Below are 141165 nucleotides of genomic sequence, written 5' to 3'. Positions count from 1 at the left end.
GCCCGGCACACCCCTGTCCATGGCTTGACCCCAGGCCTGTGTCTCTCGTTCCTCCCACGAGGTCCATCCACTGACTCACATTGTGTGATGTCGAGGAAGTGGGCCTGGACCCTGGTGTGTCACTGGGAAGCGTGCGGAGTCGGGGAGCAGAAGGCCCACCTGGCAGGACACTGACTCCGACGGGCCCCAGGGCTGTGATCCAGAGAAGGTGCAGGACGAGGTGTCCTGGAGGGTGCTGGTGCTGAGGGCCAGGGCCTGGGGTAAGCTGCTTAACCCCTTCATGCCTCACTTTCCTCACAACAAGGGCTGGCCATGTGTGAGCCCTGGTACATGCCAGATACAGTTCCGGGCACTTCACGGCCTCTGCTCCTTTCCCCTGGAAGGGCCTTATAGAGGCAGAGACAGCATTACCCTGATTTAGTTGATTAGGGAGCCGGGCCACGGTTCATCCCAGGTCCCCAGGGAGCCAGTGGCAGACATGGGACTTGAGTGGTGACATCCGGCTGCACTGCCTCCCAGAACAGCAGTGGCGACTCCACTGCATCCCTGCAAAGACTCGAGGAGATTAAAGGGTGCAGAAGGCCTGGAATTATGGCTTAAAAGGTCAAGTTCTGGATAAAACTCAAGTACAGCTACCGTGGGAAGGATAAAGGATGGGAGGAGGCATCACCAGATACGGTGAATCTGGTAATGGATGGAAATGAATTGAGAACTAGCACACCACCATTTTGCAATGCCCAGCAGGTGAATGGATCATGGCAGCCCTGTTGGTTTCTGTGACCAAGTACCACAGATGGGGCAACTCAGAACCACAGAAAGGTATTCTTTCGAAGTCCTGGAGGCCAGAAGTCAAATCCAGGTGTTGGCAGGGCTGGCTCCTTCCAGAGGCTCTAAGGGAGAATCTGTCTCCCAGCCTCCAGTGTCATCAGTCACCCATCCTTGGCATTCCTGGGCTCAGGAAGGCACCACCCTGACCTCCGCCTTGACCTCCGCCCTGACCTCCGCCTTCACGTGGCATTCTCCCTGTGAGTGCATTGCTGCATCTTCCATGTGTCCAAATTTGCCTCTCTTATAAGGACACCAGCGACTGGCTTAGGGCCCAGACTAAGCAAGTATGATCTCATCTTGATTGTATCTGCAAAGACCTGATTTCCAAACAAGAGCCTGTTCAGAGGTACCAGGGGTTTGGACTTGACATCTCTTTTTAGGGGACACAGTTACACCCACTACAGCTGCTACCATCAAAAAAGAGTGAAACCAGACATTATTACCTGCCTCCTGATGACAGAAACCAGCACCATCTGCAATCTTGTCAAAAGGACCAAAGTGAGGCAGGAGAATAGGGTCTAGAGGCAGGGAACCTAAGGCTGATTTGCACTGACTTTCTAGAACTAAATCAAAAGGAAAACCCCAACTTTCCACACCCAAGTAACAAGAGAACAAAAGCTCCTCCCTTTGCCACCACCCCCTTTTCTGCATCACAGACGAGAAATGGAAAGTAGCTCTGATTGGTCCCCTCCTGCAACCAATCAGACTGGTCATGGGTCTAGTCTTCATTTGCATATGGGTATAACTTTGTAACTTCACTTCAGCCTCTGATTGGTCCCCTCCCACAACCAACCAGGTGTTTGCATAAGGTGTAACTTGTAACTTCAGTTCAGCCTCTAGTTGGTCGCCTTGTGCAACCAATCAGACTGGTTGCAGGTCACTACTTCATTTACACAGAGTGTAAACCAGGTAACCAACGGGAAACCCCTCAAGGCTATTTAAACCTCAGAAAATTCTGTAACCAGCACTCTTGAGTGGCTTCCTGGAAGCTGCTCCCACTCTGTGAAGTGCACTTTCATTTTAGTAAATCTGTGTTTTCATTGCTTCATTCTTTCATTGCTTTGTTTGTGCATTTTGTCTAATCCTTTACTCAAAATGCCAACAACCTGGACGACTCGTAGTCAATACCCTCTACTGGTAATGAAAGCAGAGTCTGACGCAGCCTCCAGTTCCAGCTGCCACTTGCCAGGAAAGTGCGGAGGACAGAGGAACATGGTAGCACCTCGCAGAGGCCTCAGCAAAGCCTCAAGGATGGCATCTCTACAGCCAGATGTGGGGCTCATCATCAGATAAAGCTTGAGGAAAAGAAGGCATGGGCAGGAAATCAAATTCCCTTTCTTGATGTGGGTGGTGGTTTCAGGGATGTCTGCCTTATCATAACCCATTAAGCCAAATATTTGTTAGTGTAGTTTTCTGTGTGTGTGTTTTACTTACAATGAAAAGATTTCAAAAGTTAACTAGGGAACTGGTTTTCTCAAGGAGGGAAAAGGGAAGACAAATAATAAAAACATTTAAAAATTTTTTTAAGCTAACTATTGTAATTATTATTCAAAATTATCATCGTCTCCTCCATCATCCTTCTATCCTTTCACAAATATTTTCAAAGAGCTCCAAGTGCCCAGCACTGTGCTGTATGCCAAGAATTCAATGATGAAAAAAACAGGTGCCCTCATGAAACTTACCAGCTGGCGCAGGTGGGCGGTGAGCAGGGAACAATCTGTCCACACGAGAACCACACAAGTGACCACATTACTCCAGCGCAAGCAGCACAAGGGTGAAAAGGGGACCCTGAGTCTGGATATTGAACCAGAAGAGTCTCCATTTCCACTGATGACAGAATGGCCCTTGCATCTGTCTGAAGGATGGAGCTAAACACTAGGAAGAATTAAAAGTAGTAACGGTGCCGCCAGCCAGCCTCTGCTGATCCACAGTTGTGGTGCAGGCCCTCTACTAAGGGCCTGAGATGGATATCTCATTTAATTCTCATAACAATCCCAGTTCCACACAAGAAAAAAAAAAAAAAAAAAAAAAAAAAAAAAAAAACAGCAAGACCTGCATTTTAATGACTTTTGACAACTGTATACACCCATGTAATCACCACCCAAAAGAAGAGGTAGAGCTGGATTTTTTCAGCCCTAGAAAGGTTTCTGAGTCCCCATTCCAGTCCATCACCTCCCTGTCAGAGGCCAGGGCTTGAGACATGATTGAGAAATGATTGAGGCAGCTTTAAGAGGCCTTTCTGTCATAATCTGGCTGTACCTTTTGCTAAAGCAGGGGCCGGGGCTGGGCACAGTGGCTCATGCCTGTAATCCCAGCATTTTGGGAGGCTGAGGCGGGTGATCACTTGAGCCCAGGAGTTCGAGACCAGCCTGGGCAACATGATGAAACCCCATCTCTACAAAAAATACAAAAATTAGCCATGTGTGGTGGTGGCATGCACCTGTATCTCCAGCTACGTAGGGGCTGAGGGGCAGGGATCATTTGATTCCAGGACATCGAGGCTGCAGTGAGATATTATTGTGCCACTGCACTCTAGCCAGGGTGACAGAGTGAGAAGAAGGGAGGGAGAGGGAGAGAAAAAGAGAGGGAGGGAGGAAGGAGGGAGGGGAAGGAGGGAAGGAGGGAAGAAGGAAGGAAGGAAGGAAGGAAGGAAAAAGAGGGGAAGGCGGAGGGAGGGAGGGGGGAAGACAAAGAAAAGAAGGAAGGAAGGAAGGGAGGGATGGAGGGAGGGAGGGAGAGGGAAAGAAAAAGAGAGGGAGGGTGGGAGGAGGGAGAGAAGGAAGGGAGGGAGGGAGGAGGGAGGGAAGGAGGAAGGAAGGAAGGAAGGAAGGAAGGAAGGAAGGAAGGAGAGAAAAAGAGGGGAAGGGGAGGGAGGGAGGGAAAGACAAAGAAAAGAAGGAAGGAAGGAAGGGAGGAAGGAAAAAGAGGGGAAGGCGGAGGGAGGGAGGGGGGAAGACAAAGAAAAGGGAAAGACAAAGAAAAGAAGGGAGGAAGGGAGGGAGGGATGGAGGGAGGGAGGGAGAAAAGAAGGAAGGAAGGGAAGGAAGGAAGGAAGGAAGGGAGAGAAGGAGGGAGGGAGGGAGGGCGAGTGAGCTGGTTGCTATTTCCAATGCCCTTGGAACTTCAGTGCCCATTGTCAGCCTGAAACCTGCAGAACAGAGCAGGGGAAAGTGCCAGCCAGTGAATACCTGGGGACGGTGGCATGGGTGGCCGTGACATCTAGATATGCAGAGTGCACCCAGCCCCGTGGCATTCATAGAGTGAGGGGCCCAGAGACCAAGACAGCCCAGGGCTGCAGGGGGAGGATACCTAGAGCAAGTCCTGGAAACGGAGCTGGCCCTGCATGGTTAAAGCGCCTCAGGGACTGCACAACTGGGCATTTTTATCACTCCATGGAACTGGGGGCAGCCCCTTGTCGTGCATGGGAGGTGGCTTGTGTTGGGTCTTTCCCCATAGGCCTCCTGATCTCTGGGATGTGAGTAGCCACTGTTGCCGATGCTCACTTGCCCTAGGCTCCCTGATGTCCCAGACACCTTGCCAACCTGGGCCTTCATCACCAGGCAAAGTGGCCAGAGAGAGAATGTGGATGTCTCAGGAGACGGCCTGTGTGCCCACTCATGAAGGATCGTTTCCTGGAGCAGGGCACAGCATCCCCTTCCACTGCTACTGTCCTTGAGAAAGGGAGGGGTCCAGATGCAGATGACTTTCAGCCCCTATCTGGAAAAGGGAAAAGACTGTCCCTGCAACAGCAGCTGGCACTGTGGGCTGGGGTGAAATGGCAGCATTTGCTGGCCTCCCCTGGTGGCCTTCCTGGCACACAAAGGTTTCCTCCGAACCAAGCAGGGGACCCACGTGAGCAGCAAAGCCACAAATAGCACTGGGGAGGGTGAGCCCTTTGTAGCTGGTGAATTGCCAATAGAGGTCCAGAGGTGGGAAGGAGGCAACCGGGGTGTCCTGCTGGGAGAATGAGATGCCCTCAGGCACCCTGTCCTCCAGTGCTGCTCAGAGCAGCCCTCTGCCTGGCAAGTCCGGGAGTGGTGATCCTGGAAATAAATCCCCTACTACGCTACTAACCCGGGAGGGCTCTTGGTCTTCTCTGTCTGGTCACAACCTGCCATCACTCCAGCATTCAGGGCCATTTGCAGCCAGTGTTTTGCATGAGAATTTGACCTGGAATTAGCTCAAGAGTTTTCTGGAAACTCTGCTGCGTGAACACAGCGAAGTGCCTCTGCAGGTTGTTTTTCGTCCCCCATGAGCGGAAACACATGAGCTTATTCCAAAAATAAGGAGGTTACATGCTGACTCCCCACCCCCAGGCAAAGACTTCTACGTAATCCAGGTGTTTTCTGTGGCTCCCTTGCAAGGCAGCTCTTCACAAAGAAAGCCTGCCTCAGAGATCTGCCCCAGCCTGGCATTGTGGGGCATGAGGCTCTATCGTATTTGCAAAGCGGCCCTGTATTAGTCCATTTTCACGCTGCTGATAAAGACATACCTGAAACTGGGCAATTTACTAAAGAAAGAGATTTAACGGACTTACAGTTCCACGTGGCTGGGGAGGCCTCACAATCATGGTGGAGGAGCAAGTCACATCTTACACGGATGGTGGCAGGCAAAAAGAGAGTTTATGTGGGGAAACTCCCCTTATAAAACCATCAGATCTCGTGAGACTTACTCACTAGCATGAGAACAGCATGGGAAAGACCTGCCCCCATGATTCAACCACCTCCCACCAAGTCCCTCCCACAACACGTGGGAATTCAAAGTGAGATTTAGATGGGGACACGGCCAAACCATATCAGGTCCCATTTGGAATGCCAGTGTCCCCATTCACCTTTGCACCCTCCAACTTGGCCTGGCTAGCTCCAAAGAGTGGATGACCATAAGCCAGAAGAAAGGATGGAAAGGAGAATTCAACCTGTTGAGCCCCTTCTATGAGTATATGCCCGTCCTGGTGCCACACATGACACATGCCTTGTCACAGAAGGAGGCACGGTAGGCTTCGATGTCTGGTCACCCAGCACATACCTTCCCTACCCTGGGGACCACCCATGCCCCTCTGGCAGAGGGATAACCTCAGGATGGAGCCAATTCCACCCAGCTCCAGTGCAGGCCTGACCCATCAGCTCCGGCAGTCCCCTGGCACCAATGGCAGGGCAAGGGACCTTGTCAGAAAGCAGGGACCACAGACACACTCCCAGGTGGCTGGAATCTGGGAGGATGCAGGCCCTGGGCTTCGGCTGTGGCTTGCCCCGATCTGGAACTCGAGACTGAAGCCCACAAGGAGGTGACAAGAACCAGAGAGGGAGGCTAGACCCCAGGATTTGCAGTTATGAGGCTAGACCCCGGGATTTGCAGTTACCAGATCTGAAGTTCTTTGGCTTCAGCCGATTAAGGTTGCTTCTCCTCATCACCTGCAACCCAGAGAGCTAGAATAGATACAGCCCTGCTGTCAGATAAGGGAACCAAGGCTCAGAGGGACCAGGCAATGCAATCAGGTTTGTGCCGCTGTTTACCTGCAGAGCTGAGCTTAAAACTGGAACTCAGATCTGACTGCATCTGCCTAGAATAAAACATTCAGTTCATCAAATCAAAGGCAGAGACCATTATCTAATGGACCAGTAAGAAAGAATTTAAAATGCTGCCAATTAAACTTTAACACAATGTTTTCTTATTATCTATAATTTTATTTTAAAATTTGTTATGCTTTGGGAGGCCAATGTGGGAGGATCATTTGAGCCCAGGAGTTCAAGGCTGCAGTGACCTGGATTGCACCGCTGCACCCCAGCCTGGGCTACAGAGCAAGACTCTGTCTCTTAAAAAAAATTACTTAAAAAATTCTTATAGACTTAGAAGGGCTTGGTTTTTCTTTTTATTTTTTTTTTTGGCATCCTAATTTCTCTCATTATACACACAGAAAAGAGGAAAACATAAGTAAAATCAGTCTCTGTTATTTCTTTTTTTTTTCTTTTTTGAGACAGTCTCGCTCTGTTGCCCAGGCTGTAGTGCAGTGGCGCACTCTCAGCTCACTGCAACCTCCGCCTCCCGTTTTCAAGCAATTCTCCTGCCTCAGCCTCCCAAGTAACTGGGATTACAGACACGTGCCACCACGCCCAGCTAATTTTTGTATTTTTAGTAGAGATGGGGTTTCACCGTGTTGGCCAGGCTGGTCTCCAGTGATCCACCTGCCTCGGCTTCCCTCCCAAAGTGCTGGGATTACAGGTGTGAGCCACCACACCTGGCCAATCTCTGTTATTTCTGAATGTCCTCACCATCAGAGCCCCCTTCACCTGAGAACCCCCTGACTCACAGTGCCGATGTCCGTGAGCCCCCACGCAGCGTCACCCTCTAGGTCGTCGTCGGGAGCCATGAGACGGGGCAATCCTGCTAAGAGGGGCCCACTGCTGTGTCTTCCAAGCTGCTGATGCCCACTCCAAGTGTGAATGCTGGTATCTTCTAGAACAAGTTGATGGAGGGTTTTCTGCAACAACAAGAACCCCTACTCCTTCCTCAGTTGGTCCCTACATGGTTTGTGGACTGGGATGTTGAGGCTGCAGTTGTCCACATGGCACCAGGAATAACCACCACGTTCACGTGCAATTAGAGATTTCATATGCTGAGACGGCTTTTTAATTCACATGTGAGCAGACAACGGCAACCGCAGCCCGGATGCCACACTTGCTGTCAGATGCATCCCAATTCAGAGACGCTGGGGTGGGAAAGGGTGCGTGTCAGATTCTATGAAACAGATCAGAACGCGCACCCCGCTCTGGAGTTTGCAGAGCACTTACTCATTCATTAACTATCTCATTCGATTTCAAACACATCAGTGAAAAGTATTTTTATCTGTGTTTTACTGTAGGGATGGGAGATCGGGAAGCTATGCATTCCCTGGCCACACAGCTACTGCGTGGCAGGGCCCAGATCCAAGCCCAAGCTTTCTGCCTCCAGAGCCGACATTCTGCTTAAAAATCAGGGAAATACCAAGGTGGGGGAGAGGAAGCTGGCGGCTTTAAAACGCTATTTTAACAACTATCTGTTGCCAAGGTCCTGAGGGGACCCAAATAACATCACCCTTCTTCCCACCCAAGTTCTGTACCGAATAAGAAACAAGACAAACGCGTCTGCAGATGGAGAACCAAAGTCTCTGTTGTCACAGGTGAGCAAAGGCAGGCCATGCAGCTCTGCAGGAGAGCCAGGTGGGCTCCTGCCCCGGAGCAGACCAACTGGAGGCTGAGCTGGCGGGACAGACACACTCACCACCCCCTGCCCCACCCCGATCCAGCCGAAAGGGGACGAGGAAGAGATGGGATGCCTTCAGCACACAGCCTGGCATATTTTGCCTAAAATATGCCACCTGGCAAGGGTGGACCATGGGCTGTCACCCACCAGGAAGTTCCCTCTGCCACCGAGGGGAGGAGGGAGGGCCAGGGGCCACAATGTCCCACGTGGGTGTCCTTCACTGGGAGGGAACATCAGGAGTGCACAGTAAACACCCCACCCAACCCCACACGGCTCCTCTTGGTTCTAGGGCTATCAGAAGGCTTCACCTTGGGAGAGCTGCTCTCCTGTTTGGTGGAAACCCCGCCCAGGGCCTTAGGATGACACGGAGATGATGCCCAGAGCCTGCTGTGAAGTCAGGGAGGCTGAGACAGAGGAGCTGAGCTGCTCTGTGCAGCGATCGTCACATGGCCCAGTCCAGATTCACTCAAGAAAGCAGTCAGTCACTGCGGATTTCAGGAAAGACGGTTCCATATGAGAATGAGGGTTTTTACAACTGTGGGGGTGGCTGGGGGAGGGAGGTCTGGAGTGGGGGTGGTCACTAACTCGTCCACCTGAAGCCTGGGAGCAGAAGGGAAACCAGAGCTTTGGGGGAGTCCCAGGAACTGAGGCCACCTACATCCAGCCTCCCACACTTCACTGGGCACTGATGCTAGGGAGGCTCGGCAGAGCCACTGGGCCTGCTGCAGCCACAACATCAACAAAGCTATGGGGTGTGACCGTCCTCACGGTGGCCACCAGGACCTCCCACACATCCCAGCTCTGCTTGTCCTCCCCCAAATCTCACATGCATTCAGCATCTGCCACCCCAACCCCCATCCCAGCAAGGTAGGTTCTGGGACACGAAACCTCCAGCCGTGGCAGGGATGGCGAGTTGACCGAAGACGCTCCAGCCCTCCAGCTGCGGTGAGAGACGCAGGTGCCTGAATGTTCAGGAGAGAGGGGCACTCCAGCTGCAGGAACTGGGAGGGGTCACTGGCTGGGGGTGTGGACAGAAATCCCGTTGAGGGCCCCGGGTGGAGGAGGGACCCACGACTGCGCAGAATGGCAGGAGTCAAGGTTCCTCTTAAATCTCTTCCCTTTCTGGGGTGTTTAGGAGTCAAGGGTGGCCATCACAGAGCCAGGTAGGGTGTTGGGAGCGCCGAGGGAGGACACTGACATGGCCGCCTGGAGCAGGGCTGAGGGCCACAGCCGGGGCTGCCCTGGGGAACCGGTAAGCCTCTCGGGGGTCAGACAAGGAGGACGGGAGTCCCAGAGGAAAGGCGCGGGGTGCACGTTAGGTTTTCCTGGGGACGGCGAGGCCATGGTGACACAGCCGTCACTGATGTGGTCCAAGAACCCAAACATTCCAGCAAACAGCGAGGTCAACACCCGCACTCAGCCGCATTCCTGGATGTCACCACGAAGGGCCCAGCCAAGTCCACGGGGGCACTCTCGAGCCCTCGGTGGCTGCAGGGGCCATAGGTCTTGGCTGGTTCTCGTGTCCTGTGGCATCCCCGCACGGACCCCTGGCTTTCCTGCCGGGGATAGTTTTACATCAGGATGCTGAGAGCCGCAGCCCTGCCCCAGCACTGCCAGCTCCTCCTTCAACCTCAGTGTAGTCTCAGGTGCTGGGACCAACCTCGCTGTGCGTTTGCTGTTCATTTCCATCTCCCCAGTGAGACCCCAGCCTTCACGAGGCATTCGGGCAGCCGCATTCACTGCTATGACTCCCAGAGTCTACCTCAATATCAGCACATAGTAGACATTCAATAAAAACTTGATGAACAAGCTGGGAGCGGCAGCTCACGCCTGTAATCCCAGCACTTTGGGAGGCCGAGGCAGGTGGATCACTTGAGGTCAGGAGTTTGAGACCAGCCTGGCCACATGGTGAAACCCCATCTCAACCAAAAACATGAAAAATTAGCCAGGCATGGTGGCACGCACTTATAATCCCAGCTACTTGGGCTGAGGCAGGAGAACCCGGGAGGTGGAGGCTGCAGGGAGCTGAGATCGTGCCACTGCACTCCAGCATGAGAAACAGAGTGAGACTCCATCTCAAAAAAAAAAAAAAAAAAACTTGATGATCAGATGGATGATCAATACTTCAAGTGGTTTCTAGCCCAAACCTGTCCAGTCAAGGCCCAAAACGAGAACCTCCTGGCTTCATTAACATTAGGTTTGCCTAGCAAACCTGATGTTGATACCATTTTACTTTCAGGCCTTTCTCTAAACGAAAAAAAAAAAGGATTATCATTTGTCAGTGTCTTTCAAATGCTTGGAAGAGAGAGGGCGACCTGTGGACCTGGGCTTGGCCTGGCGTTCCCACCAGGTCTCCAGGAAGGGGAGGGGATTATAGCACCCCCTGTGTCCAGAGGACCCCCAGAAAGCACATCCAGCCGCCCTCCATCCACACGGACCCAGTGGCCTCACCCAGACACCAAGAGGCTGTGTCCTTTCAAGGTACCAGTTCGACTGGGCCTGGGGGCTTGAAGGTCAGAGGTCAGGGGTCAGTACAGTTGAGGCCAGATGGGAGATTGTGTCAAACTCCAGAGAGATGGGGTGACCCTCTCATTGCCTCCTGTAGCCCCCAGGCTGCTTCCCACAGAGCAGGGTCCACCTGCGGTCACCGAGCCCCCAGTGCGGTACAATTGCAGAGGCTTAAGCAGAAGGCCACCAGGGTCTGGTCGCCAGACAAACCCACTCCTGGTGAGGTCAGAGGCAGGTTCAAGGAGGAGGCCTGAGGCAGGAACACAAATGTCGACCAGGGTGTTGGGGCGGGGGTGGGGGGGCACCAAAACCCACGTCTTGCTCCAAGAGCAAGAGGCTCAGCCTCTCTCCGCCCGGGCCTCTCCTTCAGCCTCATGCAGCTCCAGCCTACAGAGCTGTGGATAGTTGCGGCAGAAACACAACAGACGCAGCCAGCTGGCATGTGCCCCGCACATCTCGGGGGCTCAGTGGGTGGCATGGCTATGATTGTGAGGTAGCCTTGGTGTGGCCACGTGTGAGGATGACCTGCACCTAGGCTGGCTGAGGCTCTGCTCTCAGATGAGGCTGCAGACAGGCGGTCTGCTTGAGGGGAGCCCAAATGCCAGCCCAGGGTGATAGGCCCCTCAGCCAGCCCAGGTCAGGCCAGGGTTGCACGCCCCTGGAAGCCACGGCTCCATTCCCGTGGGCTTGTCTGTACCCACTCAATGCCAGGCCCCAGCAGCACAAGGTAGCAGCTCCCTGGACACAGGACGACCACACCTGGATCTGTGTTTGCGCTGGCTGTGGGGGCCCAGAGACCCGTCTGACTCCATGGCCAGCAGCTGGCCCTGGGGAGAGCAGGGCCTTCATGACAGCGCTCCCAGGCCTCACTTTGTTTAGGATCCGCTCGCCGCCAGACCTTCAGGGTGCAGTCTCTCCTCACAGGTCCTGTGGCGTCGCAGCCGCCGAAAACCGTAGCCCCGTCAGGCTCAGGAGGGGCAGGAGGAGCTGGCACCCACGCAGGGTTCACTCTGCTCCTGGTGACAGGCACTGGCGCTCTCCAGACCACGGTGCTGTGCTTGCCGGGTAGATCTGCTGGGTGGACCTGCCAGCTGGCACCGGTTTAATTCCCACTCCCCTTCCTTGCCCCGAGGACTTGGGATGAAGGCCCAAAGTTCATGCCCAGAGGGCAGCTGGAAACCCCCCAGCCCCAGTGTTTGTTGGGACTGCCCATGTTAAATGAAGAGTGGCTTCTTGGGAGAGCTCCAAGGCACACATCCTCAGAAACCCTGGGGACCCATCAGTCCCTCCCCAGGTCCCCCAAACACGCTGCCACAGCAAGATGAACCCGGCCAGTGGCGCCCACTCTTCCCACTGGCTGGAGGCGGTGGGTTCACGTCCAGATGCCAAGGCCCAGAAGCAAAGTGACAGACAAGGCTGGAGACAAAGGAAGAGAAAGGAGATGCTGGGGGAAGGGGGAAGGAATAAGAAGTACTTGGAATGGCAAACGGGAGGGAACTGAGGCCAAGAGAAGAACCCAGCCCTCCCCTCAAGGGAGACAGATGGGCGAGGCCAGGACCCAGCCCTGGGGGCAGGTTCCAGGCTCAGTGCAGGGCCTGAACTGTTGTGGGCCTCAGTTTCCCCATCTGCGAATGAGGGATTCGGACCCGTACATCCCAGAGCTTCCTCCAACACGATTAACTGGTGACCCGTAAGAGATGAGGTGATTTCTAGACAACGTGCCTGGGAGGAGGAAGGAGGGGGCCAGATGAACCTTGGCCTGAACCCCAAGTCCTGCTGGGCCTCCTGGGTCTCAGTGGGTGGAGGCCACCACGGACTTGGAGATCTGAAGCTAGGCCCACCTGCTAGGAAGGTCCCTCTGAGTAGGAGCAGCCTAAAGAACTCTGCAGAGGGGCTGGGCTCCTGAGAACGGCTGGGGGCGGGTCCCCCTGGGCAGCAAAGGCTGCGTGAAGGAAAAGACTAGCAAAGCGGGGGGGTGCAGGGGGCAGCCGCGGACACTCAACCCAGTGGGGAGCAAAGCCTCAGCACAGCACCCACCACCCTGAAATCCCCTCACCAGCTCAGAACCTGCTGAGAGAGCCTGGGAGGGAGCGGCGGTCACCGGGATTCACGCTGTTTCCAGACCAGACAGCAGCGGACACGGAGCTCAGCAGCCCTGGCCCAGCCCACAACTCCCTCCCTGAGCCCCCGCAGGAAGCAGCTGCCACTTCTCACAAACACATTCTTAATTCAGTGATTTCACTCCCTGGTGCTTGCCAAGGTGTTGGATACCTGAGAAGCCAAAGATTCACATTCTCTACAGAGGCAGCTGCTGCCCCCACCCTGGACTGCTCAGAAGACTCTGAAGGCCGTTAGTGAGCAACGGAGCCGCATTCTGAGCCCTGCCTGCCACCCAGGCACCCTACGAGAGCCATCCTGAGAGCGTCCCAGGAAAAGACCGGCGAGGCCACCATGCCTGCGGCACCGACTTCGTTCCCCTGTCTCATCCTGCCCCCTGGCGTCGGGACTGCAGACACCTGAGCTGGCACCTAACTAAGGCGGCCAAGGGTGGCTCTCCAGGCGGCAGTCCCCTACTCAACAGGGGTCTGCACCGGTCCTCCTCCAGGAAGGGTGCCCTGCAGAGACCCACATGGCCATGAAGGCGGGGAGTCCAAGTCCAACTGGACCTCGGCACCTCCTTGCTGTGTGATCCTGAGCAAGGTGTGTCCCCTCTGTGCGCCTCCATCTCCCCAGGTGTCAACAGTGGGCAATGAAAGAACCCGTCTGTTTCACAGGGTTGCCGGGAGAATCACGAGATCTGCACAAGAGGGTCCGTGCCAGACCCAAGCCAGGGTCCTCTCAAAACATGCAGCCCTCAGAGAGGCTCGGCCACCAGCAGGTCCACGGCACCACCCACGGTGTAGCCACGCAGCCAGGGGCTCCTCCTCTCCCAGAACGCCCGCCTCCCCCGGCGCCAGCCACCGTTGCAGGTGAACAGCCTATTCTCTGCACAGGTGGGAGCCTGCAGCTGCCTAGAAGTTGGGGTGGCTGGGCATGCAGGGCTGGGGCGCCACATTGCTTCTGAGCCCGCGCATCCTGCTTCTCCATCGTCCTTGGGAGACTCTTGGGGACCCAGTGCCCAGCTTGAGAGAGAACTGGAAACTCCAGGCCTGGACCACAGGAGCTCAGTGGCAGCCCTGCCATTTCAGGGAGTCAGATGTCCCTGATGCTGGGCATCCTCGCAGCAGAGTTTAAAAAGCCATTGCTAGGAAAAGCCCCACTGGGAACATCAGGCCGAAAATCCCTGTTTGGATGCAGCGCTCTGCCCCGAGGGTGCTGATCACCACAGACGCAGGTGCTACGTGCACCAAACCATCAACACTCCACTGGCCTTAAAATGCACTGACTTCTTTAAAACCCCAGGAAGAAATTAATAACAACATCTAGGGGAAGGATAACGAATTTTTCACTAAGCGGGAAGGCTGGCCTCTGGTTTGGAGAAGAGTCCGGGTCAAACTGTGTCCAGCCAAGTGAGGAACCTCAGTCTGGTTCCCATGGCCTTGGGGAGGGACAAGGCCTTCACAGCGTGGGGACCCATTTTCCTCACCCTAGTGACAGGGTGGAAGTCACTTTACAAACCACCACAGTACACACCCCCCGGGCTGCAGCAGCCCATGATCTGCAGAAATGCAAATATTAATACAACATTATCTGCACGCCTCTCTGCAGGAAGGTTGCATCCCCTTAGCAGTAGGATCAAAAATTTTTTAGTAAATTAAAAAATTATTCAAAAGAACATTTCTGTCTCACTGAGAAAAAAGCAGGGTGCCTCCTTTTTCCTGAGAGGAAAAATGCTCTGTAAAATCTCACTCTTTGTAATCAGGTTCATACAATAGGCATTAGTTCCAGGGAATTTCAACAGAAATCAGAAATAAAAGGAGATAAGAAAGTTCCAACCAGCCTCTGAAAAGGGGCATTCCAGACCCATCAGAGAGATATTCTATTTCCTTTTCTCCTTCGTTCACTTGTGTGTGGGGGGAGGAAGGTCTGCGGTAAGAATTTAATCCTGCCCCAAAGAGGCCTGACCTTTGTCCTCAGCCACTGGGAGGTGACCTTCACGATGTCCTGCCTGATAGGAGTCATTGTTCGCCCAGGGCCTTGGGTCACACGGGAGAGTCCAGTGATATGACTTAGAGTGGAGGACAGCCACCATGATGGTCTCAGGGTGGGGATGGCTATGCCAGAAAGGCCAACGGTGTCATGGAGGGTGGGAGATAGGGGCCATGTGGTGTCAATCGGCCCAAGGACTGGGACTGACCACTTGAGTGGTCACTCAATCAGCCATGCCCATGTAATGGAGCCCCAGTGAGAACCTGGACACTGTGGCTTGAGGCTGGCCCTCGCTCGTGCTACCACATTGACGCAGGAGAGTCACAAGTCCCAGTCCCGCAGGAAAGGGATAGCAAGAGCTCCGCTTGGGGCACTTTTCCTGGACTCTGCCCCCTGCCTCCCGTCCTTTGGCCAATCTTAATCTGTATCCTTTCCTGGTAAGGAACTGATATATGTAGATGTTGTTCCCACCCAGACAGGCTGGCTCGCCCTCTGGCTTCTGCCACGACTGGAGGCTTCCTGAGGCCTCCCCAGCAGCCGAGCAAGTGCCACCATGCTCCCTATACAGCCTGTGGACCTGGGAGCCAATTACGCCTCTTTTCTTCATAAATTACCCAGTCTCAGGTATTTCTTCATAGCAATTTGAGAATGGACTAATACAGAAACCACAACTGTGAGTGTAACAGCTTTCAGGGAGCTCTGGGAGTCCTTCCAGAATCATCAAACTGAGGGTGGCCTTGGGCGCCTGACCTTGTGACTGGTACCAGGGTGAGGCCTTGTATGGACTGTGTCCTTGACCTTTGTAACTGGCCTGAACTCTTACTGAGTGTGTGAGTGTGTGTGTGTGTGTGTGTGAGAGAGAGAGAGAGAAAGAGAGAGAGGAGAGAGAGAGAGAGGAAAGAGAGAGAGAGAAATAGAGCAATTCCCGATCTGGTATAAATCTATTTTCTGGAATACTAAAGTTATACGTCTTGTAACTGACAAATCCAAGGGAAAAATTATCCCCACCCTTTGGCCTCTAAATTCATGCAACTGAGTTAGCTTGAGAACGTCCAAGAATTCCAGACAGTTCAGTCCAAAATTCGAGACAAGGCACAGACCTTGTTAGCTGCTCCTGGTCCGCAAGCCAACACCCCCACAAACCCAGAGACACATGTGGAGACCAGATAACCACGTGGGCTGACCTCCATTCTGTGCCCAGACTTTGAAAAGAAGGATGGAGCCAGGCAGGGGGCGAACCTGCGCTAGAATAAGATGAGGTGAAACCACTGTACGTGGTGGCCTGGAGGGAGCCTGGAGCAAGCCAGCCCTGCAAAGCCCCACCTGAGAAGCCAGTCCACCCCATCAGTTCACACACCAGTCAGCTGCTGTGAGCGGGCGGCGGTGACCCTGGCTCCACACTCAAGTTTAAGGACGGACGCTGCCGTTCATGCAGCACTTAGCTGCCTCGAAACGCACTGACCTGAATCTGTTCTGGATTCTTAGGAAGCAGCATGACAGGGAAGTCACAGCCGCAGGGACCTCAGTAGGCAAGTGCCCTTCGAGGAAACTGGGGAATCCTCTGTGCAGCGAAGCAAGCCTGTGTGAGCAGAGACCGGCCGTCGGCCATTCTGCTCCCAGGGCCCACGAGCAGGGCAGACCCCTCCCGACCGACATGGAGAAGTCTCGTTTCTGAAACATGTCACCGACACACAGTCTCTACTGTCCTGCATCCCTAAAAGCAGATCCCTCAGCTCTCCTTCAAGTGGCTGAGACACTAGGCGAGAGGGCCTGCAAGCCCCACCCCGCCCTCCGGCCGCACCCCTGCCTTCCCACCGCACCCCTGCCTTCCCACTCACTCTTTCCTGCATCTTCCCACGGCCTTTGCTGCCCTTAGGGGGCCCTCATGGCCTTTACTGACAGCCCATGATGTCTCAGTAGCTCAGATGAAACCTGTTTGATTTGAAAGCTGATGATACTAGCTCCCGAAGGCCACATACGGGAACCGACCTGGACTTGAGGGCCATCGTTCCCAGTCCTGCCTGGGTCCATGTCCTGCCAAAATGCGATACCCATGAGAACTGGGCAGGGCCCCACAGTGTCTCCTCCTGGGTGGTCTTGACCTGTGTTGGTGGCAGCCGAGGACAGATGCTTGGGTTTCAATGAAGGCAACTGAACACGCACAGCCGCCAGGAGAGGCCGTGGGGCGGGGGAACCTCGGAACCCCATTGTCTCTGCCCTGGGTGCAGTTCTTCCGGAATTCCTCATCCTGCACATGGCCTGAGCATGGCTACACAGCCACAGAAGGAAAAACAGCTGCCTATCAATGACTAGTAGGTTTGCGGGAAAACCCATTTATCTGTTGGCTGTCCCTGCCATGCCCCTGATGTTTGGCCAAGTGAGCCTACGGGGTGCTGGGCACAGCAGCATCTGCGAGTGGGAGGCAAGAAGGGACCTGTCCACACACCCGCTCTCAGCCTGAACCTCACTCTGCCATCAGCACGATCCCCGGCAGGTTTCCACTGTCAGCAGTCCCTGCTTGAAGGCAAGGGAGCTCTCAAAATAGGGCTTTTCATCTTGGTATTTTTCTTCCTGACTGCCCAAAGATTCTCATAAAATGGCAATTTTTCATCTAGCTGGAAATTCAGCCTTTTCCAGGCTCTGCAAATCCCAGGCCTTTTCTTCAAAAGACACTGCAGCGTGATCCCAGCAGAGGACTGGCAGCGAGATGCAAAGTGGCCCATCGCTCAGAGCTTTTATGCTAGATGATGTTGGAGTTCACGATTTGAATGTTCCCCCCTGGTGTGCGGTTTCACTGACACCCAAATGGAGTGTGTTCTTCATATACTCAGGGCAAGTGGAGACTATGGGGTTCCCGAGGTTCTCCTGCCCTGCAGCCTCTCTCTGCAGCTATACACGTGCACCGTGACTCCCCATGGAGGGTGCAGCTCCACCCTGGCGGGAGCCGCGCCCACAGCTCCCACGGCCCTGCCTGTGCGCTGCCTGCAGTGCTCTTTACAACGTGTGTGCAGAGAGCCCAACAAACTTTTGATAAATGAAACCAGTGGACTCCACCAGGAGACAAGTCCTGGCTTCCGCTGGAGCATCTCCAAGGGGCCTGCGTCGGTGAAAAGCGGAGGCAAGCGAGTTCTCCTAGGTAGGCCTCCACATCCTGCCTACTTACACAGTGATTGTGAGCTGCCATCAATAAGAACAGAAGCACAATTCAATTTTTAGAACACACACAATTAGGTGCCCATAAAAAACAGAAGCCAAAAATTAAAAGACAAGTGAATGAGAAAGAACAAAACAAAACCACAATATTGAGAAACTTTAAGGAAGGCTCAAATTTCCTGGCAAGGGGGCAGAGAGGGGCCAGGGCTGGGCGTGAGCCTGGGAAGAGACGGCCAGGCCGGGCTGATCGAGCCGGGTCAGGCCATGGGTCATGACCTCCTGGAGACCAGAAGGGCGTCGGGCTGGGGCAGGTGCCATGGACCCACCGCTGCCTCCTGATCCCAGCACGTTGTAGGATATATGAAGCAGAAAATGGTCTGGTCTACTCAAACGCGTCATGTCACCGACTACTGATCAGTCTACAAAGCGGGCTACAAGAGTCCAGTGGATGTTCAGCCTCCAGTGAGGGCCCCAGGGGCACAGGCATCGGGCCCCTCTACCCGCACCTCCTTCCCCATCTCTGCACCGCGCCAACAGTTCCTATGTACTTTACACCTGATTCTGATGCCACCAACTCCAGAAGAGAACCTCTGCCCCATGCTGGTGGCTCCCTGAAGTTTCTGGGCATCTTCCAACTGCCCCAGGGGGAGCCCTGTGAGTCTCTCAGGCACCCTAGCAGGCTCAGAGCCTACATCCTTCTCCGCTGTGTCCTTCATTCAAGGCAGGACCTTGGCACATGTGCACGGGGCAGACATGGGAGGAGCTGCGATACTTTCCGACAGCAGACGGCTGTCCTACCGCAGGGTTATTTTTGCCCAGCTAAGTCGGGTGGACCGAGAGGATAGGCTATTAAGAAAACATTAGTTTAGGTCAATTCAAAGAGAACTTTTTTTTTTTTTTTTTTTTTTTTTTTTTTGACGAAGTCTCACTCTGTCGCCCAGGCTGGAGTGCAGTGGCGCGATGACATTTTAAAAGCATGCTGCAAGCTTTTTTTCCCCTGCCTTCTCCCTCCCTCTCTTTTCTTCTACCTATTACGTCTTTCTTTTAATTATAAAAGGCCAGTATGCAAGAGAGGACTCGTCATCATACAGGCCACCATCTGTTGTCAGGAATGCGATGTGTTCTGGCCGGGGTGGCCTCAGTTAATGAGTCTACCGACTGCTAGTCAGTTGAAAGATCTCTTCAGCTTTCTCACTGGCCCTACAGTGTTTGTCAAAGGCAAATACTGAGCTGGGGCACAGCAGTGTTTTAAGTCGGAAATTTGTGGTATGGGCAAGAATGCAAAGTTTCCTCCAATCCACAATCCTCAAGTTCTCTGTGTGTGTCTCGCCCCCAGCCAGCCAATGTCCCCTGGGTATCACCAGCCTCCGTGAACAAAACACGGACCCTGCCTTCCGGGGGCTTACAGTTCAGGTGGGGGGCCAGCCACGTACAAGCCTGCACAGACTTCACACGCCTGCCACCATGAGGAGTCTCACTGTGCCCTGACCTGGCCAGGAGGGGGCACAGCTAATCAGGAATAAGAACGGAAGCGGACACGGGGAACCCAGGAAGCCGTGGCGCGGAGGTGGCTTTGGCCGAGCCTGGTTTTGGGGAACCCGGGAAGCCGTAGCGCGGAGGTGGCTTCGGCCGAGCCTGGTTTTCTGCTCCCTCCAGGGTCTCCTGCAATTCCACATGGCAGCTTGAGGTGGAGCAGGGGAGAGAATTCAAGATTGGCTCCTCTGCCCACGCCAACACCTCCCACCTCGTCAGGAGGGGTAGCCTGTCCAGACAGGGCTCCACTGCACATCCAGCCCTGACTAGGAGGCTCTGTTTCTCCCGGGTGGGCCTGAAAGGGGCCTGCATCCTACAGGATGAGGGAGGTAGAGGGGGCCCCAGCCACTTCCTCCCAGGATCCTCGCCCTACACTCCCAGCTCTGTGCTGTTGCCCATGTGGCCTCTCCCCTGTGGTTCCCATCACACTGCAAATGTACAATTCTCTGTGATGATTCCACACCTGGGCTTGCGCCTGGCCCAGTCCCCAGAACATAGTGGAGCTTGATACGTTGAGTGAATTAGTGGATGCGCCATGCTCTGGGATAGCGCAGGAGAAACGGTCCCGGCCTGCCACGGGGTCCTGGTAGAAGAGTGCAGAACGCTACAAAAGCAGTAACCGGCAGATGGAATGTGGGGGGGCGGGGGAGCATCTGGGAAGGGCCCTCTGAGGACAGGAGATTTAAGCCGAGTTGAGGTTTGAGGAATGGATTAGCCAGGCAAAACGTGGGTTGGGGAGCTGGGGAAAGAAGGTTTTCAGGCTCAAGGAAGTAGGAAAGAGGCTTTGCAGTGGTCAGGAGCTCAGGGAGGCACTGTGGACAGCAGAGGGGCAGGGGAACAGGTGCTGGGACCCTGTGCGCTGAAGCAGGGAGCGGCAACGGTGGGCAAGCTCAGAAGCCCTTCCACACATTCATTCGACAAACACTGCTGGGCACCCACAGTGCCAGGCACCGTGCCAGGACTTACAGGCCACTCTAAGACTGTGGCTCTGGATCCCAGAAGCAGGGGATCACCCCAACAGCTGTAGGCTGCCCAGGCCAGAGGAAAAGGAGAGACCAGCCACGAGGCTTCAAAGTCTAGAATTAAGAGCAACTGGCATCTGATAGGATGTGGGCAGAGAGAGAGAGACGTTCACGAATGGCCTGGGTGTCAGGCCTTACAGCTGGGAGGCCGGAAACCATCCTCATTCCAGACCCGGGGAGGGGACAGACCACAGTGGTGAAGGGAAGGAGAGCGCCCTTTGGGATGTTAACGTCCACATGGCTCAGAGCCCAGAGCCCCCATCTGGCGGGCGAGGCCAGGCAGTGAGGCGTTTACATCAACTGGCACCAACCACAAACAAGACAGGCAAACACCAGCCAAGCCCCACTGGATGAGAACTTTGAGCTCCCAAGGACTGGGAAATAAAACCACTGAACCAAGCTTATTATGAAATCAATCTCTGCGAAAATGGGACAGGCTAGGTGTTTAACAAAGTATCGCTCGCTCTCATTTTTTTCTGAACAGCTGGCAGCGATTATATTAAGTTTCCATTTCAAATGGATTTCCTGCCAGTTACACATTTGTCTCCTCCCCTTCTGTACAACATGGGAAATAACACGGGAGAAGCGCAGGGCTAGGAAGAGAGAGAGTACAACAGCCAGGTAGGACATGTGTGAGTGTGCGTACACCAGGGCTGCAAGCATCTTCACTCACTGCCGAAAGCAAAACCCCACGTGCAGTCTAATTTCAGGGCTCCACCTAATTACCAAACGTCACACTTCTAAAGAGAGTGGAGGCTGCACAGAGCTCAAGCTGGCAGGATCCTTAAATACTCTCTCAGGCACTAAAAGGAGGCATCAGCTGCATGTCTGGGCTTTGAGAGAGTCATACCGTAAGTGCAGGCACACTGATGCTTTTGGAAGAGATTATGAATCACACCCTGCCTTGGAACAGTGCACAGAGGGACCCTGAGCAGGCCATGAAGCCACAATGCAATGCAGTTCACTTTTCAACCTTTGTAGTTTAAGTGGAAAACCTAACGCTTCTCACAAAAGTGCCTGATTTAAATGTTCTCACTTGAAAAAAAAATAATGATTTAAAAAGGAAATAAGACTCCCATTTATTTGCAAACCACAGTACGGGCTGCTGGGTGAGCCCTGTGCCCGAGCACCTGGGAGCCAGCTCTGGACTGGGCAGCCACCTGCGGGCGGAGAGGGGAGGCGCCAGGTGTCCTCAGCCTCTGATGTGGTTTCCACCCTGCGCCCTTTTCTGAAGACACACATCCTACAGCCCAGAGAACTCGAGGGCTGGAGGGTTTAAGGCAAGGCTGGATTTCATTTCTATGTTGAAATTCTTAAGAACAGAACAGTGTGCCGGGCGCGGTGGCTCACGCCTGTAATCCCAGCACTTTGGGAGGCCGAGGCAGGCGGATCACGAGGTCAGGAGATCGAGACCATCCTGGCTAACACGGTGAAACCCCGTCTCTACTAAAAATACAAAAAAATTAGCCGGGTATGGCGGCGGGCGCCTGTAGTCCCAACTACTCAGGAGGCTGAGGCAGGAGAATGGCGTGAACCCGGGAGGCGGAGCTTGCAGTGAACCGAGATTGCGTCGCTTCACTCCAGCCTGGGCGACAGAGTGAGACTCCCGTCAAAAAAAAAAAAAAAAAAAAAAAAAAAAAAGAACGGAATAGTGGGCCTGGCGCGGTGGCTCACGCCTGTAATCCCAGCACTTTGGGAGGCCAAGGTGGGCGGATTATTTGAGGTCAGGAGTTCGAGACCAGCCTGACCAACATGGTGAAACCCCATCTCTAGTAAAAATACAAAAATTAGCCAGGTGTGGTGGCGCCTGCCTGTAATCCCAGCTACTCAGGAGGCTGAGGCAGGAGACTCGCTTGAACCCAGGAGGCGGAGGTTGCAGTGAGCTGATATCGCGCCACCGCACTCCAGCCTGGGTGACAGAGCGAGACTCCGTCTCAAATAAAAAAACCACAACATAACAATGGTCCTCAGCTTTACAAACACCTCCCTTAGCTGACAGGAAGGCCAGGATGTCAAGCGGTGGCCAAAGAGAACGCATCACAGCAGCCCAGGCCTGCTAGGGGTGTCTCTGCTGGAGGAGGCGTGGCCACCGTGTGTCCATCCAGACCTGATAGGGCGTGGCCATTGGAAGAGGCGTGGCCGCTGCGAGTCCACTTTGGCCCCGGAGAGTAACGGGACAGCGGAGGGGTCAGTTCCCGCCTTGCACGTAACAGGCGGCGAAAACCGGGCCCCCAGCCCGACGCCGGACCCTTGCCTCCTGGGCCCACCGACGGCCTCCACTAAGGCCCGCTCCCGCCCGCGACGTGGGGGACAGCCGAGGCCACTTCCCGGGCGAGCCACCCCAACCCAAAGCGGCACGTCGCGGGACAGCACAGCCTGCAACAAGCGCGCAAAGCTCCCCAGCGGGGCCGCAGCAAGGGCAGGCCTGGGAGTCCCTCGCGCTGCTCAAGGCCGCTAACCGGCGCTCAGAAACCAGCGCTCTGCGGCACTGGAGAAAGCACTTCCCGCCCTCCTGCAGGCTCTTAGCCAGGGGATGCAAGGGGAGGCGCCCCTCACAGACGCCCCGCCCGCCGCCCTCAAACATGGCGGACACAGGCGCACCAAGGGAAGAGCCCCTCACAAACATGGCCATCCGCCCCTCTCATACATGGCGCCAAAGAGGCTTCAAGGGAAGCACCCCTCACGAACATGGTTGCCTGCCCCTCTCAAACATAGCGGCCACAGGCGCACCAAGAGAAGCGCCCCTTACAAACATGGCCGTCTGCCCCTCTCAAACATGGTGGCCAAAGAGGCTTCAAGGGAAGCGCCCCTCAAGAACATGGTTGCTCGACCCTCAAAAACATAGTTACTCACCCCGCTCAAACATGGCGGCCACAAGTGCACCAAGGGAAGCGCCGTTCACGAACATGGCCGTCCGCCCCTTTCAAATATGGCGAACACAGAAGCTACAAAAAAAGCAACCCCCGCAAACATAACCTCTCAGGCCTGCCACGGGCGTGGGAAACATAGCGGCTACAGGGGTGCCAAGGGACGCGCCCTCCTGAACATGGGCGGCCACAGGCCGACTTCCTGCTCCAGTGTCCCACCACAGGCCCGAGGCCTGTGAGCTTCGCCCGCCGCTTACGTAAGAGCCAACACTGTGGGGGTCACATGACGAGGGCGCTGCACTGTGATTAGCTGCGCTGACGTCGGACGCCGCCGCGGCGCGCTCTGCAGACTCCGGGTCGCCGCTCCGCCGGGACGCGTTGGGCCGGGGCGCGCGGTGCTTGGCTGCGGTGCTGACACTCATGAGGAGCCGGAAGGTGAGGGCTAGGTCCCGGCAGCAGGGTCCACCTGCTGTCTGGAGAGCCGGGGCAGGGTCACGGGGTGCCTGTGGCCTGGGAGCGGCCTCTGCTTGGGCCTCGCCCCCGGGAGGAGTGGGGGGCTCCAGGCCACGCTACCAGGAGAAGGAGGGCTCCCAGGTCACGCCCCTGTGAAAAGGGGGGCTCCGGGCCACGCCCCCGGGAGAAGGGGAGCTCCCAGGCCACGCCCCCAGGAGAAGGGGAGTTCCCAGGCCACGCCCCCGGGAGAATGGGGGCTCCGGAGCACGGCCTCGGGAGAAGTGGAGCTCACAGGTGTTCACGTCTCCGGGAGAAGGGGGCTCCCAGGTTACCCCCCCAGCAGAAGGGGGGCTCTGGGCCACATACCCGGGAGAAGGGGAGCTCCCAGGCCATGCCCCCGGGAGAAGGGGGGCTCCGGTCCACGCCCTCGGGAGAAGTGGAGCTCACAGTTCACGTCCTGGGGAGAAGGGGGCTCCCAGGTCACACTCCCTTGAAGGGAGGTTTCAGGCCACTTTCCTAGGAAGGTGGGGCACCCTCTCCAGAACTGGTTTCAACTCCTGGTAGTGCTGGATGCTGCAGAGCTGAGTTTGTGCCCCTGAACTGCTGCCACTCCAATGGAGGTCACACAGCAAGTGACCTCAGCTTGGCCCAATCTACTTAATGTGCTAAAAGTGGGGTGATGAGGGATCCACCAAGAGGGTGGTGAGGATTGAAGGGGGTGCCAGTGTCTGGCAAGGGGCAAGTGCTCACTGCGTGGGTGTGACAGTTAAGGCGAAGGACCCTTTTCACAGTGGACCTGGCGCGGGTCCAGGTCCACTTGGGAGGCTCTGAGCTGCATGGAGGATCTCCTGGTTTGTTCAGATGGAGTGGTCACTTGTGAATTCCAACTCCTTTTACTATTTTTATCTTTGAACCAAAACGTGTCTCCTGTAGGCGCATATACTTGGATCTTTTTTAAAATCCAGTCTGGTAGTTTCTGCCTTTTGATTGAATTGTTTAGCCTGTGCACATTTAATATTATTGATATACTGTAGTTAGGTTTACATATGCCATTTTCCTTTTTCTTTTCTTTATACAAGTCTGTCTTTTTCTTCCCCTGTTCCTTCAAGTGGATTAAAATGAATATTTCCTAATGTAACATTTTAATTTAATGATTGTTTTTCACGATGTTTTTTGGGTTTTTTCCAGTGCTTGCTCTATGTTTTACCATACACATCTTAATCTTCATAGTCTCCATATACATCTTAAGCTTCAGATTTGTACTAGGTTAATTCCAGGTGATACGGACGTGTTACTCTTATATGGTTATTTTTGTGGTATTTTGTTATATGTATTACATCTGATAATGTTACAAACTCAATAATACAGTGTTATCATTATTACTTTTTGTCTGTGGTCATTTCCTTAGCCAGTAAGGCTTTGCTTTCACCCACTTTCTTTGTTTTGTTATTGGCAAATATAGTACATGTCTGTATATATTATGTACATATTGTATACAATTGCTTTTTAAATTAAGAGAAGGAGGTAGAGGAATAGGCATTTAAACTATCTTTATAAGAACATAATTACCTTTACTGGTGCTGTTTTTGTGTGTGTGTGGTTTTGAATTACTGTCTGGGGTCACTTGCTTTCATCCTGATGAACGTCTTTTAGTATTTCTTGTAAAGTGAGTTTTTTTTCTTGTTTTTTTTTTTTTTTGCTTTGAGACCAGAGTCTCACTCTGTTGCCCAGGCTGGAGTGCAGAGGTGTGATCTCAGCCCACTGAAACCTCTGCCTCCCAGGTTCAAGTGATTCTCACCTCAGCCTCTGGAACGGCTGGGATTACAGGAGCCTGCCACTACGCCCAGCTAATTTTTGTATTTTTACTGGAGTCAGGGTTTCACCATGTTGGCCAGGCTGGTCTAAAACTCCTGACCTCAGATGATCACCACCTCGGCCTCCCGAAGTGGTGGGATTACAGGCATAAGCCACCATGCCCAGCCCATTTTTGAAGTATAGCTTTGCTGGATATAGGATTCTTGGTTGACAGGTTTGTTTGAGCACGTTGAATATGTTTGAATATTCTCCATTGTTTCAGTCAGTTCATTTATTGAGGTTCCCTTCTAAGTGGCTTTCTTCTTGAGGCTTTCAAGATTTTGTTCTCTTTCAAGATTTTGCCTTTGATCTTTGTATATTTTACAGTGATGTGTCTGTGGATCTCTTTGCATGTATCCTATTTGGAGTTCTGTTCATTAAGATTCCTGGATATGGGGCCAGGCGCGGTGGCTCACACCTGTAATCCCAGCACTTTGGGAGGCTGAGCCGGGCGGATCACAAGATCAGGAGGTTGATACCATCCTGGCTAACACGGTGAAACCCCATCTCTACTAAAAATACAAAAAAATTAGCGGGGTATGGTGGCAGGTGACTGTAGTCCCAGCTACTTGGGAGGCTGAGGCAGGAGAATGGCATGAACCCAGGAGGCGGAGCTTGCAGTGAGCCAAGATTGCGCCACTGTACTCCAGCCTGGGCGACAGAGTGAGACTCCGTCTCAAAAAAAAAAAAAAAAAAAAAGATTCCTGGATATGTAGGTTAATGTTTTTCTATAAATTTGAGAAGTTCTCAGCCATTATTTCTTCAAATATTTTTTCTGCTCCTTGCTCTCTGCATTCCTGGTGGTTCTTATTACGTGTATGTTAGTGCACTTAATGATGTCCATCATTTCTCTGTGGCTTGCTTTATTTTTCTTCATTCTTTTTTTCTCTGTGTTCTTCAGCATGCATAATCTATCGATCTGTCTTCAAGTTTGCTTATCCTGCCAGTTCAGTTCTACTATTGAGCCCTTTTAGTGAATTTTGTTATTTCAGGTTTTGTACTTTTCTACTCCAGAATTTCCATTTGGTTTTTAAGTAATTTCTCTTTATTGATAGTCTCTTTGATGCAACGTTATCTTATCTTTTTTCTTTATTCATGATCTTGATATTGTTTATCATGGTTACCTTGGTCCTTTATATGTGTATAAATCCAACATCTGGTCACTCTCACAGACAGCTTCTGTGGCCTGCTTTTATTCCAGTGTATGAGTCTACTTTTCTTTTTCTTTGAGTGCTTCATAATTTTTTGTTGGAATTATGCCTTCATAATTTTTTTTGACATTTTAGATAATACATTTTAGCAATTCTGGGTACTGTCCCCAACCCTGGGGCTTGTCGTTGTTAATATGCTTATTTGTTTAGCAACTGGGTAGATTGTTTTCATAAAGTATATTTCCCCTGCCACAGTGTTCAGCCTCTGATGTTGCTGGTGGGGGGTGGCACCCAGCTTTGGGTGTGCCCACAGCCACTCTGGATGACAGTGGTTTTAGTGAGGTCCTTTTCCTCTTTCCCTGACCACATCCAGCTGTTAAACTTCCCTAATGCCAGGTTATTGTGCTGTTCTCAGCAACAGCCTGGGCATAAGTTGCTCTACAAACTAATCCAATCAAATTGTGGCTTCTTCGAAGGGATACTTTCTAAGGTCAGTGTTTGATTAGTTTGTTCTATGCCCAAGAGGCCTCCTCCCAGCCGTGTTAGTCTCTGGTTCTCTCCTGCTAACTAGTTGGCCTACAATTTGACTTATTGCTTAATTCTCCACTGCCACCACCCCCTTCATCACAGCCTCCACTGTTCTTGAACAGCTCACTTAGGCTTGAACTTCTTCACATTCCGTTGCAGTGAATTTGGTGCCTTTGGGCAGACTTAAGAGCTGTCTGTTTAGTTGCCTGCCTCTCACCCCAGGCAGAGCCTCTGAGCCAGGGGCCTGCAGCTGAGGACAGTAATAGGCTCCTCTCTGAATGGGGGCTGGGGGAACTAGCAGCCTGAGATCCTCCAAATTTGCCTTCCCCAGCCTGGAACCGCCTCATATCTAGGACAGGGTTGATGGGGCCCCAGTCTTCTTGGTTCACTGGGTGGAGCCTCTTGTAGAGGCTCAAACCCTACTTGTAGAATGGAGCCAAGGTGAAGCCTTCATTCTACAAATAGTGTCTGAGCAGAAAGGAGGGCCCCTCTTCTCAATCCTACTCACTCAGGACCTAGTCTCAGCCACAGGTGGGATGAGAGCAGAAAGGGAAGCATTGCTGTCCTGCCTCTCCTGGGAAGAAACCCCGCTGCCTGGGAGCTGGGGAGGTGGCCCTGTGTTCTTGGTTGCAGCAGGACGCAGCTCAAATGCCACAGGCTCTCCATGTCCTTACCAAATGTATGTAGGTGTTCTGGAGCAAGTGTTTCTTCATTTGCTGGGTGCCCATAGGACCATTTCCAAAGACTCTCTAAATGGCTGTTTTGAGACTGCTCATCACTTTCTCTGAGTAGAAGGTCAGTGAAGCTCCTCAAGCCGTCATGTTGAAGTCAGTCTCGGCCAGCCCTTTTGGAGAACCATGTTTGTGCTTCTGACATACCAGTTATTAAACAATCTACTGGAATGAGGAGAATCTCAATGATGAGAAAGTCTTTCCTTTTTTGGACTGTGGGAGCAGTCCAAGCTGCTCAGCTGCAGAGCAGGAATCTGCAAGTGAGAATGTGACCAGTTCTTGACATTTTGGAGTTGACACCTTGGAGGTGGTTAATCCATGATGAAACTGAAGCTAAGCTGCTCTCATATTTTGACTCCTGTCAATCCGGAGTGGACAGCAAATGGCCTGCTCAGGTGTCTGTAACAGCCAGCGCTTGCAGGCCCACCAGATCCTCACGTGTCTGTAACAGCCAATGCTTCCAGGCCCACCAGATCATCTGGCTTTTCTCTGCAGAAGGGGCCGAAAGGTCTACCTGATGAACCTGTTGCACGTGAAAAGTTCAGAACCACTGCTGCCAAGATGCTGACAGAAGCCTTGAGAAGCACCTGCTGCGGGAAAAGACCTGCAGGCATAGAACACAGAGCGGGTGACAGCTTCTTCAGTTCAGTCCCCACCTCAGGCAGCTTTTGGGGGTCATATCTAGGGTGAGCTGTGGTGATGGAACAGAGATTTGGAGGCCAGGCATCACTTGTATAACCTCATAAGCTCCTTACCCAAGTTGTCCTCATCTGAAATGGGTGTGCCACTCCTTTAAAGCTGCTCAGGCACCAAGCCGGGCTCCCCACACAGCATTTTTGCAGAGCAGCAAAGCGCCCAGAGGAGGGCTCACAGCAGGGAGGAGAGGAGGGGCAGTGGCTTTCTAGGACAGAGATGTCTTTTCCCTACGAGGCACATGATGGCGTTTTAGGGAGATGGGCTTGTTTAAGATCCAGTGGGAGGATTTTGATGAAAGATGTTTATGGCAACTCATAGCAAGTTCTGTAACCTCTGTTGCCTCAGTCTCCTTGGTGTAACTGTGACCATGACGTCTGCCAGGGCTCTCAGCAAAGCCCTGCCCTTGTGAGAGGATGGAGGCCCAGCCCCCGGTGTGCCGTGGTAGCAGGCACTTCACCCAGCCTGTGGGCACCTAGTGTGTCCTGTGTACAGCGGGCGGATGTCCTGGCCTCTGGTGGGCTGCTGCCTGCTCTTCTCCCTCCTGTTTCATATGCACACTCTGACCGCCACAGTATCACAGGACCTTGGAGCTGCCACCCCACAGGGCTTCTGGAGCTGTCTTGGGCTACGGTGTGCATGGCAGAGACAGATTTTTTTTTCTTTTTTTTTTTTTTTTTTTTTTGAGATAAGAGTCTTGTTCTGTCGCCCAGGCTGGAGTGCAGTGGCGCAATCGCAGCTCACTGCAAGCTCTGCCTCCTGGGTTCACGCCATTCTCCTGCCTCAGCCTCCCAAGTAGCTGGGACTACAGGCGCCCGCCACCACGCCCAGCTAATTTTTTGTATTTTTAGTAGAGACGAGGTTTCACTGTGTTAGCCAGGATGGTTTCAATCTCCTGACTTCGTGATCCACCCACCTCGGCCTCCCAAAGTGCTGGGATTACAGGCGTGAGCCACCACGCCCAGCCGAGACAGATTATTTCTATGTTTTACTTTTTGTTTTTTTCTTTTTTTATTTCTCTTACCTGCTGTTGGGCAGGGCAGTCTTCTTCCGTCCCCTTCTGGGTTCCAGTTCTAGGGCCTGTTGGCAGCAGCTCTTGAGCCTTTCCTGGCCATGTCAACCTGCATTGCTCCTGTTTGTTGCTTCTGCTCCTCACACTCATTCCTTTCGAGTTTTCTAAGTGCAGTGTGGTATTCTGGACTGGATTCTGGAACAGAAAAACAGTTCATGGAGAAACTGATAAAATACAAATAAAATCTATAGTTTAGTGAAGAGTACCGTAATGTCGCTAATTTCTTAATGTTGACAATGTCCTGTAGTTGTTTAACATTAGTGGAAGCTGAGTGAAGGCTACATGGCAACTCCCTGTACTATTTTATTATTATTATTTTTTCAGAGACACAGTCTCACTCTTATCACCCAGGTGGAGTGCAGTGGTGCAGTCATAGCTCACTGCAGCCTCAAACTCCTGGGATCAAGCGATCCTCTCCCCTCAGCCTCCCACATTGCTGGGACTACAGGTGCACACCATCACACCTGGCTAATTTTTTAAAAATTTTTTTAAAGATGGGATCTCACTGTATTGCCCAGGCTGGTCTTGAACTTCTGGGCTCAAGCGATCCTCCTATCTCAGCTTCTCAAGTAGCTGGGATTACAGGTGTGAGCTATCACACCAGTTTCTTTGTACTATTTTTTGCAACTTTTCTGAATACCGAAAATTATTCCTAGTTATTTTAAATGTTGTGTCTTTAATTAATTTCTTTCTTGTTATTAGAAGAGTTTGCTTTGCATTCAGGATAGAAGACAGGTGGACCAGTTTGTTAATATTAAGATTTGTGAGACAGTTGCTAGCTGCATTCAACTAATAGAATAGGACCCTAATTTGAGGGAGAGAAACTTTGGTTTCCTCATGTTACCTTTTTTTAAGAACTTTGACAACGTATGAAAGTTGGAGATCCTTCTAAGGAAGGGCATGTGCTGCTTATTCTAAACACTTTGAAGTTGACTTAATTTCCACTAATGGACAAACGGTGGCTACTAGAAATATACAAGATAAGGGGGACAGATTGTCCCAAGCCTCCAAGATCGTGGAAGTAGTAGATCCTGTATCCTAAACCCAGGCACAATTTTGTTTGGATTTACACATTCAGGCCACAGCTGTCTCCACAAAGATGATAAAATCCCGGGAGCGGGAGGGGCTGTCTTCGGGTGTTCTTTAGGTGGGAAATTCTCGTCTGCACGTTCATGCTCCCTTCCTGAGAGCGCTCTCTGAGTGGCTCTCGGTCTGTCTAGCTCACAGGTGCAGTGCGGTCTTCGGCGCGCTTAAAAGCACGAAGTTGTTCGGCAGCCAGGTTGGCCTCTGCCCAGGAAGTCGCTGGTTCCACGTCTGCCAAGACAGCATGTCTGGTGAGCCCTGTTACCATGGAGAACGCCAAGATCCTGACTCGGGGGTCCATTTTTATACAAAATCGCCACTCCAAGATGTGTTGCTTTAGAAAAATATCGAATGTTACTTGTCTGCCAGAGGGGGACTATTTCAGATGAAAAGGTGACAGCACTGTAATTGCCTTCAGAGAAAGACACACTCGGCAGGCCGGGGCTGGCTCTCCTAGCACCTGCCCACCCGTGTGTGTGTCTAGACCCGGGCCCTGATCCTAGCACCTGCCCACCCGTGTGTGTGTCTAGAGCAGGCTCTGAGGCCACTTGTGCTCATCACTCTGCTCTTAGTGTGCTATCGAGTCATGTTGGCCCATTGCCGTGCAGCCTCACCGCCAGAGGCTTGAAGAGAAAGGCAGAGTGGGTGGGGAAAGGAATCTCGTGCCATCTGCCGTTCACCCTAGCCCAGCCATCGATTCCAAGGAGTGAGTTCCTGAACTTACCGGTGAAGTAGAGCCGCTTCCTGGAGCCCACAGCTGAGGGGTTGGGACTTGGCCATATGCCAGCATGTAGCACAGAGCTTTGCTCATAAAGAGGTGCTTGGTAAAATTTTGTCGAAGTCAGTTTAACAAATATTTCTTGAGCACCTACTGTGTGCCAGGCACTAATCAGTGAATAAAGCAAAGACCCCTGCCTTCACAGAGCTTATGCCCTAGCAGAAATGAATGAAAGCTGGATTCTTTTACTGTAATTGTATAATATATAAATATATGCTTCAGAATTCACCTCAGGAGCTGTAACACCACTAGGGAAAACTGAAAGTGTAGGAGTGATGTGGGGTGTGTCTAGATTCAGTCTCACTTGTATTTTGTCCCTTGGTGGCAAAACAGTGAAATGGCGATCTGTGAAAGTTGTGGTCACAGCATCTTTATCATTTCAGATGTGAGAAGAAATACTAGCCTGTGGATTGAGGCCTGTTTTATTTGCTAGATGTGTCTGGTTCCCCTTACATTTTTTTTCTTGACAGAGTTCCTCATCCCACAAAGCCACGGACAGGCGAATGTCCAAGAAGTTCAAATGTGACAAAGGACATCTTGTAAAGTCAGAATTACAGAAGCTTGTCCCTAAGAATGACAGTGCTTCTTTGCCAAAAGTGACACCTGAGACCTCTTGTGAAAATGAGTTTACTGAAGGCAGTGCCTTGCTTCCAGGCAGCAAGGCTGGCGTTTCTGTGCAGCAGGGGGCTGCAAGTCTTCCCCTCAGTGGCTGCAGAGTTGTGAGTGACTCTCGCTTAGCAAAGACTAAAGATGGCCTGTCTGTGCCGAAACACAGTGCCGGGTCCGGAGCAGAAGAATCCAACAGCAGCTCTACTGTGCAGAAGCAGAATGAGCCAGGGCTAGAGACAGAGGACGTGCAGAAGCCACCACTTCAGATGGACAACAGCATCTTTCTAGATGACGACAGCAATCAGCCAATGCCCGTGAGCCGGTTCTTTGGAAACGTTGAGCTCATGCAGGTAAGAGCGGCGCCTTCCTCCTCCCGTGGGTACTCAGGCAGCAGCTGCACATTCAGGTCACACACTCACCACTCAGTGCAGGTAAATAATGCCTCGACACAACATTAAACATAAATTAATCATTTTAACCCACGAAGAGAAAATGAAACCGTTGGCTAATTGGGGGCCTTCCCTCCATCTCCCGAGCTGAGAATCACTGCCATCGGGAAAGACAGCGGCGGGAGGGGGTCCCTCCCGCAGCCACAGGTGTGTTTCTGTGAAATCAGGTTTGTGGATTTTTTGAACATCTACCCCACGCTTGCTGTTGCTTTCTTTTGTTTTGAACCCAGCATCCTTCCTTCTCTTTACTCGATTAGCCCAGTAGGGAGGACGCTCTCATCTAGAGGCGAGTGCTGGGACTCAGGCATTTTCACGTGTCTAAAAGGGAAGAGCGCTCTGTGAGCCCCAGAGCTGCTGGATGGGGCGCATTGCAAATGCAGGTGCAGATATGTATTGCTCATGACTGAAGTCATGTTTTCTTCTCCTCTAAGGACCTCCCTCCTGCGTCTTCATGTTGTCCTTCAATGAGCAGACGAGAGTTCAGAAAAATGCATTTCAGAGCCAAAGATGATGATGATGACGATGAAGATGATGATGCAGAAATGTAGAGGCCATACAAAATGATGTCCTTGAGTATTTAGTACCATTAACAATTTGGCAATTTAGCACATTACAAGATTTATATAAAATGTATCTCCAAGAGAATGTCTTAATCAAACTTCAGAACTGACCCATCAAAGTCAATAGTGCAAAGCACCCAGTACCTGTGGAGGATGTACTCATGGGAACTAAAATTCAAACCGTCTTTGAGGTTGCAAAGCTGCTGTACTGTGCCAATGTCCTTTCTTTTTTTTTTTTTTTTTTCCTTGGAGACAGAGTTTCTCTCTTGTCACCCAGGCTGGAGTGCAATGGCGCAATCTCGGCTCACTACAACCTCCACTTCCTGGGTTCAAGTGATTCTCCTGCCTCAGCCTCCTGAGTAGCTGGGATTACAGGCGTGCGCCACCATGCCCAGCTAGTTTTTGTATTATTAGTAGACATGGGGTTTCTCCATGTTGGCCAGGCTGGTCTCAAACTCCTGACCTCTTGATCCGCCCGCCTCAGCCTCCCAAAGTGCTGGGATTACAGGCGTGAGCCACCATGCCTGGCCAGTGTCCTTTCTTATACACGTATATACATGATGATGGCTTGAGTCAGCTGCAGGGCAGTGGGCTTAATGAGAGGGATCTTTGTAAAGACAGCTCTTCACTTCAGCTCAGTAGCTTTGGTCATAGGCAAGTTTGTTTTCCATTATCATAATTTGATCATTCTTGTGATGAATTCAATGCTAGTTCTTAAAGAACTCTTTTATTTCTGTATGCGGAGCTAATGTTTACCTTGGAAATTTTGCAAAATACATGTAAGGAAGAAATAAAATATATTTTGAAAATATTTTGAAAGCAGTCGTATGTTGCTAAAACCAGATTCCTTTCTCAGTGCCTGGGAGCCGAGTGGAGGAAACACATCCTGCCTCAGTCTCTTGCTCCCAAGTGCTCGTGAGGGAGGGTCCATCTTTTTTTTTTCTTTTTTTTTTTTTCTGAGACTGAGTCTTACTCTGTTGCCCAGGCTGGAGTGCAGTGGCACAATCTCGGCTCACTGCAACCTCTGCCTCCCAGGTTCAAGCGATTCTCCAGCCTCAGCCTCCCAAGTAGCTGGGATTACAGGCATGTACCACCATGCATGGCTAATTTTTCATATTTTTAGTAGAGACGGGGTTTCACCATGTTGGCCAGGTTGCTCTCAATCTCATGACCTCAGGTGATCCACCTGCGTCGGCCTCCCACAGTGCCGGGATGACAGGCGTGAGCCACCACACCCGGCACGGGTCCATCTTTTAGACCCGTTAACCACTGAGGCCGGGACAGGGCCTCTTCCCTTCTCTCAAGTGTACTTCCGCTCCCACTTGTCTGCCGCAGAAGTGTCGGGCTTTCCTATCCTGTGTGGTGGAGATGGTCAGCCGTCCAGCAAAGGCCATGCTGTCCTTCAGGCCATAGAGAGGTCCGTGTGCAGCTGCCTGACAAGAACTGCACTCCCCAGCCCCAGCGGCATCAGGGAGCACCTTACCGCGTGTTCTCGCCCAGGGCGGTGAAGACAAGCCATTGGGAGTGCTCTCTCCATGGCCTCTTCCTGCCGCCACCTGCACATAGAAGCCAAGTGGACCAACCAGGAGCAAGCTGGGGTCCCCGGGTGACCAAGGACAAGGAGAAGTTGCCTGCGATGTGGGAAGACTGTGTGGGCCTTTTCATGAGGGAGCAAGTGAGTCTTGCTGGTTTTGAGCTTTTATACGTTTCTGGTTTAATTACAAGAGCAGCTAGAATTAACCCTGTGAAAATGTCCTATGAAGCACAGGAAGGATTTTCCGTAACAGATAAATTGGAAGCAAAATATAGTTGAGGCGCCCTGTAAGAAGTGTTTCCGCTCTTTACTATTCAAACACTGTCCTCCCTGAAGGTGTCATTCTCCACTTCTAATGTGATCCTTTTCTCATGAGCTGTGACTTTCACCTGCTTTGAATAACTTTGTGATTTATTGATCAACAAACTATAATTTGGAAATGTGGCTTATAAAGTCATTTTATGATAGCTAGGGAAAATAATTTACAACTTTTGCTGGGCGCAGTGGCTCACACCTGTAATCTCAATATTTTGGGAGGCTGAGGCAGGCAGATCACTTGAGGTCAGGAGTTCGAGAACAGCCTGGCCAACATGGTGAAACCCCGTCTCTACTAAAAATACAAAAATTAGCCAGGTGTGGTGGTGGGCGCCTATAATCCCAGCTACCTGGGAGGCTAAGGCAGGGGAATCACTTGAACCCAGGAAGCGGAGGTTGCAGTGAGCTGAGATCACGCCATTGCACTCCAGCCTGGGCAACAGAGCGAGACTCTGCCTCTAAATAAATAAAGTACAACTTTAGATTGCTGCATGAATAACTATTAATAACAGCACCTGGCCGGGCACGGTGGCTCACGCCTGTAATCCCAGCACTTTGGGAGGCTGAGGCAGGTGGCGGGTGGATCATGAGGTCAGGAGATCGAGACCATCCTGGTTAACACAGTGAAACCCCATCTCTACTAAAAATACAAAAAAAAAAACTTAGCTGGGCGTGGTGGCAGGCGCCTGTAGTCCCAGTTACTCGGGAGGCTGAGGCAGAAGAATGGCGTGAACCCGGGAGGCAGAGCTTGCAGTGAGCCAAGGTCATGCCACTGCACTCCAGTCTGGGCAACAGAGTGAGACTCTGTCTCAAAAAATTTAAAAAAAAAAATTAAAAAAGAAATAACAGCACCTATCTTGATAAGAATTTTGCCATCCTCTAAGCAGACTTCAGTGAGGTGCACTGTCCCGAATTATGATACACCTGCAGAGGAGACGCAGCATGCAGAGTGGAAAGTGCGTGTGTTCCTGGGGCCACCCCTATTCACTCACAGTTGTTAACCTGCACTAACAAGCACCCTCAGGTAGAAACACTTCCTAGTCTACATGTGGACTGTAGCCTGCACAGACCTAGGGGGACTGAACAAAGGGGGGCGAATGAGGGAATAAAAGATAAGATACAAAACAGTATATTTGTGCTCATGCACAGCCCCTGGCGCAGGCCAACTGTGGCTCTGTCTACAGTGCGCTTCGTCCCGCGCTGCAGGAAGGCCGTGTCTTGTGGTCGTGTTTGCTGCAGCTTTGCCGTCTGGATGGAGCCTCGCACTGAGCTGGTTGAGGCCGTCTGCAGGCCTTTACTGGGCTCTTCCCTTGGAAGCTTCTTAAGGATGCCAGGACCTCACAGGAGGTGACCCTCAGCCCCACAGATCACAGAATTCCACACTCTTAGCTCCTAGAACTTTTCTCCCTCTTGTGTGAGAATGGACAGACCACATGCTCTTTGTTGCAGAGGTTCAGCCACTTTTCCTAACCTGAGACTCTGGGTGACATAACTCCTGATAGGTGATAGCTCTTTGTAACAATCACCAGCACCTTGCCCAGCCAAGGGCCCGAAAGCAAGAAAAAAATGACCAAAACACCATGTCACAGCCAGGAGAGCCTCGCACGCTTCACACACAGCTCAACAAGCCTGGGTTTCCAGTGTCTCACCTCCTGCAGAAATGAAGCCTCAAGTCAGAAAGGGTGAGGAGGGGCACGGACGAGGCCCAACAGCAGCAGGATGGCACAGAAGGCCTGAGGGACACAAAACCTTCTAGGCCTAGTCGTAGGCAGTGGGCAGCACCGTGGAGCCACGTGGTAGAGGGATAGCCTCCCTGTGTGTCCAGGGCAAGGTGGCACAGCATGCCTGGACCGCTGAGAAGGAAGGACTTCCCTCAAGAATGTGTCTTGCGCCAGGTGCAGGGGCTCACGCCTGTAATCCCAGCACTTCAGGAGGCCAGGGTGGGTGGATCGCCTGAGCCCAGGAGTTTGAGACCAACCTGGACAACATAGTGAGACCATCTCTACAAACATAAAAATAAATTAGCTAGGCATGGTGGCACACGCCTGGGGTCTCAGTTATTCCAGAGGCTGAGGCAGGAGAATCACTTAAACCCAGGAGTTCAAGGCTGCAGTGAGCTGAGATCACACCACTGCACTCCAGCCTGGATGACAGAACAAGACCCTGTCTTAAAAAACAAACAGACAACGAAAGAATGTGTCTCTGAAAAAGGCCCACATCTATGGCTGGAAAACAGAGCAGCTCGTCTCCTGAGGCTGGAGCAGTGGAGCTGGAAGGGCCTCACAGCTGTCCAGGCCAGGCTCCTTGCTGCACAGGTGGGATCTGCTGGCTCCAGAGAGTTCTTCAGACCCTGCAAGAGGGATCTGAGAAGAGGAACCAGGCCCCCCGGTTCCCAGGCCCTGACTCTCCCACTGTTTGTCCTTCCCTGATCAGAGCAGATAAACATCACCATACCATAGATGGCGCTTCTAGAAATTCCCCACACAGGACTGGGTAATTCTAAGGTATTGCTTTAGCTCTGTGAAGAAAGTGTAACAACTGAAGTCAACTTGTAAAACATCACAGACTCCTTATTTTTATCCTTATTTTCGGCATCCTCAATGAGTGCAAACTTTTTTGACATGTCTACTTTTGAAAAATCTTTATTGCTTTTCCTGATTGTACAACAAATGTAAAAATTCAATTACAAAATGACTTAATTTAAAAAGTACATTTTAACGTGTTATAAAATAAATGCCCATTTCAAAAAATTCAAGTATCAGAAAATACATAACATAGAAAATGAGCCTTCTGTAATCCAGCCCTGCCCCCGTATGCCCCAGGATTACTGCTGTTCAGATCCACGTGTTTCCTTCCAGACTGTCTCTGTGCACCCACCGCCCACACGGCTGACATGAGCTCCATGTGATCTGAGATGATAGTAACACTGATCATCGAAGCAGGGTTCAGCTGCCGGTGCCCTGAACAGCTTCCAGTTTCTACACAGAAACACTTTCCTCATAAAAGCTTGAAACTGCGACACAGTTTTGCACTATGTAAATGTATCAGGTTGAATCATGAAATAAATGATCGCTGACCATTTTTGGCCTAGAAAACGGCAGTTTCATGTGGTTCAAAGTGATAGCTGTGGCCCTACTCACAGACATTGGGGGGTTTCCTACTTTTTGCCATTATAAACAATTCAGCAGGTCAGGTGCAGTGGCTCATGCCTGTCATCCCAGCACTTTGGGAGGCTCAGGCGGACAGATCACCTGAGGTCAGGAGTTCGAGAACAGCCTGGCCAACATGGTGAAACCCTGTTTCTACTAAACATACAAAAATTAGCTGGCCATGGTGGTAGGTGCCTGTAATCCCAGCTACTTGGGAGGCTGAGGCAGGAGAATCACTTGAACCTGAGAGGCGGAGGTTGCAGTGAGCCAAGATTGCACCACTGCACTCCAGCCTGAGCGACAGAGTGAGACCTTGTCTCAAAAAAAAAAAAAAAAAAAATCAGCAGTGAATGTCCTTGTATGTTCTTTATGGAGTACAAACATCGTACCCCCAAAGCATGACACCTCTTTTGGGCATTTAGAAGAGTCAGGAGGATGGAGCTGCCCATTTGCCATGGAAAGGGAGACCCAGCAGAGAGCTGATGCGTAAACAACTTGTCCCTCAAGCAAGAGTGGCCAACTTCAGCCATGACACCATTTGAGGATGGTGGCCACATTACATGAGCAAACCCAACGCTGGTGAAACCAGAGAACAGAAGAATTCCTCAGCCCAGAGACAATTCTTATCCCTGCTGACCCGTATGACCAGGAACTCACAGACATCCAGCGAGTACCCCAGAGCTGTCCTCTGGAAGTTGGGCTGTCCGAAGGTATAAGAAATGATTCAGGCTGGGCGCAGTGGCTCACACCTGTCATCCCAGCACTTTGGGAGGCTGAGGAGGGCGGATCAACTGAGGTCAGGAGTTCGAGACCAGCCTGACCAACATGGCGAAACCCCGTCTATACTAAAAATACAAACATTAGCCGGGCATGGTTGCACATGCCTGTAATCCCAGCTACTCGGGAGGCTGAGGCAGGAGAATCACTTGAACCCAGAAGGCAGAGGTTGCAGTGAGCCAAGATCGTGCCACTACACTCCAGCCTGGACAACAAAAGTGAAACTCCGTCTACAAAACAAAACAACAATTCAGAAATGTAATGAAATCAGATTTGCAGGAAACATTTTTTAAGGTTTTTTCCAGGAGCTACTGGAGTGACCAAAAAAAAAACAAAAAACAAAAAAACAAAAAAGGCACCTATTAAAATGATGCCCACGTCAGGCCTCAAACAAAGACCAGAACGTGGTGTGTACGTGTCACTGGCGTTTCCGCACAGGCCGCTTCTGCTTCAACCTTGTCTGGGGTTTGTAGATTCTGCTCGGGTCACAGTTGAGCTTGTGGGTGGTTTTCTTATGACAGACAATGTGCACTAGTTTTAGGTTCTCTGAGGTAAAAAGCAGGCCATAAAAATACTCCCAGTCCACCTCTCTTCCGTCTTGTTCCTTAATTGCTTCCACCAGTGTAGGAATGATGGTGCGTTTCTTTTCTATTCTGCAAAGTAAGGTTAGAGACATCATTTTCTGTGGTCACGGTGCCACAGGCAACAGGTCACAGCAGCGCACTGCAGTCACAGCTCTTCACAAATTCCCCTAAGTGCCATCACGGACACGCGGCCGCGCCTACTGGCCACGTTTGTTGAGCAGAGCCTGATGCAAGCAGCTTTGCTCCTCTTACTTTTTAAAACTTGACTTGTGGCCAGGCGCGGTGGCTCATGCCTGTAATCTCAACACTTTGGGAGGCCGAGGTGTGGGCGGATCACTTGAGGTCGGGAGTTCAAGACCAGCTTGGCCAACATAGTGAAACCCCGTTTCTACTAAAAATACAAAAAATTGGCTGGGCTTGGTGGTGGGCACCTGCTATGCCAGCTACTTGGGAGGCTGAGGCAGGAGAATCACTTGAACCCTGGAGGTGGAGGTTGCAGTGAGCCAAGATCACGCCACCGCACTCCAGCCTAGGCAACAAAAGCAAAACACCATCTCAAAAAAAAACAAAAAGACTTGTGTCACTGTTCAGAATACTGAAAAGTACGTGGAAAATAAAGGGGGTCAACCACCTTCCCATCACTTACAGTCACCCACTATCAACAACTGGCTTAACTGCCTCCATGTTTCATCTACGTATAGATTTACCCCAAAAAAATTACATGATAGGACATAAAAGTTTTACAAACAGAGCCTTACAAAGGAAGCTGAAGTCACTTTTGATACCACTTGTAATCTCATGTCCCTCCTTCCCCTCAGAGGTAATCACTATTAAGGGTTTGCTATTGATCTTTCCAATCCTAATCTTATACCGTTATATGCATATATGTGTATCTGTTTAAAAAACAAATGAGGCCAGGCGCAGTGGCTCACACCTGTAATCCCAGCACTTTGGGAGGCTGAGGCGGGCGGATCACCTGAGGTCAGGAGTTCAAGACCAGCCTGGCCAAAATGGCGAAACCTCATCTCTACTAAAAATACAAAAATTAGCTGGGCATGGTGATGCGTGCCTGTAATCCCAGCTGCCCAGGAGGCTGAAGCAGGAGAACTGCTTGAACCCTGGAGGCAGAGGTTGCAGAGAGCAGAGATTGTGCCACCGCACTCCAGCCTGGGCAAGAGAGTGAGATTCTGTCTGAAAAAAAAGAAAACAAAAAATTACATGAGGCCAGGCGCAGTGGCTCACGTCTGTAATTCTAACACTTTGACAGGATGCGGTGGGTGATAACTTGACACCAGGAGTTTGAGACCAGCCTGGCCAACATGGGGAAACCCCATCTCTACAAAAATTACAAAAAAATTAGCCAGGCCTAGTGGCACACGCCTGTAATCCCAGCTACTACTCAGGAGGCTGAGGCACGAAAATCGCTTGAACCCGGGAGGCGGAGGTTGCAGTGAGCCAAGATCGTGCCACTGCATTCTAGCCTGGTTGGAGCGAGACTGTCCCAAACACACACACACATACACACACACACACACAACATGATATTGTTGTTTCACTTATAAACCATTTGGAAGACTGTGCAGTAACAGGTGTAGGAACTTGCAAACTGACGAGGCGGGTTTAGAGACCCCATGGCCAGGAGGGCTTATGGTGGGTGGTGAGCTAAACTGGTGCAGACCCCTCTCCCTACAACCCACAGAAACGCTGAGCAAAAGTCACCTTTTTTTTTTTTTTAAACAGACAGAGTCTTGCTCTGTCACCCAGGCTGGAGTGCAGTGGCACGATCTCGGCTCACTGCAATGTCTGCCTCCTGGGTTCAAGTCATTCTCCTGCCTCAGCCTCCTGAGTAGCTGGGATTACAGGTGTGCGCCACCAGACCCAGCTAATTTTTGTATTTGTATTTTGTATTTTTAGTAGAGACGGGATTTCACCATGTTGGCCAGGCTGGCCTTGAACTCCTGACCTTGGCCTCCCACAGTGCTGAGATGACAGGCGTGAGCCACCACACCCGGCCAAAAGTCACTTTGTTAAAATACTTAGTTGAGATCAAAAGAAAGGGGCTCCCCAGCTGCCAGAAACCAAAGAGAAATTAGTGCACACAGGCAAGCTATGGTCCAGGGGCTCACCAGGATTCCAGTCCCTGATACAGGCCCAGGGGACCCTAGAAAGACAGGGAGGTGAGGCCGAGACCCCTGCCATGGCCATTAAGGGGGATAGAAAAGCTTGAGCGGAGCCCAGGGCTTAGCTAAGAGGAAGGGAAATCCACGGAGCGCGTTATCTAATGCTGCAGAAGCAGCCACCACAAAATGCAGTGGCTTCCGGGGATTGGCCTAGGGGACCTTCTGCTGGTGTTGCCTGGTGCACGCCGGGGCTGTGTCTGATGGAGGGTGGCCGAGGGCTGGGCCCTTGTCCCCTGTCCTCCCCCATCCTGAAGGAGCCAGGACAGGCTCCCTCACATGGCGATGGCAGTGTTCAGGGGGGACAAGTCCCCCACGCAAGCAGGCCTCTGTTAGCTCAGTGTTGCCTTCGCTGGTGTCATGTAGACAAGCCTGAAGTCAGCGTGGGGAGAGAAGGCAGGCAGCACACAGGGTGTGGACACTGGGAGTGCATTCCTGTCCCTACCTTCACAGTCATCTGCAGAACGCAGGGTGTACGGCCCAAAGTACACGACCAACAAGGCAGGGAACCACAAGCAAGAAATGGCAGGAAGTTGCTTCCAAGTCACAAGGAAACCCTGGGCATCTGCAGGAATCAAATCCGAACCCATGAAGAGCCACGCTGAAGGCGCGCTGTGACACACCGGAGCACAGAGGAGGCCTACAGGAAACACTTCCCACTAAAGTGAGCTCCAGGCCAAGTGAGCTCCAGGCCCAAGCGAGCTCCAGGCCCAAACACACAGCAGCAGAAAGCTCCAGCAGAAGGCTCCACCAGAGCCAAGCTGAAGGCACCGTGACACACTGGAGCACAGAGGAGGGCTACAGGAAGCACTTCCCACTAAAGTGAGCTCCAGGCCAAGCGAGCTCCAGGCCCAAACACACAGCAGCAGAAGGCTCCACCAGCAGGAGAGGCCGACCCAGCAGCGGCACAAGGCTGCCCAAGTGACAGGCCCTTCAGGAGCCCAGCACAGTCCACAAGGACCCTCACTCCTGACACCAACTACAGCAGGGAGGGGTTCCTGAGACCACCTCAGACATCATAACTCTCTGAAAGGACTCGCAGATCCCCCAGCGAGCCGTTGGACTCAAGGTTATCATTTCTTATAGCTGCAGATGAAAATCAACCAAGGTTAACAGGCACAGAGGGGTCGGTCCAGGAAGGTTCCAATCCCAGAGCTTCCAGCTGTCCCCTCCCTGTGGGGTCATGGCCAGCCTTACCTTCCCCAAGCACTAACTTCCACAGCCCTCTGTGACGACACTGCCAACCGGGAAGCTCACCAGGCCTGGGCGCCAGGCTTTACTGGGGCTCACACAGACATGGCTGATGGCCCACGGGGCCAACCTCTGCCTCAAACCCTCTAGAGGTCAAGCTGACCCAAAGACCCCCATCCTAAATCACCCCATTAAACTATCCAGTGACCCAAGGCCCCCAGGTGAACAAAGACACTCCTACCAGGCAGGACATTTCAAGGCATTGGAGTTTACCTCCCAGGGCTCAAGAACAAATGCCAGACCTCTCTGTGGGCAAGGTTGAACGCTTTAGCATGTGACCATAAAACAAATATGCTTAAAATGGATGATTAATGATTAAAGTGATTAAAAAGAAATGGAAATAATGAAAACAGACTAGCATAAAAAAGGCTCGTTTTATAAAGAACCCAAAAGCACTTCTTTTGGGCTCTTTAGGAACCCAAAAAAGGAAGCATGTACTCAGTGGACAGAATGTACACATGAACAGCTGAAGAGAGAATTCCTGAACAATACAGGAGTGTCTTAGCATGCTCCAGCTGCCAGAGGAAAATACCACAGACTGAGTATTTACTCTCTCACAGTGCTGGAGGCTGGAAGAACAGGTGCCCGCAGGCCAGGTGCTGGTGAGGGTTCTCCTCCTGGCGGGTAGACGGCCGCCTTCTCGCTGTGTCCTCATGTGGCGGAGACAGAGGGAGACTGAGCTCCCTTCCCATTTTATAAGGGCACCAGTCCTACTGGATTAGGGCCCCACCCTCATGACCTTCATTATCTCCCAAAGACCTTATCGCCTGATGCAGTCACACTGGGGATTAGGGTTGCAACATACGAATTTTGGGGAACGTGATGGAGTCCACAGCAGAAAGTCCCGGTGAGACAGCAGCCCAGACGCAGGCACAGCGTGAGGAGAGCAGAATGAGAAGGTCCAACACACAGCTAACGGGCACGACCGGAAAACTGCACAGGCAGAATCAAAGAGAAGCCACACCTTATCAACGCAGAAGCATTTTCCAAAACCAAAGAAAAGCGTGTCCTCAGCCCAGGGAATACAAGTCCCAGGCAGAATCCAAAAGAAAGAGCTCTACCTAGATACTTATCATTTTCCAAGAGGAGGAGAAAAATCTAAAACTACCATTAAAAAGGCAGAAAATTAGGCTGCCCACAGACTTCTCACAAACAGATTCCAGAAGACAATGGAGTTATTCTTAAAAGTACTGAAGGTAGGTATCTGTCATCCTAGAATTCAGTACTGACTAAGTAATTACTCAAGAGTGGAAGCTGAACGGACCTTTTCAAACGCTGAGTAGAGTTTACCCCTCACAGCCACTCGTGGAGGAAACACTAAGGGCTACACATCAGTAATCAGAAAATGAACCCAGAGGTGAGATGCAAGAAGCACTGGAAAACACAGATGCGGGTGAATCTGTTGATAAATAAATGGAAGTGTTGGCCATAAACCCACACCAGCATTTTGTGCAGGATTAAAATAAGGTGAGACACGAACACTAAAGAATACCGCAGAGGGTCACAACGAGGCCGGCCCGGCAGAGGGTACAGCAGCAGTGCTGTCTTCCAGTATCACTAACATTAGGGACACCATGAATGTCAAACCACGAAAGGGTGGGGTGATGGGCAAGGGAAAGAATGAAACTCAAGTAAGTCAACAGAAGGCACAGAAGAGACCAGAAGAAAGTGAAGATGTGGCATGGTGGATACAAACCCAGAGTAAAGCAGCTAAAATCCAATCTATGTATTCACTCAACAAAACGGTCAACAGAGGTTCACTGAGTGGTGGCTCACACCTGAAACCCCAGCACTTTGGGAGGCCGAGGTGGGCAGATCACTTGAGGTCAGGAGCTCGAGACCAGCCTGGCCAACATAGTGAAACCCTGTCTCTATTAAAAATACAAAAATTAGCCAGGCGTGGTGGCAGGTGCCTGTAATCCCAGCTACTCGGGAGGCTGAGGCACAAGAATCACTTAAACCCGGAGTGATTTAAGGCGGAGGTTGCAGTGAGCGGAGGTCGCGCCACTGGACTCCAGCTCGGGTGACAGAGCGAGACTCCATCTCAAAAAAAAAAAAAAAAAAAAAAGATATTCACTGAGTAGCCATCATGGCCAAACTCTGTCCCACGTCCCACACAATGGGGACACAGCTGAGAGCGAGGGACCCCACAGAGTCACGTTCTAGGAGACAGCAGCTGTCACAACACCTGCAGCAGGAGGTTCAAGCTGCGGCTGGCTGAATGACAGAATCTCAGGTTAGATGAAGACAAAAGGCCGTTACCCTTGGCTAACAAGAGATAAGCCCAAACCTAGTGGCACATAAAGGCCAAAGGAAAGGGGTGGAAACGCCACAGGACTGAGAGAAAGCCGGCACAGAATAGAAACCCAGCACAGAATAGAAATCCGGCACAGTGGAACTGAGGTGCTGAGTGTTATGAACATCTACAAATGCTGACGAGTTACAAGGAAACAGACCACAACAAAAGGCAGGCAGGAACACAAGACACCGTACACAAACACAAAAACATGTTCGGAAACTAAAAAGACTTCTGAGAAATCCATGGGTCAAAAACAAAATCATAACGCAAATCATGCAGTCTCGAAACAACTCCAGCCGGGCATGGTGGCTCACATCTGTGATCCCAGCACTTTGGGAGGCTGAGGCGGGTGGATCACTTGAGGTTAGAAGTTCGAGACCAGCTTGGCCAACATGGTGAAACCCCATCTCTACCAAAAATACAAAAATTAGCCAGGCGGGGTGGTGCGCACCTGTAATCCCAGCTACTTGGGAGGCTGAGGCATGAAAACTGCTTGAACCTGGGAGGCAGAGGTTGCAGTGAGTCGAGATCATGCCACTGCACTCCAGCCTGGGTGACAGAGTGAGACTCTGCCTCAAAAAAAAAAAAAAAAAAAAAACTCCCAAGACACAGCTCATGCAGCCTAGGAGAAACTACCTTAAGCATAGATTAGATACAAAAGAGACACGAACAAATGAATAAGCAAGAAGAAACCCACAAAGGTAGAAGGTAGGAATAAAAAAGAAAAAAAGCAAACATTAATAAAGTGAAGTAAAGGGCCAAAGACGGCCAAAGACAGCCTTGAAGAGACAGAAAGTTCCGTAGCAGCAGGGCCCACAAAGCCCATGAGGACCCCGCTATGGTGCTAAAAGAAACATCCCTAGGGCTCCAGGAAAGGGGAGCTTTCCAGGCCCCACCCACCACAGCCCTCCCACTGCAGTCAGGATTCTTCTGGGCTGAGGAGTCAGGTCCACCCAGAGCCCACATGGACACTCCCCGTGCCACCTTCCGCCCAGGGGCCCCTGAACCACACAGGCTCTGGGCCAGGCCATCCTCCTCGGACAGGCCGAGCCCCAGGGCCCGTGCCCTTCAGCCCAAGAGGGAAGGTGTTCCCAACCTGGACACTCTCTGTGCAGGCCCCTGGTGTGAGGTGGCACTAAGGGTGGGAAGAGCAGGCGCAGGCAGCAGGTGGCAGGCCATGTTTAGGCTCCACTGTCATGCACATCCTGGAACTGGGAGAGGCCTGCAAATTCTTCTCAAACCTTCCCAGCCATGATGCTACATAACTCCAGGTAGGGGGACAGCATGCATTTTATTTCATTGTTCGTTAGCTTTTAATTCTTAAATAGTTACATGTGGCACGTGGTGTCAACCCCCACAAACGTCAGGACGGGCCTGTGGCAAACAGACCACTGTCTCTGCAACTTTCCGAAGACCGGTGCTAAAAACTACATGTTTAATTAAAACTCAACGCACTTATCAGTATGAGTATACATATTTAGGAAGCGTGAGAGAAAATATAACTGCAGCAAACACTTGGTGAAACATTCCTCTGACTCACGCTGTCCCTTCTGCTATTTTCATCTGTACTCTGTTCTAGGATAGCCTATTTCATTCTGTAAATGCTGGTCGTGTCCGCTAGATTAACGTCCCCACCCGCAATGGTCTTGCAGAGGACAAGAGCATTTGGACGGCCAGGAGAAAACATTTTTGGGTACTTGGTGCATGTGGCAAGGGGTCCAGCAAACCCACAGAGAAAAGAGTAGGAGAATCTCTTTCAGATAGACAGGGTAGGGCAGAATTTCTTAACACACGAAGGGAATATCTGAGCACATTAACATTGAAAACTTGTTGTGGGCCAGGCACAGTGGCTCATGCCTATAATCTCAGCACTTTGGAAAGCTGAGGTGGGCAGATCACCTGAGGTCAGAGCTTGATACCAGCCTGGCCAACATGGCAAAACCCCATCTCTACTAAAAATATATAAAAATTAGCCGGGTGTGGTGGTGCACACCTGTAGTCCCAGCTACTCGGGAAGCTGAGGCAGGAGAATCGCTTCAATCTAGGAGTTGAAGGTGGCAGTGAGCCGAGATCACGCCACTGCACTCCAGCCTGGGCAACAGAGTGAGACTCCACCTCAAAAAATAAATAAATAAAACTTGTGATAAAAGATATCATAGGATTAACGTATCCAGAATGTGTAAAGCATGCCCACAAATAAGACCACAGCCCAAGACAGAATGAGCAAAGGAAAGAAACACAGAAGACACAAGCAGCCACAGACATGGAAAGAGAAGCTCAACCTTCCTAGTCATCAGGAAAATGAAAATTAGAGCAAGAGAATCTGTGTCTCACCTATCGGGCTGGGAAAATGCAAAAAAGTACAATGACACCAAGTGTCAGCAAGAACCCGGGAAAGCGTGAACTCACATGGATGGCGAGCGTGTAGGCTGGGACACTCGAGAGCAGCCTGGCCAGGCTCAGAGAGGGAACAGAGGTGTCATTAGGACCCAGCGCACTCCCTAGAGGGACTCAAGCTCAGACACTGGGGGCATCTTGTCCATGCTGGGACGCACTCCCCAGTCCCCAGGCACCTGGGTTATGTCTGGACGGGGCCTGAGAATCTGAATTCCCACCCAGCCCCCAGATGTTGCTAATGCTTGAAAGGAACCACACTTTAAATAGCACGGAACCAGACCATATGGGTTCATTCCATAGAGTGTTCATCCCAGGGATTTTTATAATGATGAGAAATTAGAAATAACCTAAATGCCTACCAGTATGGAAAGATGTTAAAATTAGAGCCTATTCAAAAAGTGAAGTGTTCTGCACCTGCTAAAATGAATATGCCAAATCTAAGCATAGCATGCAATGAAAAGGTACACTGCAGAAGACAGTGTGGGCCACCACATATGTACATGTTAAACTCACACGTGTGTGGTAAAGGTGCAGATACACGGCTCTGCAGACCGCAGCACGGGAGGCCACGTATGTGCATGTTAAACTCACATGCGTGTGGTAAAGGTGCAGGCGTATGTACATGTTAAACTCACACCCATGTGGTAAAGGTGCAGCGAGAGGGCTCTGCAGATGACAGCGTGGGACGCCGCGTATGTACATGTTAAACTCACAAGCGTGTGGTAAAGGTGCAGCGAGAGGGCTCTGAAGGGCACACACACTTTTCACAAGAGTGTTTTCCCTCGGGGCAAGGTGTAGAGGCTGAGTATGGACAGGGTAAAAGCTCAACTATGACTATAGTGTTTTACATACTTTAAAAAAATCTCACTCCAAAAGCAATACAGGTTGAGTGTCCCCATCTGAAATGCTGGGGACCAGAAGTGTTTTGGATTTGAGATTTCTTTAGGATTTTGGAATATTTACATTATACTGACTAGCTGAGCATCCTTAAAAAAATCCCAAATCTGGCCGGTTGCGGTGGCTCACGCCTGTAACCCCAGAACTTTGGGAGACCGAGGCGGGCGGATCACCTGAGGTCGGGAGTTCAAGACCAGCCTGACCAACATGGAGAAATCCCGTCTCTACTAAAAATACAAAATTAGCTGGGCGTGGTACCATGTGCCTGTAATCCCAGCTACTGGGGAAGCTAAGGCAGGAGAATCGCTTGAACCTGGGAGGCGGAGGTTGCGGTGAGCCGAGATCGCGTCATTGCACTCCAGCCTGGGCAACAAGAGCAAAACTCCATCTTGGAAAAAAAAAAAAAAATCCCAAATCCTAAATGCCCGGATGAGCATCTCCTTTGAGCATCACGTTGTACGCAAAAAGTGTTGAATTTTGGAGCACTTCAGATTTCAGATTTTCAAATTAGGGATGCTCATCCTGTATAGCCATTTTAAGGGCATTTGAAGGCTTTTGTCTTCAAAAAGCAAGGGCAAGTCTACAATTATATTCAAGGAATGCATCTCAGTTTAAAAGAATGAAGTTTTCCATCCTGCCCATTTGTTAGAGCCATAGAGCTCGTACGGCTGTGAAACACTCCTGCCAGCTGAGAACTTCTGCTCATGCTGGTTCCACAAAATAAGCCAGCCAGGCATGGTGGCAAGCACCTGTAGTCCCAGCGACTCAGGAGGCTGAGGCAGGAGGATCGCTTGAGGCCAGGAGTTCGGGGCTTCAGTGAGCCACGATCCTGCCACTGCACTTTAGACTGGGCCACAGAGCAAGACTCCATCTCTAAAAGAAAAAGAAAAAGGGAAAAACACCCTTACCTATCGTAACACCAGGAGCTCCTGCTTTCTGAGCTCACCCTGTTTCGAACTCACAGAGGTTCAGAACCTCTGACGGCCAAGGGCTGGGACCTGTGTTCTGGGGAAGGATGCTGCCCACCAGCTCCATCCACAGGGAGGACTGGAGGGGACAGGAGGGATGGCTCCAGGTCAGGCATGTGTACTGACAGTGGAGGGAATGGTGTGTGCCTGTTCAGCAGCCCCCCATGCTGCCATCAGGCACCCCTTCCCTGGGCTGTAACACGGGCACAGCCCTTGAAACCCAAGGAGGCAACACCGTGGCAGGGACAGGGCTGTGGTAGGGACAGGGCCGTGGCTGGGAGGGCCATGACAGGGACAGGGCCACGGTAGGGACAGGGCCCCGCAGGCACTCTTGGGTCTGAACCTCGCTCTGTGAGCTTACATGTGATCCAGGTTCCAGGTGCTGAAGAGGATCCTGCTCTCCCTGTTACTGTAGGGGTTGATGGAGTGTCTTGATAAGCAGCTGTCCATGTCAAAGGGACCCTGGGGGCCAAAAGACAATGAAGGAAGGCCAGAAAGTGAGTCTCTTTTTTTTTTTTTTTTTTTTTTTTTTTGAGACGGCGTCTGGCTCTGTTGCCAGGCTGGAGTGCAGTGGTGCGATCTCAGCTTACTACAACCTCTGCCTCCCATGTTCAAGCGATTCTCCTGCCTCAGCCTCCCCAGTAGCTGGGACTACAGGCACCTGCCATCAGGCCTGGCTAATTTTTGTATTTTTAGTAGACACAGGGTTTCACCTTGTTGGCCAGGATGGGCTCCATCTCTTGACCTCGTGATCCGCCCGCCTTGGCCTCCCAAAGTGCTGGGATTACAGGCATGAGCCACTGCGCCCGGCCAGAAGTGAGTCTCTTATACGGTCTCAGTCACCAAGTGACATGCTTTGGATGTGCAGCCCTGCCCAGAGCTCATGTTGAAATGTCAGCCCCAGTGTGGGAGGTAGGGCCTGGTGGGAGGTGATGGATCCTGGGGGTGGATTTCTCATGAAGGGTTTAGCACCATCCCCTGGGTGCTGCCCACGCCAGAGTGAGTCCTCCTGAGATCTGGCTTAAAAGTAGCACCCACCCCTCACTCTCCCTCTCGCTCCTGCTCCCACCACGTGAGACGTGCCTGCTCCTGCCTCCCCTTCCACCACAAGTGTGAGTTTCCCGAGGCCTCCCCGGCAGCCGAGCAGATGCCAGCACCATGCTTCCTGTACAGCCTGCAGAACCGTAAGCCAACTACACCTCTTTTCTTTATAAATTACCCACTCTCTATTTCTTTACAGCAATGCGAGAATGGCCTAATACACCAAGTCAGGCGATCTTACTGAGAGGCACACCCTGTGGGGGTTGGTCCCTGATCCAGGGTGTGCTGCTTTAGGGAGATTCAGAGTTCTGCCTCGGCCGGGCACGGTGACTCATGCCTGGAATCCCAGCACTTTGGGAGGCCGATGTGGGTGGATCACCTGAGGTCAAGAGTTCGAGACCAGCCTGGCCAACATGGTGAAACCCCATCTCTACTAAAAATACAAAAATTAGCTGGGCATGGTGGCGGGCGCCTGTAATCCCAGCTACTTGGGAGGCTGAGTCAGGAGAATCACTTGAACCTGGGAGGCAGAGGTTGCAGTGAGCCAAGATCGCACCACTGCATTCCAGCCTGGTGACAGAGCAAGACTCGTCTCAAAAAAAAAAAAAAAGAGCTCTGCCTTTGGAATCAGACCCTTCTTTTTCCCTCATTACCCCGAACAATATGTTCTGAGTTCCCAAAGAGGACAAGGTAGTTATGGTCACTGTTACCCCTGTGATCACACACCAGCACCCCCACCTCATGGGAAGTGAGGCCAGAAGGTACTGACTTGCCAGGGCAGGGCCAGTGCGTGAGAAGCAAGGACCCATGCCCCAGAGGCTCCCTTTCCAGCCACTCCCCGCGGCTTCCTGATGTTTCCCTGTGACCCCAACACAGAGGCAGGGCTGCCTCACTGAAGGTGCCGTGGCCACAGCTTCTGTCTTCCCTGTGGTCGGCAGCCCAGCACTCAACACACTCATTCATGAAAAGACATCTGCAGAGCATGTGCCCGGAGCCCCAGTGCCCACCTGCACTCTGTGCCCCCATCACCCCAGGGACTTGCAGCCTCCCCAGCAGAGCCCACTGCTTCCCACTGCCATGCCCAGGGCACCTGGACCCTCCCAGCTCACTCTTGTGCCCCCACCTATCAGTCAACCCGCTCTAAAGCCCCACCCCCTCCCTGGGGCGGCTCCTGACTGGCCCTCGCTCCCAGGACGCTGGCTGCGGCTCCTGCAGCCCCACAGCCTCCTCTGCCTCGCTCGTTTGTGTGTCTTTCACCTTCCACTGTGCAGGACTCACCCTGCCATCAGGGATGAAGGATTTTTCATCTTTGTGTCCCAACCCCTCCCACAGTGCCAGGCACGAAGTAAGTACTCAGTGAGTGGTGAGCGAACGCACTGCAAAGTCTAAATGTTAAGCTAACTTGGAAGAAGTGTTTTTATGGTCAGAGCCCATCACCCCAGAAGGATCTGCCTGGCAGGAGCAGCAAGGAGCCTTGTCCCATGGGAAGAAGCACTGGAGGCCATGCCCACCACCTGGCCTCTGCTGCTGGACCCACTGAGTGGCACTCGGAAGATCACGGGCATCAATGGACCTTACGGGGAATGCAACTGCAGTGTGCAAATGCCAAGAGGCGCCTCAAGTTGCTCCCCACACCATGGGAGGGGGAGGGGTGTGCCCAGCACTCGCCAGAGACACAAATGCATCACCACTAAAGGCCAGACCACGCCTAGCATGGTGCAACAGGGACACCTGGGAAGGCAGCAGGGGACTGCAGGCCTGATCTCAGCTTCCAGCCTCCAGAACTGTGAGCAGTAACTAGCTGCCGTTCCAGCCTCCCCAGCAGGGGTCATCTGTTATGGCAGCCAGGGCTGACTGAGACACCGCCCAGCCCTACCGAGACAAGCCCTGGGACGGGGCCCTGCAGCCCTCTGCAAGCTCCCCAGGGACTCCTGTGTGCACCGCAGCTTGAGAGGCACTGGCTGAGACACTGCCACCCTCCCTGGGAATATGAGGGCTGTATCTCTTCACAAGCCTTTGCCCAGGCAAGGCAAGGCAAAGGCTGAAGGTCCCCACCCGCCTCGCCCCAGGCGGGCTGTGCTCCACAGGCCAGCCAGGTGGCCCCAGGATAAAGGGCACATAGCTCACCTGGCAGGAGAACCAGCCTTCCGGTGTGCAGAGGCGGCCGCCGCCCTTGGCTCCTCTGTCGAAGTAGCTGCCATTGTACTGCACGGACCGGAGCTTCTGGCACATGGAGCCGAGGACCCGCAGGAATTCCTCCTGAGCCTCCGCACCCACCGTGGAGGGGTAGGAGCTTACCTGGAGGAACCAAGGAACGTCGCTGAGCCTGGTGCACAGCGCCCCAAAACCCGCACTGGCTCTCGATCCATCTCACTCCATGGCCCTCTGAGACCCTGCCCAAGCCCAGTCCTGTGGTCAGAGGGTCTGAGTTCACATGGCCTCTCGGCCACTGCTGGGCTGTCCCACCCTGGGAGACTCTGCCCTGTGAAATGGAGGGAACCACACCAGCTCCCAGCTGGGTGAGACTTAGATGAGATAACAGGCTGGGTGTGGTGGCTCACGTGTGTAATCCCAGCACTCTGGGAGGCCGAGGTGGGTGGATCATTTGAGGTCAGGAGTTTGAGACCAGCCTGACCAACATAGTGAAACCCCATTTCTACTAGAAAAATTAGCTGGGTCTGGTGGCACATGCCTGTAATCCCAGCTACTTGGGAGGCTGAGGCAGGAGGATTACTTGAACCTGGAAGGCAGAGGTTGCAGTGAGCTGAGATTGCACCACTGTACTCCAGCCTGAGCAACACAGTGAGACTCCGTCTCAAAAAAGAAGATGAGCTAACAAAATCAGGCAGGCACGGCCATCCCACCCTGGTCAGGCAGGCAGTGGTGCGTGGAAGGGCCTGGTCATTGCACTTGCAGGTAGGAGTATCAGGATCAGTTAGCTCCGCTACAGGGAGCAGGCTGGGAAATGCAAGGGAACATGGCAAGTCACCAGGGCCTCGAGGAGATGCAGAAAAACGGGGTGCAGCACAGCATTAACAATTGTGCCACAGAGAGGAGTGGGCCGAGGGCGTGGGGGCCGACCACGCAGGGCAGCACTGGGACAGGACACCCATTGCAGGGGCCTCCACAGCACCCTCCATGTGCTAATGATACAGTGTGGCATGGTGTGGCATGACGTGGTGTGGCCTGGTGTGGTATGGCATGGTGTGGTGTGGCCTGGTGTGGTGTGGTATGGTGTGGTGTGGCCTGGTGTGATGTGGCCTGGTGTGGTATGGCATGGTGTGGTGTGGTGTGGCGTGGTGTGGTGTGGTGTGGTATGGTGTGGTGTGGCCTGTTGTGATGTGGCCTGGTGTGGTATGGTATGGTGTGGTGTGGCCTGGTGTGGTGTGGTATGGTGTGATGTGGCCTGGTGTGGTATGGTCTGGTGTGGTGTGGCCTGGTGTGGTGTGGTATGGTGTGATGTGGCCTAGTGTGGTATGGTATGGTGTGGTCTGGTGTGGTGTGGCCTGGTGTGGTGTGGTTTGGTGTGGTATGGTGTAGCGTGGCGTGTCATGCTATGTGATGAGGAAATCCACATTCAGATGGGGTGGATGGAAATGAGGGCAGAGCTGACTCCACCTTTGGGAGGGAGGAGGGAGAGATGGAGAGGTTTGCAGACCAAGGATGGGCTCATGAGAAGGGCCTCAGATCCCTGCTACTGCCTGCTGACCTTGGTCACAGTTGGGCAAATGACAACTCAGGCTCTGTGTCTGCCCTGACGCTTGCCACTGCTGCCCAGGAAGAAGCCTCGGGGGGAGAGGAGGGGAGGCAGGCAGGAGCCACCACCGCCCCACTCCCTAACCCCAGTGACCTCAAGTGCAGCTGAAAAGGCCTGATGGGTGCTCACCTCCATGAAGAGGAGAGGCACAGGGTCCATGCGCTAGCTTCCCTCACCAGAGCAGCCCACCAGGTCCACGCAAGCATGGAATGTGGTCCTACCAACTGCCCATCGTGAGGACCACAAGCTTCCAGAACCCACAAAGCCTGGCTTCAAAAACCCTCCCAGCATACCCGGCCTTCACACAGGCTCACCTCTCTCAGGTAACTCCGGATCCGGCTCTCACAGCTGTATCTCAGGTAGCCAGACTTACTCTGAAATCGGGACTCCAAGCCTGCAAGGAAAACGAGAAGACCCCCAAGTCCACAGGGCAGGCCACGGACCTCTGGGTCTGTGTCCCGCCCAGCTCAGGTGCCAAGCAGGGCAGAATATAAGGGTCATACTGCTTCATCTTTTTGACAGGGTCTTGCTCTGTCCTCCAGGCTGGAGTACAGTGGCACGAACACAGCTTACTACAGCCTTGACTTCCTGGGCTCAGGGAATCCTCCTGCCTCAGACTCCCAAGTGGCTAGGACTACAGGTACACACCACCACACCTGGCTAATGTTTTAAATCTTTTTAGAGATGAGGTCTCACTTTGTTACCTAGGCTGATCTTGAACTCCAGGCCTCAAGCTGTCTTCCTGGCTCGGCCTCCCAAAGTGCTAGGATTATAGGTGTGAGCAACCACACCAGGCCAGATTGCATCATCTTGAGAAGTATTCTGATAGTGACACAGACAGCGTCCCTGTTTGGTTTTTGTTTTTAGAAGCATCTCAAATACCACCAAGGAGCTTCTGCCTGGCCCTCAAGCCCTCCTTTCCCAAAAAGGCTACAACCTCTCAGCATCACCTCTGATGGGCTTACAAGGCCAGGCCAAAAGGTGGAAGCAACCCATGTGTCAGTGAATAGACAGTGTGATATGTACATGCAGTGGAGTGAATAGACAGAGTGTGGTATGTACACGCAGTGGAGTGGCAGTGGAGTGAATAGACAGAGCATGGTATGTGGAGTGAATAGGCAGTATGGTATGTACACGCAGTGGAATGAATAGACAGTGTGGTATGTACATGCAGTGGAGTGAATAGACTGAGCATGGTATGTACACACAGTGGAATGAATAGACAGTGTGGTATGTACACGCAGTGGAGTGAATAGACAGAGCGTGGTATGTACACGCAGTGGAGTGAATAGACAGAGCGTGGTATGTACACGCAGTAGAGTGAATAGACAGAGTGTGGTATGTACACACAGTGAAGTGAATAGACAGAGTGTGGTATGTACACGCAGTGGAGTGAATAGACAGAGTGTGGTATGTATACGCAGTGAAGTGAATAGACAGAGTGTGGTAGGTACATGCAGTGGAGTGAATAGACAGAGTGTGGTATATACACGCAGTGGAGTGAGTAGTGTGGTATGTACCCGTGGTTAATAGACAGAGTGTGGTATGTACATGCAGTGGAGTGAATAGGCAGTGTGTGGGGAATGTATGTGCAGTGGAGTGAATAGACAGAGTGTGGTTTGTACACGCAGTGGAGTGAATGGACAGAGTGGGGTATGTACACGCAGTGGAGTGAATAGACAGCGTGGTAAGTACACTCGGTGGACTGTCATTTGGCCTTTAAAAGAAGGAAATTGGCTGGGCGTGGTGGCTCACGCCTGTAATCCCAGCACTTTGGGAGGCTGAGGCGGGCAGATCACGAGGTCAGGAGATTGAGACCATCCTGGCTAACACGGTGAAACCCCGTCTCTACTGAAAATACAAAAAATTAGCCAAGCGTGGTGGCAGGCGCCTGTAGTCCCAGCTACTCGGGAGGCTGAGGCAGGAGAATGGCGTGAACCCAGGAGGCGGAGCTTGCAGTGAGCTGAGATTGAGCCACTGCACTCCAGCCTGGGAGACACAGCGAGACTCCGTCTCAAAAAAAAAAAAAAAAAGAAGGAAATTTTTATATATGCTACGATATGGATGAACCTTGAGGACACTGTGCTGAGTGCAATAAGCCAGTTCTACACAAGGACAAATACTGTGTGACTCCATTCATATGAGGTCCCTAGAGTCATCAAATCAGAGAGACAGAAACCGGAACGGTGGTTGCCGGGGGCTGGGGGAAGGGGAAGGGGGAGTGAATGTAACAGGGACACAAGTTCAGCTTTGCAAGATGGAAGGATTTCTGGAGATGACGGTGGGGATGGCCGCATACAATGTGACTGTACCTAATGCCAATGACCTGTGCACTAAAAAAATGGTTGAGATGGTAAATTTTATGTCATATGTACTTTAGCACAATTTTTTAAATAATTATAATAGGCCAGGCGCGCGCCTGTAATCCTAGCACTTTGGGAGGCTGAGGTCAGAAGTTCGAGAGCAGCCTGGCCAACATGGCAAAACCTCATCTCTACTAAAAATACAAAAATTGGCAGGGTGTGGTTGCACTTGCCTGTAATCCCAGCTACTTGGGAGGCTGAGGCAGGAGAATCGCCTTAACCTGGGAGGCAGAGGGTGCAGGGAGGCAGAGGTTGCAGTGAGCCAAGATCATGCCACTGCACTCCAGCCTGGGGGACAGAGCAAGACTCCATCTCAAAAAATATATATAAAAATAATAAAAAGTCCCATCCGAGGGCTGCCCTGGACTCTGGTCCCACGTGAGTCCTTGCTGGGTGCCTTTCCCACGAGGCTGGGAAATGAGCACATTTTCTTCCAAGTCCCCCACCTCAACCCACGAGGGTACAGGCCAGCCCCTTCATTGGGGGCTTTTTGGAACCCAACTTCTCCTGGCACCTCAGGCTCCGAAGAAGCCTCTCCCCTGCCAGTTGCAGCCCCCATGCACCTTCAAACCACGGCGGGTCCTCAGCCCGGGTCTCGGCCGCGATGTTCTGGCTGACGTTGTGCAGGAGGTCGGCCAGCAGCCTCTGCCTCTGCGGGGCCTGCTCATCACACAGCAGCTGCTGGGCAGCCTGGATGAGCCCCACTTGCGGCTCGTGAAATGCACTGAGGAAGCGCCCGATGTCGCTCACATCTGCCACCAATGGGACAAACAAAAAGGTGCCAGTCCAGCAGAAGACATATCCTGCCCCGGTCACAAGAAGAGCCTCTGACCACATCTTCCCCCATTCCCCAGGGCCTGGCAATCACCAGGACTCAGACTCGAGGTGTCCCGGGTCTTTGTCCTTGCCCTGACACCAACAGCTGGGGACCACGCATCAGGGCAGCATGAGGACAGAGGAGGAAGGGGTGGGGTGTGCTTTAGAAGACAGACGAAAGTGCACCAAGAGACGGCTGCTTTCCCATTTGGCCTCCTCCCCTCCAAACCATGCGCCCCTCCTTTGGCCCTTCCTGGAGACCTTGCTTTCAGATCCTTCCTATCACTTTTCCTACTCTCTCCTGGAGCCTTTTCACAACTTCCTGAAGCAGCGAGCTCTCCGGGCAGGCTCTTAATAGGAAGTTAAAGCAAAGTCTACCCAGGACCTTAACAAAATGTTAGCAAAGAGAACTCAGTAACATGCAAAAAGAAGTATCACCATGGCCAAGTGGGAATGCAAGGCTGGTTCACACCTGAAAATCGATCAGTGCGATCCACCATGAGAAAAGCCTCACAATCACATCAGCGGATCAGAAGACAGGAGGACATTCTGGGGAGTGAGGACTTGGTGGAAGTCCTTAGACCTAACATCAAAAGCACTGCGTAAAAGAGAAAATCAACACACTGAGCTTCCTCAAAACTAAAAACTCTTACTCTGCAAAAAAAATGCTCTTAAGAGAATGAAAAGGCAAGCCACAGGGTAAATATTTGCAAACCACATGTCTGACAAAGAACTCATGTCCAGGTATTTTGGCAGGGTGGGGGTGACTTTCAAAACTCAACAGTAAAAAAAAAAAAAATCCAATTAGAAAATGGACAAGAGACATGAAGAAACACTTCACCAAGGAGAATCTACAGATGGCAAATAAGCACGTAAAAAGATATTTAGGGCTGGGCACAGTAACTCACGCCTGTAATCCCAGCACTTTCAGAGACCGAGGTGGGAGAATCACTTAAGGGCAGGAGTTTGAGACCAACCTGGCAACCAAGACCCCATCTCTAAAAAAAAAAGCAAGACCCCATCTCTAAAAATAATAATAATAATTAGCTGCACGTGGTGGTGCACACCTGTAGTCCCAGTTACTTGGGAGGCTGAGGTAGGAGGATCGCTTGAGCCCAGGAGTTCAGGATTGCAGTGAGCCATAATTGCCACTGCACTCCAACCTGGGCAACAGAGTGAGACCCTGTCTCTATTTTTACAAAAGATACTCAGATAGTCAGCATTGTTAGCCATTAGGGAAATGCATATTAAGGGCACAATGAGACATCACCACACTGCAATCAGAATGGCTAAAATTAAAAATAGCAACAGCGCCAAAAGCTGGCGAGGCTGCACAGAAACTGCACAGTGGAAAGGTAAGATGGCCACTCTAGCATACAACTTGGCAGTTTCTTTTCTTTATTTTAAGTAGCTTTATTGAAATATAATTCACACTCCTTACAATTCACCCATTTAAAGTGTACAATTCAGAGGCTGGGCGCGGTGGCTCACGCTTGTAATCCCAGCACTTTCGGAGGCCAAGGTGGGCAGATCAGAAGGTCAGGAGATCACGGCCATCCTGGCCAACATGGTGAAACCCTGTCTGTACTAAAAATACAAAAATTAGCCGAGCGTGGTGGTGCATGCCTGTAATCCCAGCTACTCAGGAGGCTGAGGCAAGAGAATCGCTTGAACCCAGGAGGTGGAGGTTGCAGTGAGCCGAGATCGTGCCACTGTACTCCAGCCTGGCGAGAGAGCAAGACTCCGTCTCAATAAATAAAATATACAATTCAATGGGTTTTATTATATTTCCAGAGTTGTGCAGCCACATCTACAGTCAATTTCAGAACATTTTCACCACCTCAAAAAGAAACCTCATACTCTTTAGCTACCAACCTCCCTCCCCTCTAAACTACCCCCAACCCTAAACAACCACTAATCTATTTTCCATCTCTCTAACATCCCTGTTTTGGACATTTCCTATGAATGGAACCCTACTGTATGTGCAGACTTCTTGACTTGGCATGGTTTCAAGGCTCAGCCATGCTGTGTTTCATTCCTCTTCACGGTGAGTAATTCCATTGTATGGATGTGCCACACTCTGTTTATCCATGTGTTCATCACTGAAGACTTGAGTGGTTTCCATCTTTTGGCTATTATGAATAAAGCTACTGTAAATGCTCACGGATGAGTTTTGGTGTGGACGTGTTTTCATTTCTCTTGGGTACGTACCTAGGAGTGGAGCTGCTGGGTCACATGGCGATTCTGTGTAATTGTTGATAAACTGCCAGACTATTTTCCACAGGAGCTGCACCATTTTCCCTTCCCACCAATGGGGCCTGAGGGTTCCAGCCGCTCCGCATCCTCGCCCACACTGGTTGGTAGCCTAGGGGGTGTGAAGTAGCATCTCACTGTGGTTTTGATTTGCAGTTCCCTGATGACTGATGATCTCAAGCACCTTTTAATGTGCTTACCGACCACTTGAGTATCTTCCTTGGAGGCATTTCTTTCTTTTCAGAACCTTTGCCCATGTTTAATTGGGTTATCTTTTTACTATTAAGTTATAAGGATTCTTTATATATTCTGATGCAAGTCCTGTATTAGATACATCATTGGCAACTATTTTCTCCTATTCTGTGGGCTGTCTTTTAGCCTCCTTCATGGTGTCCTTTGAAGCAACAAAGTTCTTAATTTTTCTTTTTTTTTTTTTTCTGAGATGGAGTCTCACTCTGTCGCCCAGGCTGGAGTGCAGTGGTGTGATCTTGGTTCACTGCAGCCTCTGCCTCCTGGGTTCAAGCAATTCTCCTGCCTCAGCCTCCTGAGTAGCTGGAATTACAGGTGCCTGCCACCACGCCCGGCTAATTTTTGTATTTTTAGTAGAGACAGGGTTTCACCATGTTGGCCAGGCTGGTCTCAACTCCTGACCTCAAGTGATCTGCCCGTTTCAGCCTCCCAAAGTGCTGGGATTACAGGCATGAGCCACCGTGCCCAGCCTAAAGTTCTTAATGTTGATGAAGCCCAATTTATCTGTTTTTTCTTCTGCTGCTCATGTTTTTGGTGTCAAATCTAAGAATCCTTTGCCAAATCCAAGATGATGAAGACTTATCCCTATGTTTTCTTCTAAGGGCTTTATATTTTTAACTTTTACATTTAGGTCTTTCATTTATCGTACTTTTTGTATAAAGTACCAGCTAAGGGCCTAACTTCATTCTTTTATATGTGAATATGCAGTTGTCCCAGCACCATTTGTTGAAGATACTACTCTTCCCCCTCCATTGAATGGTCCTGGCATCCTGACCACAGATACATAGATTTCTGGGTGCTCTATTCTACTCCATTGATCTATTTATCTGTCCTTGTACCAGTGCCAGTCTTGATTACTGTGGCTTTGTACTAAGTTTTGAAATCAGGATATGTAGGTCCTCCTACTATGTTTTTTTTCACGGTTGTTTTGGCTATTCTGGGTCTCTTGCAATTCCATATGAACTATGGATTAGAATCAGCATGTCAATTTCTACAATGAAACCAGCTGGAATTTTCATAGGGATTGTGCTGAATTTGTAGGTCAATCTGGGGAGTCCCATTGTCTTAACAATGTTAAGTTTTCCAATCCATGAACATGGGATGTTAATCCATTTATTCAAAACCTTAATTTCTTTCAACAACATTTTGCAGTTTTAAGAATATAAGTATTACAATTTTTTGTTACACTTATCCTAAGTATTTTATTCTTTTTGATGCCAATGTAAATGGGATTATTTTCTGCTTCATTTTCAGATTGTTCGTTGTAAGTGTATTCCTATATTTGCATATTGATCTTACATCCTTCAACCTTGCTAAATTTGATGATTAGTTCTAATCATTTTTTAGTGGATTCCTTAGGGTTTTCTACATACAAGTTCATATGATCTGCAAATAGAAATAGCTTCACTTCTTCCTTTCCAATCTGGATGCTTTTTATTTTTCTTGCCTAAATGTCCTGGCTAGACCCTGCAGTACCATGTTAAACAGAAGCAGCGAGAGTGGACATCCTTGTCTTCAGAAACTAAACACACACCACACAATGCAGTACTGTACTCCTGGGCATTCTCCCCAGAGGAATGAAAACCTACATCCTGCAAAAACCTGTCAAGATGGCCAGGTGCGGTGGCTCACGCCTGTAATCCCAACACTTTGGGAGGCCAAGGTGGGTACACCGCTTGAGCCTAGGAGTTCAAGGCCACCCTGGGCAACATGATGAAGCCCTGTTTCTACAGAAAATACAAAAATTAGCCAGGCATGGTGGTGCACCCCTGTAGTCCCAGCTACTCAGGGGCGGAGGTAGGAGGATTGCTTGAGCCCAGGAAGTGAAAGCCACAGTGAGCTATGATTGCACCACTGCACTCCAGCCTGGGTGACAGGGTGAGACCCTGTCTCAAAAGAAAAAAAAAAAAAATCTGTACATAATTGGCCAGAGCAGCTTTATTTTGTAATAGTCAAAAACTGGAAACAAACAAAATATCTTTCCACAGGTGAATGGTTGAACAAACTGTGGTAAAACAAACCATGGAATGCTACTCAGCAATGAAAAGGAACGGACTATGAATACTCACAACTTAGGTGCATCTCAGGAGCCTTATGTGGAGTGAAAAAGGCTCATCTCAAAAGGTCACATACTTTATGATTCCACTTACCTAATATTCTTTTTTTTTTTTGAGATGGAATCTCAGCCTGTCACCCAGGCTGGAGTGCAATGGCACAATCTCAGCTCACTGCAGCCTCCACCTGCTGGGCTCAAGCGATTCTCCTGCCTCAGCCTCCCGAGTAGTGAGATTACAGGCGCCCACCACCACGCCCAACTAATTTTTGTATTTTTAGTAGAGACGGGGTTTCACCATGTTGCCCAGGCTGGTCTTGAACTCCTGATCTCAGGTGATCCACCCACCTCGGCCTCCCAAAGTGCTGGGATTATAGGTGTGAGCCACCGCACCTGGCCCCTAATATTCTTTAAATGACAAAATTATAGACATAGAGAACATATCAGCAGCTGCTACGGGCTAGGGATTGGTGGTGGGCAGGGGTAGCAGGATTATAAAGGGGAGAACCTTGAGTGATGGATGGGAGATGTCTGTACCTTGACCCTGATTCTGGTCACAGGAATCTACATGGGGAGAAATGACAGAACAACACACACATTGCACTAGTGTCAGTGTTCCTGTTTTATATTGTACCACGGTTGTGTCTGATGTTGCCTTTGAGGGTAAGGGTAGAGGTACATGGGACCTTCCTATCTGTGCAACTTCCTGGGAATCTGTCACTATTTCTAAATAAACGGTTTAGGCCAGGCATGGTGGCTCACACCTGTAATCCTAGCACTTTAGGAGGCCAAGGCAGGAGGACAGCTTGAGCCCAGGAGTGTGAGACTATCCTGGGAAACATGGCGAAACCCTATCTCTACAAAAAATACAAAACAATTAGCCAGACGTGGTAGTGCATGCCTGTGGTCCCAGCTAATTGGGAGGCTAAGGCGAGAGGATCGCTTGAAACATGGAGGTCGAGGCTGCAGTGAGCCACGTTTGTGCCACTGCACTCCAGCCTGGGCAACAAAGTCTCAAAATATAAATAAAATAAAAATATTTTGGCCAGGCACAGTGGCTCATGCCTGTAATCCCAGCACTTTGGGAAGCCAAGGTAGGAGGACTTACTGAGCCCAGGAGTTTGAGACTAGCCTGGGCAACAGAGGGAGACCCCATCTCAATGTTTTAATAAAAGAAAAGAAAAAAAATTTTTTTAAGTCTAACAAGGAGGACGACTAGTGGTTTCAGGGAAGAGAGGGGGATAAAGCACCAGAGAAAGGAAGGACAGAGAGGGAGAGAGACAGAGACAGACAGAGAGAGCCAGAGACAGAGACAGACAGAGGAGAGAGACAGAGACTGAGAGATGCAGGGAAAGACAGAGAGAGAGCAATGTGCTCTGCTGTCTTTCAGCTATGCCCTGAAATGGGAAAGAAAGATAACATCCAAAGGTGAGGCATACCCTGAGCACACCCCTGCCCAGCCCCCACCTCCTGCAGGGGCCACCCCAGGGGGCATCACAGTGATACATTTTCCGGCTGCCTCCTCTAAAAGCACAAGGCCCAGTGGAGAAAGGGGGCTTGCAACCTTGGAGCACACACCAGAGGCGTCACCCCTCAATGCTGACAGTGGAGCCCCCAACACTGTAGCCGGGGAGGTGGCCACATGGACGTTACTCTTCGACTTCTCTCTTTCTGCCCCTTAGGCCAAGGAGCCAGAGCTCCATCCCTCAGAGCACCCATGTCCTTCCTGGGCCGCCAGAAGCATCTCCTGGAGCCTAACCCCCTTTGCACAACACTGGCCGACCCTCCCAGGTAAAGGCACATGATGGCATCTCCCGCCCCAGTGGCCAAAAGCTCTCTTTTACGGGAGTCAAGCAAGCGCAGACCTTGGCATTCAGCTGGTTCTGAAAGGCAGGACTTTGTGTCCTGAGGCTTCAATACAGATACCCCTAAAGAACAACCTCTCAAAGCAACTGCCCCCAAACTTGAGCCCTGAGGACAGCATCTCTGCAAACAACAACTGAGAACAATGAGAGAGCATCCCACGAACCACCACCTCATCCTTCCAGAAGGGTGCTCAGCCCAGCAGAACAGAACAGCATCTCCTCCTGGCTCCACCTTCCCCATGAAACTGTGCAGGCCCCAATCCCAAAGCCCTCCCTCTGCTCTTGGGAATTGCTAGGACACCTCAAATGAACGCAAATAAAATTAAGAGATTTTTTGAAGAAAAAGACAACCAACTGAACAGCTGGGTTCATGAACGAGAGGACTGAGGACTCTGCCACCTAAGCGACGCTGACCAGTTCTGCCTCCAGAGGGCTTCCTCCTTGAGACCCCAGAGTTCACAGAAAGCGGGACACTTCCCAACCCTGACGGGCACCCGGAGCTAAGCCCCCAGGACCTCCGAGAGTGCCAGCTTCCCGCCCACCTCCAAGGTCCTTGTCACTCACAGCCCTGCCAGGCCTGGCCCGAGGTGAGCAGCACCAGCTCGGCGTTGTCGGGAACGCTGGGGAAGTAGTCTTCCGTCAGCTCCGTGCCATCCTCGTACAGGCACAGCCGGGAACCGCGCTCAGGGAGCTGCAGGGACGGGAGAAGCAACAGGAGGAGGAAGGGTCTCAAGACGAGGGCTTTGCATCTGCAGGCCTCACAAACGACCAGAATGAGCTGTCTTTAAAGAAGCAGGCTCAGGCTGCCGCCTGTATGCCACAGTCGCGCCAACGCCCAGGCAAGGATGAGGGAGCGGGAGCAAGGGCGCCTGACTGCGGGCCGTTCTAAAATACGAAGAGTCAGGAAAAACATACATCAGGTGGTGACTGCTGGCTCTGCAGGATTCACCCTTTTTAAATGAGCTCCTGAGGGCACTTCAAATAGAGCCTGTCTTTGACAGCGCCACCTCCCTGCTGCCAGGAGCTGAACACCACCATCCCCAGCACACAGCCACCAGAGCAGTGCTGGCACACGAAGGACAACGGTTGACTGCCTCTGTGCACAAGTGTGACCGGCACGTGGCACTGTTAATTTGTTGGAGTCTGGTTCCCTGTTACTCTGCACTGGTCAGTTTTTGGCATTTTATGGCAACTCCCACCCCACCCGCACCGACCCCGGCAATGCACACCTGGTAACCCTAGTACTGGTCTAAAAAACAAAACCAACCTAGAATAAGGTGACAATTGCAACCCCCAGCTGCGAGGGCTGGAAAGGCCTACAGAGCCCACCTAGCCAAGCCTTTCATTTTATGCAGGGGGAAGCTGAGGCCGGACAGGCAGAGCAGCCGTGACCCCGCGTGCCAGTACCTGGCACTCAACCCGGTCTCCTAGCTCTGATGCAGGGCTGTCCTGCCCGAGAGGTGGGAAGAGGAAAGGGGTGATCCAGGTCGCCCCCCAACCCCCCTGCGCTCTGAAGCCACGCTCAGGAACCACAGGCTGCGGGGGCCCGGGGTCCTAGGGGCTAAGGCGAACGAAAACTACCCGCCCCGGGCGCCGCCCGCACCCTCCGTTTTGGAAGAGGAAAGGCGGCACCTCCTATTCTCCCCACACGCCTCCCCGGCGGGCCGTCCCCGCCCAGCCCGGCGGGCACCTGGAAGCGGAGACAGCCCTTGTGCAGCACCTCCTGGCAGCTCCGGCCAGCCACGCCGAACTTCCTCGGGCTGCGCAGGGCCCGCAGCTTCACGCTCTTGGGCTTCTGGAGCATTGCAGATGTCCTCAAGCCCTCTTGGTCCCGCAGGCGGCGGCACCCGCTGCCCGGCTGCTCAGATCCGTCCTCGCCCTGGCCGCAGGGGTCTGCACCTGGTGAGCTCTGCAAGCTGGCATAGGCCGGGCGCCGATCCCGGAAACTACACTACCCAGAAGGCCTGGGAAAAGTGAGGCCCGACGTGGTCTTGTGCGCAGGCGTCGCCCCACGGAAACTACATTACCTTACTCAGAAGGCTCAGGAAAGCAAAGGCGCGACGCCACCTGGTGTGCCCAGGTGCCGTAGCCCCGGAAACTACACGACCCTGAGGGCCAGAGTAGCGGAGCCCTTCCCTTGTGCGCAGGCGCGGCCTGGGGCGGGGCGGGGTCGCGCACGCGCAGAGGCCCCGGCCCAGAGCTGGGCTTGGTTGTCATGAGAGCGGCGGCTGCGGCCGGGGCGATGGGCAGAGGCGGCCGGGTTGGCTTCTTCCCTGTCAGTGCCGCAGCAGCTTGGGGTGCAAGGCGGCCTGGGGCGGCGGAAGGGGCGCCCCCTGAGTTCCGTCTGAGGAAGCGGCGGCTGCCGAGGAAGTCTACGAGAGCCGGATCCCGCCCGCCCCTGGGGTCTGGGTGCTGAGGCGCAGTCTGGCCGCCTCCCCGGGCCGCGGCACCGCTCCGACCCAGCCGCCCTCTCCACCGGGGCCGCGGCAGCGCCAGTCGGAGCCGTTCCCTCTGAGCAGGTACCTTCCGGGCCGCTGCGGCGCCGGGCCAGGGCCGGAGTGGGTAGCCGGGCTCGGGCGCCGCGGGGGCGCGGTCCCCACCTGGGAGCTGGGTACGAAGCCTGGGTGCGCGGTGCAAGCGCGGACGGTGTGGAGTTAGATTCCGGCCTTGCTGTAGCCGAAGAGCCGGCGCGGTCCTGTGGTGCCCGATGCCGGGGAGCTCAGCACGGGTGCTGGGAGCGCCTGCCCAGGCCGGGACTGCCCGTTTAGCGTGGAATATTATTTTCAGATCCGGCTTTTCCTCTTCTGGATGCATAGTACATAGCGGGCCAGTTTCAGATGTGTTCTGCTGAGCAAAAGTTTGAGGAAAGTTGCTGTGTCCCTATAAAGTCTGATGGTTGGTTGTTTTTTGTTTTGGGGTTTGTTTTGTTTTGTTTGCACTTAAGTTCAGATTTCTCTGAAGCCCTTTCAGTCGCTAAGATGACTTGATCAGAAACCCATATGCCTTTGAGACAGTCTCACTCTGTCGCCCAGGCTGGAGTGCAATGGCATGATCTCAGCTCACTGCAGCCTCCGCCTCCCGGATTCAAGCGGTTCTCCTGCCTCAGCCTCCCGAGTAGCCCGACTAATATTTTATTTTTAGTAGAGACGGGGTTTCACCATGTTAGCCAGGTTGGTCTCGAACTCCTGACCTCAAGTAATACGCCCTCCTCAGCCTCCCGAAGTGCTGGAATTACAGGCATGAGCCACCGCGCGCGGTCACACTGAAAAGTTTTCTTAAAAAGAAAATCAGAAACAAGTTTTGTTTCCTAGTCTTGTAACAAAATGGAAGTTGCTACACTGAGTTTCCGTTTAATTTATAGTTAATTGCCTTTTACCATGCCAGCACTAGGAAAGTGTAGTGAGGGATGAGACCGCCATGGGTTCATCGCTGCCTGGGGAGAGATGTACTCTGGCACTTTTCGGGATGCCGATGGCTGTCCCTGGGACAACGGGGATCCCTCATGCCTCTGGTGAGGAAGACCAGCCAATAACTGAACATTCAACAGAGCTTTGCTTCTTCCTAAATTGTTAATGGTGATTTTTATAGGAGCCTAAAAGTGGCATCCTTCAGGGACATTCCAAGTATCTTATGTAACACTTGAAGGTTTACACAGAGGGGACCGTAGGGTACAACTGGAAGGTCTTTGGGAGGGGGTAGGCTAAAAAAGGAATCCTTTTCAAATACCAGACTGAGGTAATAGCATTGCCTCCACAGTGCCTGTGCATTTCTCTTAGCTGGTTCTTAAATGCCAGTACTTTGTTTTAGATTTGTTGGGGTCAATATAGCATACTGGAAACACCCTTCTGTTTGACTGAAAAGGTCCTATGTTTACGTCTTCGAGCCATAACAGAGAGTGTTGGTTAGGATCAGAGACTAGCCAGGCTCGGCGGCTCACGCCTGTAATCCCAACACTTTGGGACACTAAGGTGGGAGGATCACTGAAGGCCAGGAGTTCAAAACCAGCCTAGACAACACAGTGAAACCCCATCCCTACAAAAAAAAAAAAAAAAAAGTAACTGTGCATGGTGGCATGTGCCTGTAGTCCTAGCTGCTCAGGAGGCTGAGACAAGAGGATCATTTGAGCCCAGGAGTTCATGGTTACAGTGAGCTATGATCACGCCACTGCAGCAGTACAGCCTGGGCAACAGAGCGAGAACCTGTATGAAAAAAAAAATCGGGGCCGGGCATAATGGTCACGCCTGTAATCCCAACAGTTTGGGAGGCTGAGGCAGGTGGATCACCTAAGGTCAAGAGTTCGAGACCAGCCTGGCCAACATGGTGAAACCCCATCTCTACTAAAAATACAAAAATTAGCTGGGTGTGGTGGCGCACACCTGTAATACTAGCTACTTGGGAGGCTGAGGCAGGAGAATCACTTGAACCCAGGAGGCAGAGGTTGCAGTGAGCCGAGATCGTGCCACTGGTCTCCAGCCTGGGTGACAGAGTGAGACCCTCTCTCAAAAAAAAAAAAAAAAAAACTGGGGACTGGAACCCAACAGCCTGAGCACAAGAGCTATTTTCAAGGTGGGATAGGGAGTTACAGGCCCTGCCCTTAAAGATGATGAAAGGGGCCTGGGATGGTGGCTCACGCCTGTAATCCCAGCACTTTGGGAGGCCAAGGCGGGCAGATTACTTGAGGCCGGGAGTTCGAGACCAGCCTGGCCAACATGGCAAAACCCCGTCTCTACTAAAATACCAAAAAAAAGAAAATTAGCCAGGCATGGTGGTGCATGCCTGTAATCCCAGCTACTTGAGAGGCTGAACCACAAGAATCACATGAACTGGGGAGACAGAGGTTGCAGTGAGCCAAGATCACACCACTGCACTCCAGCCTGGGTGACAGAGTGAGACTCTTGTCTCAAAAAAGGAAGAAAAAGATGATGAAAGGATTGGAGGGCTTCAGAGCTGAAGGGTATTAACTTTGAGCTTTGATTGTTTGGCCGGACTTCAGAATTCAGGACAAGACGTGAGGGTCAGGGGAGAGTTGGCGCATTGATCCTTAGCTGTGGAGCCCACCGAGAGCTCTGGAGTTAGGACATGGATGGAGATGACTGAAGCTGGGCCTGAGGCACGTTCACGCAACAGGAACTTAGGACTTGTCTGAGGGAGGCGCTTCAGGTGGGGACACCAGGCGGTTGCTGTCTAGAAAAGACAGTGGGATCAGAAGGAAGGGTAGGCCTGATAAGACCTGGCACACCGCTGGGTGGGGAGTGGGTGAAGAGAGATGCTGTGGCCAAGGGAAAAGTACCTCTGGGCTGAGAGCCCACACGACCCAGAAGTGCCAGGTCAGGAAGGAGTAGGAGCCATGGGCTGTGCGTTTCTGGCATAGGGTGCCCAGAGTGCAGGTGGGGCTGTGCAGCTAACAGTGGGTTAAACCACACTCATCCTTTCAAAATTCTTTTTTTGTTTGCTTTTTTAGAAACGAGGTCTCACTATCTTACCCAGGCTGGTCTCGAACTCCTGGGCTCAAGTGATCCTTCCACCTCGGTCTCCCAAAGTGCTGGGATCATAGGCGTGAGCCACCACACCCAGCCTCATCCTGTTTTGGGGGGCTTTTTAAAAATTATTTTCTGGGTTGGTTTAGTTTTGTTTTCGTTTAATATACAGTAACATCTTGCAGTGAACTTTGTGCAAAAAATAACTAGAATCTCAATGATGGTTTATCATTCTATCTTAGTGCTTTTGTTTATACATTCCAAGAAACATTAGCAATAATGCCAGCCAATAATTAACATATTGAAGTGGTCCTCTTCAAATTCTCAATGAAAGTAAAAGAAAGATCTAGATCATGCATCAAGCATGTCAAAATACGTACAGTTTTGTGTGGGGGTATGTTTATATGTTACCTCCTATTGGGAATTTCAATTAATAGTTTATCTTATCCCAGAGAACTTTCTGATGGAGTCTTCTTTATCCTGGTTTAGTGAGGAGCCTTTTTTTTTCCCCCAATGATTTAGACCTAACCCAAATTGGCTTACTTAGGAGGAATCTGACTGGCTTAGTAACTTGAAAATAACCCAGAATCCCTGAGCAAATTGGGCTCAATGTCCTGTGAGTCAGTCCCTCAACCTGACTCTGCGTGAACGTTTTTGTACTTAATATGCCTGCGTGTCATTCCTGTTCTTCCTTCTGGTCGTGCACATTCATTTAGCAGTTGTTATGCTAGCGCTTACGTTGCCTTTTTCCCCTTGGTATTGTATAACTAATTAACGTACTGGTTGTATTAGTTTCCTAACTAATAGAAAGAAGTTTGTGTTTATATTCTAGACATAGCAAAATATCATAAACTAGATGGCTTAAAACACCAGAAATTCATTCTGGAGGCAGAAGTCAGATGGCTGTATGGGCAGGGCTGCACTCTCGCTCTGGAGGCTGTAGGGAGGATTCCTCCTGGCCTCTTCCTAGCCTTGGGTGCCTGCTGGCCATTCTCGGCCGTCCTTGGCTGGCCCACTTAGAGATGCGTCGCTCCGGTCTCTGCCTCTGTCACCACATGGCACTCTCCCTTTGTGTGGCTGCGTCTCTTCCCTTCTTCTTAAAAGTCACATTGGATTGGGCCCACCCCGAGGACCTCGTTTTAACTAGATCACACCTACAAAGACCCTATTTTCAAATAAGGTCACATTCACAGGTACCACAGGTGGAACTTTAACATATCTTTTTGGGGAGCACAATCCACAGCACTCATCGAACTTTTTGGACACACATTTGGGAAAAGTCAAGATAACTTAAATGATACCTTAAACAGAATCAGAAGCATCTATAAAAAGTGTTTAACAAGAAAAAAAAATAGACTCTTTCAAAGAGATGGGAAAATTCTGAATACTTAGTGCATTATTGTGTGTGTTAGCAAGGCATGAACTAACCCTTTAAATGTCCATGTGTTAGTGAATTCCTTTGTTTTAAAGAAATCTTTCCTGCTCTTATAAACAGCCCAAACGTGCAGAATGCCCCACAAGATTGGATTTGTAGTTGTCAGCTCATCTGGACACGAAGACGGCTTCAGTGCCCGGGAGCTCATGATCCACGCGCCAACCGTCAGTGGGTGGCGGTCACCTAGGTGAGGGCTGGATGGGGCGGGGCTTGGGCTGGGAGGCAGCCACAGGTCCCTGAGGAGGGTACAGGGGCTCCTTTCATTCAAAGCCTCAGATTTTACTATGACTCGGACATCAGGACCAAGGATGTCAGCATGCAGTGCAGTGTCGGGCATCTCTTTCTGTTTATATTTTTAAAGAAAATGTGTTGACCCTCTTTCCCTTATAACGTTCACCCACACTCCCTTAAGAAAATGTGCAAATGTGGAGGAGAAGGAAGAGAAATGAGGCCCCGTAACTGTCTAACCATACTTCCTGATCACACACTGGGCTGCACATTCTCATCAAGTTTCTGTGCAGAGATTGTACATGCAGCCTTTTTTGCTTTTACAGCTGGGCTCCTGTGCCGAAAGAGTGTGTGTCTAACTGCTCTTATATGACACCAAGCTTTAACCAAAAGATGTGTCTTTCACATTTCTCTTAAACACGTGTATACTTTTATTAAAATGTTCAATTGGGCACAGTGGCTCCCGCCTGTAGTCCCAGCTACTCAGGATGCTGAGACAGGAGGATCCCTTAAGCCCAGAAGTCCAAGGCTGCCATGAGCTATGACAGCCATGCACTCCAGCCTGAGCGACCGAGTAAGACCATCTCAAAACAAATGTTCATTAGATGAGTGTTTTGCTTGCTTATTTTCCTAAAACATTGAAGTCTTTTTGCCTCTGCTACTTTGGTCTTTACAGCTGAGCCCCTTTATGCACTCACTTGGCATCTGCCCTCCGCCCTCAGTCACGTGAATAAAAACCCACCCTCCACCCCATCCCACCTTGTCAGCTCTGTGCTCTTCGTGACTTGCTTTCAAGCCTAAGAAGTTACTATTTATTCCTAACTTGTGAATGCATAAATATGCATGGCATTTTAAATTCAGTCATATAATTGTGTCTTGCTTTTATTGAGAAGACATGTTGCTGAAAATTGAATGTAAATCTCATTTAAAATTAAAACGTATTTTCCTTTTGGAGTTTTTGAGGAGACATAACAAATAAGACCCCCTGTCCCTGCATTTCCTGGAAGTGAGTTCTGAATGAACTGAGAAATGAAGCAAGAGTCAAGCAGAAGGGGCCAGACAGCGCCTTTGTCACCCACGGAGCTAGGATTGCAGGCAAGCCAGCGTCCTGATACTGCCCAGGCCATGGCCGATGCACTGCCCATGCAGGCAGCATTAACAGGGTCCAGCCTGTGGCTGGAGGGCAGGAGGAGGAGCACACCCACGGGGGCAGCCCAGCGTTCCGCCCTCTCCTCCCAGACTCCCCATGAGCCTGCTCATGCCTCTCCCAGGCAGGAGCATCCCCTCTGCAGAGGTCCTGTATGCTCACTGCACGTGTTCCATGTTATTTGGGGATTGAAGGTTCTCGAGTATACACACAGCCACCCTTTTTGGTAACAGTTATAAAAATCACACCAGTATGGTTCTCTTGTGCGTTGACATGGTATTGCTTTAAAGGGCATGACCTACACTCACTTCAGTAATGTGCTTTCAGAGGATGTACCCAAGAAAAGGATCTGTGTGCCCTTGGTCACCACAGACTCCCACTGGGTTTGGCTCAGGGTCTCTTGACTTCCCTGAGGTCAGGCACATCGCAGAAAGACAAAGGAGGATACCCTGAAGCTGAGCCTCCCAATGACAGGACAAGGCACCCTGTTACCACAGGTCATAGAAAATGTGGGACCCTCTACATCGGAGCTCAGGGCATAGATTGATGCAGTTCCAGGAGAGACACTGAAGAGGGTGTTAAAGAGATCCAGGGAGACCCCCAGTGCCATTCATGTGACCTCAGAATTCAGACAGCCTAAACCCTTCAGAGCAAGACGTTTTTCCAAGAAAGCATAAAGTTTGCACCAACCGTAGCCTCTGGACATCCATTTTTTCGGTTGTCAAATTATTTTTATTTTAAAAAATCTGTATCTGTCAATTTATCTTGAAACGATAAATTCATACTAGCCTTTTTAGCTGTGTGGTTTCTTTTTATATTCAGCTTGAAAGGTATTTTTGATTCATCTATAAAATGTTCATCAGCTACATTTGAGTAGCTAAATCATAGGCCCTTTTTGGAAGGATTTTTAAAAGTACGGTCCTACATCGCTCAATCATGGGGACATTCTGAGAAATGCATCATCAGTCGATTTCATCGAACACCTAGAGTGCCCTCAAACCCAGATGGTACCGCCTACTCCTACACACCTAGGCTCTGTGGCATAGCCTATTGCTCCTGGGCTGCAAACCTGTGCAGCACGTGACAGTGCTGAACACGGTAGCAAGTGTAACACAAGTAGGTATCTGTATATCTAAACATAGAAAAGCTAAGTCAAAATACAGTGTTGTCATCTTATGGGACCACTGGCTCATGCAGTGCATGACTGTATACAACTTCAAAGCTTTGCCGGTTGTCTTGGTTTTCTTTAAGCAGTTTTGGAGTTTTGTTTTTTCTTAATAAAGATTTTAAAATAATAGATTACTTATTGTCCTTATGTTCAGATAATCTCGCCATGAATGATAATATATGTGCCCTGCATTTAAAAGCAGTAACTATCTAAAGCAGCACTTTACTGACATGAAAGACTAAGGAATTTCATTTCAAAAGTTGCTCAGTTTCCCAGTTTGTGCCAGCTGCCCTCCTGCCCCAAATGTGCCTCTCTTGAACCTTTGCATTTTTGGAAGCAGTGTGGGGTCTTTGCTGACTGCTGTGATTCTCTACCCAGCTCTTAGTTTTTTAATACGTTGTGTCACTTCTGGGGTGGGCCCAGTGGCTCACACCTGTAATCACAGCACTTTGGGAGGCCGAAGTGGGAGGATCCTCTGAGCCCAGGAGTTCAAGACCAGCCTGGGCAAAATTTTAGCCAGGCACAGTAGCACACACCTGTGGTCCCAGCTCCTCAGGAGGCTGAGGTAGGAGGGTCACTTGAGCCCAGGAGATTGAAGATGCAGTGAGCCATCATCACACCCCTGCAGCCTGGGTAACAGAGAAACACCTTGTCTCAAAAAAAAAAAAAAGTTATGTCACTTTTGAGCAAAGAAGCTCCAGCATGGTCCATAGCATAGGCTTCTCTCCCTAGACCACTATGCGTGAAAGGCAGGCACTCCTTAAATATTGATACCTTGGGGCCCTTAAGCATTTGAGTTCCTGTGGAAAATCCTTTGGCTCCATCCTGCCCACTAGTGCCGCCTTATAAGATTGATTTATCTTATGAAAAACTGCAGGTTTCACATCATTTACTAGCTGCCAAGAGTATGATTCCTATAGGGTTACAGGCAGATCAAGTCACATTTTAATTCCAAGCTTCAGCTCCAACATGAAAAGCTCAAGAGAACGGGAATCATGTCACAGGCATCTTTGTACCATCAGTACCTACAGACTGTCCAGTTCAAAGTGGGTGTGCGGTTAATGCTTCTTACCTGCAAGAATGAGATGCTAGCATCTAGAAACCCTCTGCAGAAATTGTTCAGAAAATACAAAAATGTGTTTGCTTTCAGATTTTGCCAATTTCCACAAGAAATTGTCCTTCAAATGGTGGAGAGATGTCGAATAAGGAAACTACAGTTACTTGCTCACCAGTATATGATTTCAAGTAAAATTGAGTTCTACATTAGTGAAAGCTTACCTGAATATTTTGCACCCTATCAAGCAGAGCGGTTTCGAAGACTTGGGTAAGAATGAAATTTAAAATGTATCATGGCAGCTTTTAGGCTAATTGTACCTGAAAGCTCTTTTCTTTTTTTTTTTGTTTTTTTTTTGAGATGGAGTCTCACTCTGTCGCCCAGGCTGGAATGTAGTGGTGCGGTGCAATCTTGGCTCACTGCAGCCTCTGCCTCCCGGGTTCACGCCGTTCTCCTGCCTCAGCCTCCCAAGTAGCTGGGACTACAGGCGCCCGCCACCACGCCCGGCTAATTTTTTGTATTTTTAGTTGAGACGGGGTTTCACCATGTTAGCCAGGATGGTCTCAATCTCCTGACCTCGTGATCCGCCCACCTCGGCCTCCCAAAGTGCTGGTGTTACAGGCATGAGCCACTGTGCCCAGCCCTGAAAGCTCTTAAAAATGAATTGTCCCTTAACTTTTGGTCCTATGTTATGTACTTCTATTTGGTTCAAGAGTACACAATTTCTTGACACCTGCCTCTTATTGGATATGCTTAAAAAGCAGCGTTATAATTTCTATGAATTCTGCTATTCAGCTCTACTTTTCAGATGTAGAAATTTTCTTAAGAATACTAATTAGATGACCAATGTGGCCAACATGGTGAAACCCTGTCTCTACTAAAAATATAAAAATTAGCCAGGTGTGGTGGTGAGCACCTGTAATCCCAGCTACTTGGGAAGCTGAGGCAGGAGAATTGCTTGAACCCAGGAGGCGGAGTTTGGAATTAGCCAAGATCGCACCACTGCACTCCAGCCTGGGTAACAGAACAAGACTCCATCTCAAAAAAAAAAAAAAAAAACAAGAATACTAATTAGAATTTGAGTTCTAGGGGTTTTTCCTAGGTTTTTCATTCTAGACTTAGCTTTTATTCAAACCTGTTGATCCTGCGTAGGGGTAGTCTAGCTTTAAAAAATAAAACAACAAAAATAAATAAGCCTATTGAGTTCAATCAGAGTAGGGGGCAGTTTCATTGAACAGCACATTTTCAAATCAGCGTGTTCTTCAGTTGTGTTTTGTTTTTCAGCTACGTGTCTCTCTGTGATAATGAAAAGACAGGTTGCAAAGCCCGGGAACTAAAATCAGTTTATGTGGATGCAGTAGGACAATTTCTTAAACTGATTTTTCACCAAAACCATGTCAACAAATACAACATATATAATCAGGTAAGATGCATGCAGCTTCGCCTTTGATTCTGCCCCTACCTTCTTTGTGGGATTATGTGGTCACGTATCTTTTCTTAGATGCATTTTCAAGATGATCTTATAAGAGAGGATCTCTTCTGGGATACTGCTGAGCTCTCTGAGCTGTGCAGTCTGATCAGCAGCCTCTGGGCACATGTGGCCAGTGCCCACCACGAACTGGCCTAGTGCCCAGAGCTGCTACCAGCATCACCAGACTGTGGGCTTCAGAGACTCAGTACAAAAGGAGAATGCAAAACAGTTCATGAGAACTTTTATGTCAGTTGTATGTGATGAAATGATAGTATTTTGGATATGTTGTGTTAACCTGTATTATTAAAATTAATTGCATTTTTTAATTTTTTAATGTGCCTACTTAATGACACATGTGGCTCACATCCTATTTGTGTAGGACAGCACAGTTCTAAATAAACCCTCCCAATGTGCACGAGGTAAATCCCCTGGTAGAAATTGCGGACACATTAATGTTGCATGTAATCCAGAATCTCCCCAGCTCCAAGCTGCTAATTCTTCATCTCTTCCTTCTTCCCTCCCTTTCTTTCCTTCTTTTTTTCTTTCTTTTTCTCACATGATTAGTGTAGTAGAAATCAGTTGTGTCCAAAGCAATCTCGTTAATTAGCAGAAGCATGTACAACTCTCCCTGCCCCCTCCAAGAGGAATGCAAGCACCCAGCAAATCAAATCTCTAGACCAAGCGGGTGAGCTGGACAAGAGCACAAAGGTCCAGTTAAGCTGCCTGGCCCCTTGCAGCATAACACACCAGGAAGCCAGAAGAATGAGTCTTAACCCTTTTCCTTCCTCCACCCACCTGCATGTATTTACCAGCAATGACCTGGCTAAGTAGTTGGTCTACAATGGTTGGGGGTGCAGGATGGAAAAGTGACTCCCCACCTCAGATGAGACTCACCGACTGGGATAAACTGAGCTGTGTTAACTTTTCATCGTCTAATTTCCCAAGATCCTTCAAAGATGAGTTCCATACTGAATCTTGAGTGGATGTCTCATTATGAGGCTATGTTAAAATTTGGGGAGTTTTTAGCTATTACGATTTGAACATCATTTTTTTTTTTTTTTTTTTTTTTTTGAGATGGAGTTTCACCCTTGTTGCCCAGGCTGGAGTGCAGTGGCGCAATCTCGGCTCACTGCAACCTCTGCCTCCCAGATTCAAACAGTTCTCCTGCCTCAGCCTCCCGAGTAGCTGGGATTATAGGCATTTGCCCAGCTAATTTTGTATTTTTAGTAGAGATGGAGTTTCTCCATGTTGGTCAGGCTGGTCTCAAACTCCAGACTTCAGGTAGTCTGCCCACCTCAGCCTCCCATAGTGGTGGGATTACAGGCGTGAGCCACTGCACCCAGCCAGAACATCCTTTAAATGGTTAAAATAACCATTTGGTTAAGCATTAGAATAGTAACTTACATAATTTATTTAAAATTCTTTGTTAATTATTAAAAGTTATTTATATTGGCATAACATTTTAACAATTAATACACTTTGATATACATCATCCCATTTGATAACAGTGTAGGTCAGAGTTTGTTATAAAGGGGTTAAGTCTAGCCTGGGGAACATGGTGAAATCCTATCTCTGCAATAAAAAACACAAAAATTAGCAGGGCATGGTGGCTCACACCTATAGTCCCAGCTACTAGGGCAGCTAAGGTGGGAGGATTGCATGAGCCCAGGAGGTCCAGGCTGCAGTGAGCCATAATCACACCACCGCACTCCAGCCTGGGTGACAGACGAGACCCTGTCTCAAAGTAAGTAAATAAAGGGGTTAAGTCGTTTCAAACATTGTATATTTAATTCTGTTAATTTAACACTTTCTTAGGTTGCTTTGGTTGCCATAAATATCATTGGAGACCCTGCAGATTTCAGTGATGAAAGCAATACTGTAAGTTTGTAAAGTTTTAATTCCTAAGGAAGTAAATGTATTTCTGACAAGAGGGGGTCATTTATTTTCACCCAAAAAATGTATCATTTTTATAATCTGCATAAAACTGACTAGTGAATAACCTTCAGATGATTTTTAAGAGCTGTAGCATATGAAACTTTAACAGTTTTAGCTGTCCCTCCAAAAGATGAGGATCACTGAACCTTGCTGACAGCTTTATATGAAATAAATCTTGTAGTTAAGGTTTTGTGTTGTTCCTCTTTCTCTCTGAGACACTAAGCAGATGTTTTGCCCCCAAAGGCCTCTCGAGAGAAGTTGATTGACCACTACCTTGGGCACAACAGTGAGGACCCTGCTCTAGAAGGAACTTATGCCAGGTAAGAGTCCTGCTTCCCAGCAATGAACTTCTGTTACTTTCCTCAGAATCCTGAAAGGGTCAGTCATTTCCAAAGGAGTCTGGACTTAGAGCCTCTAAATTCAGTTTAGAGCTGGATAAGCCACTGATTGGATTGTCTGAAATTTACATAAAGATTAAGGTCACTGTTTTATTTAGCACATCTTCATTTATTTTTTTCCTTTTTTTTTTTTTTTTGAGACAGAATTTCACTCTTATTGCCCAGGCTGGAGTGCAATGGCGTGATCTCGGCTCACTATAACTTCTACCTCCTGAGTTCAAGCAATTCTCCTGCCTCAGTCTCCCTAGTGGCTGGGATTACAGGTGCCTGCCACCATGCCCAGCTAATTTTTTGTATTTTTAGCAGAGATGAGGTTTCATCAGGTTGGCCAGGCTGGTCTCGATGGAGTCTTGCTCTGTCGCCAGGCTGGAGTGCAGTGGCGTGATCTCGGCTCACTGTAAACTCTGCCCCCTGGGTTCAAGCAATTCTCCTGAGCCTGACCTCAGGTAATCCACCTGCCTCAGCCTCCCAAAGTGCTGGGATTACAGACGTGAGCCACTGTGCCCAGCCACACACCTTCATTTATTGCCCAGTAGAGACTACTTCCTTTCTTGTGTTCAGGTATTACTAGAAGTTTCCTAAAATGCATTTAGAACAAAGATCTGCCAGCCATCCTTTGATATTTTATCAGCACAAGCAAATTCATGGTAAAAATCAAAGACATGAATGGACCCAGGTTATCAGTTCTAGAGACATCACCTTACGGCCTCTTCAAAAGTTTATTCTTTAGAAGAGTGAAAAATATGTATCACATACATTTTTAAAAACACAATTTTGCCAGGCGCGGTGGCTCACACCTGTAATCCCAGCGCTTTGGGAGGCCGAGGTGGGTGGATCACGAGGTCAGGAGTTCAAGACCAGCCTGGCCAACATGGTGAAACCCTGTATCTACTCAAAATACAAAAATTAGCCAGGCATGGTGGCACGCATCTGTAATCCCAGCTACTTGGGAGGCTAAGGCAGGAGAATGACTTGAATCCGGGAGGTGGAGGTTGTAGTGAGCCAAGATTGTGCCACTGCACTCCAGCCTGGGCGACAGAGCGAGACTGACTCCATCTCAAAAAAAAAAAAAAAAAACACACACACAATTTTTACCAATCCCTCTCTACCCATTAAAAATATTTTTTCTCACTGCTAAATTTGGCTAAAAAAAAAAAATGGGTATTGGGAAAGTTCTTCATGTTAACAATTGTAGGCCGGGTGTGGTGGCTAATGCCTGTAATCTCACCACTTTGGGAGGCCAAGGCAGGAGGATTGCTTGAGATCAGGAGTTTGAAACTAGCCTGGGGAACATGGCAAAACCCCATCTCTACTAAAAATACAAATATTAGCTGGGCATGGTGGCGCGTGCTTGTAGTCTCAACTACTCAGGAAATTGAGGCAGGAAGATCGCTTGAGCCAAGATCATGCCACTGTATTCCAGCCTGGGTGACAGAGTGAGACCCTGTCTCAAAAAAAAAAAAAAAATTATACATATTTTTCTGCTGCTGTTGCCGCTTCCTCCTTTTTTAGCAGTGTAAGGAGTGGGGGTGAATCCACTTTTGGAGAGCTAAAGGGCCCCACTGTGCCATCCTCGGTCACCCTGTCTGTCCCAGGCACCTCTTTGGGACAGTGGCTCCCTTGCCACCTGCCTGCTGTGGATGACAAAGAGGGGACTCCATTCCAGAGGTGCCTGGTCTAAAGGAAAGAAGGGAAGGGCTGGCATAGTTGCCGCAATGAGAAATAAAGAGGAATTGAAATGTTTGTTAGGCTGAGCATGGTGGTGCACGCCTGTAATCCCAGCACTTTGGGAGGCCAAGGTGGGCGAATCACTTGAGGTCAGGAATTCAAGACCAGCCTGGCCAACATGGTAAAACTCCTTCTCTACTAAAAACACAAAAATTAGCCAGGCATGGTGGCACACACCTGTAGTCCCAGCTACTCGGGAGGCTGAGGCAGGAGAATCCCTTGAACCTGGGAGGTGGAGGTTGCAGTGAGCCAAGGTCATGCCACTGCACTACAGCCTGGGGGACAGAGCAAGACTCCATCTCAGACACACACGCACGTGCACACACACACACAAAGTTATTTAAAAATAAAGAGGAATTCCAAATATCCTCGGTTCTTCTCTGACAGCAGCTTCCCAATAAAGAAAAGATCAACTTTTTAAACTTTAATCGAAATTTCAAATTTGTCCGCGTTTGGTGTAATTTCACTTGTACCTGCATACAGACTGCTCACATAAAGTGATTAATTCTTGATCCAGGCTCTTGTATTTGCACACAACCGGGATCAGATTCTCTCTGCAGTTGCTCAGGAGCCGCACGCGATTTGCTGAGCGTGTGCACTGATGGACAGCGAGCCTTCCCTCCTGCGGAGGCTACCCCGCCTCCCCACAGGCCTGGTGCAGACCAGAGCTGTCATAGGCACTTGTGAGTGTGGAGTGCTTAGAGGGTAGAGGCTATTCATGTAATGTCTATAAAAAAATAACACCAGCCTCTCAGTCTCTCCCTCAGAGCCTCCTTTGCATAATAGAAAAATCACAGTACTCTTCCCATCTTTCGAGCTGGCGATAGGAAGCACTGTGAGGAAGGAGCGCTGAGAGTGGATGGCTGCCTCCCTCCTGCCAGCCTCGCCACGAGGACCGCAGCTGGGGCTCTGCCTTTACTGAAGCAAGGGCAGTAGGGCAGGAACAACCAAACTGATTAGGTCTTTAGTTTCTCAGTATCTCCAATAAAGCTTCTTTCTGTTATTTTGATTTAGACTTTAAATCTGTCGCCTTAATCCAATCAGCCAGGTGGGATGGCAGGCTATGGTTTGCCTGTCCTGCCCCACGCCCGGGGTTTTATGAAGGTTAAGTGCAAGGACTGGGAAAAGCTGTGTAACTGGCATGTGCAGGCCTGTGCTGGACGTGGAATCCGGTCATTGCCACTGGGGGTTCTGTACCAAAGTGGGTAGATGGCACCCCATGCTGCTGCTGAATCAACAGGAGCTGGGACTGGGTGCCACAGTACATGATGTTTGCTTTGAAGGATTTTTATAATCAAATGAAGTCTTTGTGTTCATCTCTGGGACAGCAAGGCAACGTGACTTAGAGTGTCATATGTGTTACGCTAAAAATAGTTAATGTGATCTTGTAGACACCCCAAAATGTTTTGCTGTTTAGTCACCCCTGGGATTAGATACAGTTCAGAGCTGCTGGTGCCGTCCCAGCCGCCAGCCTGTGGTGCTGCTGTGAGCGAAGTACCGTGACCTCAAGGACGGGGAGATGCCAGAGGTGGGCTGTGAGTGCTTAAAGGGGGCCTATTCCCATGCCTCACTTGAATTCATTATAATACAGATTCACCAACTATACTTTTATGACCAATGTTTTCATTAAAACGTACCTGTCTCAAAGGATGTTCAAGTCACCGTAAGCAGCTGGCTTGTTTAATGGGGTTGATACAGCAGCTGGGACACTTGCATCCTCATCCTCTCGTAAGATTTTGTTGCTTGGTGAGACTAGCTTTATTGTTTACATTCTAGACCCTACTATAGAGCTCGAAAGGAGGAATAGAGGTCATATTTAATCAGAAATGAATTATTCAGGTGACTACAAAAGATCACTTATTTCTGAAGGAATGTTTTTGATCTCCTCTAGGATATGATGGTTGACACCATACAACTTAACCCTTTGAGTAAAACCTCAGTGGTAGCAATTCTTAACCTATCATGTTCATCAAAAATACTGTGATGTTGGCCGGGTGCAGTGGCTCACACCTGTAATCTCAGCACTTTGGGAGTCCGAGATGGGTGGGTCACCCGACATCAGGAGTTCAAGACCAACCTGGCTAACATGGTGAAACTCCATCTCTACTAAAAATACAAAAAAATTAGCCAGGCATGGTGGCTCATGCCTGTAGTCCCAGCTGTTTGGGAGGCTGGAGGCATGAGAATTGCTTGGAGGCAGAGGTTGCAGTGAGCCCAAGATCATGCCACTGCACTCCAGCATGGTCAACAGAACAAGACTCTGTCTCAAAGAAAAAAATGCAGGCTGGGCGCAGTGGCTCACGCCTATAATCCCAACACTTTGGGAGGCTGAGACTGGTGGATCACTCGAGGTCAGGAGTTTGAGACCAGCCTGGCTAACATGATGGAAACCTGTCTCTACTAAAAATACAAAAATTAGCCAGGTGCGGTGGCACACGCCTATAATCCTAGCTACTCAGGAGGCTGATGCAGGAGAATCACCTGAACCCGGGAGGTGGAGGTTGCAGTGAGCCGAGATGGCGCCACTGCACTCCAGCCTAGGCAACAGAGTGAGACTCCGCCTCCAAAAAAAGAAAAGAAAGAAAAAAATACTGTGTTGTTATAAAATACGGCGCCTGGACCCCATCTTGGGCCCACTAGTCACATTTCTTAGGGTGGGGCCTGGTCATCCATTTGTCTTTGTTTTTCTCCTTGTTCTGCAGTTGATTCACATTCACTGTCCTATTCCCAGGGCCCATAACGAGGCGAGGCCCAGAGTCTGCACTCTGAGCGAATGCACTGGAGGCTCAGATGCCTTGAAGTGCAGTTTGGTTCATGGTCAAGAGTATGAGCTTTGGAGTCAGAAAGGCCTGCTTGGAATTAAGAGCTCTGTGACCTGAGGCCCGTTACTTCTCTGAGACCCGTTTTCTCATTCAGGAAATGCTCTGTGAACCATGGTGGGGCGGGGTGGGGAGGGGCATGTTCTCAACCATGCATCTTCAGCACTGAATTCCTAGGGTGTGAAATTATCTCTAAATTATGCATTTCTTCCCTTTAGGAAATCTGACTCTATTTCTCCGCTAGATGACTTAGCTTTTGATATGTACCAAGATCCAGAAGTTGCACAGATTATACGAAAATTAGATGAAAGAAAACGAGAAGCTGTCCAAAAAGAACGCTATGATTATGCCAAGAAACTAAAACAAGCTATTGCTGATTTACAAAAGGTATTGCTTTTGGAGAAAACAGTTCCTAATTTATGCCTGTAATAGGTTTTATGTATACTTAGAATAACTACATGGTAAAAGAAACCGGTTACTAAAAGCCGTGAAGTTAGTGCGAGTTCAAAGATCTCAGCAAAATAAAGTTACGGAGACACATAAGCACTTTAAAAATGCAAATGGAAGCAGAAGCTTTACCTCTTCAGACTCACCTTCAGGTGCCAGGGTCAGCCACCTCGTTACTGGGACCCCGAGCACAATGGGAAAATAGGAAAACCAGCTATCCTGAAAGTCATGACCAACCCATGGGCTTATTAGATGCCAGTACAGCAACAGCAGCCAGACCTTTGCTATGAGTGTGGCCCATTCCTTCCATTTCCCTGTGCTCGCTCCCTCTCCTCTCAAGACGCTTCAAGCATGATTCTTAAACATTAGCTTTGCATTTGATGTGAGTTGATCCAAATTTGAAACAAAAAGCAAACATTTTGTGCTTCAGGTTGGTGAGCGCCTTGGGAGGTATGAGGTAGAGAAACGCTGTGCCGTGGAGAAGGAAGACTACGATCTCGCCAAGGAGAAGAAGCAGCAGATGGAGCAGTATCGCGCCGAGGTGTACGAGCAGCTGGAGCTGCACAGCCTCCTGGATGCCGAGCTGGTGGGTGCAGGAGCCCGGATGGGGTGGAGGAAAGCCTAGGAGAACAGAGATTCAACTGTGTGGTTCACAAAGGTGGATAGATGTCTTTGAAGGGCAGTGTAAAACACTCTGCCGTGCTCAGGGGACAGTTATCATAGATGGCCTCAGCTCTGTGCCTACGTCAGGGAGGCTTTGCCTCCGCATGTTCTTTCAAGAGACTCACAGTCGTGGGAAAGGGAACGAACCGGGGTCAGGAAAACCGAGGCCCTGCTGCTTTTCTGCTGCATCCCTTCATCTCCAGCTGCTTCCTTATTTGGAAAAGGCAGTGATGACCCTGCCCCACTGACCCCTCAGTGTTATAAGGATCAAGTGAGAATGTAATACCAACAGCTTCAGTGTATTGAGAACATATTTCCCATAAGGTGCTCTGCCTCTGATTTTAGAACTCATGCAAATGGGGCATTCAGCCCACATGACAGATTAGGAAACGAAGGTCCTGAGATACAGAATAGTGATTGAGGCATGGTGGCTCAGGCCTATAATCCCATCACTTTGGGAGGCCAAGGCTGGAGGATTGTTTGAGCCCAGGAGTTCGAGACCAGCCTGGGCAACATAGAGAGACCCTGTCTCTACAAAAAGTAAATAATAGCCAGGCCTGGTGGCACACACCTGTAGTCCTAGCTACTCAGGAGAGTGAGACAGGAGGATCACTTGGGCCCAGCAGTTCGAGGCTGCAGTGAGCTACGATCGCACCACTGCACTCCAGCCTTGGTGATGGAGTGAGACCCTGCCTCTAAAAAAAGAGAGTGCACACTCTGGAGCTGGACTGTCTGAAATGTCCGGGCACCACCATTCCAGCTCTGTGATCACTGACTAATTCTTATCAGCTTTATGCCTCAGTTTTCCATCAGCTTTCAAGTGGGGGTAAAAAGAGTAAGCATTAATGAGCCTACCTGTCCAAAACACTCAGTACGATGCCCAGTGTGCAGCAATTGTGCAGTCAGCTTTGCTTGTTGGGATTACACAACATCACTTTCCTTTGTACACACAGTGAATAGCAGTGCCAGATTTTGAATAAAATCCACTTGAGTCCAGCCCAGGTGCTTTCTCCACACCACCATGCTCCTGCAGGGGCACATATGTGTGGACATGCTCCATGCACAAATGCTCATTCCTTCACTAGCATTTTGGGTGTTTATGTCACTTTTGTAGTCCACACAGAAATGTAGAGAGACAACTGAGATGAGTGCAACTTGATTGTGTGGGACTTTGAAGTAGATTTCACTCCATGAAAGTTTCTCTTTGGTTTTGAAATTTTTCATTGTGCCAAGGAGCCTCTTCCAGCACAGCTTTCTAAAGTCTTATTCATCTGAAGGAATTAGATGGATATATCTGGCATGGCAGTGGCATTTGAAATTAAATGTTTCTTTTTGTTCTCTAGATGCGAAGACCTTTTGATTTGCCCCTCCAGCCCCTCGCTCGTTCTGGCAGTCCTCGCCACCAAAAGCCAATGCCCTTACTACCACAACGGGAAGAAAGAGGAACAGAAAACCAGTTTGCAGAACCTTTCCTTCAGGAAAAGCCTTCATCATATTCTCTAACTATTTCTCCTCAGCATTCTGCAGTAGACCAGTTACTCCCTGCCACAGATCCTCATCCAAAGATCAATGTAGGTAATTCCGTTTCAGATTGGCATTCAATTTATTTGGGTATTTGTAGAGGACCTGTGTTGTGCCAGGTGCTGTTCCTATGCATGAGGTGCATGAGTGCACCCCAGCCAGACCCACCTCTGTTCCATTCTAGGAGCCATAGTGCTGAGTGAGAACATAGCCACATAAGCAATAGGCCTAATGACACCTTGTGAGCATGTTTATTAAAATCAGGCTTGATGCTGATTTCTAAGCAATAAACTAAGAAAATATCAGAGATCTTGTCAGAAAAAAAGATGTAATAGCCTTTACTTTAGTAGTCTACCATGTCAATTGAACTGAAATTGCTACCAGTAAACAGTCATTAAGGCGGAATCTACCTTGCTTTTTTTTTATTAGGTCTGTAATGAGTTTAGAAAGTAATAGAAAGCCTCATCTAATCTTTTCAATTACATCCTATTTGTTGTATAAATTATTCTAATCTGATGATACTGATATTTAGCAAAATAACATCTTTCAGATCAGGTAAGTAAGCGCAGTGAGCCTGCCAGTGAGAGTTGCATTGGAGAATGTGACCTATGGAGCTCCCCAGCGCTTTCCTCTCTCCTTCGCTCACTGCAGGCAGAGTCCCTGCCCTACGATGAGCGGCCTCTTCCAGCTATTCGTAAGCATCATGGGGAGGCAGTGGTGGAGCCGGAAATGAGTGATGCAGACATCAGCAATGCTCGGAGGGGAGGCATGTTAGGGGAGCCAGAGCCCTTAACTGAGAAGGCCTTGAGAGAAGCCAGCTCTGCCATCGATGTGTTGGGAGAAACCTTGGTAAAAAAACAAACAGTGGGGGGCAGAGGGGAGGGAAGTCTATATGGTATGCACACCTCTGCATACTTACACATAAAGGAGGGAAAACGCCCAGGGCTTTGCATTTGCAATATTGTTGACTTCCCTTTGTTCTTCCTGAATTGGAAAGTCTTTTGCTAACTTTTTTTTTTTTTTTTTTGGTGAGACGGAGTCTTGCTGTATCACCCAGGCTGGAGTGCAGTGGCCCGATCTCCGCTCACTGCAAGCTCCGCCTCCCGGCTTCACGCCATTCTCCTACCTCAGCCTCCTGAGTAGCTGGGACTACAGGTGCCCGCCACCATGCCTGGCTAATTTTTTGTAATTTTTTTTTTTAGTAGAGATGGAGTTTCACCATGTTAGCCAGGATGGTCTCGATCTCCTGATCTTGTGATCTGCTCACCTTGGCCTCCCAAAGTGCTGGGATTACAGGCGTGAGCCACCGTGCCCGGCCTTTTTTTTTTTTTTTTTTTTAAGAAACAGAGTGTCGCTCTGTCACCCAGGGTGGAGTACAGTGGCATGATCATAACTCACTATAGCCTTGAACTCCTGGCCTTGGCCTCCCAAAGTGCTGGGATTACACACATTAGCCACCATGCCTGCCCTTCTGTAAATTATAAATTATGTGAAACAGCAAAAACGTGAGCTAAGATGTATCAGTGAGTACTCATTTCAGCCTGGGTGTTTCCTTCTGGCATTCATGGAGCTTGTATTAAACAACTGCTCCGTTCTGAATACCAGCTAATTCCAGCGCAAAAGGATGGCATAGCAAAAGATGGAAGTATCTCCTTATAGAAATGAGTAGAGTTGGCCGGGCGCAGTGGCTCATGCCTATAATCCCAGCACTTTGGGAGGCCAAGGCGGGTGGATCACGAGGTCAGGAGTTCAAGACCAGCCTGGCCAAGATGGTGAAACTCCATCTCTACTAAAAATACAAAAATTAGCCGGGCATGGTGTCAGGCACCTGTAATCCCAGCTACTTGGGAGACTAAGGCAGGAGAATTGCTTGAACCTGCAAGGGGACGGAGGTTGCAGTGAGCCGAGCCACTGCACTCCAGCCTGGGCGACAGAGTGAGACTCTGTCTCAAAAAAAAAAAGAAATGAGTAGGGTTTTCCCCTCATTCTCAGCTTTAAAATATTTCTCTTGGAGAATGTAATACTTTTTATATTTTAACATAGTCTTAAATTTCCTTATCAGAAAAAATTATTTCTCTAAATATGCATATTTATTTGTAAAAGTTCTATTATTAGAAATGAATCATTTTCATTTATAAAAGTTCTGTTATTAGAAATGAATCATTTTAGTTTAAAAAAAAAAACAAGGCCTTCAAGTTGTATAGTATTGGAGGATGGTTGTGTGATGTCATGCAAATGCTGCCTGTTTTGTGGTAGGTTGCTGGGGCCTATTCTAAGACATGGTCCTACCGAGAGGATGCACTGCTTGCCTTGTTTAAGAAGTTGATGGAAATGCCTGTTGGAACCCCAAAAGAAGATTTAAAGAACACACTGAGAGCATCCGTCTTTCTCATTAGAAGAGCCATAAAGGACATTGTGACCTCCGTGAGTGCCCTCAGCTGGCGCTGGCTCCAGCGTCTGTGGATGAGATCATGCGCCATACCAAGAAGACCAGAGTAGCTTGAGAGAGGACCAGTTGGTCATTGACATGGTCACCAACTGTAACTTGATAGAATCACTAAGAAATGAGGTTCTCTAGCAAGAGCTATATTGTGCAACTGATCTTACATGAAGGGTCTGGGAAATCTGCCTTTGCTTGGGTCATGGTCTCTGGTCTCGAGCAGTGTTCGCTTTTCCATGGTCTGCAAAGCCAGGCATTTGTAGAGGCCTGGTTCAATGCTACCACATCTTCAGTTTGTGTTTTCACTTTGCATGAAACCTGATGGGGTTGAGAATTACTGTTTTTCTAATGCTGAATGGGCCTTAAGAATGGACATTGCACAGTTGGGCTTCTAACAGCCCACTGAAGCAGGGCTGTTAGATACTCAGTATGACGGGAAGATTTGGGCTTACCCATTGAAGCAGGGCTATTAGATACTCGGTATGAAGGGAAGATTTGGGCTTACACATTGAAGCAGGGCTGCTAGATACTTGGTATGAAGGGAAGATTTGGGCTTACCTATTGAAGCAGGGATGTTATATACTCGGTATGAAGGGAAGATTTGGGCTTACCCATTGAAGCAGAGATGTTACATACTCGATATGAAGAAAAGATTTGGGCTTACCCATTGAAGCAGGGATGTTAGATACTTGGTATGAAGGGAAGATTTGGGCTTACCCATTGAAGCAGGGATGTTAGATAATTGGTATGAAGGGAAGATGGGGAGTGATTTCTGACAGAGTGAAGTAAGAGCGTATGTCCTCTATATGCAAGGTACTGTGTTTAGAAAGCTGTTTTCAGTTTGCTATTTTCAGCCTTTCAGATGAGATGTCATTTTCAATATAATGTTCATATGTATTACTGATAGTAAGTGCCATGTTTTCTCTTGGTGGAATTCCACTGTAGTAACTCATCCGTGTTTATCACTTTTCTCTTAGGTCTTTCAGTCTTCTTTGAAATTGTTGAAAATGATCATTACACAATATATTCCTAAACATAAACTGAGTAAACTTGAAACAGCGCACTGTGTGGAGAGGACCATTCCCGTTTTGCTCACCAGAACTGGAGATTCTTCTGCCCGCCTCCGCGTCACAGCTGCAAATTTTATTCAGGTCTGAACTTCACCATGGCATTTGAAACCGTAGATGATAAACATATTCCTGTAGCCCTCTGGCTTTCTTAACACCTTTTACAAGATTCTGTCTCTACTCAGTTAATATTATTCTCGGGGATTCACCATCACACTTTCCTTATGCTCTAAAAGGTCAGTTTTGTCTTAGACATAAACTTTAGTTAAAATCTACAGTTGGGTTTTTCCAATGTTTCTTTTGTCCAACATATGCCATTAATTTTTTAAATAAATAAAAACATACAGAAAACGATATCAAAATAGAAAATCTGAGGGTAAAGAAATAAAAAATATAACTGTCTTAATAGAAATATTTTCATTCTTTCACCAAATGTGCCTCCTCTAGGCTAGATATTATGGGAAATATTGAGATAGAGATAAATGTATGAGTTTGGGGGCACACAGTTATGCACCATAATTTGAAAATCTTTAAACTAGCTAATGAATTCATCTAGTCTAGGAGTTCTTAAGAGTCCTCCTTTGGGCTTAAGAAAGCTTATGAATTACTTAAGTTTTACACAAAATTTTGTGAAGTGCAGATCCTTCTTAAAAAAGAATCCAGGCCAGGCCAGGCACGGTGGCTCACACCTGTAATCCCAGCACTTTGGGAAGCCGAGGCAGGCAGATCACAAGGTCAGGAGATCGAGACTATCCTAGCCAACCTGTTGAAACCCCTTCTTTACTAAAAATACAAAAATTAGCCGGGTGTGGTGGTACATGCCTGTTGTCCCAGCTACTTGGGAGGCTGAGGCAGGAGAATCGCTTGAACCCGGGAGGTGGAGTTTTCAGTGAGCCGAGATTGCGCCACTGCACTCCAGCCTGGCAACAGAGTGAGACTCCATCTCAAAAAAAAAAAAGAATCCAGGCCAGGCGGGGTGGCTCACGCCCATAATCCCAGCAGTTTGGGAGACCAAGGCGGGCAGATCAGTTGGGCCCAGGAGTTTGAGACCAGCCTGACCAACATAGTGAGACGCTGTCTCTGCAAAAAATACAAAACTTAGCTGGGCATGGTGATGCACCGCTGTATACCCAGCTACTCGGAAGGCTGAGGTGAGTGGCTTGAGCCCAGGTGGTTGAGGCTGCAGTGAGCCATGATCTCGCCACTGCACTCTAGCCTGGGTGACAGAGCAAGTCTGTGTCTCAAAAAAAAGAATCCAAAGGGGTCATTTCTCCAAAATATGAGGAACCACAGATCTAGTTTCATTTAATAAACCTAAATTTTCAGAGTAAATAAGGAAAACGAATGCTAAAAAAATGTAAGAAGAAATGCCATCATGCTAATGTGCTACAGTATACACTCCTGGTTTACAACCTACATTACACTCCTGGTTACGACCTACACTACACTCCTAGTTACGACCTACAATATGCTCCTGGTTATGACCTATAATACACTCCTGGTTACAATACACTCCTGGTTACGACCTACACTACACTCCTGGTTACGACCTACAATACGCTCCTGGTTATGACCTATAATACACTCCTGGTTATAATACATTCCTGGTTACGACCTACACTACACTCCTGGTTACGACCTACACTACACTCCTGGTTATGACCTACACTACACTCCTGGTTACGACCTACACTACGCTCCTGGTTACAACCTACAATACACTCCTGGTTACAATACACTCCTGGTTACGACCTAATATGCTACAATACACTCCTGCTTATGATACACTCCTGCTTACGACCTAATGTGCTACAACACACTCCTGGTTACGACTTAATGTGCTACAATACACTCCTGGTTACGATACACTCCTGGTTATGACCTAATGTGCTATAATACACTCCTGGTTACAATACACTCCTGCTTACCACCTAATGTGCTACAATACACTCCTGCTTACGACCTAATGTGCTACAATACACTCCTGCTTACGACCTAATGTGCTACAATACACTCCTGGTTACAACAGCTAGAATTTGGGGATGAAGAGGATTCATCTTTCAAAAGATATGTTGCAAATGAGCACATGTTATTGCTTCATTTAATTATTTTTAAGCCGCATTAATTTCTGAGCAGTTTGTTGGTGCCAAAATGTTCTCTCTATTTGAGATGACCTTAAGGCAATCTGTCGAGGGTTACAATTCTTGTGTACCAGTATGCCGGTTAGCGGACTAAATATACACTCACAGCATCTGTTTGTACTTAAGGAGTTTACTGTCCAAACTTCCCTGGAGAATGATCTTCTTCTTCTCTTAGCTTTTAGATTTGTACAGAGTCACTCACAGGCCCAAATACAGAGTGAATCGGGCCAGCAAGATGAGAGATTATTTTAGATGATAGGACCCACAGACCTATTGGAAACAGGTTTATTTCTGATTATAACTTAATGCTTCAGCATCTTATTTTTTTCTCTATATCCGCTTAATTAAGTGATAAATATCTTAATTACATAAAGACTTGTTTGTTTAGAGACATTCAAATATGTAATGGTACTTACATTTTTTCCATCTTAACCCACTAGTGACCATATCACTGCAGAATCATACACTCTTGGCTGACATTTAATAAATACTGAAATAATGATGATTCTAGCAGCAGCTATAATTTCTTTTAGAATTTTAGAAATGAGAAAACCTTTTCCTTGAAGCTGAGAATACTGAGAACAGAAACCTTCAAGTTTTCAATTACACTTCTGAAAAGCTTTCATTAGACATAAACTCGTTTTATTCTTCATGATTTTATTTCCTGTGGCTCAGATTTTCATTCCTAATGGTTGTTATGCTTTAAATAGAAATACAAGCTTACAGATCGGTGCTCTTATTGCTCCTTGTCACTATCAATCTGTATTTCCCTGTTTTTCCCTTCAATGTTTAGTTTAAGATCATGCTGAATTGTACTAAACTGCCTCCAGCATTTTCCAGTAAAAATTAACAAATTACGTTGGCTTTCACAGGAAATGGCCTTGTTTAAAGAAGTTAAGTCTCTCCAAATTATTCCATCCTACCTGGTGCAGCCATTGAAAGCAAACTCTTCAGTTCACCTGGCAATGAGTCAGATGGGCCTCCTGGCCCGGCTGCTGAAAGACCTGGGCACTGGCAGCTCGGGCTTCACCATTGACAATGTGATGAAGGTAAGCAGACCTCACGTGTGACACACCACCTGGCCCGGCACTCACCACAGTGCCTGGAGCGTGGCGAGGGTCTCATCAGCGTTTGTGGAAGGAATGAGTGAGGCAGTGATTTCAGAAAAATAGCCAGTGTTTCATCCAACAGATGGGGGCCCCCACACGCGTCCTGCTGTCTAATCCTACTCGGTGGTGCATGGTGTGTGCAGATCTTTATCCATGGAGAGAAACAAATCATAAAAAAAATTTCTTTGTCTTTTTTTTTTTTTTTTTGAGACGGAGTCTCGTTCTGTCGCCCAGGCTGGAGGTGCAGTGGTGCCATCTCGGCTCACTGCAAGCCCCGCTTCCCAGGTTCATGCTATTCTCCTGCCTCAGCCTCCCGAGTAGCTGGGACTACAGGCGCCCACCACCACGCCCGGCTAATTTTTTTGTATTTTTAGTAGAGACGGTTTCACTATGTGAGCCAGGATGGTCTCGATCTCCTGACCTCGTGATCTGCCCGCCTCAGCCTCCCAAAGTGCTGGGATTACAGGCGTGAGCCACCATGCCCAGCCTGTCTTTAAGAGACAATAACAGCAGTGTGATGGAGAATATCAGGTACAGGTTGAAGCCCCTCATCTGAAATGCTTAAGACCAGATGTGTTTAGGATTTCAGATTGTTTTCGGATTCTGGAATACTTCCATTATACTTACTGGTTTGGATCCCAAATCCAAAAACCTGAAATCTGTACATCGGCTACACAGGAACGCACACCTCCAAGGAGGATGAGAAACCATGGGCCCCAGAGACGCATGGCAGGGATGGAATTACACTATAGCCACAGCGTTCTGTTTCTTAAAAAGATCCAAAACACGCGTGACGAAAGTATAACACGGCTTACAATGAGACGGTAGATCCGTGAGGTTTTATGTTTGAGGTATTTCATAATACTTAATATGGATGTTTTCCCTTTTCTGTATTTTTCAAATGTTTATAATGTACCTTTTTTGTATGCTGGAAGAAATTAATTTTATTTTAAGAATCAGTAACAAGAGCCCCTCCCAACTTTAGTTTTCAGCGAGTGCCCTGGAGCATAGAGTGTATGAAGTCCGCGAGACGGCGGTTAGAATTATTTTGGACATGTACAGACAGCACCAGGCTTCCATCCTGGAGTACCTTCCTCCAGACGACAGCAACACACGCAAGAACATTCTCTACAAAACAATTTTTGAGGGATTTGCTAAAATAGATGGCAGACCTACAGATGCTGAGATGAGGGTGAGTTAACTTTGGTGAAGTTATGACCTCATCCTGTATTGAAGTAGTTACTTGGTACATAAATAAGTAAATACGTAATTTGAAGGAGCCATGTGTATGGGCAGCCCAGGCGTACTGGCTAAGAACATAGGTTCCTGCATTCAGGTCCCGGCTCGTCCACTCTCTGCCAGTGAGACCCTTAGGTTCCCACGCTGCAAACGGAATAACGATAGCCGTGAGGACATGGCGGGTTTATCTATCAATAAACACCGATGAAATCAATGGAAAAGATTTACTTCTAACTTGTTATTAGTCTTAGTGAATATTATAATTTATAAGAAATATAGTTAATATGGCATAATTTGTCTCCCAGTTTCTGAGATTACCCTAACAAGCTATTCTAATGGAAAAATAATTTTCTTACCAGGCACGGAGAAAAGCGGCTACAGAAGAAGCAGAAAAACAAAAGAAAGAAGAAATAAAAGCTTTACAAGGGCAGCTGGCAGCACTGAAAGAAATTCAGGCTGAAGTTCAGGTTGGAAGTTAACACATCTTTCACCTGTGTGCTTTTAGCTGCGATCTATTTTGCTGTATAGATCCATATCATACTTGACTTATTTTTCATGGGATTATGCAAATGAGTGTCTTGATTCCTTTTGGTTTTTTAGGTTAGTTTTGGGGTGGATGACAGAAGCCCTCCATGGAGAGGTGGAATTGGGTGGCAGATACTCTTCCTGCCCCTCCATCCTCTGTCAGAATTGATGTGAGCTGCTGCAGAGGTTTAGGGAGGGACCAGGGGCTGTGGGCACAGAGCTGCTCTCCTCCACAGCTCTCCAGCCACCTGCAGAGGCAAAGGAGAAAAATCAGCTTGACTATAAAGGTCTGACTTCAGCGCATTAAAAAGGGAAGGTTTCAGGTAAACATTCTGTTTCTATGAGCCCTTACTCTTTAAGCCTATGGAGGTGTCATATGTACTGGGAACAAATATTATCTGGTTGAATATAAATGTGTTCCTTTCAACCTCCCTGCTTCTGGGATATGAATTAGCTTCATAACACTAATTTTATGATGAAGTTTCCTGCAGTTGAAAGAAAATTTCCTTTAAAAAAAGAAATAAAGGTGGCAGAACATGGGGAGTTTCCGTTCCACAGACCTGAGGTTTCAGCCATGCCAGGTGAATGAGTTCTGGGACCTGCTGGCACCTCAGGCCTGCAGCCCACTTGGCTGCACAGCGCACCCAGAGCTATTCAGAGGGCAGAGCTCATGTCAAGTGTTCTTACCACAGATTTTTAAAAGAAGAAATGTGTACAAGTGGGGAAAAAAGATCAAATGTGACTGTATATATGCTGAACTTCCAATGGCAAAAAGTCACTGTGACATTTCCACCAAATGCTGGAACATCAGAGTCACAATCAGAAAAGGACACAAGAGGCGGAAGGAGGCAGGCAGACCCTGGGATGGGGAGTGAGCCTCTGGCTCAGGTCCGCATCGTAGTGTGGATGACTTTCGTGTGCTCAGTGACCCTCAGTGACTCAGCACACACTCATTGTGATTAGTACACAAACAAGGACACGGATGTCGCAAACTGAAGGGACTTCCCTCCAGCCATGAGCTAGCACGTACTAAGCCCGTTGCCAGGCGCCTGCCTCCCGCCTCCCTCACCACAGCCCAGGACCTGGTGGCAGTGGCTCCAGAAGCAGCAGCCATCCAGGAGCTGTTGTTCCCAGCACTGTCCATCCTGGGGCCACCTGTGCTGATGGGCGCACAGCACTGTCTGTCCTGGGGTCACCTATGCTGACGGCTGCACAGCCTCTGCACAGCTGTCCTGAGAGCCTGCAGCTCCTGCTCATTGGCTCGGTGTTTATGGAGTGCCTCTCTGGGCCAGGCACCATCTGGCTGTGGAAATACAGCAGGCAGCAAAGCAAAGTTCCGCCCTCATGGAGCTGGGGCTCCAAGGAGGAGCAGACAAGGGAGAAAGACCCAGGCAGTGGGTCCCTGCTGCAGGGTGCTGGGGACCACAGAGTGCAGGGGCCTCGAGGCCAGCGCAGGCCTGCGCCCCCACACAGGGCCTGGTGAAGGCTTCTCCCAGGAGAATGACAGGATGGGATGGTTTTTTCTCTTTTTTTATTGGGGTAAAATACGCAGAGTGTAAATCTTGCCATTTTAAGTGCACACTGCGGTGGCATGGAGTGCTCTCACATTGTTGTGCAACCATCGCCACCATCCATCTCCAGAACTTTCAGAATTTACATATTAAGTCCTTTTCTGGTTCTAAAATCATACTCTTGGCCAGACACAGTGACTCACGCCTATAATTGCAGTACTTTGGGAGGCCGAGGCAGGAGGATCACTTGATTTCAGAAGTTCAAGACCAGCCTGGGCAACATAGTGAGACCTCATCTCTACTAAAACTTAAGAAAAAAAAAAACTTAGCCAGACATGGTGGTGAGCACCTGTAATCCCAGCTACTCGGGAGGCTGGGGCAAGAGGATGGCTTGCACCCAGGAGGCCAAAGCTGCAGTGAGTTGTGTTTGTACCACTTCCAACCTGAGCAACAGAGTGAGACCCTGTCTAAAAATAATGATAATAAGAATAAAATTCTGCTCTTTTTAGGGGCGGGGTGGGTGTCTGTAGAACTAGAATTGCACTTCTGCATGTGTTTTCCACAGTCAGTGGTTGAGTTTGAGAGAAACTGCAGTGGCATGATCTCGGCTAACTGCAGCCTCCACCTATCAGGCTCAAGTGATCCTCCCTCCCCAGCCTCCTGAGTAGCTGGGACTACAGGGCACACCACCACACCCGGCTAAGTTTTGTATTTTTTGTAGAGACAGGGCTTTGTTTGCCCTGTTGCCCAGGCTGGTCTTAACTCCTGAGCTCAAGCAATCCACCACTCACCTTGGCCTCCGAAAGTGCTGGGATTACAGGCATGAGTCACCTTGCCCAGCCAGTAGAAATTCTAAAGCAAAACCTAGAAATGTGCTTTCATGATCAAAACATATCTTCAACAGGCTGTCACTCATGCTGCCGCTCTTTGTCCCTGACCTTACTGTCTTTGTGTCTTAGGAAAAAGAAAGTGATGCCGTGAAGCCAAAGAATCAGGGTATGTAAAGAATTGGGGTGCACAAAGATTTGGGGTGTGTAAAGAATCAGGGTATGTAAAGAATTGGGGTGCACAAAGAATTGGGGTGTGTAAAGAATCGGGGTGTGTAAAGAATTGGGGTGCACAAAGAATCGGGGTGTGTAAAGAATCGGGGTGTGTAAAGAATTGGGGTGCACAAAGAATCGGGGTGTGTAAAGAATCGGGGTGTGTAAAGAATTGGGGTGCACAAAGATTTGGAGTGTGTAAAGAATCGGGGTGTGTAAAGAATTGGGGTGCACAAAGATTTGGAGTGTGTAAAGAATCGGGGTGTGTAAAGAATTGGGGTGCACAAAGATTTGGAGTGTGTAAAGAATCAGGGCATGTAAAGAATTGGGGTGCACAAAGATTTGGAGTGTGTAAAGAATCGGGGTGTGTAAAGAATCAGGGTGTGTAAATGCATGTCATGGAAGCTCCGTGTGGAAACGGCTTCCGTCCATTCAGCAAGTATCGCTGCATACCTGCTGCACCTCAGCCATCTCCCAGCTGAATGGAAAACACGCTACCTTTTTACTTGTATAATCGTTTTAGAGCTCACATCAAACTGCTTACTAAAATTTTGAAAATAATTTCTATAAAAAGTTATTTAAATTGTTTTCTTTTAATCTGTTCAGACACTCAAAGAGGGAAAGCAGCACCTGCCGAAGCTCTGGGAATCCTGGATGAGCATTATCTAGATAAGTTAGTCGCACTGTCTTCCACCCCCATGTGACGGTCAGGCTGAGGGGCACTCTCCAGATTAGTGAGTCGCACTGTCTTCCACCCCCTGTACGATGGTCAGGGCAAGGAGCCACACAGAAACCCTGGAAAGGGAACGCGTCCTCCCTAGTTGGCCCTTCGTAGTCATCATAAAAGGTAGGAAATGTGCCTTCTGCACTAACCAGCATCCACTCCGAGTCAGTCAAGACAGCTTTCCCTCTGTTGCCCCAACGGAAGTTGCCAGTCTGTTGAAACTGTTGTTACAGGCACAGAATATCACAGCAGCAAAATTCTTTTTACTCTCCAGCAGCCAGGACAGATCTATAAGAATGTAAGGGCTTCGTCTTATCTTTTTATTGTAACTTAAAATATTCTTTCTGCTTGACGATGCTGAGTGAAAGTTTGGAAGGATCGTTCACCCGTTGATTTCAGGCACCTCCTTGGTGAGGACTTTCCTATCGTGCTTTAATATGTGGCATACCCGGCCTCCTCTGCCACCTGCAAGGAAGGCCCAGCCCGGGCCCCACAGAGCAAACTGAGGCAGTTCGAGACGAGAGGGAAAGTGCATACATCACAGGGACTGGGGAAATTCAGAATTTCGTCGTGACGTGGGAGCGGAACGGCCATCAGTGGAACTAGATCTTTACCTTTATTTCCTGCTTTTCTTTCCTTTCAGTTTGTGTATTTTTTGTGGGGAAAGGAGTGAATCCTTCACAGAGGAAGGTCTGGATCTCCACTACTGGAAGCACTGTCTCATGCTGACAAGATGTGACCACTGCAAACAGGTCAGGCCAGCGGCACAGCAGCCCAGCTACTTGCATGAGTGTGAACACCTGGCTGTTGAAAGGCCGAGTCAAAAAGCTGTCCCAAGTCTTAGTATTTTCAGAGGAGAGGTTGTGAGAAAAGTAACTGAAGCCGGACACACACCTGCAAATGCATGCGAGTCATTCCACATGACAGACAGCCCAGTGAACCGGAAACATGCTGTGCCGCCACCTCCCCTCAGGGCTCCTTCCAGAGTCAGCAGGGGTCTGATTGCTGACACCACAAATGGGTCCTCCTTGCTTTTTAAGCTTTATGGAAACGGAACCATGTGGTGTCATGTTGGATTTCTTGCTTTATGGTGTCCACTGCTTGAATAGACCACAGCGCCTACATGCATCTACTGCTGCACGCGAGGGCTGTGTCCAGTTTGGGACCATGATGAACAATGTTGCCACAGCATTCTGGTGTCTTCCAGGACGCACGGGAGTGCACTTTCTTGGGTTCACAATGTGTCGTGGGATTGCCGGGTGTGCTGATGCTCAGTGGGGCTGCCCAGGAGTGCTCCAAAGGGGTTGTGCCTGGGCACCGCTGCCAGCAGCATAGGCACTGCCCCCTTCCTACAGTGCCTCTGCCCCCCTTCCCACAGTGCTACTGCCCCCTTCCCACAGTGCCACTGCCCCCTTCCCACAGTGCCAGTGCCCACCTTCCCACAGTGCCACTGCCCCCTTCCCACAGTGCCACTGCCCCTTTTCCACAGTGCCACTGCCCCCTTCCCACAGTGCCACTGCCCCCTTCCCACAGTGCCCCTGCCCCTTTTCCACAGTGCCACTGCCCCCTTCCCACAGTGCCACTGCCCTCCTTCCCACAGTGCCACTGCCCCCTTCCCACAGTGCCCCTGCCCCTTTTCCACAGTGCCACTGCCCCCTTCCCACAGTGCCACTGCCCCCCTTCCCACAGTGGCACTGCGGCCATGCTTCCTGCTGTCTTGGCGAGTTCCCACTGTGCCTGTCCCTGGTGAAGATGAGGTGGAGTGCCCGTCCTTTTGTCTGCAGGCATTGGCTGTCCTCCTGCAAAGCACCTCCTGGTTTCTCACCCGTTTCCCTCGGGTTGTCCGTCTGTTTTTACTGATTTGGGGCTGTTCTTTATACTTGTGGATGTGAGTGGTTGGTCAGTCACATGAATTGTGACCACCTGCTCCCACTCCACAGCATCCATCTTCACTGTCTTCAGTGTCTTGAGGAAGACTCATTTTTAATGTTAGCGTTGCCCACCTTGCCAATCTTTTTCATGGTTCATCCTATTCATGTCCTGTGTAAGAAGTCTTCCCCTATCCCCTATATTAGGCCTTTCTTGCATTACTATAAAGAACTACCTGGCTGGGCACGGTGGCTCACACCTGTAATCCTAGCACTTGGGGAGGCTGAGGCTGGTGGATCACCTGAGGTCAGAAGTTCAAGACCATCCTGACCAACACGGAGAAACCCATCTCTACTAAAAATACAAAATTAGCCAGGCATGGTGGTGTATGCCTGTAATCCCAGCTGCACGGAGGCTGAGGCAGGAGAATCACTTGAACCCGGGAGGCAGAGGTTGCAGTGAGCCGAGATCACACCATGCACTCCAGCCTAGGCAACAAGAGTGAAACTCCATCTCAAACAAAAAATATATCCCTAAGACTGGGTAATTTATGAAGAAAAGAGGTTGAACTGGCTCACAGTATGTCAAGTCCTGCGGCCTGAAGTTACAGAGTATATACAAGTCATTCCTGCCAGAGACACCAACGTAGCAAGAGAATCTCTTAAAATTCTTTTCTGTGGTCCTGTTTCTATGCGCATTCTTAGAAATAGCAGGGAGCCACGATTTGAACCCTGGGCCACACGTGTAACCACTGAGCCACTCTGCGCCCTCATCCAAGTTTCACACTCAGGTTGACCATAGCTTCCCCATCCTTTACAATGGCCCCTGCCCGACGCTAAGATGACAGGAAAGGAAGGACATGGGGTCTTCAGCAAAGTATCACAAGTGACTCCAGACAGTCTGTGGGCAAATGCCAAAGATAGAAGCCTGTGGCTCACTTCATGCGTAGGTGGCACAGACCTCCCTGGGCAGGGGAGGCGCTCACAGGCTCTGCAGGCTGGCCGGAGGGCGCTTCCGCTTTCTCAGCAACATGCTTTGCTCTGTATTTCAAAATCCAGGTGGTCGAGATATCCAGTCTGACGGAGCACTTGCTGGTGGAATGTGACCAAAAAGACGGGTTTGGAAAGTGTTACCGTTGCAGTGAGGCTGTTTTCAAGGAAGAGCTGCCCAGACACATAAAAAACAAGGATTGCAACCGTGAGTGCCCCTTCCCAGGCTCCCGTGCCCTCGGGTCACCAGGTATCCTCTTGGAGGAAGTGCCACTGCTCTTGGGTCTCTGCAAGGGCTTGGTGAATTAAAGGGCACCTGCAGGCAGACCAGCAGCATGTCTTGTCACCTGTCATTCAGGGAGCGACTGAGTCTTTTTTAAATCATTTCAGCTGCTAAACCAGAGAAGCTGGCAAACCGGTGTCCTCTGTGCCATGAGAACTTCAGCCCTGGAGAAGAGGTGAGGGGCCTAGAGGGGAAGGGACCAGTGAAGTAGGTGACACACCTGTGGATGACGGTGGTGGTGGCGGTGGTGGTGACAGTGGTGGTTAGTGCTGGACCATAGCCACAGAGTACAGTACATGAGTGTTCAGGGAGTGGACAGCATCTAGTGAGCTCTGTCTGAACAGTTGTTCCATTTACCTACATGTTCACATGATTTCCTTCCGTACGTTTACGAATGGTTTATCAAGGAGCCTCAACTCACTGAGGCCCAGCCTGTGTCACTGGGATACAAGCATGAAATGGTTTTATTTTGTTCTGGTCATTGCCTTTATCCAGATAATGAGGCCCTCAGTAACATCTTGGCCAGATTCTGTAACACTGCAGTCCGTTTTGCCTAATAAAACCTAGCCCTATTTGGTTAAACGATTCTTTTTCCTACCTGATTCCAGGCTCTCCTCCCTGCCCCAGTGTGCTATGCTGTGACTCAGCAGGCTTAGTGGGGATGGCTGGCTCGTACATGCCCACCCCCCACTTCCCCATGCGCTCGGCTCCTCTGGCATTGGAGGCGACGAGGAGGGACATGGGCGTGCAAGCCTCCATGGCAGTTATTCTGGCCCTGTCCAACACGATGGGCTGGCGGTGCCCTCTTTCTTCCAGGCAGCAAATGCTGAGCCCTGGGGCCCTGCTCAGGACCCAGTTTTGGCATCTGGCTCAGCCACTTCCACTCCAACCTCCTTAGCTACTGCCACCTGCAGTGTGTCACTGTGTCCTGCTGCTGGCTCCCCTTATCCCAGCCTTCTGGGATATGGTACCAGCAAGATGGCTCCAACCCAGCCACTGTAGCTTTCTCTTGACCACAGAAAACTCACACACCAAACAGAGAAGACAGCCTCCAGCCACTCTCAGCCCCAGTGTCTACCCAGTTATCTGGCTGGCTGGCTGTCGGTCTGTCGGTCTATCTCGAAATTTGAAATGCATCACAAAGTACACAGAAAAGTAACAGAAACCCTCAGGACTCTCCCTTGTAGCGGTCACTGAGCTTGAGCAACTAGCAACTCAGCCCGTCTTGTTTCTCCTGTGCCCCCACGTGCTCCCCTCTCATGTAATGTTGAAGCCAACCCAGACAGCGGGTTGTTTCATCTGTAAATGTTTCCATGCGGAGCTTTTGGAATCGGGACTTTTTTACATAGCCGCAGCAGCAGCCTCAGCCTTCCAGATATCAGTCACATTGCCGCCATCTCATCAGGTCGGAAGCATTTGATTACCAGGATCCATAGAAGGCCCCGGTGCCTGGCTGGTCTGTTTTGAACAGGTTCATTCTCTTGTTCTTTTTCCTTACAATCACTTGCTGAAGGAAGGAGCTGTTTGCCCCGTAGGGCTTGCCATCATCTGGATCTGCTGACTACGTCCCCTTGGGGGCGCTTAACCTGTTTCTCTGTCCCTGTATTTCCTGTAAACAGGAGGTGGGACCTCTGGGCCTCATCAGGTGTGCACAGGCTCGGTGTGGGTGTGGCCACTTCACAGGCAATGCTGGTGTGTCCCCCGGGAGGCGCGTGATGTGTATGACGGTGGCAGCTGCTGATGCTGGAGGCCTAACCCACTGACTCAGGAGGGGCCTCATTCCATCATCCCTCCTTCGTTCATCTGCTGGGATATTCCTCTAAGCAGAAGCTCGTCCACTCTGTGGTTACCCTGGGTTAGACTTTCTATTGGAAAGGCAGAATGAAGGTTTAATTTTTTTCCTTGGTTTACTGGTTTTCAGAATAGTAAGCTGGGTCACTAGCATCTTCCATGGCAGCTAATTTGTTTTGTTTTGTCTGCAGTGTCGTTAGGAACCATGGATTTAAATTATTTGATGTGTTCCAGTCACTGCAGTTACCATGCTTAGTGATGTGTGAATTATCCCAGCTCTGGCCTATGGCAGACTCTTCACTGGGCTCCTGAGGCCTGGATGAGACCCACGCAGTCTCAGAGAGCTCCCTCCTGTTTGGTGCATTCCTGCCCCGGATCTGGAATCAGCCATCTGGTCACAGAGGCCTGGTTCCCATTAGCAGGAATGGATGTCTCAGGACAGGGCTGGGGGCCTCATGCCCACTGCTGCTGGGTGGGTCACTGTGGCTGAACTCTCAGTGGACACAGCCGGGAGAAATCAAGGGAAGTAAGCTCCATCACTCATGCACACACACTTCCCCTTCTCATCCTGAGCCACAGGCTTTATTTAACCTTGTCTCTCCCAACATCTGTGTCCCCTTTGTTACATCCATGGGCCCCGGTTCCCAAAGGCCCAGGAGACAGAATTCAGGTATTGGAGACGACCAGTTCACCTTGGCCGCCACTGCACCTGGGGCAGCCCCAGCACAGTGGCACCTGCACCGCCGGCAGGAGATGCCACTGGAAATTAGATCTGTTCCCAGTTCTTGTCCTGACCACATCTGCCACTGGTGATGGGGGTCCCAGTGGCCCTGTGTTGGAGGGACTTGGGTGAGCCCTGGCTAGCAGTGCCACCAACTGTAAATACATTCATTTTATATTACATTTCTAGGGGACTTTAAAGAATTAAGTTCTGTAATTACAGAAGACATGTTTCCGGGTCGATAGAATCAGGCATCTTGGGAGAACCCCAGACAGAGGCTGCCGTCCTGCCCCACTTCCATCCGCCTTCCTCCACCCCAGACAGAGGCTGCCATCCCACCCTGCTTCCATCCACCTTCCTCCACCCCAGACAGAGGCTGCCGTCCTGCCCTGCTTCCATCCGCCTTCCTCCAGGGGCTGCTTTTCCTACAGGTTATCCTGCCCCTTTTCTACCCAATATAAGCAGCTCTCACTGCACATACATCTTTTCCCCTGGTTATTTCCAGAATGTAGGAGCCTTTGTGTTTGCATGCGAGTTGTTACCTTTACTCATCCTTCCGTGCAATGCCCATCGTCCCCTCTGATTTCAGTTACTGCCATTGGTTTCCTACTAGGAGCAGTACTCAGATTCTCCTGTAACTGCCTTTTCTTCCTTCCCTTCTTGTTCCCAACATCTGATTTGAATTGACATCCTCTTACAGGTAGTACCTGTAAGGCTGTCACCAGGCGTGTCTCATGTGTCATCTGCTTTCTCTGTATCTAATTATCTGCACTCCCTTACACATCGCCACACACCTTGCAGCATAAGCAGATAACAGGCACTCACTTATTACCTCATGGGTTCCCTGGGTCCAGAGCCAGGCTTCCTTCTCATCTGTGGGCCCTGCTAGGGAAGGACTCACTTCCAGGCTCATCCCAGCAGCCAGCAGTAATATGTTCTTGGGGGCTGTCAACCCGGAGCCACTCAGCTCCTGGAGGCCCCCACCGTCAGCACCGGGGGCCTCTCTGCTGGACAGCTCACTTCCTTGAGGCCAGCAGGAGACTCTGCCGCTCCAGCCTGCTGAGACACGTATTTCTAATTTCGTGTGAATTGTTTTGCGGTTCGTTCTTCAAATATTTTCCCTCTCTTCAGCGTTCCCTCCCTTCTCTCCTGCCTGCAGGCTCGTGAGTATGAAGACAGCTCGATCTGTTCTGTGGGTCACTGGGCTTTGTCCAGTGTTTCCTTTCTGTTCTAGTTGAATGGCCCCGCGCCCTTTCTCCTTCCATCTCCAGCCCTCTGTTAAGTGACTTTTTCATTTCCAGTCTTGTACTTTCCAATTCTAGTATTTGTGTTTGGCTGGGATTTCTCTACAGGTTCCATTTCTCTGCCGAGATTCACCGCTGTTCACTCGCTAAGATCACCTGCTTTTAACGGCTTCACGGAGATCTGGTCTGCACAGCCTCTCCCCATGGACAGATAGCGGGTTTTCATGTATTCAGGGTTGTGCAACCATCCGCACACGTGGAACTTTTCCATCACCCAAAAGACGGCACTGCCTACGTGTCGCCCCTTTTCTCCCCAGCCCCCTCTCCAGCCCCTGGCAACCATCTGTCTAGTTTTGGTCTCCATGGATTTGCCAACTGTGGACATTTCCTGTAAATGGAATCGGACACTATGCGGCCTTTGTGTCTGTGACTTAACATGTTTTCAAGGTTCACCCGGGTTCTAATAGACCAGTAGCACTTCATTGCACGTTTAAGTCCTTGAACATACTAGGTATCTGCTTTAAAGTCCTTTTGTGCTAATTCTAACATCTGGAATTTTTCTGAATGATGTGAAGGGGGGTAAACAGTGAAGTTTGCTCAGAAGAAAGCTCCGAGTGGATCTGAGATTCAAATGTGAAAGGCCCAATTATGAATCTGTCAGGAGATGCTAGAGATAAGAGAACAGGCTTCAGAATAGGAAGGGATTTCTCAAACAGGACACAAAGCTTAAGCCTTGATGGAAGAGGCTGATCAACTCAATTCGATTAAAACGAAGAACCTCGGGGCAGAGTTTGGGTTTTGTAAAATGAAAAGAGTTCTGGAGTGAAGCGTCATGAATATGCTTAACACTACTGAACTGTACAGTCATTTTATAATAAAACTATTAAATTGTAAAAGGTGAGAACCTCCTCTTCATCAAAGGACATAAATAGACTGAAAGGCAATGCTGGGGATGAAAAATCATTGACCATTATTCCTCAAAGTGAGTGGAAGGCAACGTCCCTGCAGGGTTTGAGCGGAAGAGTGGGCATGAGCTGGCGGGCCCCGTGCCAGCCACTTTTGCTGCTCTGTTGAGAGCAGCCTGTGGGACAGGTCGGGTGGTAGCAGAGAGCTAAGTGGCGAGAAGTGGTCAGATTCTGGACATGCACTGCAGGCAGACCCAGGACTTGGCTGGTGGAGTCCTCATGACATGGTGAGGGAGTGACTGCGGTCAGGAACCCAGGGCGCTCAGGAGCTTAGCCTGGAGCTGTGGAGTTAAAATGCCTGTCAGACGCGCAAGCTGGTAGACGGGTGGCTGCAGGTGGAAACGCGGGGTTTGTAAGCGTGTATAATAAGTGGGTTTAAGGTCATGATACTGGAAGCACTCTTCTAAAGAGCAAGTGTAGACAGAGGAGAGGCCCACAGGCTAAGCCCCAGGCAGAGTGGGAGGAAGAAGGCAAACCAGGCGCTGGGGAAGAAATGCATTGGGGAGGAAGCCTGACGAGGGTGGCATCCTGGAGGCCCCAGAGCACAGCCCATCAGAGCCTGCTGGCCTGGCTGGGCTCAACTGATCGCAGCCGCCCGGCTCTTGCATCTGCACTTGTCCATAGGGCGGCCAGGCGGCTCTGCTGGCCCTGACTGAGCTCACACACGTGTGGCTGGGGTCCACAGCCGGTGACTGATCGAGGATGGTCTTGGAGGCAGCTGCGGCACCTCAGCTTTGCTTCCTGTGTCTGACCCCAGCACGCCAGCCTGGGCATGGCGTTCCCGCGGCAGTGGCAGAGGGCAACAGCAAGACAAGCCCAGGCGCATGAGTTCATTTCAGCCTGCCCTGCCACGTGTCTGCCACTGTCCCATTGGCCAAAGCAAGCCACGGTCACCCAGATTCAAAGGATGGAGAGGGACCCGCCACCTCTGTGCTGGGGAGGGAGGAATTGGAGCCTTAGGGCAGGCCGTGACCCTCCACAGGGGAGGAAGAAGCAACTGCACCCCATGTGCTGATGGGCCACGTCCTGACGAGAAGGCGCCCCAGCTTTAGGGACATGAAGGTTGCCAGTGGCCTGGAAAGACCAGAACCCAGGCCTGCCGGGAGCAGCTAAAGCGGGACAGGAGTGAGCTGGGCTGGGGCTGTAGGTGCTCTAGCATCTTGAGGGCTGCTGCAGGCGGCCAGAAACTGACAGCCACTGGTGAGAGTGAGAGAGGAAGCAGGGAGAAGCAGGGCTGTGTCTGGTGGAGACACTGGTCCCCCAGAGAATGGGAGAGCAGCTGGAGCAGTGTCCCTGGGGAGCGTTGTTTGTTTTTGAGACGGAGTCCCACCCTGTCACCTGGGCTGGAGTGCACTGATGTGATCTCGGCTCACTGCAACCTCCACCTCCCGGGTTCAAGCAATTCTCCTGCCTCAGCCTCCTGAGTAGCTGGGATTAGCTGGTGGGGACACGAGATGCGCCACCACACCCAGCTAATTTTATATTTTTAGTAGAGATGGGGTTTCACCAAGCTGGCCAGGCTGGTCTCAAAATCCTGACCTCAGTTGATCCACCCACCTCTGCCTCCCAAAGTGTTGGGATTACAGGCGTGAGCCACCGCGCCCAGCCTCGTGAGTGTTGTTTAAATAGAAGGGAAGAAACCAGGAACAAGCCGAATGTCTAGAAGACTCAGGGAAATCAGCGGTCCCGCGTTTATATCCAACAGGGGGATGGGATGAGCTCCCTGTCCCCATGCAGACGGTCCCACAGCTGGTCCTCAAGGAAAGAAGCTGGCTGCCCAGGCAGTCAGGCCTGCGTAAACCCCACATTCTGCAGGGCAAGTGCATGTGGCGTGGCTCAGGAAGAGCCGGGATGAAGAGAGTGGGAACCCCACAAGGAACCATGGGCAGCAGGCTGGCAGGGAGCCTGCGGGGCCTGGCGCATTCTGTCTTCTGGCCTGGAACGTAATCACGCGGGCGCTCTGCTTCTCACCCTTGCATTTGCGTGCACGCTCTGCTGTGCTCAGAGTCACTGACGCCAAGGGCCCTGTGTGGCTGGGTGGGGATGCGAGATGCAGGCTTGCCTGGCGACAGGACTTCGTGCTTCCTGAGTTGTACCCCGCACAGACTGCAGAGGCTATCATAACATATCCGAAAGGAGGTGCCCAGGTGAGGGAGCCGCTCTTCTGCGGCTCTTGCTGGAGTGGCCGCCCCTCGTTTTCAGCTTGCACAGCAAGTCCTTTTGGGTCTGAGGTAGCATGCCAGGTCCGTCTCGCCTGATTAACACCCTGTGTGCCTCCTCTGCTACAGGCATGGAAAGCTCACCTGATGGGTCCAGCCGGCTGCAGCATGAACCTGCGCAAGACACACATTCTGCAGAAGGCCCTGGCACTGCAGCCAGGTGAGGGCCAGCGCCGCTGAGCGGGTGTAGTCTGCATCCCTCCATTTTGACTTATTCAAAAGAGCATCCCCAGCCAGGGCAACATGGCAAGACCCCATCCCTTTAAAAGCGAAAAAAAGCATCCCAGCCTCTCTTCATGTTCTGGTTCCTTAGTAAGCAGGCTAGTAATCATAATCGTGTGACCAAAATCCTTCTCCACGTGCAAACTGGCTGTGCAGTGCGAAGGCTCCACGGGTGGCCTAGGATTCACACTCCAGTCCTCCGCTCTTTCCACATCGCTGACTCAAGTGTTTAGAATCAGGAAGCTGGCCAGGCACAGTGGCTCACGCCTATAATCCCAGCACTTTGGGGGCTAAGGTAGGCAGATCACTTGAGGTCAGGAGTTCGAGATCAGCCTGGCCAACATGGTGAAACCCTATAAAAAATTGGCCGGGCACAGTGGCAGGCACCTATAGTCCAGCTACTCAGGAGGCTGAAGCAGGAGAATTGCTTGAACCCAGGAGGTGGAGGTTGTGGTGAGCCAATATTGCGCCACTGACCTCCAGCCTGGGTGACAGAGTGAGACTCAGTCTCAAAAAAAAAAAAAAAAAATAGGAAACTGAAGAGTAGACCCTACTAGGCTCAGCCCTGGCTCCTGTAGTCGGGTGATGGCCATCAGCATGGCCCTCGGATGTTGTTGCTGGGTGTCTGATCACTCCCGGCCACTGACACTGTGGCCACAGGTTCTGCACCTGGTCCGTGGGTAGGAGCGCCCCTCCTAATGCGGGTCCTGTGCTTGCTCTGCAGGCAAAAGCTCATCTGTGGCCACATCAGGCCCCTCGGGGTCAAAGGCCGGAAGCAAGATCCCCACCCCGAAGGGCGGACTGAGCAAGACCTCCAGCAGGACGCACGCCAAGCGCTGACACGGTGCTCAGGCTCCTTTGTCTCTGTAAGGGACGGAGCAGGTCTCCTGATTCTACACCATTTCTCCAGAACTCTCTGGCCTTGGTGACCCCATGCTTTGGCTGCTGTTCCCAGCTCCCAGTCGTGCACGCCTCTTACATGTCTGTGCCGTCAGCTTTCATGCGAATGATATGTATGGAACTAACCAAAGATCCTGTGTGCAGCGCCAGGACCTGGCCACACTGTACATTAAGCCTTCAGGGCTGTCTCAGGCCTTCCTTAGAATCAGAAGAGGAAGCGTCCTGTTTGGAGAGAGCCGGAGAGCATCACCCAGGAGGCGCTAGCGCAAGGCCACCGTCAGCACAGGCACGGTCCCGCTTTCCTTAGTGCTTGGAGCAATTTCCATAAAATATTCACCAGAAACCTTTTGCACATCGGTCTCTGCCACACACAGTAGAATTTCCGCAGGGCTGTGGCTCGGCCAGCATGGTTCCAGAAGAGTGGCAGTGCGCATGGGCCTCCAGCCGTGCCTTCTCCCTGCAGGCCCCATCTGCTGGGCCTGCTGCCCAGTGCACTCAGTCCCGGGTAGCAGAACTCACATTCCCACTATAGCAAGAAATAAAGGCAAAAGAGAACATCTTTTTTTAAATCGTAGTTTTTTTGAGAATTGGTCCCACCTCAGCCGCACCTTGCTGGATGCTTCTCCAGTAGTGCTGCCTCTGTGACAGGCGTCAGCTCCCTGCTGGAACTGAGGTAGACACAGGTGTGGGCCCTTCCCGTGCCTTCGCTCAGAGGCGCTTCACATTCTCCACACTTTCAAATTCCTAAAGACATGTGGAGGAAGTCACTGTTAAGTGAATTTCCACCTGATCACCCTGTGTTCACAGCAGGCAGAAGCCCACTGGTATGGGCCTCCCGCCCCTTCCACATCCACGTTGTGATTGGATCCATAAGTTTACTTTCTTCAAACAGTTGATAGGATGTTTAAAACACCATCACATTGCTTAAAATGATGAAACCAACCCTCAAAAAACAGTCTCCTAACCAGCCATCCCCTCCTGTGGGAGTGAGCTGGGGGTTTTGTCCATTGCTTTGGTTGGGCCTGTGTCACATCCAGGCAGCCATGTGGAGGGAGTCAGGTTCTGTCTGGAAGCATCCACCCTCTCGCTGCCCCAGCCTGTGTTCCCAGGGGCCTAGGCTACCACGGACTGAAGGGCAGTCCCCTCCCACCCGGTGCCCAGGGCTGGTGTTGCATGGGCAGACTTCAACAATGATAGAAAGGTTTGGGTTGATGGAGTTTGTATTAATGCAATTAGTATATAAATATGTTTTAATTGCTAACCGTGTGAAACAACAAAATATCTAAAAACTAATCCCTATTTGAATAATGTACTCCCTGGCCTGGATACATTAATAACCATGAATTTGCATGAATTAATCTCCACGTTTGGTAAACTAATACCTCTGGTTGACTCAGAATACTGAGTAAGATATAAGACCTACCAAGAACCTTTAAGAATATGCTCTGCTAAATGTTGTTTGTCTGTTCGAGACGGAGTCTCACTCTGTCGCCAGGGCTGGAATGCAATGGCGTGATCTTGACTCACGGCAACCTCCGCCTCCTGGGTTCAAGCAATTCTCCTGCCTCAGCCTCCCTAGTAGCTGGGATTACAGGTGCACACCACAATCCTCGGCTAATTTTTTGTATTTTTAGTAGAGATGGGGTTTCACCATGTTGGCCAGGCTGGTCTCAAACTCCTGACCTCATGATCTGACCACCTCAGCCTCCCAAAGTGCTGGGATTACAGGTGTGATCCACCATGCCCAGGTTAAATGTGTTTAAAGTATAAGGAGAGAGGAGGCTGGGCGTGGTGGCTCACGCAGTAATCCCAGCACCTTGGGAGGCTGAAGCGGGCGGACCACCTGAGGTCAGGAGTTCGAGACCAGCCTGGCCAACATGGTGAAACCCCATCTCTACTAAAAATACAAAAATTAGCCAGGCGTGGTGGCCTGTAGTCCCAGCTACTGGAGAGGCTGAGGCAGGAAAATTGCTTGAACCCTGGAGGTGGAGGTTGCATTGAGCCCACATCATGCCACTGCACTCCAGCCCAGGCGACAGAGCAAGACTCCGTCTCAAAAAAAAAAAAAAAAGTATAAAGAGAGAAATAACTTTAAAGTTGATAGACAAAACAGAGTATAGATGCCAAGATGTCTGTAAAATGATTTTTTCTGGTTTCAAAGAGATGCTGGCCATTAAAAATACAGACAAAACACTTCTTTAAACAAAATAAGAATGAGAAAAGTTAACCAAGGAATTATTCTTTTCTCACCAATCAACACTTTTAAGAAATACATATATATACACATATATACATGTTTTCTATATGTTGTAACTTAAAGAAAATATGAAAACACTTCATTTTTAGTGATTGACAAACAAACTTGGGTTCATTTAAAACAGGTTCCTCTTTTGTTAGTTACAGAAGAATCATGGGGTTTTCTTTGTTTTTTGGGGTTTTTTTTTGCAGGGGTGGTGGGGTTTGAGACGGAGTCTTGCTCTGTTGCCCAAGCTGGAGTGCAGTGGCGCAATCTTCGCCCCCTGCAACTTCCGCCTCCCGGGTTCAAGCGATTCTCCTGCCTCAGCCTCCCGAGTAGCTGGGATTACAGGCGTGCATCACCACGCCCGGCTAATTTTTTTGTATTTTTAGTAGAGACAGGGTTTCACCATATTGGCCAGGCTGGTCTCAAACTCCTGACCTTGTGATCCACCCACCTCAGCCTCCCAAAGTGCTGGGATTACAGGCGTGAGCCACCGCGCCTGGCCCAATCGTCTGTTTTTGTTGAAATGATCCTACCAGCGATTAGTGGCTATTGAGAGTTTTACAGGGTTATACATTTTTAAGTACCAAAAAATTTAAAAGGAACTATAAAATCCCTTGGTCATTCATAAATAAATATCTAAATTAGGAATACTACTTAATAATTGAATTTTCACTCATGAGTATGTTCTGAATATTTAATATTTATTTCTATTATTTTCGTATGTTAAGATGCTCCATTAAATCTAATTTAAAAGGATTGTATGTATAAATTGGCATTAGGATACAAATGTAAATATTTTTAATGAAATTTTGCAACTTTTTAATATTTTAACATAGTTTTCTATTTGTCTTTATTTCAAGTACCAGAATTACAAAATATCTAAGTAATATATTTTTGTTGTTGTTTTGGGCTTAAGGGTTCATTCACCCTGAGTATATTAATATAATAAAAAGATCACTAAATGTCTTGTCACTTTATTTCAACATTACAATTAAAAAGTAATTTGTCAATTACATTTACTTTAATAAACATGGAAGCCTAGCCCAGCCCTGAAAGAAAGTAGATTGAAAATTGCTGAAAAAAGACAACAATATGCAAATATGAAGTTGCCCTGAGGGTTTGGTCCCTAGAATAAGTTATTTGTCGAAACAAGTTCACTGCTAAAGAAACTGGACAATTTGAAGCCACATGGAGATTAGAGAAAATGATTGACCAGTTTCGTCCTGTGGAATAAATTCAGAATGTTCTCTAAGTTCTCTAATGGTGCCCAGTAGAGGATTATACTTTCTAGTCTCTTCATGGGTTTTCCCCCTTTGAAAGAGGGATTTTTACCAGCCCTCCAGGCTGTTTTGCTTTTCAACTAAGCACTGTACTGTGGTCACCCACCTACTGCCCAGGGAAGCCGGGGGCAGTGGCTGTGGCACCCTCGATTGGAAAGCTGGGTGGGCTGAGCCGTGGGAGGAAGGTCATGGCCAAGGCTTGGGCAGTGAGCCTGTGAGCTGACCCTGCGGGGAGGTGTGGCCTTAGACCACCCAGCAGGACGGAGGCGAGTCCGCAGAATCCTCACCACAACCATGCAAGGCTGGTGTTGTCATCCTCAACAACAGAGTAGAGAGTTAGCCACCAGGCACACACAGCCACAGCTTCAGGGCAAAGCTGCCCCTGCTGCCCTCTGACTGCAGGGAGGAAGGTGCTGGTCCAGAGGAACCTTGGCACTCTCTGGATCTTGAAAATAGTATGGGGGATCCTGACTCCACTGATGGATCAGTTACCAGGGAGTGTTTGACCACAGCTTGCCTCTGCCTCAGTTTCCTCACCTGTAAAATGGAACTGAGGGTCCCTTTGCTGTGCACTGAAAAGGACACACACTCTAGGCACTTTCCAGCCCTCTGCACAACTGGCCTCAGGGTGTCAGGCACCTGCTCCTAAATGGGGAGCACTTCTGAGTGTCAGCTGAGGTGAGGCCCAGCCGGCAGAGGGCAGTGGGCAGCCTGAAGGCAGGGGAGCCCCCACTGCCCACCCACCCAGCTGCAAACTCCCACCAGAGCATCTTCCAAACCCTGCTGTTCCCCGGGTGTCCCTGCTTCCTGAGAATAAAGCCCTGGAGCAGGGCCAGGCAGGGGAGAGGAAAGGAAATCTCTCGCCCTCAAGAACTTTTTCTTTTTTTTGAGACGGAGTCTCTGTTACCCAGGCTGGAGTGCAGTGGCGCAATCTCGGCTCACTGCAACATCCGCCTCCCAGGTTCAAGGGATTCTCCTGCTTCAGCCTCCCGAATAGCTAGGACTACAGGCACATGCCACCACGCCTGGCTAATTTTTGTATTTTTAGTAGAGACAGGGTTTTACTATATAGGCCAGGCTGGTCTCGAACTCCCAACCTCAGGCGATCCACCCGCCTCGGCTTCCCAAAGTGCTGGGATTACAGGCATGAGCCACTACACCCAGCCTGGCCCTTTTTTTTTTTTTTTTTTAGTTCCAGAGACAGGATCTCACTCTGTTGCCCAGGCTGGAGTGCAGTGGTGCTACCATGACTCACTGCAGTCTCCAACTCCTGGGCTCCAGCCATCTTCCCACCTCAGTCTCCTGAGTAGCTGGGACTACAGGCGCAAGCCGCCACCCCCAGCTAATTTTTGTATATATATATGTGTGTATATATATGTGTATATATATGTGTATATATATATGTGTATATATGTGTGTATATATATGTGTGTATATATATGTGTGTATATATATGTGTATATATATGTGTATATATGTGTATATATATGTGTATATATGTGTATATATATGTGTGTGTATATATGTGTGTATATATGTGTATATATATGTGTGTGTGTGTGTGTGTATATATATATATATATAGTATATATATATATAGTACTATATATATATAGTAGAGGTGGCGTCTCGTCATGTTGCCCAGGCCCCCCACAAACTATTTGATCACCAACATCAGTGTCTTCAGCAACCCATTTGCCTCTGTAATGCGGATTTCTCACCTCCTGCGTTGTGGCAGACTGCTGTTACTACTTGAGACCGTCATTATGAGACTGAATGAAGGGGGACACGAACATGGAAATGAAAACTTAAAACAAAAGTAACTATTTTAAAGGAAGGGTAACACGGGGAAGAATAAGAGAGCTCCCTGCTTCTAGTGAGCAAAGGCACCACCCGAGCTTCCACAGCCCTTCCTATTTATTGGGTAGCAAGAGCAGGGAGGAGGAGGTAACGATCGGTCAGCTGCTTAATTGATCACAGGTTCATAATGTTACTAACAGGCTTCAGATGTACCTAATCACAAGAAACACCGCGCTTGAGGCGTGACTGCCCTCAGCATTCCTTCTAGGTGGCAGACGCAGTTTGTCAGTTTGCCAACATTCTGCATTTACGAGAAACAGTTTGCTGTTTACTCATGTCGCCTCCAGTGGTATACTGAGTTGATCACGACCCTCACTCTTTCAGCCTGCAACACTGTATTACTCTAGGTAGCAGCGTCAGGCAGCATTCTGTTGCCTAGTGCTGGGAGATGAATGTGCCCCACAAATTCACAGGTTGGAAACTCACTGCCCGGTGCAACAGTATAGGCAGGTGGGGTCAGACAATAGGCCCTGCCCTCATGGTTGGATATGTGCAACAATAAAAGGACTTGGGGCCAGACACAGTGGCTCAAACCTATAAACCCAGCCCTTTGGGAGACCCAGATGAGAGGATCACTGGCGTCCAGGAGTTCAAAACCAACCTGGGCAACATAGTGAGAACCCATCTCTACAAAAAATAAAAAATTAGCTGGGCATGGTGGCATGTGCCTGTAGTGCCACCTATTTGGGTAGCGGAGGCAGGAGGATCACATGAGCCCTGGAGGTCGAGGCTGAAGTGAGCCATGATCAGGCCAGTGCACTCAGCCTGTGTGACAGAGTGAGACCCTGTCTCAAAAAAAAAAAAAAAGTGGGCCGGGCGCGGTGGCTCGTGCCTGTAATCCCAGCATTTTGGGAGGCCAAAGCGGGCAGATCACCTGAGGTCGGGAGTTCGAGGCTAGCCTGACCAACGTGGATAAACCCCGTCTCTACTAAAAATACAAAATTAGCCGGGCGTGGTGGCACCTGCCTGTAATCCCAGCTACTTGGAAGGCTGAGGCAGGAGAATCGCTTGAACCCGGGAGGTGGAGGTTGCGGTGAGCCATGATCGTGCCATTGCGCTCCAGCCTGGGCAACAAGAGTGAAACTCCATCTCAAAAAAAAAAAAGTGGGTGGGGGGTCTTGGGTGTGGGATCACCCTCCACCTTCCACCCTGTGAGGACACAGCCTGCCTTCCCTCTCTCCCTCCAGAGGATGCTTGGACTCCCAGCCTCCACGGCTGTTGGAAAGAAACCTCTGCTTTCTATAAATTACCCTATCTCAGGTATTTTGTTATAACAAGCAGACTAAGACACCTGATCCTCTTTGTTTATTATTGTTTGAGATAGGGTCTCGCTCTGTCAACCAGACTGGAGTGCAGTGGTGCCATCTCAGCTCATTGCAACCTTCAACCTCCTGGGCTCAACTGATCCTCCTGCCTCAGCCCCCTGAATAGCTGGAACTACAGGCACATGCCACCACACCCAGCTAATTTTTACATTTTTGTACAGGGGAATCTCACTATGTCGCCCAGGCTGGTCTGGAACTCCTGAGCTCAACTGATCCTCCCACCTCAGCCTCCCAAAGTGCTGGGATTACAGGTGTGAGCCACCACACCCCCTGAGTGGTGTCCTGTTTAAAATGCATCCAGTGGCCAGGCGTGGTGGCTCACACCTGTAATCTCAGCACTTTGGGAGGCCAAGGCAGGCAGATTACTTGAGGTCAGGAGTTCGAGACCAGCCTGGGCAACATGGTGAAACCCTGTCTCTAGCAAAAATACAAAAATCAGTCAGGTGTGGTGGCAGGTGTCAGTAATCCCAGCTAGTTGGAGGCTGAGGCAGGAGAATTGCTTGAACCCAGGAGGCGGAGGTTGCAATGAGCCAGGATTGCGGCACCACACTCCAGCTTGGATGACAGAGTGAGACTCCATCTCAAAAAAAAAAAGCGTCCAGTGCTGGGAGTTGCCCCATAAGAAGAGAGTGGCCAGTGCTCAGTGAAGGCACTCAAGCTAAGGGTGCCCTGTCCCCTGACCCTAGCCACCCTGACCTTGGCTTCTCAGCTGTCTCCTCAACTCTGGGAGTCTGCTGGGCTCTGCCACCCATGCTGGAGTGCAATGGTGAGTTTGATATGGTTTGGATCTGTGTCCCTGCCCACATCTCATAATGAAATGTAATCCTCAATGTTGGAGGAGGGGCCTGGTGGGAGGTGACTGGATCATGGGGGCAGATTTCTCATGAAGAGGTAGCACCATCCCCTTGGTCCTGTCCTGATGATAGAGAGTTATCATGAGATCTGGTTGTTTGAAAGTGTGTAGCACCTCCTCCTCATTCTCTAGTTCCTTCTTCACCTCCGCCCTGAGTAAAAGCTCCCTGAGGCCTCCCCAAGAAGATGCTCATGGCCATACTTCCTTCACAGCCTGCAGAACCTTGAGCCAATCAAACCTCTTTATAAATTACCCAGTCTCGGCCAGGCACCGTGGCTCACACCTGTAATCCCAGCACTTTGGGAGGCTGAGGCGGGCTGATCACGAGGTCAGGAGATCAAGACCATCCTGGCTAACATGGTGAAACCCCCATTTCTACTAAAAATACAAAAAAAAAAAACAAATTAGCCGGGCATGGTGGCAGGCACCTGTAGTCCCAGCTACTCAGGAGGCTGAGGCAGGAGAATGGCATGAACCCGGGAGGCAGAGCTTGCAGTGAGCCGAGATCGCATCACTGCACTCCAGCCTGGGCAGCAGAGCGAGACTCTGTCTCAAAAAATAAATAAATAAATAAATAAATAAATAAATAAATAAATAAATAAATAAAAATAAATTACCTAGTCTCAGGTAATTGCCCTTTACAAACCTTATCACAACCTACACTGACCATCTACAACATGTTTGGACTTTCTGACTTGTCTGATACTTCTCTCTTTTCTAGTCATTTTACTTTAGGATAAGAATTTACCACGTAATATCCTTTCTTATATAAAATCATTTTATTTTCTTCATATCCTTACCAAAAATACATCTTCATAGCCAAAACTTGTTTTATTACTCTCTCTCCTATTTACTAGTTTCTTTTTATCTTTCTTCATAAATAACTTTTAAACAACTTTCAAATTACATAAAATTATTTTTTCTCTCAATAACACAATTTACAGAATTATATATTAATTAGAATTCCTATTATTAGTAACCTTAAATTTTAGTGAAAACCCAGGAAGCAAGAAATCTTGAACTATCAGATGTTATTTTGTAGATGAAACCATTCCATAATTTTTAGAAACACATTTTCCCATAGCACAGTCTTTGCTTAATTGGAAATGACCCAGACAGCTGTGGGCAGCAAGCCATCCAGGTGCCAAGACAAGAGACCAAGGGCACAAGCTGTTCCAGTATAATAAAATATATAAAACAACAAGATTTATACTAGATCTAGATCATAGACATGATTATATATGAATTTCATTAATCATTAGTTTGTGGCAATTATTCTTTATTCCAATATTATAATAATCCTCACTCTATAATCATAACCTAGGAAAAACCAGGCCATACAGAGATGGGAGCTGAGGGGACATGGTGAGAGGTGACTGGAAGACAAGCGTGAGCCTTCTGTTATGCCTGGACAGGGCCACTAGAGGGCTCCTTGGTCTAGCGGCAATGCCAGCGTCTGGGAAGATGCCCGTTACCAAGCGGACCATGGTCTAGCAGTAGTGTCAGTGCCAAGGAAAAGCACCCGCTACTTAGCAGACCGGGAAAGGGAGTCTCCCTTTCCCCCGGGGAGTTTAGAGAAGGCTCTGCTCCTCCACCTCTTGTGGAGGGCCTGACACCAGTCAGGCTTTCCCGCAGTTATCCGGAGGCCTGCCTCCCTGTGATGCTGTGCTTCAGTGGTCATGCTTCTAGTCCGCCTTCATGTTCCATCCTGTACACCTGGCTCTGCCTTCTAGATAGCAGTAGCAAAATTAGTGAAAGTACTAAAAGTCTCTGATATGCAGAAATAATGGCATAAGCTGTCTCTGTCTCTCCCCCTCTCTCTCTCTCTGCCTCGGCTGCCAGGCAGGGAAGGGCTCCCTGTCCAGTGGACATGTGACCCACGTGACCTTACCTATCATTGGAGATGAGTCACACTCTTTCCCCTGCCCTTTTGCCTTGTATCCAATAAATAACAGCGCAGCTAGACATTCGGGGCCACTACCAGTCTCCGCATATTGGTGGTAGTGGTCCCCCGGGCCCAGCTGTCTTTTCTTTCCTTTGTCTTGTGTCTTTATTTCTACAATCTCTCATCTCTGCACACGGGGAGAAGAACCCACCAATCCTGTGGGACTGGTCCCTATAGCTGGCACTCCAACGTGGGGCTCTCCCTCGCTGTGTGAAGTTGCACCCTGAGTGTGGGATTCAGCGGAGGATTTCGACGAGAGATTCCTGAAGATTGCGGTCAATAAGCTTGGTGGTAAGCTTGAGCACTCAGAGTATTCTGAGGACACCATGGGAGAAGCCAGTACTAAGTACTCAGCTTATTTAAACTTTATAAAAACCCTCCTGTATTATCTCAACCCTGTCCCTGTTCAGCCCTGCTGTAGGGACCTCAACCTTCTGCCTGTTCGGCGTGGTAAATGAGGCCCTCAACCCTATCCCTCCACAGCCTGGTTTTCTCATGCCTGTTTCCTTTCCTCCTAATCAGACTCGGTTAGAGTCACAGGCTCCCTTGAAACCTGGTTCCTTTCCTACTAATCTGACTCTCCTGGAGTCACAGGCTCCCTTGAAGCCTGGTCCGCAGTTGCCACAGCAGCCTGAATTTCAGGCCCATGAAAGACCTGCTTGGCAGGTAATTTCATCTACCCTTGCTGCTCACAAGCAACAAGTTACATACATTCCTCAAAATGACACTCCTCTTATGAGGGCTATAGCACAGGCAAGAAAATATGGGGATCCCAGCGCCTGGCAATTTCCTGTAATTTTACAACCTCCAATACCTGCCGTCCCTGCGGCACAAAATCAGCCACAGCCCGCTGATCTTACTCAGCAGACAGCTGATCTCGCAGCACCTCCATGCTCCGTGTTAATATCTTATTTTTCTGCAGTACAACAAACAGTTGCAGCAGCCGGTTTGGTTACTGCCCCCCCGCCCCCCAAAAAAAATCCAGACTTCTTCTCCTTACCACAATTTAGCAATGCAGCTAGAAGTCAAGGTTATTAAGCCCAAAAAAATCATTGTTCCCCTCACCCGATTACAAGTTCAACAGGCTTTTGCAACCTGCATCACTTGGCAAGTACATTTGGCAGGTTTCCCAGGTATAATTGATGATCACTATCCTAATGTAAAATTATTTCAGTTCCTTAAACTCACTTCTTGGATTTTACCTAACATTACTAAAAACACCCCATTCGCTGAAGCTGTCACTGTTTTTACGGATGCTTCCTGTAATGGCCGAGCAGCATATACAGGGCCAAGAAAACATGTTCTTAATACAAGAGCATTTCAGCACAACGAGCTGAACTGCTTGCTGTTATGACCGTCCTTGAAGGTTTCCCTGAACCAGTTAACATTGTCTCTGATTCAGCATGTGTAGTACATGTCGCTCGCAGCATTGAAACGGCCTTAATCCAATTTCTGCCTGATGATAACCTGTTCTTTCTTTTTCAAAGGTTTCAGTCTGTGCCCAGAGCAAGGTCTTCTCCTTTCTACATTACTCACATTTGGGCTCACACACCCCTCCCCGGACCCCTCTCGGCAGCAAATGCCAGAGCTGATACATTAGTTACTCCCGTTTTCACAGATGCAGAAAATTTTCATGCTTTAACTCCTGTCAATGCTGCAGGACTCCGGAAAAAGATCCCCCTTACGTGGAAACAAGCTAAAACCATTGTACGTCACTGTCCTACTTGCCAAGTGTTAATTTTACACCCACTTTCCTCAGGAGTTAACCCTAGACGACTTTCACAGAATGCTCTCTGGCAAATGGACGTGACTCATTATCCTGCTTTTGGCAAGCTTTCTTTTATACGTGTAACTATTCACACTTTTTCACATTTTATCTGGGCCACTTGTCACACAGGGGAAAGTACAGCTCATGGTAAACGACATATGCTTTCATGTTTCTCGGTTATGGGCTGTCCCAAGAAACTGAAAACTGATAATAGCCCCAGCTACACTAGTGCTGCTTTTAAAAAGTTCACTCAAACATAGGCAATTACGCACACAACTGGCATCCCCTATAACTCTCAAGGACAGGCCTTAGCGGAACGAGCCAATAAAACACTCAAAGATCAACTTCGAAAACAGGATACTAAATCAAAGTGCCGCCACTCCTCATGCTCAGTTAAATCTGCCTCTTTTTACACTAGATTTCTTAAACCCAGCAAGAAATCAACCTTTTACAGCGACAGAACAACATTTCACTGGAAATAAGTTTGATCTGCAAAAACGAAGCGGGTATGGTGAAAGGATGCAAAAACTAACACATGGGAATTAGACATGGTCATAACTTGGGGTAGGGGTTTCGCTTGTGTTTCTCCAGGAAAAGGACAACAACCCGTGTGGGTTCCCTCCCGGCAACTGAAATTGCATTATAACTCCAAGGACGAAGAACTCTCAGAAACAAAAGGACTGCCAGACTGCTCCAAGAAACCTACAAAGGGACTTTTTTTTTTTTTTTTTTTTTTTTACTAAATTCAATTGTATGAAATGATTATAATACTCCAAAGGCCATAGTGTTCCAAACTCTACCTACGGGTGTTGCTATTGAATGGGCTCCAAAAGGGCATTATTGGCAAAATTGCTCCACCCAAAATACAAAATGCTCAGAGTTTAATTATTTGTTAGATTATACAGAGGATGGGCCGGGCATCGTGGCTCACACCTGTAATCTCAGCACTTTGGGAGGCTGAGGCAGGTGGATCACGAGGTCAGGAGATAGAGATCATCCTGGCTAACACAGTGAAACCCCGTCTCTACTAAAAAACAAAAAATTAGCCGGGCGTGGTGGCAGTCGCCTGTAGTCCCAGCTACTAGGGAGGCTGAGGCAGGAGAATGGCGTAAACCTGGGAGGCAGAGCTTGCAGTGAGCCGAGATCGTGCCACTGCACTCCAGCCTGGGTGACAGAGCAAGACTCCATCTCAAAAAAAAAAAAAAAAAAAGAAAAAGGATTATATAGAGGATGGATGGCAGTCATACAGGTTGAAACAATGGGTGTCTCCTTACCCATTTAAATGGATGGACACAGGCATTGTTCCTCCTACACCAAAAATGATTCATCCCATTGTTACCCCAGAACATTCTGAACTATGGAGCTGCAGCTATGACAGGAATAAGGATATGGAACACTACCTATTACCTCCTTTACACTAATACCAAAACACCCACATTCAACATCACCTTGATATCTGAACAGGTGATACCCATCAGGAGCTGTGTCAAACCCCCTTACATGCTGTTGGTTGGAAATATAATTATCATTCCCAATACACAAACTATAGAATGTGATAACTGTAAGCTGTTCACCTGCATTGATGCTACTTTTAATCCCACTTCAAACATTCTCTTGGTAAGGGCTAGGGAGGGGGTATGGATACCGGTTTCTTTACATCGTCCATGGGAGTCTTCCCCCTCTATTCACATAGTCAATGAAGTTCTTAAGGGTATCCTCAAAAGAACAAAGAGATTTATTTTTACTCTTATTGCAGTCATTGCAGGTCTAACTGCAGTGACTGCAACAGCAGCAACTGCTGGAGTTGCCATCCACAATTCTGTTCAAACTGCTCAATATGTTGAAGCATGACAAAAAACTCCTCCAGACTTTGGAATTCTCAGGCTCAAATTGATAAAAAAAAATTAGCCAATCAAATTAATGATCTCCACCAAAGTGTAATCTCGCTGAGAGACAGAGTTATGAATTTGGAACACCTTATGCAATTACAGTGTGATTGGAATACTTCTAACTATTGCCCAATGCCTTACGTTTATAATAAAGATCAACATAGCTGGGAAAAGGTCTCAAGACATTTAAAAGCCTGGGATGATAATTAATCTTGGATATTTCAAAACTTAAAGAGCAAATTTTTGAGGCTTCACAAGCTAATTCATCCACTGTTCCTGGCTCAGACATTTTTGAAGGAATAACTAAAGAATTACCTGATCTTAATCCCTTTAAATGGATCAAACCCCTTGGAGGATGATTGTTGTCACTGGCATTATTAATATTGGTATGCTTATGTTTCTCCTTTTAGTCTGCAGATGCCTCCAAGGAGTCCGAAAACAAGTCCGAAGTCAACGACAAGCAATGATGGCGATGGCGTTCCTAGTTAATAAAAAGGGGGGAGATGTGGGCGGCAAGCCATCCAGGTGCCAAGGCAAGAGACCGAGGGCATGAGCTGTTCCAGTATAATAAAATATATAAAACAACAGAAGTTATACTAGATCTAGATCATAGACGTGATTATATATGAATATCATTAATCATTAGTTGGTAGCAATTACTCTTTATTCCAATATTATAATAATCCCTGCTCTATAATCATAACCTAGGAAAAACCAGGCCATACAGAGATAGGAGCTGAGGGGACATAGTGAGCAGTGACCAGGAGACAAGAGTGCGAGCCTTCTGTTATGCCCGGACAGGGCCACCAGAGGGCTCCTGGGTCTAGACTCTACTCCTCCACCTGCATCTGTAGAAACGGGAGTAACTAACGTATCAGCTCTGGCATTTGCTGCCAAGAGGGGTCCGGGGAGGGGTGTGTGGGCCCAAATGTGAGTAATGTAGAAAGGAGAAGACCTTGCTCTGGGCACAGACTGAAACCTTTGAAAAAGAAAGAACAGGTTATCATCAGGCAGAAATTGGATTAAGGCAGTTTCAATGTTTCGAGCAACATGTACTACACATGCTGAATCAGAGACAATGTTAACTGGTTCAGGGAAACCTTCAAGGACGGTCATAACAGCACAAATCTCATCTTGAATTGTACTCCCATAATTCCCACAAGTTGTGGGAGGGACAAGGTGGGAGATAATTTGAATCATGGAGGCAGTTTCCCCCATACCGTTCTCAAGGTAGTGAATAAGTCTCATGAGATCTGATGGTTTTATCAGGGGTTTCTGCTTTTGCATCTTCTTCATTTTCTCTTGCCACCACCTTGTAAGAAGTGCCTTTCACCTCCCACCATGATTCTGAGGCCTCCCCAGCCATGTGGAACTTTAAGCCCAATTAAACCACTTTTTCTTCCTAGTCTCGGGTATGTTTTTATCAGCAGTGTGAAAATCGACAAATACACCTAGTGAGGAGAGGGGCAGCCTATCTTGCTGCTTTCTGACAACCAGATGGACCTAGTCTTGGCCATTGGGATGCAGACTGTGCCTAAGCACCCTCAGAGGGGGGTGCAACACTAAACAGAGACACAAACACAAACAGATCCAATGCAGACAGAGCCCTCCAAACAGAGGGGAGATTGGAGCGAAGTCCTGAGGTCCTGTCCCAGACCCAGACAGCACCACGGAGTGACCTGCGTTAGGTCCAGATGGCACAGATACCCAGGTGGCACCACAGAGTTACCTGTGTTAGGTCTGGATAGTACAGAGACCCAGGCAGCACCACAGACTACCAATACTACTAGCTCTAGACAGCTACAGCCTCAGATGGCAGACACAGAGGATTTCCAGGTGCACTTCAGTTCACATCCCACATGCTGCTTCCCTCCCACCAGCAAAGCATGAGAGATGCTGATGTCACAAAGGAGAGGGAAGGAAAAATCCCCAAGACAAAGGCAGTCTCAGCAGCTACTGGGAATTCCCTAAGGTCCTAGCCCTGGGGTCAGCTGGCCATGAGCAGCTGGCATTTTCAAGAGGCTGCTGTCCTGCCTGATAGCAAGAGTGGGTAAGCCCTGCGACTGCTGTGGCCAATCTGTGCATTCACTGGAAACCAGGCTCACAGGTTGAGCCACTCACAACACAGTGCCTCACACAAGGTACCAGATTTGTAACCAGCTCAAGCGTGGCTGCTCAAAGACCAAAAACATGAGAAGCGAGGTGTGGTGGAAGGAAAGCCGTTTATTAAACAAATGCCAGCCGACGGGACATGGCTGGGCTCATGCCTCCAAGAGACCCTCTGTCTTCTGGGCTGAGTGAGAGGTTTTGGAAGGAAAACTCGGTGTGGGAAACATGTGGACGTGGTGCAGGAGGATGCAGAAGGGTGCAAGGGGGTGCAGGGCTGCATGTCGTGTTCCAAAGGTGATCTCGAGTAAATAGCCTGTCTGAAGGTCCAGTTTGCATCATCCTGACTTTGGCCCAGTAGCGGTGGGCTCACTCTTCCTAACTGCCCCAGAGCAGTAGGATCCACATCTGGGTCTCTGAGCCTGGTTTCCTTCAAAATTAGCCCCTGGAAGGTTTTTTTTTTTTGGAGATGGAGCCTCCCTCTGTTGCCCAGGCTGGAGTGCAATGGTGCAATCTCAGCTCAGTGCAACTTCTGCCTCCTGGGTTGAAGCTCCTGCCTTAGCCTCCAAGTAACTAGGATTACGGGCGCCCACAACCCCACCTGGCTAATTTTTGTATTTTTAGGGGTTTCACCATGTTGGCCAAGCTGGTCTCAAACTCCTGACCTCGGGTGATCCACCTGCCTCAGCCTCCCAAAGTGTTGGGATTATAGGAGTGAGCCACTGCGCCCGGCCTGTAAATGGTTTTTGTTTTTTTGTTTATTTATTTATTTATTATCAGAGTTGATTCTCTCCTGGATCAGGAAAAAGGCCTAGCAAAGCAAGGAGACTGTCTTCAGAATGTGGATTTCCCCCACAATAGACAGCCTTGCAGGATTGTTTTAAGATACAGCAAGGAAGTATAATTTGGGGTAAAATAGTTCAATTTCTTTCAGGGCCTTTATCTGTCACATAATGCTCTACTAGAAGCAGGCTAGAATTTGGTATCATTGCTACAAAGAGTCAGCTTTGTCAGTCTTTTTTGTTGTTGTTGTTATTTTGAGATGGAGTCTTGCTCTGTCACCCAGTCTGGAATGCAGTGGTGCAATCTTGGCTCACTGCAACCTCCGCCTCCTGGGTTTAAGCAATTCTCCTGCCTCAGCCTCCCGAGTAGCTTGGATTACAGGCGCCCGCCACCACGCCCAGCTAATTTTTGTATTTTTAGTAGGGATGGGTTTTCACCATGTTGGTCAGGCTGGTCTCGAACTCCTGACCTCAAGTGATCCACCCACCACGGCCTCGAAAACTGCTGGGATTACAGGCATGAGCCACCGCGCCTGGCCTGGCTTTGTCAGTCTTAAAGTCTGTGTTGATGTTAATGATGGTCAGGTGGGACATGAATTCCCAAAGGGAGGAGAGTATAACGAGGCATGTCCAACCCCTACCCCCCACATCCGACCCTTCCCATCATGGCCTGAACTAGTTTTTCAGATTAACTAGGGAATGCCCTTGGCCGAGAGGAGGGGTCCACTCAGATGGTTGGGGGGCTTAGAATTTTATTTTATTTATATTTTTATTTATTTATTTTGAGACGGAGTCTCGCTCTGTCGCCCAGGCTGGAGTGCAGTGGCGCGATCTCCGCTCACTGCAAGCTCCGCCCTCTGGATTCATGCCATTCTCCTGCCTCAGCCTCCTGAGTAGCTGGGACTACAGGCACCTGCCACCACGCCCGGCTAATTTTTTTTGTATTTTTAGTAGAGACGGGGTTTCACCGTGTTCACCAGGATGGTCTCAATCTCCTGACCTCGTGATCCGCCTGCCTCGGCCCCTAGAGTTTTATTTTTTGGCCAGGTTTGGTGACTCACACCTGTAATCCTAGCAATTTGGGAGGTTGAGGCAGGTGGATTGCTTGAGCTCAGGGGTTTGAGACCAGCCTGGGCAACATGGCAAAACCCCAGCTCTACAAAAAACACAAAAATTAGCCAGGCGTGGTGGCACATTCCTGTAGTACCAGCTACTCGGGGGCTGAGGTGGGAGGATCACTGGAGCCAGGGAAGTTGAGGCTGCAATGAGCCAAGTTGGCACCACTGCACTCCAGCCTGGGTAACAGAGCAAGACCCTGTCTCAATAAACAAATAAATAAGTAAGAATTTGGGGGCCAGGTGCGGTGGCTTGTGCCTGTGAGCCCAGCACTTTGGGGGGCTGAGGCGGGCAGATCACCTGAGGTCAGGTGTTCGAGACCAGCCTGGCCAACATGGCGAAACCCGGTTAATATAAAAATTATATTAACAGAGTTAATACAAAAATTATATTAACACAGTTAATACAAAAATTAACCGGCCATGGTGGCATGCACCTGTAGTTCCAGCGGGAGGCTGAGGCAGGAGAATTCCTTGAACCCAGGAGGCGGAGGTTGCAGTGAACCAAGATAGCATCACTGCACTCCAGCCTGGGTGACAGAGCGAGACTCCATCTCAAGAAAAAAAAAAAAGAATTTTGGTTTTGGTTTTGGTTTACACCACTCAAAAGCGCAGAAATTCCAAAACAAGCGGGCTGGGGCACAGCAGAGCACAGACCCTGGCTCCTCCATCCGACCGCACCCCACCCTGTGGAAGGAAAATCTCAAAACCCCACAATCACTAAGTCAAAGGAAAAAGTCAAGCTGGGAACTGCTTCGGGCAAATCGGCCTCCCGTCTTATTCCTAAATAAGATAGTTACAAATACATATTTTTAAAGCTACACACCTCCCTCACAATTTGCCCACAAAGAAATTCCCTGTGGGCCTCAAGATCTTTACCCTAAAACGGTTCTGTTGAATTTCACCCTGGCAATGCAAATTCATAGCTTCCCTTCACAGGTGCAGGACAAAGGACTGAACTCAAAGCCATCCCTCTGCTCACCTGGACAAATGCATATCTGATCGCTTCCTTTGCTCTATTGTTTACGTAGAAATGCAGATTCAGTGAGCCAGACTAAAGCATAAGCCACTATTCCTCTACCCGCGTCTCACATGTATAATAAATTGTGTAGTCAGTGAAAGGCTGATCAAAGACTCAAAAGAATGCACCCTGCGGTCCTTTCTCTACCTGTGACCTGGAAGCCCTCTCCTGGAATTGTCCAGCCTTTCTGGGCTGAACCAAGGTACACTTGCACTTGTTGACTGATGCCTCACGTCTCCCTAAAATGTACAAAATCAAGCTGCACCCCAACTTCCCTGGGCACCATCGTCACGACCTTCTAGGGCTGTGACACTGGCGTGTCCTTAACCTTGGCAAAATAAACATTTTACATTTCATTGAGTCCTGTCTCAGACACTTTTGGGCTCATAAACCCCACCCTCACCCCTACCCGCGGAGAGAGTGTGCCGCTTTCTCCAGCGTCTCCCCGACTCCAAGCAGGAGAAGCCCCTCTCCTCTATGGCACGCGCGGCGGCACTCTAGCAGCCGGGTGGCTTCTCTATGGGCTTTTCCGGCACAGGCCGGAAGTGGTGGGCGCTGCCCCGGAAGCACCCTGGTGGGTGGGTGCCTGCCAGCAGCTGAGGCGCCATGGCGGCGGCAGCGGTCTCCGAGTCTTGGCCGGAGCTGGAGCTGGCTGAGCGGGAGCGGCGGCGGGAGCTGCTGCTGACAGGGCCCGGACTGGAGGAGCGAGTGCGGGCGGCGGGTGGGCAGCTGCCGCCGCGGCTTTTCACCCTGCCGCTGCTGCACTACTTGGAAGTGAGCGGCTGCGGGAGCCTGCGCGCGCCGGGGCCTGGCCTGGCGCAGGGCCTGCCGCAGCTGCACAGCCTCGTGCTCCGGCGCAACGCGCTGGGGCCTGGCCTGAGCCCCGAGCTCGGGCCGCTGCCTGCCCTTCGAGTGCTCGACCTCTCGGGCAACGCGCTGGAGGCCCTGCCGCCGGGCCAAGGCCTGGGCCCCGCCGAGCCGCCGGGCCTTCCGCAGCTGCAGAGCCTCAACCTCAGCGGCAACCGGCTGCGCGAGCTGCCAGCCGACCTGGCGCGCTGCGCCCCGCGCCTGCAGAGCCTCAACCTCACCGGCAATTGCCTAGACTCCTTCCCCGCCGAGCTCTTTCGCCCCGGCGCGCTGCCCCTGCTCAGTGAACTGGCGGCTGCTGACAACTGCCTCCGAGAACTCAGCCCCGACATCGCCCACCTGGCCTCGCTCAAGGTCAGCGGGGGCTGCCCGGGCGGGGCGGGATGGGGCCTTGGAGTAGCCCTGGAGATGGAACCCCTCTCGGGGCCGAGCCCTTCCTAGTGACGCCCCCTGGGGCACTGGGCCCAGGGAATTCCTACAAGGCTGAAAGCCAGCTGCGGGGGCATCACCCCTGGAAAGCAGATGCCGCCTTCCAACTCCCGCTTCTCCTGGCCACACCAACATACTAGGTGGTCTCTGAACTCCCCCGCATTCTGTTAACTGGGCTTTTACACGTGGTACGCTATTTTGTAATTGTTAGCAAACTTGGCTTCTCCTGTAGATCGAGCATAGAGACTGTCTTTTTTGTATCTAATACTTGTGAAGTGACTTGAGAGTGAGTCTTGTGGTGAAGGGGGCACCCTGGATTTTGCATAATGCCACATGCTGTGATCTTGAAGATTGTATTTCACTTCATTCTAATAACAGCTTTCCAAGGTAGGGGTGGTTATTCCTGTTTTACAGAAAGCCAAAGGGCCTGCCCAAAGTAAGCAGCAGGTAACTTGGGTTCTTCTCCAGACTATATTGTCCAGGGTCTGTTTACTAATTAATCTTGGATCTCCAGGCCCCGGGATAATGCTTGGCCTATAACAGGTGCCCATTTAATCTGCTGCCTAAACGATAGTAGGGAAGCCACATGGCAGAACCACGACCTAAACCCAGCCAGATGTTCTCTCCATCTTCTCTTTTGGTTTCATCCTTAAGGCAGTCTTGCATTTCTTCCCCCATTTTTCATCTTTGAATTTATGCAGATATTTCTTTTTTGGCGGGGGGGGATGGAGTCTCGCCCTGTCGCCCAGGCTGGAGTGCAGTGGCGTGATCTCGGCTCACTTCAACCTCCGTCTCCCGGGTTCAAGCGATTCTTCTGCCTCAGCCTCCTGAGTAGCTGGGATTACAGGCGCGCGCCACCACGCCCGGCTAATTTTTGTGTTTTTAGTAGAGACAGGTTTCACTATGTTAGTCAGGCTGGTCTGGAACTCCTGACCTCACGTGATCCGCCTGTCTCAGCCTCCCAAAGTGCTAGGATTACAGGTGTGAGCCACCGCGCCTGGCCTATGTGGACATTTCTTAATAAAATACGTATACACTGTAGCAGCTTATGTATTTATTTGCTGTAGCAATTCCTGAAGACATTGCAACTCATTGTACAAATAACATATCTATATAAGGGTATGTAGACAAACCCTAGCCAGGCGCGGTGGCTCACACCTGTAATCCCAGCACTTTGGGAAGCTGAGGCGGGCGGATCACTTGAGGTCAGGAGTTCAAGACCAGCCTGGCCAACATGGTAAAACCCCATCTCTACAAAAATACAAAAATACAAAAATTTGTTGGGCGTGGTGGCGCGTGCCTGTAGTCCCAGCTACTCGGGAGGCTGAGGTGGAAGGATCCCTTGAGCCCAGGAAGTGGAGGTTGCAGTGAGCTGTGATACCAGCTCACTGCACTCCAGCCTGAACAACAGAGTGAGACCATGTGGCAAACAAAACAAACCCACTGTAGAGCGACACATGGTTACTGATGTAACTGCCCAATGGGTTCATTTTGTCCACTACCCAGACAGAGCTGATTTATCAGGGCAGGAGGATTGCAATAGAGAAAGTTTTACACCTGCAGAGCCAGCTAAAGGGGAGACTGGAGTTTTACTATTATTGTTGTTTGAGACTGAGTCTCGCTCTGTCGCCCAAGCTGGAGTGCAGCGGTGCTATCTCGGCTCACTGCAAGCTCTGTCTCCCGGGTTCACGCCATTCTCCTGCCTCAGCCTCCCGAGTAGCCACAACACCCGGCTAATTTTTCGTATTTTTAGGAGAGATGGAGTTTCACTCTGTTAGCCAGGATCGTCTCAATCTCCTGACCTTATGATCTGCCAGTCTCGGCCTCCAAAGTGCTGAGATTACAGGCATGAGCCACCGCGCCCAGCCGAGTTTTATTACTAAATCAGCTTCCCCAAAAATTTGGAGGCTGGGGTTTTTCAGGGATAGTTTGGGGGAAGGGGAGGGTGGCTAGGCAATGGGTGCTTGCTGCTCATTGGTTGAGGTGCAATCATAGGGGTGTGGGAAATGGTCCTCCTGCTTACTGAGTCACTTCTGGGTGGGGCCACAGGAGCTCTTTATGGTTTCAGGTAGAGCCATTGATCAGACATGCAAAAAACCTGAAAAGACAGCTCAGAAGGCCAATCTTAGGTTCTACAGTACTGATAGCGCTGTTATCTGCAGGAGTAATGGGGGAAGTCACATATCTTGTGGCCTCCAGAACAATAGCTGGCAGTTTTTTATGTCTACCCCTTAGCAGAATTCAGGTTCCTCCATCCTCCTAGCCTAGTGGACCCCCATTAGCTTTACAAAGGCAGTTGAGTTTTACAGAAGGACTATTATCATTTAAATTGTAAATGTCTCCCAAAGTTAGCTTGGCCCAAGCCCAGGAATAATTAAAGGTAGTTTGAAGGGCCAGGCCTGGTGGCTCATGCCTGTAATCCCAGCACTTTGGGAGGCTGAGGCAGGCAGATCACCCGAGGTCGGGAGTTCTAGACCAGCCTGACCAACATGGAGAAACCTGTCTCTAGCTGGGCATGGTGGCGCATGCCTGTAATCCCAGCTACTCGGGAGGCTGAGGCAGGAGAATCACTTAAACCCGGGAGGCGGAGGTTGCGGTGAGCCAAGATCATGCCATTGCACGCCAGCCTGGGCACCAAGAGCGACACTCTGTTTAAAAAAAAAAGTAGTTTGAAGGCCAAAGATGGGGATTGGTTAGATCAGATCTCTTTCACCACTATAATTTTCTCACTGTTAACAGTTTTTGCAAAGGTGGTTTCATTGGCATTTCCTGGAAGAGGCGAGTTCACTGGCATTTATTTTCCTTGATCCTCGGGGCTGTAGGCATCCCTCCAGGATTAAGGTGTGATACTGGGTACAGCACGGTCTACTCCCACCTTCCCACCTGACAGATACTTTTGGTTTTCCAGAATGTTGATATACTAGGCGTGTATCTTAACATTGTGCCTTACATTGTGTAAGTGTCCATTCAGTTACAATATTTATCTTCAAATTCATAGATGTCTTTCAGTATTCAAGTTCTTAGAGTGTTGTGGGCCGGGCTCACGCTTGTTATCCCAGCACTTTAGGAGGCTGAGGCAGGCGAATCACGAGGTCAAGAGATCGAGACCATCCTGGCTAACATGGTGAAACCCCGTTTCTACTAAAAATACAAAAATTAGCTGGGCGTGGTGACGCGTGCCTGTAGTCCCAGCTACTTGGGAGGCCGAGGCAGGAGAATCGCTTCAACCCGGGAGGCGGAGGTTGCAGTGAGCCGAGATTGCGCCACTGCACTCCAGCCTGGGTGACAAAGTGAGGCTGCGTCTCAAAAAAATAAATAAATAAATAAATAAATAAACAGTATGTGTCCAGCTCTCTGTAGCACCTGCCCAGTAAAGCAGTCCTGTTTATGGTGCCCAAAACAATGTCATTCAAGGCAAAGAGTGTCTCTTGTTTTCTAAATCCCAAAAGAGGTGGCCAAGTTCCCTTTCCCCTGGGCCATTCTGTTCGTCAATTTTAGGCTTCCAGTGGCTCTCTGTCAGGAGACCTGTTTCTTGGAGGGTCATGCAAGAGCTATTGGAATCCCTTGTTGGACTCAGATGTCCTTTTGGGTACCTTTCTGAGGAATGGCTACCAGAACTGTGCCCAGCAATGTAGCTACGCACACTGGTGTTTTGCACACAAAGGCGAATGCATTTGATATCCTTCCTGGTGCTGTGGGGAGATGGGGAGTGTAGAAAACCAGAAAACTGAGCCCAGAAACAGAAGGCAGGCTGTGCGCAGTGGTTCATGCCTGGCATCCCAGCCCTTCAGGAAGCTGAGGCGGGCAGATCACTTGAGCCCAGGAGTTTGAGACCAGCCTGGGTAACATGGTGAAAACCTGTCTCTATAAAAAATACAAAAATTAGCTGGGTGTGGTGGTGTGCACCTGTAGTCCCAGCTACTCAGGAAGCTGAGGTGGGGTGAACGCTTAAACCTGGGAGGTTGAGGCTGCAGTGAGCTATGATCACACCACTGCACTCCAGCCTGGGCAACAGAGCTAGACCCTGTCTTAAAGAAAGGAGAGAGAGGCCAGGCGTGGTGGCTCACGCCTATTATCCCAGCACTTTGGGAGGCTGAGGCGGGCGGATCACCTGAGGTCGGGAGTTGAAGACCAGCCTGACCGGCATGGAGAAACCATGTCTCTACTAAAAATACAAAATTATCCGGGCGTGGTGGCGCATGCCTGTAATCCCACCTACTCGGGAGGCTGAGGCAGGAGAATTGCTTGAACCTGGGAGACAGAGGTTTCAGTGAGCCAAGTGGTGCCGTTGCACTCCAGTCTGGGCAACAAGAGCAAAACTTCATCTCAAGAACAAAGGAGAAAGAGGAGGAGAGAGAAAGAAGGGGGAGGAAAGGAAAAACAAAAACAGAAGGCACAGGCTCCAGCCCTGCTTCTCTGTGGCTGCGTGCCGTTGGCTGTTGAAGGCTCTTTGCTCCTCTGTAGGAAGACTGGGAGGGTAACGCAGTACATGAAGAGGGAGAGAGATAGGGGAGGTGGTGCTGGTCATCGTGGCTGCTTGACTTCGAAACCATGAGGTGTAAAGCCGCAGCGGCTCTGCCCTCTGGGCTGGCTCCGCCGGGCAGTGGACAGTGGACAGTGCTGCAGCTCTTGCTGCTGGTCGCTCGCGTGGCTGTGCTCAGCTGATGTGGGCTCAGGGCTGGGCTGCCGGGGTGGGCGGGCTTCTCCGTGTGTCGTCTCAGGGCCTCTCCCTCCCCTTTCACAGGGCTAGGGGCTCCTCAGCACAAAAGCAGCAGCTGCCAGCCCTTCTTCAGGCATCAACCTGGAACATGCCTCCTGCCACTTTCCTGCGTTTCGTGGGTTAACTAAGTGGGAGCCCAGTTCCGGTTCATTGGGAGGACTGGCTCTTTAGGGGCCGCCAAAATAACAGCACAGAGGCTTCTGCCTGTCCTTTCCCTCCCCAGAGGGGCGACACTGCTCGGCCTGGCTCCTAGTGCCCATCCCCACACCCATTCCCCAGAGAGCACCCCCAAGCCTGGGCTGGGACCTGCAGTGCAAAGGCCCTGACCCTCTCCTCCCAGCCACTGGGGACGAGGCCTCTGCTGTCCTATGGCCTCACCAGTAGCTCTGCCTGCATGGGAGCCTGGCTTCCCCAGCGTCCTGGCCTCAGCCACGTGGCTTGCTGAGACCTGAGAGCACCTGGCTGGCCCTCCCTGGCTGCTTCCCGCTGCTGTGGCCCGTGAGGCTCAGCTGCCAGCACTGTGGTGAGCCAAGGATGGGGGCACATCACACCTCTCCTGACTGCATTGTAAGTGCTGTCCGTGTAGGAATGAGGGATGGATGGGACAGATGTTACCTGAACAGCTGATGTGGGCAGGACGGTGCCTTAGTAAAGACATCCTATCAGGCCCTGGGCCACTCCCCTCCCAAGGCCAAGCTGCACAGGGGAGTTCAGCCTCAATGTGAACCCTCCTGAAGCCAAAGGCTCTCCCCCAGCTTCCGAGTTTCTCAGTTGCTGCCAGAGGGAGTGGGGCTCACTCGGGCTGGCGCTGCTTGTTGGGTTGGTTTATGTCAGCCTGTCACCACCATGAAGTTAGGATCCTTCCCCTGCAGCAGGTCCCCTGCAAAAGCCGTGGGCCCGGAAGGCAGCTGGTATGCCAGGCCAGAGTCAGGCCCCATGTTGCTGCCATCAGCTTAGCCACTGCAGGGGTTGTGTTTCCTGCAGTAGAGTGTCAGCTCCGGGTGACAGGTGATGGCAGTTTGTCCCATCAGGTGTCAGGAGGACCCCTAGTCACCCCCTGTGTAACTCATCCTCCCTGAAGCCAGTGTGCACTTCACATCCTTGTGGGCACGCCTGCTTGCTCCCTCGCACAATTGAAAACTGACACTACCCTCATCCACTCTTCCTGTGTGAAACCTCTGGCTTCATTTCCTGCTGAGGCTGCCACTGGGTGCCCAGCGCTGGCCTGAGGGGCCAGAGTGCGACCTCGTCAGCAGGGCCTCGCATTTCTGACAAGGACTCCCCAACATCTGCGGCTTTGTGCCCCACCCAGATGGTGACTCTCTTGCCCTCTCTCTTGCTTTCCTTCCCCCGCTTCCCTTCCTGTCCCCCGACTCCCCACAGAGCCTCCAGGCAGGTCCTGAGCTGCTCAGATGCCCTTTCTCTGACGGTCTTTGCCTGGAAGGAAGACCCTTCTCTGAGTGCCCACCATCGTCCTTTCGGGGACTCACTGCAGGCTGCGGGCTGAACTGGCTGTGGCTGCTCTGGGCGCCCCAGTGGGGCCCCGCCCGCCTCCTTCACCTCTGCTGCTGCTCCTGGGTCTGAAGGAACTTGCTCTTTGTCAGCGGAGGGAGACGCCCCACTGCGTGTTTGCAGGCAGAAAGGAGGTTCCACTTGAGGGGAACTCTCAAGCTTTTTGACCAAAGCCCCTTAGGGCAACGCAGAAGCCCACAGAGCAGAACCTCAGACGCCGGCGCCCCCACCTTCCAACCCAAGAGCTTCCTGTGGCCTCTGCCAGGCAGGCTGTGCCCTGGGCTGGCGGCCCAGGCTGGTTCTAATGCTGGAGCCAGGGCTCTGACAGGGAGGCGAGGAGCTCTAGAAGGCTGAGCTCACGGCCGTGCTGTTCCTGGTGCTGCAGGCTGGTGACAGCATTGGTGATACTGCTCCTGGTACTTTGTGAGGCCACCTGGATTCCAGGGGTAGATTGGTTCTCGTCCCATGTGGAGCCGGAAGGGAGGTCTGGGCTGGAGCCACCAGTCCAACCAGTTTATCCCAGGCCAGCCCAGCCCACCCTGTGCCGCCTGGAGAAGCACAAAATTGTGGCAGTTCTGTTAGATCCGATGGACGCGTGGCTCAGGTAGTGCCCAGCAGCTGGGCTTGGTCTCAGCCCCTGCCTCGTGTTCTTCCCCAGCAGGCGCCACTGCTGCTTAGACTGCCCCATTCTCTCCCGGAGGGCACGCGAGCCCTTTTATTTCTTTTACACACGCTGTTCCTGCTTGACTGTTAAGTTGTCGCTTCCTCCCTGGTCTCTCTTCTCCCTGTGGGAACTCATCCAGTGCACCCTCCCATGTCTGAGCTGTGCCGCCCTTCCCACTTCTGAGCACCGTCCCATTTCTGAGCCACGCTGCCCTTACCTGCCTCTGAGCAGCTTGATTGCTTGAGCCAGAGGATTCCAGCAGGTTCCTTTTTTCATTTCCTTCACAACTTGGGGCTTGAGAAATTGCATCACCCCTGCCATCTGTTCCAGGCGAAGCAGGAGGTGTTCGCTGGGTAATCAGCCCATCCCCAACTCTGTTCAGAGTCTATCAAGTCCAGCCCTACCTGTCTCCTCCACACCCAGTGTGACTAGGACTTATCAGCCACACCAACCAAGGGTGAGTGCTGGCTTCCAGGGGGCCCACGTGCTGTTGCCTCCTCTCTGGGGGCAGAGCCGGCACCCAGGCTGCCAGAAACCCCCGAGGGTCAGGCTTTGCATCCTGAGCAGGGTCTTCCTCCAGCCCTAGAGGAAGCTGGGACAGAAGGGTTTGCTCACAGTGCCTGCCCCACCACCCGGGTGAGGCTGTGGGGCCTGGGTACCAAGCCAGGAAAGAGCAGAGTGGAGGCGGATGGGCCCCTTTTGCCTGAGCCCGCAGCGGCAGCCTCACGTCATGGAAGTGGCTGCCGTCGAACACACATTCCCTGCGCTGCCCAGACCCTGGGAAAGACATCCTAAGAGTGCATCAGGTGCCACTGTACCCCTTCCATCCTTTCAGTGAGGTCACCTGCACGTTTTGCCAAAGTCTGATCAGTCATGGTCATAGAAAGCGCTTTCCCGTGGGCCACGGGGTGTCCTGGGCATCTTTGTGGCACACAGTGGTGGCCCCGATGCACCTGTCCTGGGTCAGACGAAGGCTGAGAACCCATCGCCGTTGAAGACGGCTTTCCCCTTTCCTTCCTGCATGAACCCTGAGAACACTCTGTGTGTCACTGCGGGCAACTTTGCACTTCAGTATGAAGAATGCTCTTAGAGATTTTGCTGTATTTTTTTTTTAGCTCATTTAATTGAAAAAAATAACACCACTTTGGGGAACCTGCTTCTCACCTGAGCAGTCCTGGCTAGGTCCCGACATGAGGTCACGTTTCACAGCCAGACATCCCTTGTCTCTTGTCACCTTTCTGTTCTCTAACCTGATGATTGATCTGCAGTGCTGCTGTCGTTGTTAAAGAGGGTGACATGTTTGAGTCAGAAGCATTTGCAGAGATCACTGTTAACCATGGCTGACACCTTCTCCTTGGAGAGGCTCCTTGGATATTGCCTTTGATGTGGGGTGCAGAGCTGGGGAAGCGACTCAAAGGTGAATAACTTGTGGCTCCCCAGGGATGCGTCCCCGCAGACAGGCCAGTGGTTGCTTTTGTGAGTGATGAGTGGTCTCCCTGCCTCTGGAGCATGACCTTGGACTCTCTTCCTAGAGTCCGGGGGTCTGACACATCCTTGTTTCTCTTTGCAGACGTTGGACCTCTCCAACAACCAGCTGAGCGAGATCCCTGCAGAGCTTGCGGACTGCCCCAAGCTCAAGGAGATCAATTTCCGCGGGAACAAGCTGAGGGACAAGCGCCTGGAGAAGATGGTCAGCGGCTGCCAGACCAGATCCATCCTGGAGTACCTGCGTGTCGGAGGCCGCGGTGGCGGGAAGGGCAAGGGCCGTGCTGAGGGCTCGGAGAAGGAAGAGAGCCGGAGGAAGAGGAGGGAGAGGAAGCAGAGGCGGGAGGGCGGCGATGGGGAGGAGCAAGACGTGGGAGATGCCGGCCGGCTGCTGCTCAGGGTCCTGCACGTCTCCGAAAACCCCACACCCCTGACAGTCAGAGTGAGCCCCGAGGTCCGGGATGTGCGGCCCTACATTGTGGGGGCTGTGGTGCGAGGCATGGACCTGCAGCCGGGGAATGCGCTCAAGCGCTTCCTCACCTCACAGGTGGGTGCCTGTGGGGTCCTCAGATGATGGGGACAGAGGTGTGGGACGCCACAAGCTGGGACACATCCTGGGGCGAGCGTGTCCAAAGGAGCGGCAGTGGAGTATGGGGCCCAGCCAGGTGTCTGTGTGCTTCAGTTTCCTCAGCTCCAAAGAGGGAATAGAGCAGGTTCTGCCTCAGGTGTTGCTGAGGAAGGGGTAAGGCCTCAGTCCCCTCCGGGAGGCGGGTGTCCCCAGTGTGGAGATGGCCTCTTTTTTTTTTTTTTTTTGAGACGGAGTCTCGCTCTTTCACCCAGGCTGGAGTGCAGTGGCGCGATCTCGGCTCACTGCAGGCTCCACCCCCCGGGGTTCACGCCATTCTCCTGCCTCAGCCTCCCGCGTAGCTGGGACTACAGGCGCCTGCCACCTCGCCCGGCTAATTTTTTGTATTTTTAGTAGAGACGGGGTTTCACCGTGTTAGCCAGGATGGTCTCGATCTCCTGACCTCGTGATCCGCCCACCTCGGCCTCCCAAAGTGCTGGGATTACAGGCGTGAGCCACCGCGCCCGGCCTGAGATGGCCTCTTCGCAGACGCCTGCAGCCTGGCCTGGTTGGCCCTGGTCACTGGCCCTATCCCTTGCTCCTCCACATATGGCGTTAACGGTTTATCCTAATTTTTTTTTTTTTTTTTTAAGGAGTCTCGCTTTGTCTCCCAGGCTGGAGTACAGTGGCACAGTCTAATCTCACTGTAGCCTCCGCCTCCTGGGTTCAAGTGATTCTCCTGCCTCAGCCTCCCGAGTAGCTGGCATTACAGGTGCCCACCATCATGTCCGGCTAATTTTTTTGTATTTTTAAAAGAGACGGAGTTTCACCATGTTGGCCAGGTTGATCTTGAACTCCTGACCTCAAGCAGTCCACCTGCCTCGGACTCCCAAAGTGTGGGGATTACGGGTGTCAGCCACCACACCTGGCCTGTCCTAATTTCTGGATAGCTTTATTGCAGTTGAAAATCAGGGTTCCAGCTGGTGCGGTGGCTCATGCCTGTAATCCCAGCACTTCGGGAGGCCAAGGCAGCTGGATCACATGAGGTCAGGAGTTCGAGACCAGCCTGGCCAACATGGCAAAACCCCATCTCTACCGAAAACACAAAAATTAGCCAGGCGTGGTGGCGAGCACCTTTAATCCCAGCTACTGGGGAGGCCGAGGCAGGAGAATCACTTGAACCTGGGAGGTGGAGGTTGCAGTGAGCCGAGATGGCACCACCACACTCCAGCCTGGGCGACACAACAAGACTCCATCTCAAAAAAAAAAAAAAAAGGAAAAGAAAATCAGGGTTCCTTGATTTTTCGATATTTTGGTGGGTTTTCTGACTTCTGCAGTAAATCACGCATTTTGTTTTATGTAAGACGGTATTAAAGTCATCAACTCTTGCCAGCACATTCTTCTGTAAATTGTTTAGGTTTTGGCAAGACTAACTTCCCAGTTTGTTGTTTTTCTGTGATACCTGACCAACTTTTAAAATATAAAGCACATCTGTGCCCAGGGGAAAGTCTCGTGCGCCCCGCAGTGGCAGCGACAGAGCATGGCGGGCCGAGGGCGACTCGTGAGAGTCCTTCTGCCTGCAGCTTAGGGAGGAAGGGAACAGGCACCAAAGGCAGGGCTTTAAAACTTAAAGCTCAGCCTTTATTTACATTTTAGTTCAAGGTGGGTTCTTTGAAATCTCAAATACTATGTCTAGAATTAGAGAAGGAAGAAAGTCTGCTGATTGATAGGTTAAGATAGTTTTCCTGATGGTGATTCCACAAAGTGAGTGCCAGGCTGGCCGGGTGGAGAAGAGTTGGAGGGGAGCCCTGTCTCGGAAAGGGGCATGGCGGGGTTGTGAAGACCTTGGACCGGGAGGGTTTCCTGGCACACAGCCCAGCTGAGGGGCAAGCATGGACACCTCGCTGGGCTTCAGGGCACAAGAGACCTTGTTCATCACTGCTCCTGTGTTACAGACCAAGCTCCACGAAGATCTCTGTGAGAAGAGGACGGCCGCCACCCTTGCCACCCATGAGCTCCGCGCCGTCAAGGGGCCCCTGCTGTACTGCGCCCGGCCCCCGCAGGACCTCAAGGTGCTGCAGCCTCCTTTGCAGGGTCTACTCAAGGGTCTCCTCGGTGTTGAAAGACGCCATGCTGATGCTGGAGCCTGAACATTTTCTTTTCTTTTCTTTTCTTTTCTTTTTGGAGATGGAGTTTCGTTCTTGTTGCCCAGGCTGGAGTGCAGTGGCACAATCTTGGCTCACTGCAGCCTCCGCCTTCTGGGTTCAAGCGATTGTCCTGCTTCAGCCTCCCGAATAGCTGAGTTTACAGGCATGCGCCACCATGCCCAGCTAATTTTGTATTTTTAGTAGAGACAGGGTTTCTCCATGTTGGTCAGGCCTGTCTCGAACTCCAGACCTCAGGTGATCCACCCACTTCGGCCTCCCAAAGTACTGGGATTATAGGCGTAAGCCATGGCGCCCGGCCTGAACATTTTCTTTAGAGTAGAATCCGATGCTGTTCTTGCAAAGACATGAAATAATGAAACAGGCCGCATTTGTGGTTACTCGAAGCGATGCACAGCTGTGAGAGGACTCGGCGGAGGAGCAGTCGTGGGGAAATGGTTTCCTTCACTTGCTCACTACCTTTTAATCAGAAATTTTGGTCTCTGTCCCGATAGTAAAACCGTTTGCGTGGGGTTGGCGGTAGGGTGAGCTGCTGTGTCATGGGGCTGTCCTGGGCTGTTGAATCTGTGGAGTGCACAAGGTCCCGGCTGCTCAGCCTTTCTCTCCTCTTTTGGCCTTCTGAGGATGGCAGACCTCTGGAAACAGCTGTGCATGAGCTGGGTTTAAGGTTAAGCCCCGCCTCGGTAGGATCAGTGTGTTTAGGTGTCAGGTCTCCCTGGGACGCTGCAGTCAAACCCGCATGCAGCTTCCTGCTGCGTGGTCCCGTGGGATGCTCCCTGCCTGCTGTAGAGATGAATGAGGGCGGGAGTCAGGAGGGCTCGTTGAGGCTTAAGGCGGTAATCAACAGGCCAGGCGAGTTCTGTGGCTGTGACCCTAGTGGAGTTTGTGGGTTTCTGCCCGATAGATCATCCCCTTGGGTCGGAAAGAGGCCAAGGCCAAAGAGCTGGTGCGGCAGCTGCAGCTGGAGGCCGAGGAGCAGAGGAAGCAGAAGAAGCGGCAGAGTGTGTCGGGCCTGCACAGGTGGGCAGCATGCCTGGTGGGGTGGGGCTGGGCCCAGGGGAGTACAGCATGCTGGCCTCAGCTGAGTTAGTCTGTGCTCCTCAGGAACCGCCTAATGCTACCAGAACCCGGAAGCTTCTTAACAGGGTAAAAAGAAAGCATTCTCTTTCCAAAGGAGACGTTGTGGAACCAGTCTGTCATCTAGACGGCCCTGATGTGAGGGAAGTGGAAGGTGTTAGGAGCAGAGGTATTGGCCATTCCGCAGGGGGCTGGTGGCCCTCGGGATGGGACAGGACAGGATATAAAGTAGCCATTAGGAAACGGACATAAATGCCAGCCCAACCCACAGCATTTTATCCATACCCTGTGCTGTTGGGTATCATCCAAGTCAGGGTCCTTGGCCCTGCTCTAAGCAAGATGATCATCCATAACTGGCCCAGTGATTTCTGTAAACACAGGCTTCAGAATACTTTGTTCTTTGAAGCTTGTTAGGCTTGGGCCCTTGATATTACACTTAATTTGTGTAAAGAACTTTTTGAGTCATCCAGTTTACCCTTTAGGTATGTTTGCAGGTGTGTACCTTTTTTTTTTTTTTTTTTTTTTTTTTTTTCGGGGTCTCACTCTTGTCACCCAGGCTGGAGTGCAATGGCACAATCTTGGCTCACTGCAACCTCCACCTCCTGGGTTCAAGCGATTCTCCTGCCTCAGCCTCCCGAGTAGCTGGGATTACAGGCGCCTGCCACCATGCCTGGCTAATATTTGTGTTTTTAGTAGAGATGGGGTTTCGCCATGTTGGCCAGGCTGGTCTTGAACTCCTGACCTCAGGCAATCCGCCTGCCTTGGCCTCCCAAACTGCTAGGATTACAGGCATGAGCCACCACACCCGGCTGTGCCTTTTTTCTTTCTTTCTTTCTTTTTTTTTTTTTTTTTTAAAGATGTGGTCACGCCACGTTGCCCAGGCTGGAGTGAGGTGGCCAATAATAGGCGCAATCCCACTACTGATCAGCACCGGAGCTTTTTGTCCTGCTCTGTTTCTGACCTGGGCTGGTTCACTCTTCCTTAGGCAGCCTGGTGGTCCTCCACTCCCAGGAGCTCACCATAGTGATGACAGACTTAGTGTAGACACTCCATTGGCACA

The 141165-nt window shown here is 50.2% G+C and overlaps 4 protein-coding genes across 10 annotated transcripts in view; 3 read left to right on the top strand and 1 right to left on the bottom strand.

Moving 5' to 3' along the window:
* Positions 1-23572: 23572 nt before the first annotated feature.
* CUNH1orf174 (chromosome unknown C1orf174 homolog) lies at positions 23573-35675 on the top strand. 2 transcript variants are annotated; one of them, XM_032758718.2, is made up of 4 exons: positions 23573-23674; positions 30942-31055; positions 32053-32541; positions 33072-35675. In XM_032758718.2, the coding sequence occupies exons 1-4, from the start codon at positions 23660-23662 to the stop codon at positions 33186-33188; spliced, it is 735 nt and encodes a 244-aa protein (XP_032614609.1). In that variant the 5' UTR covers positions 23573-23659; the 3' UTR covers positions 33189-35675. The 2 variants fall into 2 exon arrangements, with proteins under 2 accessions (XP_032614609.1, XP_032614610.1); XM_032758719.2 differs by lacking the exons at positions 23573-23674; positions 30942-31055 and adding an exon at positions 31072-31197.
* A 2019-nt stretch (positions 35676-37694) lies between these two features.
* Positions 37695-65936, bottom strand: DFFB (DNA fragmentation factor subunit beta). Of its 3 annotated transcripts, none has more exons than XM_032758715.2 (7): positions 65636-65936; positions 64510-64636; positions 57273-57461; positions 54661-54740; positions 52717-52887; positions 49910-50010; positions 37695-39628 (listed from the first exon to the last, which is right to left on the bottom strand). In XM_032758715.2, exons 1-7 carry the CDS (start codon positions 65747-65749, stop codon positions 39394-39396), a joined length of 1017 nt encoding a protein of 338 aa, XP_032614606.1. In that variant the 5' UTR covers positions 65750-65936; the 3' UTR covers positions 37695-39393. The 3 variants fall into 3 exon arrangements, with proteins under 3 accessions (XP_032614606.1, XP_032614607.1, XP_032614608.1); XM_032758716.2 differs by having other exon boundaries at positions 65666-65936; XM_032758717.2 differs by lacking the exon at positions 57273-57461.
* Positions 65937-66141: 205 nt separating this feature from the next.
* CEP104 (centrosomal protein 104) lies at positions 66142-108992 on the top strand. 4 transcript variants are annotated; one of them, XM_032758714.2, is made up of 22 exons: positions 66142-66464; positions 70918-71044; positions 74551-74724; positions 75739-75877; positions 77741-77803; positions 78104-78180; positions 83024-83192; positions 83683-83838; positions 85259-85486; positions 86088-86285; positions 87693-87860; positions 88854-89027; positions 91957-92133; positions 93179-93385; positions 93792-93899; positions 96428-96464; positions 97115-97181; positions 97876-97984; positions 100160-100298; positions 100481-100548; positions 107383-107473; positions 108260-108992. In XM_032758714.2, the coding sequence occupies exons 2-22, from the start codon at positions 70932-70934 to the stop codon at positions 108373-108375; spliced, it is 2778 nt and encodes a 925-aa protein (XP_032614605.1). In that variant the 5' UTR covers positions 66142-66464; positions 70918-70931; the 3' UTR covers positions 108376-108992. The 4 variants fall into 4 exon arrangements, with proteins under 4 accessions (XP_032614605.1, XP_058300271.1, XP_058300273.1 ...); XM_058444288.1 differs by lacking the exon at positions 70918-71044 and having other exon boundaries at positions 66157-66464; XM_058444290.1 differs by lacking the exon at positions 74551-74724 and having other exon boundaries at positions 66157-66464.
* An 18196-nt stretch (positions 108993-127188) lies between these two features.
* Positions 127189-141165, top strand: part of LRRC47 (leucine rich repeat containing 47) — a 16740-nt gene continuing 2763 nt past the window's right edge. Inside the window, exons 1-4 of the mRNA XM_032758709.2 lie at positions 127189-127842; positions 136384-136845; positions 138819-138935; positions 139933-140048. Of these exons, the coding sequence (XP_032614600.1) occupies positions 127228-127842; positions 136384-136845; positions 138819-138935; positions 139933-140048 (1310 nt within the window). The 5' untranslated portion in view covers positions 127189-127227. The remainder of the gene's footprint in view (positions 127843-136383; positions 136846-138818; positions 138936-139932; positions 140049-141165) is intronic.

This window comes from Hylobates moloch, unplaced genomic scaffold, assembly GCF_009828535.3.
Source record: "Hylobates moloch isolate HMO894 unplaced genomic scaffold, HMol_V3 SCAFFOLD_9, whole genome shotgun sequence".
Taxonomy (NCBI): domain Eukaryota; kingdom Metazoa; phylum Chordata; class Mammalia; order Primates; family Hylobatidae; genus Hylobates; species Hylobates moloch.
The sequence above is the reverse complement of the archived record's forward strand: the minus strand, read 5'-3'. Positions and strand labels throughout refer to the sequence as shown.

Coding starts and splice junctions, on each gene's coding strand:
- CUNH1orf174 (XM_032758718.2), top strand. Junction 31,056..32,052: donor CTGCCAAGACAGCATGTCTG/GTGAGCCCTGTT, acceptor TTTTCTTGACAG/AGTTCCTCATCCCACAAAGC. Junction 32,542..33,071: donor GAAACGTTGAGCTCATGCAG/GTAAGAGCGGCG, acceptor TTCTCCTCTAAG/GACCTCCCTCCTGCGTCTTC.
- DFFB (XM_032758715.2), bottom strand. CDS start 65,749: ATGCTCCAGAAGCCCAAGAGCGTGAAGCTGCGGGCCCTGCGCAGCCCG. Junction 57,462..64,509: donor GGGCCAGGCCTGGCAGGGCT/GTGAGTGACAAG, acceptor CATTGGTGGCAG/ATGTGAGCGACATCGGGCGC. Junction 54,741..57,272: donor GGACCCGCCGTGGTTTGAAG/GTGCATGGGGGC, acceptor TTTTCCTTGCAG/GCTTGGAGTCCCGATTTCAG.
- CEP104 (XM_032758714.2), top strand. CDS start 70,932: ATGCCCCACAAGATTGGATTTGTAGTTGTCAGCTCATCTGGACACGAA. Junction 87,861..88,853: donor TAAAGGACATTGTGACCTCC/GTGAGTGCCCTC, acceptor CTTTTCTCTTAG/GTCTTTCAGTCTTCTTTGAA. Junction 93,386..93,791: donor CTACAGATGCTGAGATGAGG/GTGAGTTAACTT, acceptor TTTTCTTACCAG/GCACGGAGAAAAGCGGCTAC.